The sequence below is a fragment of the Bufo gargarizans genome, unplaced genomic scaffold (genome assembly GCF_014858855.1).
Source record: "Bufo gargarizans isolate SCDJY-AF-19 unplaced genomic scaffold, ASM1485885v1 original_scaffold_872_pilon, whole genome shotgun sequence".
NCBI classification, from domain to species: domain Eukaryota; kingdom Metazoa; phylum Chordata; class Amphibia; order Anura; family Bufonidae; genus Bufo; species Bufo gargarizans.
In genome coordinates this window covers 1-144,179 of record NW_025334737.1, presented here as the reverse complement: position 1 = coordinate 144,179, position 144,179 = coordinate 1, and the positions used below count along the sequence as shown (strand labels likewise).

Below are 144,179 nucleotides of genomic sequence, written 5' to 3'. Positions count from 1 at the left end.
TGACTGAGGAGATCAGGGCTGCGCTGCTGAACTCTGAAAAACCGGACAGCTCCCCACCTCCTTCTACACTATTCTCCGATGCGCTGATCTATAATTATTTGTGCTGCGTATAGAATGGAGCCGCGCATGGCTCTGTTTCAGATGCGGCACAAAGGAATATAGCTCCGTGCGGCGGTCCGGAGGCCACTGGATGCCGGAGTTCTTCTGCGGAAGCGCGGCCCATGGATGCGAGCGGCGGCCGTATCCATGGGCAGTGAAGATAAATAATTTATTTGGAGATTTTGATTTTACAAAGAACAGTGTTTTTTTTTTTTTATATACATTTAGAAAAACGTTCACTTGGGGGTATACAATTTAATCAAATATGATGATTAAGATGGGAATACCCCTTTAAGTTCTCCTGCAAAATGTCTTGATAAACTTGGGAATTCATTTTTCCTTTGATGATAGCAATCCGTCCAGGCCCTGACGCAGCAAAGCAGCCCCAAACCATGATGCCTCCACCACCATACTTCACATTTGGGATGAGGTTTTGAGGTTGGTGTGCTGTGCCTCTTTTTCTCCACACATAGTGTTGTGTGTTTCTTCCAAACAACTCAACTTTGGTTTCCTCTGTCCACAGAATATTTTGCCAGTTTTGCTGTGGAACATCCAGGTGCTCTTGTGCAAACTGTAAGCGTGCAGCAATGTTTTTTTGGACAGCGGTGGTATCCTCCCATGAAATCCATTCTTGTTTACCGTTTTATGTATTGTAGATTCGCTAACAGGGATGTTAGCATATACCAGAGACTTTTGTAAGTCTTTAGCTGACACTCTAGGACTCTTCTTCACCTCATTGAGCAGTCTGCGCTGTGCTCTTGCAGTCATCTTTACAGGACGGCCACTCCTAGGGAGAGTAGCAGCAGAGCTGAACTGTCTCCATTTATAGACCATTTGTCTTACCGTGGACTGATGGACAGCAAGGCTTTTGGAGATACTTTTATAACCCTTTCCAGCTTTATGCAAGTCCATAATTCTTAATCGTAGGTCTTCTGAGAGCGCTTTTGTGCGAGGCATCATTCACATCAGGCAATGCTTCTTGTGAAAAGCAAACCCAGAACTGGTGTGTGTTTTATAGGGCAGCTGTAACCAACACCTCCAATCTCCTCTCATTGATTGGACTCCAGTTGGCTGACACCTCACTCCAATTAGCTCTTGGAGATGTCATTAGTCCAGGGGTTCACACACTTTTACCACCTGCACTGTGAATGTTTACATGGTGTGTTCAATAAAAACATGGTAACATTTAACTCTTTGTGTGTTATTAGGTTAAGCCGACTGTGATTGTCTATTGTTGTGACTTAGATGAAGATCAGATCACATTTTATGACCAATTTGTGCAGAATCCTAATCCATATCATTCCAAAGGGTTCACATACTTTTTCTTGCAACTGTGTGTGTATGTATAATATATATATCTATATCTCTCTCTCTATATCTCTCTATCTCTCTCTCTATCTCTCTCTCTATCTCTCTATCTCGTGCACCTACAAGGAAGGTTACACCCAATCTTCAAGGAATAGTATATAAATAGGAAAGTAGTAGGACACACCTACACTTGGATACACATAGGAGATTTGTTTAAAATTTGATTTATTCAAGCAAACATATAAAATACATTTAGTAATATTAGTAAAATGAATAAAATGGTGGAATGCACACTATAATACAACTCATACGTATAGCCCCGGAGTAGTAGGGATAAAGAAGGATAAAATCTTCCTAGGGCTCTATTTGTCCGTAATGCAGCGTTCACAGAAACAAGTCTAAATATTCAGCTCTTTTTGCATAGTTCGTATTGTTCAGGAGCTGCAGGATAGAGCTTACAAAGTGGCACTGAGGAAGGAGTCGTAGCCAACTCCGAAACGCGTTTGGTGAAAGAGGATCCCATGAAACTGAATACCTAACCGGAATACTGAAGCGCTTCATACTGATAACAAGGAGAGGGATCGGTATCAAATAAAATTGGCAGGAAAAATCTAAGACTGATTGTCGTCGTAAACTAACCTGCAGCTTGATTAGAGCACCTTGCAGGAATCTTTACCAACAAATTCATAACTACGACACTCCTGCAATTGATGACCGAAGATCCCTGGATCCATACCCTGGAAATCACATCACCGTCTGCAAGCGCAACACATGTGGGACGCCACGCTTATCGCAACACAGCCGACACAATCTTACGAAATCGTGAGTAAAAAACTAATGCTGAACTAGTGTATATGCAGACAGTGAGCCTTGGGACATTATTACCGAACAAAAGGTACATTAGTGGTTAGATCACTCACCTTTAACCGATTACACTGAAGCCACCTTGTAAGCTCTATCCTGCAGCTCCTGAACAATACGAACTATGCAAAAAGAGCTGAATATTTAGACTTGTTTCTGTGAACGCTGCATTACGGACAAATGGAGCCTTAGGAAGATTTTATCCTTCTTTATCCCTCCTACTCCAGGACTATACGTATGAGTTGTATTATAGTGTGCAGTCCACCATTTTATTCATTTTACTAATATTACTAAATGTATAGCATGCAAATATTTGTTTAATCCAGTTTTATGCATATTTTATGTTTGCTTGAATATAGATACCAGCGCATTGTACATACCTTCTAATGAAGGTTTCCAGAGAAATTCTTCCCATAGACAACAGTGAGCTTTGTAGCACAACTGGTATGGCCTCTGTCTTTCAAGCAGAAGGTTTGGCGCTTGAGCCTCTCTGGTGACCGTATAAAAGTAGGGACCGGAAACATTTTTAAATATCCAGGCGTATCCTCATATACTGTCAGAATGCTAGCAGTGTATGGGAATACTCCCACGGAGGACTATGTAAGTAGCCTTATATGGGGTCCGGCAGTGGAGTCCTGAGCAGGAGTGGAGACTACGGGAAGCTACACTGCCACTCCGCCCCTGTGTCTATCTTTCTACTGACTGGATAACTGTATATATGTTGATAATTGTTTGTATTTAGCCTAAAGGAAAAGTGGGCACAAAGGGGAAGAAGCAAATTTATGAGGAGAACAAGGAGACACTGAGCTTCTATCTGCGCATCATTCTGGGCGCCATGGTGAGTGCATGACTGCGGGATTGTACTGTACCACATGATTATACTGTACAGCGTGACTTACACATGACCCCGTGATTATACATGACCGCGTGATTAGCCAGGTCCATAAATATCGGACATCGACACAATTCTAACATTTTTGGCTCTATACACAGCCACAATGGATTTGAAATGAAACGGACAAGATGTGCTTTACCTGCAGACTGTGAGTTTTAATTTGAGGGGATTTACATCCAAATCAGGTGAACGGTGCAGGAATTACAACAGTTTGCATCTGTGCCTCCCACTTGTTAAGGGACCAGAAGTAATGGGACAGAATAATAATCATAACTCAAACTTTCACTTTTTAATACTTGGTTACAAATCCTTTGCAGTCAGTTACAGCCTGAAGTCTGGAACGCATAGACATCCCCAGACGCTGGTCTCATCCCTGGTGACGCTCTGTCAGGCCTCTACTGCAACTGTCTTCAGTTCTTGCTTGTTCTTGGGGCATTTCCCTTCAGTTTTGTCTTCAGCAAGTGAAATGCCCAATCAGATTCAGGTCCGGGGATTGACTCGGCCATTGCAGAACATTCCACTTCTTTCCCTTAACAAAAACTCTTTGGTTGATTTTGCAGTATGCTTTGGGTCATTGTTCATCTGCACTGTGAAGCGCCGTCCAATGAGTTCGGAACCATTGGGCTGAACATGAGCAGATAATATTGCCCGAAACACTTCAGAATCCATCCTGCTGCTTTTGTCAGCAGTCACATCATCAATAAGAAGCAGTTCCATTGGCAGCCATACATGCCCACGCCATGACACTACCACCACCATGCTTCACTGATGAGGTGGTATGCTTAGGACCATGAGCAGCTCCTTTCCTTCTCCATACTCTTCTCTTCCCATCACTCTGGTACAAGTTGATCTTAGTCTCATCTGTCCATAGGATGTTCCAGAACTGTGAAGGCTTTTTGATGTCGTTTGGCAAACTCTAAATCTGGCCTTCCTGTTTTTGATTTACATCTTGTGGTGAACCCTCTGTATTCACTCTGAAGTCTTCTCTTGGTTGTTGACTTTGACACACATGCACCTACCTCCTGGAGAGTGTTCTTGATCTGGCCAACTGTTGTGAAGGGCGTTTTCTTCACCAGGGAAAGAATTCTTCGCTCATCCACCACAGTTGTTTTTCCCTTTCATCCTCCATGACGGCATACCATGAGAGATGACCCGCCTCCAACCAGGTAGGGACAGGAAGTATAAATTTGACCCTCCTCCGGCTCCTCCGCAGTGTCTTCCTGTCCCTCCAGGTAGGAGATAGGTTTTCCCTTATGGTCGCCGACCATGAAGAAAGAAGAGGATTACCATGTGAGGAGTCCAGACCCTAGTTGGGGAAAACGGGCTCTGAAAGACCTGTCTCTTACCTGCTGCTAGCGCGGGCAGACAGGTCCACGTGGGGCCGGACACTCAGGGAGTCCCTCCGGTCGGTTGCTAAACTCCACACTGCGATCCGGCATGGCCGGCGCTCACAGTGTCGTCACCGGAAGTGGACGCGCTCCATGCGTTCCACAGGCTTACTTCCGGTATGGGGCCTGAGAGCACTTCCGGGCGGTGGATCGCATGCCGGCGGCGGCGGGAGATTCAAAATCGCGCAGGATTATGACGGAGGTCGTCCTCTGATCTGAGGTCTTAAGGTAAAGCTATTTAAGGGGGAACAGTGAGCTGGCTTCTTACCCTAAAATCATGCTGGATCCAGGTGAAATATGGAGACCACTCAGGGATCCGTACCAGTGAGTAATGTCGCCAGGACAAGGGTAAAGGCAGTATATTCTGTTAAGTTAACCCTTATGTATTTTCTTTCTTTCTGTATGTGTGTCAGAGAAAGAGAGTGCTCAGAAAGCAAAATCTAGTCAGAGGGCAAAAAAGTGCAGTCTCTGTTCTGTTAAACTTTCTGATTCCTCTACTAGGAAAGTGTGTAAAAAAATGCACTGACAACATTTCTAAGGATTTGGTTCCGTCCCTAAAAGAAGAACTTAAAAACACAATTAGGGAAGAAATCAGGGCTGCTATGTCAGATACCTCATTAATCCCTTCCTGCTCCAAACAGGCGCAGGGACCAGCGAGGGGGATTCAGAATCAGGCTGAAGATTCTGGTTCGGATTCAGAAAAATCTGTAGACCAGTCCATGACGAGATGTTCAGTGGATTTGAGCAGAGGTCTAACCGAGGCTTTCCGGTACATAAAAACATGCACGATCTAATTAAAAGGGTATAGAGATCCCCGGATAGGAAACTATTCATTCCTAAGACAATAAGGCGACGGCTCCCCTTTTCTAGTGAAGATGAAGCTCTTTTAACTACCTGTCCTAAGATAGACGTTTCCCTATCTAAATTAGTGAAGGGTCCAAACGCCTTACCATTTGACCCATGGATAAAAAGACGGATCAGACCCTCAAAAAGACATGGGAAGCTTGTGCGGCCCTGTTCAAACCAAACCTAGCTGCAACTTCAGTATCCAGATCACTAAAGAAATGGCTCACGCAGTTAGAATCCTGACTGAAAAGCGGAAATACATATGGTGATCTAAAAGATTCCTTTCCGCTCTTAATTAAAGCTGTGGATTTCCTATCAGATTCCACTGCGGAATCTGTCAGGATAGCTGCAAAGGCATCTGGGTTAGCGGTCGTGGCAAGAAGGTCCCTCTGGTTAAAGTCTTGGTCAGGTGAGGTCAGTTCAAAATTAAAGTTATGTACCTTACCTTTTCATGGTAATTTGTTGTTTGGAGAAGATTTAGAGTCCATCCTAGAAAAGGCTTCCGATTCAAAGTAGACCTTTCCCAGAGATTCCGGGAAAAGGAAATTTCCCTTTCGGAGTGTTAAAAAAAGGGACCCCCTTTCAAGCAAAGTCAACAAACCCTTGGGTCTTAAATACAATATCAGAAGGCTACAAAATAGTTTTCCGTCTTCCTCCTCCCTCAAATATTTTCAGGGTAACTCCCATTCAAAAAAAAAAAAAAAAAAAACAGCTGTTCTCCAAACAAATCTGGAAGAAGGGATTCGGAAGCTACTGGCTCAAAAAGCCATAATTCCGGTTCCCTATTCTCAAAAAGGTCAGGGATATTATTCAACCGTTTTTCTAGTAAAAAAACCAGACGGGAAATTTCGGTTAATAATAAACCTAAAAAACTTAAACAAGTTCATACAGTACAACAAATTCAAAATGGAAACAATAAGATCAACCGTGAATCTGCTGGAAAAGAGAGACTTCTTAGCCTCCCTAGACTTAAGAGACGCATACTACCATATTCCGGTATACAAACAGTCCCAAAAAATTCCTGCAGATAGCGGTTTATTTGGGGAAAGATCTGCTCCACTTTCAGTTCCAGGTATTACCCTTTTGGGATAACCTCGGCCCCCAGGGTCTTCACAAAGGTGATGCTAGAGCTGGTGGCCCACTTGAGAAGGAGGAACATCCTGATTATTCCGTATCTAGACGACCTACTGATAGTAGGCGAATCAAAACAGTCACTGGGGAACAATCTCTTAGTGACCTGCCAGACGCTGTATCTAGCAGGATGGCTAATAAATTGGGAAAAATCAAAGCCAGTCCCGTCCCAGGAAATAATTTTCTCGGGTCTCTCCCTGGACACCACTCGTCAGAGGACGTCTCTTACAGAGCAAAAAGTCTCTGGAGTGGTAAAAAAGGTCTCAAGGTTTCAGAGTCATCCATCTTGTTCGATACGAGAAGCTATGAGACTACAAGGGACCTTGACCTCTTGCATCCCTGCAGTAAAGTGGGCTCAGTTCCACTCTCAAACTCAGCAACAGTGGATATTAGCCTGCTGGGACAGAAACCAAAGTTCATTGGAACAAACAGTTCTGATTCCCTTTACGTTAAACCAGAGTCTTCTGTGGTGGAAACAAGTAAGTCACCTATGCCAGGGAATTCCATGGAATTCGGAGGAACAGGTGTTCATCACTACAGATGCAAGTCCTTGGGGGTGGGGAGTGCATTACTCTCATCACTATTTCCAAGGGGCCTGGCAGACCACCAGAAGACTTGGTCCTCAAACCAAAAGGAATTGATGGCAGTTTGGGAGACTATAAAAGTGGCGAGTCAATACATAGAAGGAAAAGATGTCCAAATAAGATCAGACAACACAACAGTGGTAACGTATTTAAACCATCAAGGTGGAACAAGAAGCCAATGTCTGAGCCAAATAACAGAAAAAAATAAAATAAAATAATTTTCCTGGGCAGAAGGAAATATAAGATCCCTTTCAGCAGTCCATTTAAAAGGAAGCTTAAATGTAAAAGCAGACTTCCTAAGCAGGGTCAAAATATGTCGAACAGAATGGAGTTTGAAGGAAGAAGTTTTTCTCCAAATAACCCAAAAGTGGGGGGTTCCCCAAATAGACCTCTTGGCATCAGCCACAAACGCAAAAGTAGGTCGTTTCCTTTCCCTCAATCCAAGAGACAAAAGCGAAGGCATAGATGCTTTTTCAATAAAATTGAATTTCCATCTAGCTTATGCCTTCCCCCCCTGCAACTAATGTCTCGAGTGATAAAGAAGATAAGGCAAGACAGGGCTCATGTTATTTTGATAGCCCCCTTATGGCCCAAAAAATCATGGTTTCCTCTTTTGAAGATCATGTCCATCCAAAGTCCATGGATCCTTCCTTGGGATCAGGATTTGTTGTCGCAGGGTCCACTTCTCCATCCCGAGGTGGAAAAGCTGCATTTGGCAGCTTGGAACCTGAAAGGTTTATCTTAAAAGCTAAAGGCCTGACAGATCCTGTCATCAATACTATGTCGGCTAGTAGAAAGGAGACAACCTCAAAGATCTATAATAAAGTTTGGAGAGCCTTTAATACCTGGTGTATAAAAGAGAAAGTATCCCCTGAAAAATTTTCAGTCCTTTCAGTTCTAGGTTTCTTACAATCTGGGCTGGAGAAAGGTCTTCGTCCCAATACTCTGAGGGTTCACATATCGGCCCTTAGTGCAGTTTTGATTAAAAAAATTACCAATCATTCTTGGGTTGTCAGATTCCTTAAAGGGGCAGATAGACTGAGACCGTCATTGAAAGCTATGACTCCCCCCTGGGATCTTAATGTAGTTTATCGGGCTTAATAGAAAGCCCCTTTGAACCCTCATCATCGGTCTCTGTAAAATATATAACACTGAAAACCCTGTTCTTAGTAGCAATTACATTAGCCCGCAGGGTTAGTGAAATCCAGGCCCTGAAAATTAATGAACCTTTCTGTGTTATTTCTTCAGATAGAATTACGTTTAAATTGGATAACTCCTTCCTTCCCAAAGTTGTGTCTAATTTCCACAGGCAAGAAGAAATATTGGTTCCCTCGTTTTGTGAAAACCCGAAAACAGAAGGGGAGGAGAGGTTTCATAAATTGGATGTGCGGGGAGCAGTGCTTATATTTTTAGAGGCCACGAAGGCTTTCAGAAAGACTGACTCCTTGTTTGTTCAGTTTCTTGGCACAAATAAAGGGCAGAGAGCGACAAAAAATACTATTCCAGATTGATTACAACAGCGATCTCAGATTCATATAAAGTGCTAGGGAAATCACCTCCTGAAGCCTTTACAGCCCATTCTACGAGATCAGTTTCTGCCTCTTGGGCAGAGAGGGCTAACGCTTCACTAGAGCAAATCTGTAGGGCGGCCACTTGGTCTAGCCCAAATACTTTTATCAAACATTACAGAATCCATGTTAAGGCAGGTCAAGATCTAGCCTTTGGGAGGAAAGTCCTTCAGGCTATAATCCCCCCCTAAGTTGTTAATATGTTATATCTCATGGTATGCCGTCATGGAGGATGAAAGGGAAAAACCAAATTACGTACCGGTAATTCCCTTTTCATGAATCCTCCATGACGGCATAGGGGTTTCCCACCCGAAAAAATAAATAAATAAATAATAATATATATATATATATATATATATATATATATATATATATATATATATATATATAAAATAATAAAATAAATATAAAAAATATATATATAAAGTATATACGTTCATAAGAATATGATAGGCCTACACATAGGTGATGGTGTGTGTGATGGTGTGCAAATAAAAATAAAATAAAAAAGGGTATAAATGGAAAAAGATTCGAAAGAACACTCTCTAGGCTGTCGATCCAGAAAGACACTGAGGAGGAGCCGGAGGAGGGTCAAATTTATACTTCCTGTCCCTACCTGGTTGGAGGCGGGTCATCTCTCATGGTATGCCGTCATGGAGGATTCATGAAAAGGGAATTACCGGTACGTAATTTGGTTTTCCGTGGTCTTCCGGGTCTTTTGGTGTTGCTGAGCTCACCGTTGCATTCCTTCTTTTTAAGAATGTTCCAGGCAGTTGTTTTGGCCGCGCCTAATGTTTTTGCTGTCTCTCTGATGGGTTTGTGGTGTTTTTCAGCCTAATGATGGCTTCACTGATAGTGACCGCTCTTTGGATCTCATCTTGAGAGTTGATAGCAACAGATTCCAAATGCAAATAGCAGACTGGAAATGACCGCTGGACCTTTTTATCTGCTCATTGTAATTGGGATAATGAGGGAATAACACACACCGGCCATGGAACAGCTGAGAAGACAATTGTCCCATTACTTTTGGTCCCTTAACAAGTGGGAGGCACATATGCAAAGTGTTGTAATTCCTGCACCGTTCACCTGATTTGGATGTAAATACCCTCAAATTACAGCTGACAGTCTGCAGGTAAAGCACATCTTGTTTGTTTCATTTCAATCCATAGTGGTGGTTTATAGAGCCAGAAATGTTAGAATTGTGTCTGTCGGAATATTTATGGACCTGACTGTATACTGTACCGTGTGATTATACTGTACCACGTGATTTACACATGACGGTGGGATTGAATTATGTACGTGGCCATGTTGGTAGGCATGCTGCGTATTTTGGCTGCTCTTGCTTGATGCTGCGTGTGTGTTTTATATATACAGTGATGTCTGTTATCTGATGCTTTGCTCTGATTAGCAGCCTCTGGTTGCCAGGACCCCAATATTCCAGGAACAGGTATTCCCTAATCTCATGGCTCCATATAATCAATGACCCAATTAGCGGTGGTCTCTCCACATAAAGCGGCTTGTGTGTTTCCAGAATGTACCATGTGACTTCTCTCTCTTTCACACCAGGTGTTGTATGTAGCCGTCTCTCTGGGGATCTTCTACCACTCGTCTACTTTCTGGAGCTGGGTAAGGTCACACATGAAAACATGTCCTCACTTATAATGGGGGTACATGACAGTAGCTGGAGACAGATGACTGGTGAGAGATTGTATGGTGCCCCACAAATAGCCCGACAGACGGCAGTGAGGAACTCGCTGATTTGCTGAGCTTCAAGCCACAGAGATTAAGGGGGGGCAGTGACTGCAAGTAGGGTTTTCAAGTACAACTAGGTTTGCTGTGTGGAGCGAGGTTTGTGAGTTTTATGTATTCTCCTTCTTTGTTTTATTTTAGCACATTCTTCAATTACAATGTGCAGGGTTTAACCCTTTCCAGACATGTCTTGTATTTAAAAATGGTGACCCCTCGCAAGTGCAGTGTTTGCTGTAGCTGCTAGGGGTCAGCTCTGGGGTCAGCAGCTAGGTAACAGTTAGGGCTGTTTCACACGAGCGGATGCCGTGCGTGACATCCTCTCCGTGAAAGAGTGCCAAGACCCGATGCAGACTGCAGAGGCACGGAGCATTAACATGACTGATAATGCTCTGTGCCTCTCTGTGATCTCTTTACTACAAAATCACAGTGACAACTGTGATTTGGTAGTAGTGAGGTCACAGAGAGGCACGGAGCATTATCAGTCATGTTAATGCTCCGTGCCTCTGCAGTCTGCATCGGGTCTTGGCACTCTTTCACGGAGCGGATGTCACGCACGGCATCCGCTCGTGTGAAGCAGCCCGTAGGAGAAGTGCCAGGGAGGCTAGTCCTGAGCTGCCACACCCTAGTATATATGCCTGTTTGGCTGATATTGGGGAAGCGAGCTCAGGACCAGCATCAGTGCGGCAGAGCGTAGCTCCTAGCACCCAGGAGGATGCCTGCTGTAGGAAGGCCGGGAGTAGTAGTGCAGGGACTGAGAATAGTAGGGGAAAGTAGGGGTGTCCCTAAGTAACTTTACACCCATGAAAGACAGAGCTGCTGGTAACAAAAACCTGTTACAAACCAACAATATAAAACACGATGCCCAAAACTCTAAATTATGCACTGAACCCCTTCCTGACCAGTGCCGTAATAGTACAGCAGCATGTGACTTGCCGCCCAGCGCCATACTATTACGGCAGGCCGATCGGGTGGGCGCAGCCCGATCAGCTGCAGGGGTCCTGCAGTTACTGATAGCCGGTGCATTAACCCTCGATGTGCTGGGGGTCAGTGCTGACTGCGGCACGTCTGATGTCCTGCGGTGATCGGAGCAGCCATCAGGTCCCCGTGCGGCTGTGACGGGGACCCGATGGCAGGGAAACCAGCCCGTTGCATAAGAGTTGCCCAAAATTAAAAAAAATAAACTATGGCTTTCAGAATATGGAGACAATACAAATTGATTTATTTTTCAAAAATGCTAAAAATTAGTCATATTTGGTATTGTCGCATCTGTAACAACCCGCTCTAAAAAAAATAGCACATGATCTAACCTGTCAGATGAACATTGTAAATAACTAAAAATAAAAACTGTGCCAAAATAGCAAGTTTTTTGTTACCTTGCCTCACAAAAAGTGTAATATAGAGCAACCAAAAATCATATGTACCCTAAAATAGTACCAACAAAACTGCCACCTTATCCCGTAGTCTCCAAAATGGGGTGTCTTTTTTGGGGGGCGTTTCTACTCTAGGGGTGCATCAGGGGGTCTTCAAATGTGACATGGCAGCTTAAAATTATCCCAGTGAAATCTACCCTCCAAAAACCATATGGCGTTCCTTTCCTTCTGCACCCTGCTGTGTGCCAGTACAGCAGTCTACGCCCACATATGGGGTGTTTCTGTAAACTACAGAATCGGGTCAATAAATATTGAGTTTTGTTTGGCTGTTAAAGGGAACCTGTCACCGGGATTTTGTGTATAGAGCCGAGGATATGGGTTGCTAGATGGCCGCTAGCACATCCACAATATCCAGTCCCCATAGCTCTGTGTGCTTTTATTGTGTAAAAATTTTTTTTTGATACATATGCAAATTAACCTGAGATGAGTCCTGTACCTGACTCATCTCATTTACAGGACTCGTCTCAGGGTAATTTGCATATGTATCATAAAGTTTTTTTTACACAATAAAAGCACACAGAGCTATAGGGACTGGGTATTGCGGATGTGCTAGCGGCCATCTAGCAACCCATATCCTCGGCTCTATACACAGAATCCTGGTGACAGGTTCCCTTTAACCCTTGCTTTGTTAGTGGGAAAAAATTTGATTAAAATGGAAAATTTGCCCAAAAAGTTCAATTCTGACCTTTTCCATTAATTTTTGTGGAACACCTAAAGGGTTAACAAAGTTTGCAAAATCAATTTTGAATTCCTTGAGGCATTTTAAAGTTATTACCACGTAAAGTCGCACATGTCGGATTTGCAAAAAAATGGCCTGGTCAGGAAGGTGAAAACTGGCCCGGGGTAGAAAGGGTTAAAGGGGTTGTCATTTCAGTAAGTGGCTTTTATCTTGACGAGAAAGTTAATACAAACCACCTCCTAATGTACTGTGATTCTCCATATTTCTTCCTTCGCTGGCTGGATTCGTTTTTCCCTTACGCCCATGACTGCACCCTTGAGAGACTGCCTCCATCCAGGAAACGGGAACTTTCATGGAGAGCTCTTAAGGAGGGGCTCTGCCTCTATACCACCAGTTCCTGTTTCCTGCCCTATGGATAGGACATCTATGTGGAGAGCAAGGATCAGGCTGCAGGAGCCCCTGAGGTGCAACATTTATAGGGGTTACCTGGTGCGGCATAAGACTCCACTAGGAACAGCCTGCTAAGTCCGGGGCCAATCCTTGTGGGTCCTAAATGTTTTGTCGGGCTGGTGTTCCTGGGCAGTCCCAGCATAACTGGGAGGTGATGCTGGCACGCTGGATCCTCCTGGCAGTGTTCAGGAGGTCTGGGGCCTTTTCTCTGCCTTCCTCCCTGGAGGGGCTTACAGTTTTCTTGGCATGCTCTACGCGTGAACCGGAAGTTGCGAGACACAACTTTCGGTATTTGGAACATATGTGGCTACTAGAGTTGTTGTGATACCAAATTTGTTATTTGGTTTCGATACAATGAAAAAGTATTGCGATACTCGATACCATTCGATACCGCGCAAAAAAAAAAAGCCATGTGCATTCCGCATTTTAAAAAATGGCGAATCACGCTGTTTTTATTTATTTTTTCTGTTCCGGCGTTCACCGCATAGATTATTTTTTTTTTATATTTTAATAGTTTGGACTTTTCTGACATGGCGATATGTATTATTTATACATTTTATATATGAAATTAGGAAAAGGGGGTGATTCATACTTAATATTTTGGTGTGTGTGTTTTTTTTTATTTTATTTTTATTTAATAACTATTTTCCCCCCTTAGGGACTAGAACCTGGGATTTTGTTCATCCGTTGTCCTATTCACCCTGATAGAGATCTATCAGGGTGAATAGGACTTCACACTGTCCCTGATGCTCTGTGCTTTGTGCACACAGCATCAGGGATGTTGCCATGGCAGCCAGGGCTTCAGTAGCGTCCTGGCTGCCATGGTAACCGATCGGAGCCCCAGGATTACACTGCTGGGGCTCCGATCAGAAGCTGCCACTGCACCACCAATGAGGGGGAGGGGAGGGGACCCTGTGGCCACTGCCACCAATGACTTTAATACTGGGGGGTTGAGAGGGGCCGGCACACTGTGCCACCAATGATTTTAATGGGGTGGGGGGTTGAGGGGGGCGCTCTGCGCCACCAATGATAATTACCTCTTAATACAGGAGGCGGGTACTGGCAGATCAGCGGCAGTTAATCCCTCAGGTGCAGCACCTGAGGGGTTAACTGCCGCTGGGATCGCAGCTCCCTGTCAGAGGCAGTGTGCCGGCAATGCGATTCTGCTGTCGGCACCCGCCTCCTGTATTGTGTGTTAAAGTCTACTTTTCCCGGGTCCAGACTTTAAGTATCAGGCTACACAGAGCGGCGCCCAGAGATGTCCCAGCACTCACCATTATTCCTGGGCGCCACTCCTTTCGCCCGCTGTGCCCGATTACTGTCTCCTCTCCTGCTCCATATGCTAATTACTATCGGAGCAATGGGGAGGAGACATCAGCTTCTCTAGTGGGCGTTCCTTCTCCCTCGCTGTAGCGCTGTCCAATCGCTCCAATCGGATGTCTCATCTCCATCGCTCCGATAGTAATTAGCATGTGGAGCAGGAGAGGAGACAGTAATGGGGCACAGTGGGCGAACGGAGTGGCGTCCAGGAATAATGGTGAGTGCTGGGACATCGCTGGGCGTCGCTCTGTATAGGAAAAGTTGTATCATTAGTGGCGCAGTGCGCCCGCCCCTCTCTTCTCATTATTGGCAGCAGCACAGGGGGAGGAAGAGACTGCTTCCTTCTCCCCAGTGCTGCTGAGGGAACATGAGCGCGCTGACAGCAGCGCGCTCATGTTCAGAAATACTAGACTGCGCAGAAGCGCAGCCCAGTATCGGAAAAAAATGGAAACGTATCGACACTGGGACAAAAGTATCTAAATTTTGATCCCCGTAACAATCCTAGTTGCTACAGTGAAGGAGCATTCTGGAAGTAAGGGGAGGGAGATCCTCTGCTGCAAGGGCCTCATGGTAATGGCGGCAGGGACCTGACCTAGGGTATTTAAACCTTTCAGCGTGCGGTCAAAAGGATGCCAGCCAGCCTGCAAGCATCTGTGGATCCACTTATTGAAAAAAACTCTATCCCTGTCTGGTACCATGGAGGAAGAGGGTAGTCAGCGCGCTGATGTCCAGGAGGGTCATGATGCCAGACCGGTATTCCTGGTGGGGTAAGGGGGTTAATCCACACCTTTTTATTTCTTCCTTCAGTGTCTATTAGGCGCTTATTCTCTTATTTTATTTTAGAATATCAAAGAGGGCCCTAGGAAAGCTTCCACTAAATCTAAAGGAAGAGAGCGTGCAGTATGCAAGAAAAAAAACTCGCTCCTTCATGGTCTAAGTTATGTCAGCATTGTGTGAACAGGGTGGTAGAGGAGGAATCCCCATCACTACAGAGTATCAGATAGTCAACGAAAATGTTTAAAAAGTGCTTCCCTTCCACAGCTTCAGGCAAGCAGGGTCCCTCTAATATAGTATTCGATTCGGAGTCTTCAGACGAGAATGAGCAAGGAGAAATCCTAGAAGATTTAAACTCTTCCTCAGATGAAGAAACCACGGGTAGGGCTTTATTTTCCCCTGAGGATATGGATTCACTGTGAAGGTGGATGAATCTCTGGAACAAAAATCTATTCACGATATGTTTGGCGACCTGGGGCACAAAAGATCAAGAGTCTTTCCGTTAAACGAAAATCTAAAATATTTAATTCAGAAAGAGTGGAAAAAACCTGACAAGAAGTTTTTTTTATCCCTAGAAATGTTAAAAGAAAATATCCTTTTGAGGAGGGCGAGTCCTCCTTCTGGGATAGGCCTCCTAAATTGGAAGCCCCAATCGCCAAGATTTCTAAATGGTCTGCTTTGCCTTTTGAGGACCTCTGTACCTTGAAAGATCAGTACTTGTTCACTTGATCATTACCGGAATCGCTTATGTTGGTGATTGTGACTATGTAAATTGTTCCTTTTCCCTTTGGGATTGTTGTACTTAATGCAAAAGTGTTAAATAAACACTATAAAAAATAAAAGAAAGATCAGATGAATAGATGGGCAGAAGTATGGGAGGCCCTCTACGCAGGCATTTAAACCAAATATTGCCACTACCTCTACTGCTGGGTCTTTAAAGTTATGGCTACAAGAGTTAGAATCCCATATCCAGAATAAAACCTCCAGAGACCAGTTGCTAGGGGTGTTTCCTACCATCTTCAAAGCGGTGGACTTCATGTTGGATGCTTCTGCAGATGGATTAAGATTAAATGCCAGGTCAGCCGCTCTATCTAATTCTGCTAGGAGGGCCATTTGGCTAAGGGATAGTCTGGTGAAACAGGTTAAAAAAATAAGCTTTGCTTTGCCAGGGAGATTTCCTTTTTGGGACGGTTTTGGACGACCTTTTAGAAAAGGCCTCTTTCAACAAAAAAGGCTTTCCTGTTTCCAGACCCCCTAAAACGCAACAGTTTTTTTCCCAGAAACAGAAAATTTTTCAATAGAACAGACAAAAAGCAGAATAAGGCACCATTCACACATCCGCAATTCCATTCCGCATTTTGCGGAACGGAATTGCGGACTATGTGCGGCCCCGATCCGCAATTCCGATCCTGAAAAAAATGGAACATGTCCTATTCTTGTCCGCAATAGCGGACTAGAATAGGCATATTCTCTTAGTGCCGCTGTCCGTGTTTTGTGGATCCACAAAACACACACGGATGTGTGAATGGACCCTAATTGGAAAGAAAACAGAGGTAGGAAGGATAAGGGATCCCTCTTTAATACCCAGTCCACTAAAGGGCCCAAGGCTGGTCAACAATGACTTACTGTCCCTGGGGGGAACACTCTCTCTTTGGGGAAAAAAATCTTGGCAAGCCATTGGATTATTGGTATTATAAAAGACAGAATTTGTCTAGAGTTTCTCTCTTCACCTACCGGAAAGATTAAAAATTACAAATCTGGTTCTAAATTCTGTAAGCTTCTTAGCACGAAGACAAGATTTTTATATAATTTTTTTTAAATAAAGGTTCTTGTTTCTGTTCCAGACTCTGAGAAGTAGAGGGGTTTTTATTCGTCCATTTTTCTCGTACCCAAGCCAGACTGACCATTCAGAATTATTATAAACCTGAGAAACTTAAATCTGTACCTAAAATACAAAAAATTCTGAATGGAATCTGTACAGTCTGCAATAAAACATCTCTTCAAAGACATGTCATGGCTACCGTAGACATAAAGGATGCCTATAATCACATCCCAGTTCATGCAGATTTTTGAAAATCTGATTGGTGGTGTCTATTGAAGGCCAAGTTCATAATTTACAATACAGAGCACTTCCTTTTGTAATATCTCAGGCCCACAGGCTCTTTACGAAACTGATGGCAGAGGGTTAGGGTCCCACATAAGGGAAAGAGACATTCTGGTTATTCCTTATTTGGACGATCTTCTAGTGGTGGCAGAATCCAAAGACCTTCTAGAAAGAATAGAAATTCTAGCAAAGCTAGGGTGGCAGATAAACTGGGAAAAGTCAAACCTGACCCCCTTCCCCCCCCCCCCCCAAAAAAATGTTTGTGTTTCTAGGACCGATTCTGGATTCTGTGAAGCTACGTTGCATCCTCCCTCAGCACAAGATATCCCAAATAAGAGGAGATGTCCCTGGTACCCTCAAAAAACTCGAACTATCAGGCAAGGGATGGCAGTATTAGGCAGCATGACCTCCACGATACCTGCTGTCAGTTGGACCCTGTTTCACTCCAGGACGCTTCAATGGCAGATTCTAAAAGAGTGGCAGGGATCATTGTCCCCGTTGGATGCCCCACTTCATCTCACCCCTCAGGTGATACAATCCTTAACCTGGTGTCTGAAACCTTCAAATCTCACTCAGCGCCTCTCTTGGGATCTACAGGAGCAAATAACCACGGATGCCAGTCTGACCAGGTGGGAGGGCCTATTGTCAGTGGGGGGTTCGGCATGGTGTGGAGCTCAACAGTCAGGATTCCCAGAATATAAGGGAGTTGAGAGCAGTTCTATTGGCCTCAAGAGAATTCCTACCCAAAATACAAGGAAAGGGAGTAAAAATCTTCTCAGACAGCGGCACGGTGGTATACTACCTAAACGGGCAAGGAAGGGATAAGGTCAGAAAATGTTATGTCCTTAGCCGCAGACATTTTTCAGTCAGATAGTTCTGCAGTGGGGCCAACCTCAAGTAGACCTTTTTGCAACTAGACAGAACAAAAAAATGTAACCTATTCTTTTCTCTAAATCCAAAAGATTTTCAGTCAGGGATAGACTCCTTTTTCCTTCCATGGTTGGATCAGCTTCTGTATGCTTTTCCTCCTTTAAGACTTCTGAGGGTATTACAGAAGCTGAGGCAGGAACAGACGAGACTCATTCTAATCGCCCCTTTCTGGCCAAGAAGAACGTGGCTCACTTAGTTGAGAAAGCTATCTCTCGCAGATCCCTGGATTCTTCTGGACAGGCAAGATCTGTTGTTTCAGGGTCCTGTCTTCCATCCGGAAGTGGGAAACCTTCATCTAACAGCCTGGTATTTGAAGGGGAAATCCTAGAGCGTAGGGGTCTATCTAAGAAAGTTATATCTACACTTGTGTAGGAAAGTAGTAACCTCTACTATTTACCTCAGAATATGGAAGACCTTCTTAAATTTTTCTAAAGTCCCGGTTGAGTTCTCCTCCTATGTCCAAAATTTTGGATTTTTTACAAGATGGTCTTGATAAGAACCTAAGACTTAGCACCCTTAAAGTTCAAGTTTCTGCCTTTTAGTGCTTTCTTTGATTTCCCTATTGCCAAACATCCATGGATTAGGAGGTTCTTTAAAGCAGTTAGTAGGAGGCCTCTTTCACACTTTTGTTTTGCAGGCTGATTTTTGCGTTCCATATACGGAACCATTCATTTCATTGGTTCCGCAAAAAAACGGAATGTAATCCGTATGCATTCCATTTCCGTTTTTTCCGTTCCATTGAAAGATAGAACATGTCCTATTATTGCTCGCAAATCATGTTCCGTGGCTCCATTCAAGTCAATGGGTCTGCAAAAAAAAGGAACACATACGGAAATGCATCCATATGTCTTCCGTATCTGTTCTGTTTTTGCGGAACCATCTATTGAAAATGTTATGCCCAGCCCAATTTTTTCTATGTAATTACTGTATACTGTATATGCCATACAAAAAAACGGAATGGAAAAACGAAACGTGAACAAAAACCGGATCCGTGAAAAACAGACCGCAAAACACTGAAATAGCCATACGGTAGCGTGAAAGAGGCCTTAGCCTGTGATCAGATCTTCCGTTCCCCCGTGGGATCTTAACCCCTTAAGGACCGAGGACGTACCGGTACGCCCTATTTCCCGAGTCCTTAAGGACCGAGGACGTACCGGTACGTCCTGACTTAAAACCGTAACTCCGGCGCCGCGGGGGTTAATCGGAACGGGATTTCGGCTGAAATCATTCAGCCGGCATCCCGTAACAACGCAGGGGGGGGTCATTTGACCCCCCCGTATCGGCGATCGCAGAAAACCGCAGGTCAATTCAGACCTGCGGTTTGCTGCGCTTTTTGCCGTTTCTGATCCCCGCGGTCCCTGACCGCGGGGATCAGAAACTTCAGAGTGCCCGAAATCAATATTGTTAACCCCCCCCTGCACCCCTGTATGATTTGATGGCGGCGGGAGGTGCAGGGGGGGTGTCGCATGCAGTGGGGGCGTTGCGGGAGGCGGGCGGTGCGGCAGGCGGGATCGCGATCCCCCGCCCGCCTCCCATTGCATAATCGTTGGTGTACAGTGGGTATACCAGGGTGCCAGCACATTGCTGGCACCCTGGTATAAACGGCTGACATCGTTGATGCGATGTCAGCCGTTTAACCCTTTCCATACAGCGGTCCGTACGGACCGCTGTATGGAAAAGGTTAACAGTAAGAGGGAGCTCCCTCCCTCTCCGATCGGGGGGCTGCTGTGCCTTTGCAGCCCCCCGATGGGAGAAGGAGAGAGCCCCCAGACAGCCCCCCCAGAACCCTGTCCTTACCCTTCCCCGTCTGCGCAGTTCTGACCATAACTGAGCAGACGGGGAAGGTTCCCATGGCAACAGGACGCCTGCTCAGGCGTCCTGCTGTCCATGGTGCTGAACAGATCTGTGCTGAAAGCATAGATCTGTTCAGTGTAAGTAAAATACAGTGCAGAACCCTATATAGGTTCTGTTCTGTATTTTACAGACATCAGACCCACTGGATCTTCAAGAACCAAGTGGGTCTGGGTCAAAAAAATCAAATAAAAAGTGAAAAAAGTTAAGATAAAAAAAAAAAACATTTATCACTGAATAAAAATTAAAAAAATAAAATACACTACACATATTAGGTATCGCCGCGTCCGTAACGACCTGATCTATAAAATGGTCATGTTACTTTCCCCGCACAGTGAACGCCATAAAAATAAAAAAATAAAAACTATGAGAAAATTGAAATTTTGCCCACCTTACTTCCCAAAAAAGGTAATAAAAGTGATCAAAAAAGTCGCATGTACGCCAAAATAGTACCAATCAAACCGTCATCTCATCCCGCAAAAAATGAGACCCTACTCAAGATAATCGCCCAAAAACTGAAAAAACTATGGCTCTTAGACTATGGAAACACTAAAACATGATTTTTTTTGGTTTCAAAAATAAAATCATTGTGTAAAATGTACATAAATAAAAATAAAGTATACATATTAGGTATCGCCGCGTCCGTATCGACCGGCTCTATATAAATATTACATGACCTAACCCCTCAGATGACCACCGTAAAAAAAAAAAAAAAAAAACTGTGTAAAAAAAGCAATTTTTTGCCATCTTACGTCACAAAAAGTGTAATAGCAAGCGATCAAAAAGTCATATGCACCCCAAAATAGTGCCAATCAAACTGTCATCTCACCCCGCAAAAAATTAGACCCTACTCAAGATAATCACCCAAAAACTGAAAAAACTATGGCTCTTAGACTATGGAGACACTAAACAATTTTTTGGTTTTCAAAATGAAGTTATTGTATAAAACTTACATAAATAAAAAAAATTGTATACATATTAGGTATCGCCGCGTCCGTGACAACCTGCTCTATAAAATTACCACGTGATCTAACCTGTCAGATGAATGTTGTAAATAACAAAAAAAAAAACATGCCAAAAAAGCTATTTCTTGTTACCTTGCCGCACAAAAAGTGTAATATAGAGCAACCAAAAATCATATGTACCCTAAACTAGTACCAACAATACTGCCACCCTATTCCGTACTTTCTAAAATGGGGTCACTTTTTTTGGAGTTTCTACTCTAGGGGTGCATCAGGGGGGCTTCAAATGGGACATGGTGTCAAAAAACCAGTCCAGCAAAATCTGCCTTCCAAAAACCGTATGGCATTCCTTTTCTTCTGCACCCTGCCGTGTGCCCGTACAGTAGTTTAGGACCACATATGGGGTGTTTCTGTAAACTACAGAATCAGGGCCATAAATAATGAGTTTTGTTTGGCTGTTAACCCTTGCTTTGTTACAGGAAAAAAAATATTAAAATGGAAAATCTGCCAAAAAAGTGAAATTTTGAAATTGTATCTCTATTTTCCATTGAATCTTGTGCAACACCTAAAGGGTTAACAAAGTTTGTAAAATCAGTTTTGAATACCTTGAGGGGTGTAGTTTCTTAGATGGGGTCACTTTTATGGAGTTTCTACTCTAGGGGGGCATCAGGGGGGCTCCAAATGGGACATGGTGTCAAAAAACCAGTCCAGCAAAATCTGCCTTCCAAAAACCGTATGGCATTCCTTTCCTTCTGCGCCCTGCCGTGTGCCCGTACAGTAGTTTACGACCACATATGGGGTGTTTCTGTAAACTACAGAATCAGGGCCATAAATAATGAGTTTTGTTTGGCTGTTAACCCTTGCTTTGTTACTGGAAAAAAAATATTAAAATGGAAAATCTGCCAAAAAAGTGAAATTTTGAAATTATATCTCTATTTTCCATTGAATCTTGTGCAACACCTAAAGGGTTAACAAAGTTTGTAAAATCAGTTTTGAATACCTTGAGGGGTGTAGTTTCTTAGATGGGGTCACTTTTATGGAGTTTCTACTCTAGGGGGGCATCAGGGGGGCTTCAAATGGGACATGGTGTCAAAAAAACTGTCCAGCACAATCTGGCTTCCAAAAACCATACGGCGCACCTTTCACTCTACGCCCCGCTGTGTGGCCGTACAGTAGTTTATGGCCACATATGGGGTGTTTCTGTAAACAGTAGAGTCAGGGCAATAAAGATACAGTCTTGTTTGGCTGTTAACCCTTGCTTTGTTAGTGGAAAAAATGGGTTAAAATGGAAAATTAGGCAAAAAAATGAAATTCTCAAATTTCATCCCCATTTGCCAATAACTCTTGTGCAACACCTAAAGGGTTAACGGAGTTTGTAAAATCAGTTTTGAATACCTTGAGGGGTGTAGTTTCTTAGATGGGGTCACTTTTATGGAGTTTCTACTCTAGGGGTGCATCAGGGGGCTTCAAATGGGACATGGTGTCAAAAAAACTGTCCAGCAAAATCTGGCTTCCAAAAACCATACGGCGCACCTTTCACTCTACGCCCCGCTGTGTGGCCGTACAGTAGTTTATGGCCACATATGGGGTGTTTCTGTAAACAGCAGAGTCAGGGCAATAAAGATACAGTCTTGTTTGGCTGTTAACCCTTGCTTTGTTAGTGGAAAAAATGGGTTAAAATGGAAAATTAGGCAAAAAAATGAAATTCTCAAATTTCATCCCCATTTGCCAATAACTCTTGTGCAACACCTAAAGGGTTAACGGAGTTTGTAAAATCAGTTTTGAATACCTTGAGGGGTGTAGTTTATAGAATGGGGTCATTTTTGGGCGGTTTCTATTATGTAAGCCTCGCAAAGTGACTTCAGAGCTGTAGTGGTCCCTAAAAATTGGGTTTTTGTAAATTTCTGAAAAATTTCAAGATTTGCTTCTAAACTTCTAAGCCTTGTAACATCCCCAAAAAATAAAATATCATTCCCAAAATAATTCAAACATGAAGTAGACATATGGGGAATGTTAAGTCATCACAATTTTTTGGGGTATTACTATGTATTACAGAAGTAGAGAAACTGAAACTTTGAAATTTGCTAATTTTTCCAAATTTTTGGTAAATTAGGTATTTTATTATGCAAAAAAATTAATTTTTTTGACTTTTTTTTACTAGTATCATGAAGTACAATATGTGACGAAAAAACAATCTCAGAATGGCCTGGATAAGTCAAAGCGTTTTAAAGTTATCACCACTTAAAGTGACACTGGTCAGATTTGCAAAAAATGGCCTGGTCCTTAAGGTGAAAATGAGCCCGGTCCTTAAGGGGTTAAAGGGTTTCTACCATCAGAATTTCTGTTAAGTAGCTGACTGACATTAGCAATGTTCTAATGTCAGCAGTACATAACAGTGTTCTTTTTACCTCTTGTCCCTGCGGCCGTTCTACTAAAAAACACACTTTTACAATATGCTAATGAGCCTCTAGGTGCCATGTGGGCGTTGATTCAGCACCTAGAGGCTCGGTTAACCATTTATCCCGCCCAGGTCCTCAGTCTAGCCCATCCCGCTCCTTTCGATTGATGACCAAGTTCGCAGCATTGCTAACAAAATCCCGTGCCTGCTGGTGGTATAGGGGCAGAGCCCCCTCCTTTAGAGCTCTCCACAAAAGTTCCTGTCCTGGATGGAGACTCAAGGAAAAAAGATTACCGGTAAGTGGAATTTCCACCACATTATACACTGCTTGTTTCCATTGTTACGACCTCCCTGCAATCCATCAGTGGTGGTCGTGCCTGGACACTATAGGAAAAAGCGTAGGCCTCTCTGGTGGCCGGAACCATGGGAGCTCATATAGGCTGGTGCTTTTTTTCTATAGTGTGCAGGCATGACCACCGCTGATGAATTGCAGGCTGCTCATAACCATGGATACGCGCAGTGTATAATGTGGTGAAAAAATTAATCCAGCCAGCAAAGGAAGCAATATGGAGAATCGCAGTACATTAGGAAGTGCCTTGTATTAATTTCTCTACACAATGTTATTTGCTGAAGTGAGCCAACCCTTTTAGGTAAAAGCCTGGACATGGCGTCGGCTGTGTATGTAGTGAGGTGAGTAGAAGCCTGGACATGGGGTTGGCTGTGGATGTAGTGAGGTGAGTAGAAGCCTGGACAGAGGGGCGGCTATGGATGTAGTGAGGTGAGTAGAAGCCTGGACAGAGGGGCGGCTGTGGATGTAGTGAGGTGAGTAGTAGCCTGGACAGAGGGGCGGCTGTGGATGTAGTGAGGTGAGTAGAAGCCTGGACAGAGGGGCGGCTATGGATGTAGTGAGGTGAGTAGAAGCCTGGACAGAGGGGCGGCTGTGGATGTAGTGAGGTGAGTAGAAGCCTGGACAGAGGGGCGGCTGTGGATGTAGTGAGGTGAGTAGAAGCCTGGACAGAGGGGCGGCTGTGGATGTAGTGAGGTGAGTAGAAGCCTGGACAGAGGGGCGGCTGTGGATGTAGTGAGGTGAGTAGAAGCCTGGACAGAGGGGCGGCTGTGGATGTAGTGAGGTGAGTAGAAGCCTGGACAGAGGGGCGGCTGTGGATGTAGTGAGGTGAGTAGAAGCCTGGACATGGCGTCTGCTGTGTATGTAGTGAGGTGAGTAGAAGCCTGGACATGGGGTTGGCTGTGGATGTAGTGAGGTAAGTAGAAGCCTGGACAGAGGGGCGGCTATGGATGTAGTGAGGTGAGTAGAAGCTTGGACAGAGGGGCGGCTGTGGATGTAGTGAGGTGAGTAGAAGCTTGGACAGGAGCAGCTGTAGATCCTTTTATCTAGCGTGTAGCTCTCTGCACGTTCGTTGCACATGGCTGGAGATGTAAGGGTCCATTCACACGTCTGCAAAATGGGTCCGCATTCCAGCACAAGATTGCGGAACGGGTGCAGACCCATTCATTTTCAATGGTGCTGGAATGTGCTGTCCGCATCCGTGCTTCCTTTTCCGTAAAAAAATAGACCATGTCCTATTTTCCGGACAAGATTAGGCATCTTCTAGTATAGTGCCGGCGATGAAGCGGTCCGCAAATTGCGGAATGCACATTGCCGGGGTCCGTGCAAAACACTTATGGACGTGTCAATGGACCCTTAGTTACATGTTCTCCGGTATTTCTACTGGGGCGCTAATTGACTTCCATGTTCTCTTGTGGGTTACTCGGCTGTACGGTGCATGTGGCGTCTCTGCTCGCTGTTATGGGGGTTTGCTAGTGCCTGAGCGTCTTCGGCTCACACAGGATGGATGGTTAGGGTTACACCTAGATTCCTGGTAATCTGTCTTGTGTGTCTTCAGTCTCAGGGGGCATATCACTGTACACCGGATGACATTTCTGTGATCTTTTTACGCAGGTCTTCCTGATTTTCAGCTGTGTCATCTATGCAGTGGCGTATCGCTCCATGCGAGGAATGGCTCAAGCAACCTTTACTGAAGATGGCAGCCTTGTAGATGGAGGAATAGACCTGAACATGGAGCAAGGAATGGCAGAGTGAGTATGCTGCCCCTGTGCTGGTGGCTTCCTCAGGGCTTTAATGGTCAATAAGTGTGGCAGTAACCTTGACTAGTCGCTCCTGAATCTGTGGAGTGTAGTACGTCACTTGTAGGGTTGTAACCAGTTCTGCATGCATTGCGGAATGCCTCTGGTTCTGTAATGCATTGCAGTGTGCACCAGGTGTATTGCAACACTGGGCTAATCGCACCCTGATTCAGGACAGATGCAGGAATCTTACTCCATTTTGAGAAAATTATGTAATTTTCCCCAACCCTTGGGAACGCTATTGCACAGTCTTCCGTTTATGGAGAGGATAAAAATTGAACGGGTACAGTCATATAACACCCTTGGATGACACAGTTAAGTTTATGGAGCAGTCTTGCATAGTTGGGGGGTGGAGAACATACTGTTTCTCCTTGTGGACAGTTTAGAGTCTTGTAGGCCAGGCACTGCCTAACTGGGAAAAGACACAGATTGCCACTCTTATGAGAGAGAGAGAACACGGGACGGAGCCTGGCTGTGATCTATGATGGCCACGTAAACTGTCAGCTTCTCTGTTAGCATGGGTACCAAAGCTCACTGCATCAAATACTTCATGACGTTACTCCATAAGACACCGATAGAGCTCTGATCATGACTAACAAGAAGTCATCAGGACAAGAACCAGGCTGCCCTACAGAGAGAAACTCAGCAGCATCATCATTAAAACAAGATGGCGGCGGATCTCTCTCATTGTAATACATAACTGTACCCACTGGCAAGTACTGAAGACACAGAAGTTAGACATCTTCTTCATGAACCAGTGCCTCGTCTCACCCCAGGAAGCCTCAAAACAATGATAATATGCCTCCAGAAACTCCCAAATCCAGCAGGTTATACTGAAAAAGACCAAGAGGGAACTATGCGTCTCTCCTCGGACATCTCCCTTCCATAAAGGGGTTGTCCGAGTTATTTTTATTAATAACCTATCCTCAGGATAGGTCATTAATATCAGATTGATGGGGGTCCCACACCCCTGCCGATCAGCTGATTGAACAGAAGGCTCGCACTGTGCCAGTGCAGCATTCCCTTAATTTACCTGCTTTTTGTCACAACTGCAGCGGTGACCAGGTGTAACTACAGATGAATAGGAATGACCCGTCCCATTCAAGTGAATGGGGCTGCTTGTAATTACACCTACTCACCGCTGCGATGTCGACGGCGAGCAGGCAAACAATGAAGAGAAGGCTGTGCTCTCACGGAGCGCGCGTTCTCTTCAACCAGCTGCTTGGTGGGGGTGCTTGTCGTCAGACCCCCCCCGATCTGATATTGAGAACCTATCCTGAGGATAGGTCATCAATAAAAGTAACTTGGACAAGCGCTTAAAAGGCCCCACAACCTCTGGCACAGCAGCCCCTGATATCTCTGCGCTGAATCCGGTGTAAGGCCTCATGCACACGAACGTGCTGTGTTTTTCTATCTGCAAATTGTGGATCCACAAAACACGGATGCTGCCTGTGTGCGTTCCCTAATTTACGGAACGGCCGGCCCATTATAGAGATGACTAATGTCTGCAAAACAGACAAAAGTAGACAAAAATGCGGTGCCATGGAATAGAGCAACGGATGCGGACAGCACATGGAGTGCTGTCCAAATCCTTTGCTGCCCCATTGCAGTGTATGGGTCTGCACTCGAGCCAGAACAAATGTGGCTCAGATGTGCAACCAAACCACGTTCGTGTGAATGTGCCCTAAATTTTCAAATCCCTTCTACCAAAAACAGTGAGAAAGTGATTTTGTGATAGATATATAGAGAGATACATATACAGGGTGGGCCATTTATATGGATACACCTTAATTAGTATATGTGAGGGGGGGGGGAAACTTTTCAAGATGGGTAGTGACCATGGCGGCCATTTTGAAGTCGGCAATTTTGAATCCAACTTTTTTTCAATAGGAAGAGGACACATCAAACTTATTGGGAATTTCACAAGAAAAACAATGGTGTGCTTGGTTTTAACGTAACATTATTCTTTCATGAGTTATTTACAAGTTTCTGATCACTTATAAAATGTGTTCAATGTGCTGGATTGTCAATGCAACGCTCTTCTCCCACTCTTCACACACTGATGATGTGTTTCTCTCTTTATGCACTGAAGCTGGCACATTCACAGAGTTTTTCCAGCAAGATGGTGCACCACCACGTTATGGGTGTCAGGTCCGAGCATTCCTAGATGAACAGTTTGGTCGTCGTGGGCCAGTTGAATGGCCCCGAAGGTCTCCCGATCTGACCCCCTTAGACTTTTATCTTTGGGGTCATCTGAAGGCAATTGTCTATGCTGTGAAGATACGAGATGTGCAGCACCTGAAACTACGGATACTGGAAGCCTGTGCTCGCATTTCTCCTGCGATGTTGCTATCGGTGTGTGAAGAGTGGGAGAAGAGGGTTGCATTGACAATCCAACACAATGGGTAGCACATTGGGTCAGAAACTTGTAAATAACTCATGAAAGAATAAGGTTACGTTAAAACAAAGCACACCATTGTTTTTCTTGTGAAATTCCCAATAAGTTTGATGTGTCATATGACCCTCTTCCTATTGAAAAAACAAAAGTTGGATTCAAAATGGCCACCACCCATCTTGAAAAGTCCCCCCCCCCCCGCCCCTCACATATACTAATGTGCCACAAACAGGAAGTTAATATCACCAACCATTCCCATATTATTAAGGTGTATCCATATAAATGGCCCACCCTGTATGTATGTATGTATGTATGTGTATATATGTATATAGCACCGCATTACTTAAACAGCCCCCCCCCCCGAAGCACATGGGGCTTTCCTACTAAAATTATAAATAAAATTGATGTTCCCTACATTAGCCACAACATGTAAATGACCCTCAATCAGACCTCTGATAACAGCCCAAATATAAATGAGACCCTCATATCAGCCCCCATCACCTAAAATAAAAAATCCACCTACCTCTCCTGCTCTGGACGCCACCACTCCTCACCGCCAGTGTGCTCTCTCTTCTTCAGGCCACGGCTGTGCTGTGACCTGACGCGCACAGCATGAGGTCACAGAGCGCCCTCACAACAAAGCCGAGGGACGTGGATTTCCATACATATTTATATACCTGGAATCAAAGGTTGAACGCTGGCACCCGGTTTGCTGTTCTGTAAGAGTGCTGCCCCATTTCCTGAAATAAAATTGTGTGTGTGTGTGTATATATGTGTGTGTTTGTGTATATATGTGTGTATGTATATATATCACAAACATACACCTGTGTATGATTATTATATTTTTTTTTTTTATTGTACCTGTGTATACTCATAATAATAATAATAATAATAATAATAATAATAATAATAATAATAATAATAATAATAATAATAATAATAATAATAATAATATAATAATAATAATAATAATAATAATAATAATAATAATAATAATAATAATAATAATAATATACACACACATATACATACAGGGGTATGGAAATTTAAAAAAAAACTACTTGTCGAAGGACTAAAGCGGGGTCTCAATCTACTTGTCCCTCATGACAATCTACTTGTCCTGATACAAAAAGTAATTTTAAATCAAAACCATATTTAAGTGAATCCCTTTAATGTACATGCCATACTGGGGCAGTGAATCCCTTTAATGTACATGCCATACTGGGGCAGTGAATCCCTTTAATGTACATGCCATACTGGGGCAGTGAATCCCTTTAATGTACATGCCATACTGGGGCAGTGAATCCCTTTAATGTACATGCCATACTGGGGCAGTGAATCCCTTTAATGTACATGCCATACTGGGGCAGTGAATCCCCTTAATGTACATGCCATACTGGGGCAGTGAATCCCCTTAATGTACATGCCATACTGGGGCAGTGAATCCCCTTAATGTACATGCCATACTGGGGCAGTGAATCCCCTTAATGTACATGCCATACTGGGGCAGTGAATCCCCTTAATGTACATGCCATACTGGGGCAGTGAATCCCCTTAATGTACATGCCATACTGGGGCAGTGAATCCCCTTAATGTACATGCCATACTGGGGCAGTGAATCCCCTTAATGTACATGCCATACTGGGGCAGTGAATCCCCTTAATGTACATGCCATACTGGGGCAGTGAATCCCCTTGATGTACATGCCAGTATGGGGACTATTCATGGAGGGTGAGTGGCTGGAAGTTGGAACCTGGCCGCACTCCTATTGACACTTCAATGGCAGGGAGAAGAAGCAGAGCGGCAGCCTGACAGCAGAGCATAGCTGACCCAGAGCAGTCGCCACACACACTACCTGCTGGGCTATCTATCACGGCACGGGCTGCCACCATGTCAGGAGCTCCTACTACAGCCGCTGACTAATGTGTGCCTCCGCTGGGAGCTGACTTCCGGCCCGTGGCGCCCGACTTCCGGCCTGCACAGGAGCGCTGATAACTAGTGAGATGGGAAGTTCGGATCTTTTAGGTGAATCGGTTCATTTGAATCACCTCATTCAAATGAACCGATTCATGAATTGGATCTTCGGTTCACTTGGTGAGTCAGACTGCTGAGCTGACTAGCAAGTGAACCGAAGACTCTAGGTTGCCGGAGCGCATGCGCAGATGCTATACACATTCGATTCACTTGCTGCTGCTGACTCGGTGCAGTCGGCTCTTCAGCTCTCTGAACTCTGATTAGTATTGAGTGAGTCAGGAAGAGTGATTTATTATAGTAAAGGGAATCTGAGGCTGACGCCAGACAGGAGGACAATAGACTTGTATTATGGCGTAAAGCAAAATGGAAGGCTTTAAAAGGCATTCCATTTGCTTTCCGTCCTAATAGAAGTCTATGCAAATCAAAATGGATCCGTCTGGGTCCCGTTATGCAAGACGGAAAACTAAGTCCTGTCGACACAACAGGACCCAGACTGATCTGTTTATGATTTCCATAGACTTTTACGATGACGGAAAGCAAAACGGAATGCCTCTTAAAGGTTTCCGTTTTGCATTTCATTTTATGGATTACGTTATTTTCTGTTATAACCCTTTTATAACGGAAAGCCATAACGGAATCCATAAAGGTGATATGAACCCACCCTTAGTTATATAGCTACTGAATGAGATACCTTTTAACATATATCTCCCGAGAAGCCAATTTGATTCTAAAGGGTTAATTTAATTCAACCTGTAATCTAAACTCTGTCCCTTCTCTTATCTCTCTGCTCCTGTCCCTTAATCTTATCACTGCTGCAACAAAAGCAGCCTCAGCCTCAGTGTAACCTGCTCTACAGCCTGACTCGCTGCTCTACAGCCTGACTCGCTGCTCTACAGCCTGACTCGCTGCTCTACAGCCTGACTCGCTGCTCTACAGCCTGACTCGCTGCTCTTTTAACTCAATAATTTATCGAATGAGTCACAAACTAAGTCGGGTCTTTAGATTCTTTTAACTTGTGACTCATTCGATTAATTTCTATTCTTAGACTCCCTGCACTTGTGCGACTCAGACAGAGCTGCTAGTGTGCTTGCCCCGCCCCCTCAGCTCTGGTCGGTGATTGGTTGGTGGGTGGGGAGGGGTGGGGCTGGCAGAAGCCAGCTTCCACTCTAAGATCATATTACGCTCCTCCCCGTCCCTCCCTCAGGCTCCTCCCTGCTGCCAGCGTGAGGTGAGCGGCTCTGTGTGCTGTGTGACTGAGCCGTTTCAAACGGATCGGATCAGTCAAGTGATCTTTCATGAACCGGACATCACTACAAAACACTGCGGTAAGCAGCCCGGACTTGCTGCCCCGGGCTGTGTATTAGAGGAAAACACGGCTCAACCCTAGCCCTGCTACTTGCCCGCAGGGCTAAGCTGCCTGCACAAACTACCTGCCCGGCGCCCGGAACTGCATGTCCCGGGCGTCGGGCGATAGGAATTCCACACCCCTGTTATCATACGTGTATACCCTCCTCCTATCTCTAAATAAATGTTATTCATATATGTATTTATTGGTAGGAGGAGGGTATACACGTGTGTGTGTGTGTGTGTATAATATATATCACATGTGTATACCCGCCTCTCTAAAATATATCTGAAAAAAGTGAAGGCGGCACTCAAAATAAGTGAAAAAAGTGGGATATATATATATATATATATATATATATATATATATATATATATATATATATACACACACAGTACAGACCAAAAGTTTGGACGCACCTTCTCATTCAAAGAGTTTTCTTTATTTTCATGACTATGAAATTTGTAGATTCACACTGAAGGCATCAAAACTATGAATTAACACAAGTGGAATTATATACATAACAAAAAAAAGTGTGAAACAACTGAAGATATGTCATATTCTAGGTTCTTCAAAGTAGCCACCTTTTTGCTTTGATTACTGCTTTGCACACTCTTGGCATTCTTTTGATGAGCTTCAGGAGGTAGTCACCTGAAATGGTCTTCACTTCACAGGTGTGCCCTGTCGGGTTTAATAAGTGGGATTTCTTGCCTTATAAATGGGGTTGGGACCATCAGTTGTGTTGTGGATAAGTCAGGTGGATACACAGCTGATAGTCCTACTGAATAGACTGTTAGCTGCTTTTTTCTTGCCATAATACAAATTCTAAGTAAAGAAAAACGAGTGGCCATCATTACTTTAAGAAATGAAGGTCAGTCAGTCAGTCCGAAAAATTGGGAAAACTTTGAAAGTGTCCCCAAGTGCAGTCACAAAAACCATCAAGCGCTACAAAGAAACTGGCTGACATGCGGACCGCCCCAGGAAAGGAAGACCAAGAGTCACCTCTGCTGCGGAGGAGAAGTTCATCCGAGTCACCAGCCTCAGAAATCGCAGGGTAACAGCAGCTCAGATTAGAGACCAGGTCAATGCCACCCAGAGGTCTAGCAGCAGACACATCTCTAGAACAACTGTTAAGAGGAGACTGTGTGAATCAGGCCTTCATGGTAGAATATCTGCTAGGAAACCACTGCTAAGGACAGGCAACAAGCAGAAGAGACTTGTTTGGGCTAAAGAACACAAGGAATGGACATTTTAGACCAGTGGAAATCTGTGCTTTGGTCTGATGAGTCCAAATTTGAGATCTTTGGTTCCAACCACCGTGTCTTTGTGTGACGCAGAAAAGGTGAACGGATGGACTCTACATGCCTGGTTCCCACCGTGAAGCATGGAGGAGGTGTGATGGTGTGGACGTGCTTTGCTGGTGACACTTTTGGGGATTTATTCAAAATTGAAGGCATACTGAACCAGCATGGCTACCACAGCATCTTGCAGCGGCATGCTATTCCATCCGGTTTGCGTTTAGTTGGACCATCATTTATTTTTCAGCAGGACAATGACCCAAAACACACCTCCAGGCTGTGTAAGGGCAATTTGACCATGAAGGAGAGTGATAGGGTGCTGCGCCAGATGACCTGGCCTCCACAGTCACCGGACCTGAACCCAATCGAGATGGTTTGGGGTGAGCTGGACCGCAGAGTGAAGGCAAAAGGGCCAACAAGTGCTAAGCATCTCTGGGAACTCCTTCAAGACTGTTGGAAGACCATTACAGGTGACTACCTCTTGAAGCTCATCAAGAGAATGCCAAGAGTGTGCAAAGCAGTAATCAAAGCAAAAGGTGGCTACTGTGAAGAACCTAGAATATGACATATTGTCAGTTGTTTCACACTTTTTTGTTATGTATATAATTCCACATGTGATAATTCATAGTTTTGATGCCTTCAGTGTGAATCTACAATTGTCAGTCATGAAAATAAAGAAAACTCTTTGAATGAGAAGGTGCGTCCAAACTTTTTGTCTGTACTGTATATGAATTTATCTATTAATTATTACCATAGGGATTAATGAAATTGAAATGGAGGCAAGGAGAGAGGTTAACCAATGGAGGATTAATAAAGGATACTCTAGCAGGACAGTTAGTATTACTAGCTGAAGGTGGCGTCACCACACCACAGATAAATCTGATGCCGGATAGTTAGCCGAGTCCCAGCTGAGGAAAATGTTGGCTGACAGGAGCAGAATGATGCGATGCAGAGAGAGAGAGCTGACATGTCTGAGGTGAAAGTGTGGGAACAACTGAGCACCAGCTGAGGGCAGGAATAAAACCCCAGAGACCCAGGGCAAGCTGTGACTGAGATAGAGGAAAACAGGGCAGTTACTGACACCAAGCAGTAACTAGGAATATGAAGTCATTAAGGGAATGAAAATGAATAGGGAATAAGGGGGAATAGGTTATGAACTAACATACAGTGGATATAAAAAGTCTACACACCCCAAAAAAAATAAATAAATTGACAGATAAATCATTTCAGAACTTTTTCCACCTTTTAATGTGACCTATAAACTGTACAACTCATTTGAAAAATAAACTGAAATCTTTTAGGTAGAGGGAATAAAAATTAAAAGCAAAATAATATGGTTGAATAAGTGTCCACACCCTTAAACTAATACTTTGTTGAAGCACCTTTTGATTTTATTACAGCAATCAGTCTTTTTGGGTATGAGTCTATCAGCATGGCACATTTGCAAAAACACCCCAAATATTTCAGATTGCGATCTCCTGTGCACAGCCCTCGTCAGATCACCCCGGATTCAGGTCTGAGCTCTGGCTGTGCCATTCCAAAACTTTCATCATCTTCTGGTGTAGCCATTCCTGTGTTGATTTGGATGTATGCTTTGGGTCGTTGTTATGCTTAAAGATGAAAGTTTCTCTTCATGTTCAGCTTTCTAGCAGAAGCCTGAAGGTTTTGGGCCAATATTGATTGGTATTTGGAACTGTTCATAATTCCCTCTAGCTTAACTAAGGCCCCAGTTCCAGCTGAAGAAAAACAGCCCATTTGCATGATGCTGCCACCACCATGCTTCACTGTGGGGATGGTGTTCTTTTGGTGAGGTGCAGTGTTGTTTTTGCACCAAACATACATCTTTTGGATTTATGGCCAAAAAGTTCAAGCTTGGTCTCATCAGACCATAACACCTTTTCCCACATGCTTTTGGGAGACTTCAGATGTGTTTTTGCAAAATGTAGCCTGGCTTGGATGTTTTTCTTGGTAAGAAAAGGCTTTCATCTTGCCGCTCTACCCCATAGCCCAGACATATGAAGAATATGGGAGATTGTTGTCACATGTACCACACAGCCAGTACTTGCCAAATATTCCTGCAGCTCCTTTAATGTTGCTGTAGGCCTCTTGGTAGCCTCCCAGATCAGTTTTCTTCTCGTCTTTTCATCAGTTTTGGAGGGACGTCCAGTTCTTGGTAATGTCACTGTTGTGCCATATTTTTCTCCACTTGATGATGACTGTCTTCACTGTGAGATCCCTCTGAGGCTTTGGAAGTTCTCTGTGGACCATGGCTTTTGCTGTGGGATGCGACTAAGAAAATTTCAGGAAAGACCAACTAGAGCAGCTTCACTTTATTTGGGGTTAATCAGAGGCACTTTACATGATGGCCGGTGTCTGCTGACTGTTGAAGGGAATTTTGCTTATTGGAAATTGGAGATTTATGTATATCTCTGTTCTCCGTCCTTTCTATTCTATTCCTAGCATGTTGCCCTTGTTTCCCATATAACCCAATTTACTCTGTGCAACACACAACCCTCGCAGATACTTATATATAAAAAAAAGTTTACTGATGGCATAGAGATGACAAAGCAGTGGATATTATACATAAAGATACAGATAACACAATACATAGAGGACACCACCACACAGCCACCTCCGTTCCTGCCCACCCTGGATGCTAAGCAAATGTGACTAATAGTGTATGTGTATGTGTATATCCAGAGTCCACCAATATACAGTGTACTGGATCTACTCTTCTAACCAACTCCCATCCAGTACCTGACCATTAGTACATGTAGATGTAAACTCATGCATAAACAGCATATATAATCTATTGGTAATACAATTGCAGACTACAAATATCTATATGTACAAATATAAAGTCTACTGGGATATTATACTTGTATACATACTCACATAAGCACACATATAACTTGGCTTCCTCCTGTAGTGCTGTTCAACCATGGGTGTCCAGGAAGAGAAGAGCGAGCCCGACTGCCAAATTTCACCTATATGTTCCTGTGTCTCAGCCCCCCACCATAGACTCCACCCTGTGACCACCCAAATATCTTCCCCTATCTCTTGGACAAGAGAATGTTGTTCAACTGCTTTTACAATGTGCCCGTCCTACCTTAGATATGCTAACAAGGGACACAATGCTATTGGCCGTAATACCACTGGGTCCAATTATTAGGCATATTTGTGAGGTTCTGGCTGACGGCCACATTTCCCTTAACAATGTGATTGGTAAATTCTGAACACAGCTACATCCCAGTTATAAGGGTGTGCACACATATTTATTTATTTTTTTCTTCCCTCCACCTAAAAGATTTCAGTTTGTTTTTCAATTGAGTTGTACAGTTTATAGGTCACACTAAACGTGGAAAAAGTTCTGAAATGATTTATCTTTGTAAATTATTTTTTTTTTTTTACAGCACAGAAACCTGACATTTTTAACAGTGGTGTGCAGTTTCATAACCTTTCCGTTTGCTGCTATCAAATCAGTAAAGAAAGATTAGCATAATGTGAGTCCCTGTCTTGTAATAAAATTCTGATTAAATGACAAAATTAGGCAGAATGGGTCTTCTGGATCTTAAAAATGTTACAAAGCAGCTCTACGAGATCAAATAAAATGGTGGTCACACTCAAATCCCATAAAAGCTTGAAGAAAGTATAATGGGCTCGGAGACATTTACTATACTAAAACATCACATAACTAAAGCTGTATTAAAAGTTTATTCAGTATAGCTGCCACACAACCAATATATATCTTCTCTTCCTAATTTGGAGAAAATAAACCTAAGCCAATTACTAGGCTTGAGCGAATATAGATCCGAAGTGGATTTGTTCAAAAACGTCTTTCTTTTTAATGCTGTTTTTGTACAACATTAAAATGTATTGTCCCCATGAAATATTGCAAGACTTGGATGTCTGCCCATTTTTTAAAACATTTTACAGTAGGAATCCAGTGGGCTTTGGTAGGGGCTGGTACCTCGGTGCCTCAGCCCACTTTGGATTCCTATTGTAAAATATTTTTAAATTGACTATGGTATTCATATCTCCCTTTCACCCAAGTCTTGCGCTACGCAGAGCCAATACAGTTCAATGCTGTAAGAAAACAGCATTAAGAATACGTTTTTTTGAACGAATCGACTTTGGATCTATGATCTGAAGCTAGATTCTCTCAAGCCTGCAAATTACCATTAAAATATATCAAATTACTGTGCCCTTGTATCGACCTCTCTAACTGTGAATTTATTAACCGGGTATGCGGGGGTTACGGGTGTCGGATGCTGAGGATAGGTCATCAATATTTAAAGCCCGGTGAACCCCTTTAAACCGATAAAAAAATTTGTGATACAAATAATTCCAATATACGACATTTACTTATCAGATATCTGTGGATTTACTCAGATCCTTCCAATAACAGAGACAATAGAAGGAATCTGATTTAGGAACTTCATATTCCCCAGAAGATTGACTAGAGAACCTCATTTGGGAACCTTCACGTAAAATATTAAAGAGGACCTCTTACCGCTCCTGACATATAGCTTTTAAATGGCGTTCTAATACGTTCCGTTTTCAAGCGGTACTAGATAAAACTAATAGGATACTCTTATATGAAAGACTTAATGCCACCCGCACCAATACATTTGCCGCCTTTTAAGAGGTTTTGGAAGCCCTGGCTGTCGTCCTCCTATTCCACTGATTACCCCTGGGTGTGAAGTGCTAGATTATTATTTGCCTTTTCTTTGTCAGACTATAAGACTGTCTTTTCTTTTTGTTCACATACATTATATATTTATTGGGATGTTACCCATTTACTTTTCTTTTTATTTATTTTATTATGCTTTATTTTGTGTTATACTATCTCAAAACTCCAATAAATATCTTCTGAAAAATAATATTCATAGATTTTGGACTAAAATATTCAAGATTATAAACTATTTACTCAACATTAGCCCCTTCCCAACTGCCCGCTGTAGATAGCACGTATATACACACGTGCAGGCAACGCTTTAATCCCAGCACTAACCCTAAGGGTATATGCACACGTTCAGGATTCATGTGCGGAGAATCCGCACTGAAATCCGCAGGTGTTCGCAGGCAAATCTGTGCAGTCAATCCGCATTAATTGGTGTGGATTTGGTGCGGATTTCACTAAGTGAATAAAGAAAATCCGGTCAGGAAAAAAAATAAAATATTTATTGACATGTCGCGGATTTTAAAATCCGCAGGTCAAAATCCGCGCGGAAAAAATCTGCATCGTGTGCATTGAGAATTTCAAATTCTCATAGAATACAATGTACATGACCTACGGTGCGGATTTTCCGCGCGCAAAATCCGCACGCAATCCTGATCGTGTGCAGGGGGCCTAAAGCTCCTGTAGTCTAGCAGGAAAAGGTCGGGTCCCGGCTGACAGACACAGGAGAAGACAGGAGCGGTTTATTACCCCTTCTGTGCTTGCAGGAGAACGGTGCACAAGCGCATTGTGGAGGGAGCAGCTTCCTCTGTTAGTCCCGGCGGTTACGTGACCGCTGGGGGGGTGGGGCAGGGGCAATGCTGCAGGGTCTAAGGAGACCCTGATCAGCTCTGCCTGTGTGTCATGCCCCTGTAGGAAACAGTGTAGTTTCCAAAAAAACAGTGGAGTTTAAAAAAAAAAAGGTTGTTGATGGAAACGGTCACCATAGTCGCCCCATTCTCTCAAACTTGTACATGTTACATATGAAAATGATCGTCACAAAATAGGGAACCCATTGCAATAATTAATTTGTCACTTAATATTTAAGAAATAAAAAGCTATAATTATGGTAAAATTACTTTAATAGTAATAAGTTGTTTTCCTCCAACTTAAAGGGAACCTGTCACCTGGATTTGGGGTATAGAGCTGAGGACATGGGCTGCTAGATCGCCCCTAGCACATCTGCAATACCCAGTCCCCATAGCTCTGTGTGCTTTTATTGTGTAAAAAAAACGATTTAATACATATGCAAATTAACCTGAGATGAGTCCTGTCCCTGACTCCTCTCATGTACAGGACTCATCTCAGGTTAATTTGCATATGTATAAAATCGGTTTGTTTACACAATAAAAGCACACAGAGCTATGGGGACTGGGTAGTGCGGATGTGCTAGATGCCATCTAGCAACCCATGTCCTCAGCTCTATACACAAAATCCCGGTGACAGGTTCCCTTTAAACCTAAAAAGAGAAACAAAAAAAACAAACATTCTAATAAGTCCTAAGTGTCAGGTAAAAAAATAAAATCATTATTTTGGTAGTAAAGAAATAAAAGAGCTGCGGTCACTAAACCACCATGTGCACAAAAATCACAAAAAGTTGCCTGGACAAATAGGCCTTTTAGACCTGGTCATGAAAGGGTTAATATTCCAGCCACACTATGACTTTTTCCTTTGTTTCCTTCCTAAACCCTCTGACCCTATACAAAGCCTAGCAGAAACGCAGTCCATTGTCCTGAAACTCCATGGACTTTAGAGGTTTGGACGGCGGTCACACACTCATCAGATGGAAATGAAATATGCCACCTACTCCTTAACCCTACAGTAGACTACGTTATTGGTCTAGTGGGAACTCTGATTTCCTCAAAAATAATCCTCATCTCTTGTCATGACCCTATATACTTCTCCTCGCCCCATCAGTATATAGATCTATTATTTATTACTATTGTTTTATAATGGCAGTATATCACATAGTACTAGAGTTAAGCCTCATTCACATGTCCTTGAGCAGGTGGTCAGTGATGCACCTGTGAAGGGTCCGTGTTGCATCTGTATTTCACCGACACTGAACAGCTGAAAAATAATTTTTAAAGTATCTCTTGTTAATGATCCGTGAAACACTGATGCCATCTGTGGTTTTCACAGACCTATAGACTATAATGGGCGTGATGGATCCGTGAACACTGACAAAATAGAGCATGCATCTGTGTTTAGAAAAAACGGACCGTGCTAACACACTGATGTGTGAATACACACATTAAAATGAATAGGGACGTGTGCTGTCTGTGGAGAACACGTACAGCACACGTCTGTGAAACTCTATCGTGTGAATGAGTCTTTTAGACTTCGGCATGTCCTGTTTTAGCCCAAGAACTCATGGGTAAGCGGTTGACTTCACACCATTCTTATAAACCACATAAGCTTGCTATCTGAGCAGTTTTTCTGACTGTCACACACCTAATTTTATTTATTGGGTTGGGGTTAACCCTAATCTAGACCACACTAGAGTTGATTTAACAAATCTTTTATCAATAAGCATATAGACAACGAAATGTATTGACTCAGATGAGAAAGAATGCTTCCCTTGTAGCGCCATCTAGTGGAGGCAGCTGCCTTGTAGTCGGTGTCCACCAGGCCTAGCAACATGACAGAAAATGGCAGCCAAACCAAGGAATTGGCCACCCATCTGCAGAGGGCTTTTTGTGGGTATTCGCCTTGGTTGACTATAGGGCAGCTCCCTCCACTCCAGAAACCTTCTCTCAGTCTAAGGCCTCATGCACACGACCGTATTTTGTTTCCGTGTCCGCTCCGTTTTTTTGGCGGATAGGATGCGGACCCATTCATTTCAATGGGTCCGCAAAAAACGCTGTCCGCATCAGTATGTCCGTTCCGTTGCTCCGCAAAAAAATAGTGCATGTCCTATTTTTTTCTAGTTTGCGGGCAAGGATAGGCATTATTACAATACAGTGGATCCGCAAAAAAAAAAAGAGCCATACGGAACGTCATCCGTTTTTTTTTTTTTTTTTTTTTTTGCGGGCCCCAAAACGCATACGGTCGCGTGCATGTAGCCTAATGCTGTTATTGAGCATGTTACTAAATCCTGACGAGACAGAGCGTTATTAGACCAAAGTGAATCCTGACAACTACAGGAACATCCCGCTACAACCAGATCCTGAGGTGTCATCCCTGATATCCCATGTTGAGATGACTGAGACCATGCTCTTCACTTAGTAGAGGGGTCAGCACAATGTCAGATAGTGTGGGGGCTCCTTGTGTCCCATGTCTGCATATGTAGTTCTGGTGTTACACATATACCTGGAGGACGAAGGTAAGGAGAAAGATGTAAAGTATTTAGAGGTATAGATTTTATTGTAAAAAGAATACAGCGGCTCACTATCAATTTGTATGGAGAGGTGCTCACCCTCAGGTCCTACCCTCAGGACCAAGGAAAGTGGTATAGTATATATAAAGATGAGGGGGCACACTCATAAGGAAAACACTTAAGGAATGATGTAAACTAGATTTAATAAACACTAAAAACAAACCCCTAAAATACACATAAAACATACATCAAGAATTATAATATATTTTGAATATGCGATATGCAGCAATCAAATGCAATAGATGGCAACAGAATAACGCCAATGTCCCACTGGTAAATATAACAATTACTGTCGTGTTGTTAATACACGATATGATGGTAATGTGACCTATGGTATTCCATTTGGGAATTTGTGGCGTCAAACTTGTTGATAATAAATGTCCCTCACTATAGATATAGCACTCTAGCCCCTTTGGGGTGATGTTATAGAGCCCGCGACACAGCGGCGAAGAACTAGTAAGTAACTCGGAGGGGGATACACGCATCTCTGTATAACTTAAACATAGGACTTTGACATCTGGTCCAGGTCACTATTAACATCTTAAGTGAACGGAGTGCCATACGTATCCAAAGGCACAGGACTTTAATGCTGAGATACCTAATCTCCAGTTGGAACATTGTCCTGAGATTTAGCACGGTGCGGACTCTATAACATCACCCCAAAGGGGCTAGAGTGCTATATCTATAGTGAGGGACATTTATTATCAACAAGTTTGACGCCACAAATTCCCAAATGGAATACCATAGGTCACATTACCATCATATCGTGTATTAACAACACGACAGTAATTGTTATATTTACCAGTGGGACATTGGCGTTATTCTGTTGCCATCTATTGCATTTGATTGCTGCATATCGCATATTCAAAATATATTATAATTCTTGATGTATGTTTTATGTGTATTTTAGGGGTTTGTTTTTAGTGTTTATTAAATCTAGTTTACATCATCCCTTAAGTGTTTTCCTTATGAGTGTGCCCCCTCATCTTTATATATACTATAGATTTTATTGTGGTCATTACGTGTTGGAGAAGTTTCATGCTCCTCAGCCTATATTTGCTCTATACAATGGCAGGTTTTTAGGGGGGGGGGGTTTCTGGATGTAGGGGGTCTCTGATCTGTATAGTTTGTGTCTAATGATGCATCGTCTTCTCTTATTAGGCACCTGAAGGATGTGGTGCTGCTGACTGCCATTGTCCAGGTCCTCAGCTGCTTTTCCCTCTACTTCTGGTACTTCTGGCTGCTGGTGAGTTGTGCAGCGTCACCTTTTATCACCCTGTAGTTACCTATAAAGCTGAACCCCAATGAATGTGTGCTGTCTGGATTTGATTTCAATACCATTCTATACCACGCAGAAAAAAGAAAACTCCAAAAAAACTGCACGCATTCCGCATTTTATGGAACCTCCGGACCATTTATTTAGTTTTTATTTTTTTAACTTTTTGTTTAACTTTTTTTTTATTTTTATTTTTTACTTACTATTAGCCCCCTTAGGGGCTAGAACCTGGGATCTTTTAATCCCTTGTCCTATTCACCCTTATAGAGATCTATTAGGGTGACTAGGACTTTACACTCCTCCTGCTGACCTGGGCTTTGTGCACACAGCAACAGGGAACTTATCATAGACTGCTTCAGCAGCGTCCTGGCTGCCATGGTAACCAATTGGAGCCCCACAATTACACTGCTAGGGCTCCGATCAGAAGCTGCCACTGCACCACCAATGATTTATAATTAAGCCATTAATTTAAGTGTAGGCAGCGGTATCGCATACCTAGCACCCGCCCTCTATGACCTGCCGCTGCGATCCCCGGCAATTAACACCTCAGGTGCCGCACCTGAGGGGTTAATTGCCTGGGATCGTTGTGCCATGTCAGAGGAAATCTACATAAGCTCCGCCCACACAGTGCTGCAGAGCGATCTGTGCCTGCAGGGAAGAGTATATGAGCTCCAGGAATGGGACAAGGTGAGTAGTTAGGGCTAGGGTCCATTCACACGTCCGTAAGTGTTTTGCAGATCCGCAAAACACTGACACCTGCAATGTGCGATCCGCAATTTGCGGACCACACATCACAGACACTATAATAGAAAATGCCTTTTCTGGTCTTCTCACGCTTTAGGGCCCCTAAAATGCCAGGGTAGTATAAATACCCCACATGTGACCCCATTTTGGAAAGAAGACACCCCAAGGTCTTTCATGATGGGCATAGTGAGTTCATGGAAGTTTTTATTTCTCGCCCAATTCCTTGGGGGACACAGGAACTCTTGGGTATAGCTCAGCTCCCTAGGAGGCGTGACACTAAGTGAAAGACTGTTAAGCCCCTCCTCCAGCAGCTATACCCTCAGCCTGGAGAGAGAGACTACCAGTTTTTTGCTTAGTGTCAAGGAGGTAAGACACTCTCTGCTCTGCAGAGCTGTCTTTGCTTGAAGTTGATTTTTATTTTTTCATTTCATTTATTTATTTTCTCTTTTTTCAACAGAGACACCTGGACCTCTCTGTTCTCCTGGGGTCGAGCTGCGCCAGTGCCGGCTATCCGCACTGCTGCCTCCCCCACTGAAGACGAGGAGGACCAGGGCAGCCCAGCTCCCCTGCATCCCGCCAGCGCAAGGGTCGCCCACATGCAAGCCCCTCTCCAGCTTCCTGCCACTTCGGTGCCAGTGGCTGAAGGGGCGTCCCTGCTGGATGGACAGAGGGTGAAGTCTTCATGATGGTGAGAGTGGCTGTTCTAGCGCTGATCCTCCTTTCCTTCTGGCTTCACTCGTTCCGTTTCCTACCTGCAGGGTGCTCTTTTCAGGCGCCTTGACGGCCCCCCCTTTGTGTGGGAGAAGTGCTGGCATCCGCTTCTCCTTGTGTTTGGCAAACTCTGTGGCGGGGGGCGGAGTTTTTTCTTCCCACTCCTTGCTTGTTCCGCCTCCTTAGTCGTCATACGTGCCTGCTTGCTCTCGCTGCAGCTCTGCTGGGACGGATCGTTTACTCTCCGGTGTTTGCTGCCTGCTGCTGCCGTCTGCTCCAGCTCTGTGACCTGGTAGGACTGTTAACCCCTTCTAGTGCAGCAGCCCCCCGGCTTGGAAATCTTCCAGCCAACATGTCTGACCCTTCAGTGCCTGCTGAACCATGGTATCATACCTGTACCGCATGTAATGCGCCCTTTCCACAAGGGCAGCCTGACCCGCATGCCAGGCCCCATTGCAGGGTCCGCCACCTGTTGTGTCACTCCCTGGCCTCTTGGATCCCCCTGACTGGGCTAGATCCCTTTCCCAGGCTGTGGTCAGTCTCACTGATGTTGTGGGCCGCCTTGCGGATGCATTGCCTTTATCGCAGCCGGATGATTCCCCTGCTGTGCCCTCCGGGTCCGCTACCCTGGCCGACCCATCTGAGTCCCTCTCTCCCAGCGACGCCTCCAGAGCCCGTCAACCCCAGAAGCGGTCCAGGGCGGAGCGCGTATCATCTTCGGATGCTTCCCTGTCACCCCCAAGGGTGCGTTCTCAGTCGGGCCCCTCCTCTTTACAGGATATGCCCTCAGAAGGGGAACTGGTTGATTTCGGATTGGGATATGGACTCTGCCTTGCCTTCTAAACTGGCTTCAGCCGTGGGCCATCTTATTGCCAATATTCGTGATACCTTCAAGATTCACGATGATCCTCCTAGTTCTGACAAGACCAGTGTTTCTTTTCTCTGCCAAAAGCAGGCGTCTGCGGTTTTCCCCCTCCATGCCGACTTCTCGTTGGTGGTTTCTAAGGCCTGGTCTCGTCCTGATGCGCGTTTTACCCCGCCTAAGAAGTTGGATATGTTATCCCTTTCCGGCGGATTGCATTACGAATTGGGCGTCACCACCTAAAGTCGACCCCCCCCCCCCGTGGCCCGTTTGTCCAAGAGCACGGCCATTCCTGTGGCGGACGGCTCCTCTTTACAATCCGCTGAGGATCGCCGTATGGAGTCCATTACCAAGGGCATCTTTGCAGCCTCCGGTTCCGCCCTCAGGCCGGTCTTTGCTTCCGCCTGGGCTGGAAAAGCGGTTTCAGAGTGGGCGTCTCGGCTGGATCAAGAGCTTGAGTCAGATATCTCCATTCAGGACCTCCGTGCCTTAGCCCAACTTATCGTTCAAGCCGGTAAATTCATCTGCGAGGCATCCCTTGATGCGGGGGCTCTCATAGCCCGTTCGTCTGCCCTGGCCGTTTCAGCTAGGAGAGAGCTTTGGCTGAAGGTTTGGACGGCGGACATGGGCGCCACTCGAGGCCGTTCCAGCTTCTCGCCCTTTAGGTCTTCCCGTAGGGCTCCCGCTCCACTTCAGGTCCATCTCCTAACCCTGCCCAGGACAGGCGTAAGAAGCCTTTTTTTCGGACCCAGCCCTCCTGGCGTAAGTCACAGCCTGCTCGCCCTCCCGCGGTCAAACAGAACCCCGCCTGAAGGCGCGCCCCCACCCACCCGGGTGGGGGGACGACTACTCCTGTTCAGGGACGTCTGGCAGGCGCACGTCTCCGACGCCTGGGCCCTCGAGGTTGTGTCTTCCGGGTACAAGCATGAGTTTGTGTCCCTCCCCCCAGTTCGGTTCTTTCGCTCCCGGAAATCGGTGGCGGCCTCCCTGGAAAAAGGAGAGTTCCTGTCCTCTATCGATATCCACGACGCTTACCTTCACATCCCGATCGCTCAGTGTTCCTGCGTTTTGCAGTGGGGACCGACCATTACCAGTTTGTCGCCCTCCCCTTCGGACTGGCGACGGCTCCTCGCGTATTCACAAAAGTCCTTGCCCCTGTCCTAGCCTTGCTTCGTTCCAGGGGAGTTTTTCTTCTTCCATATTTGGACGATCTGCTCATCAAGGCGCCCTCTCTTTCGCTGACATCCGCCAGTGTGGACCTCGCGCTGCAAACCTTGCGCCGGTTCGGTTGGATAATCAACTTTCCCAAGTCCTCACTTGTTCCGTCCAGACAGCTGGTCTTTTTGGGGAGGCTTCTGGATACAGAAGCAGTGGAGGTTCGGCTTCCATCGGAAAAGCGCCAGCTCCTTCATCATTCGGTTCGGAGCCCCCTTCTCCACCGCCGTCCTTCCTTCCGGTTGAGCATGCGGGTCTTGGGACAGATGGTGTCCTGTTTCGAAGCGATCCCCTTCGCGCAGTATCACTCCCGCACCTTTCAGACGGCTATTCTGTCTGCCTGGGACAAGTCCCAGGAGAGTCTGGATCGGCATTTTCCTACCCCCGCCCCCAGGTTCGTTCCTCCCTCCTCTGGTGGTTGCAGACCCCCCTCCAAGGGAAGTCCTTTCTGCCAATGGCCTGGTTGGTGGTTACCACTGATGCCAGTCTGCTGGGTTGGGGGGGGGGGGTGTTTCCTCCTCGGTCCGTCCAGGGCACTTGGTCTCCGTCGGAGTCCAAACTGCCGCTCAACATTCTGGAACTGAGGGCGGTTCTCCTCTCGCTCCGGCATTGGACTTCGCTTCTTCGGGGTCATCCTGTTCATGTCCAGTCGGACAACGCCACGGCTGTGGCATATATAAATCATCAGGGGGGTACTCGCAGCGCGGCGGCGATGAGGCAGGTGTCTCAAATCCTTCGCTGGGCGGAGGTTCATGTTCCAGCCCTTTCGGCCATTTACATTCCGGGGGTGGACAATTGGGTGGCGGACGACGATCGACCCGGGCGAGTGGTCTCTGCACCCCGACGTGTTCGCGTCGATTTGCCTCCGTTGGGGTCGTCCGGACGTGGTTCTCATGGCCTCCAGATTCAATCACAAACTTCCCACCTTCATGGCCAGGGCCAAGGACCCGGAGGCATACGGCGCAGACGCGCTCGTTCTTTCCTTGACGGAGTTCTCTCTCCTCTACGTTTTTCCGCCCCTTCCTCTTCTGCCACGAGTTCTTCGAAAGATCGCGGCGGAGGGCACGTCTTCGATTCTGATAACCCCGGATTGGCCTAGTCGCCCTTGGTACGCCGACCTGATGCTGCTCCTGGCAGACGCACCTTTGCCTCTGCCTCTAAGGGAAGATCTCCTCTCTCAAGGGCCGATCTTCCACCAGCATTTAGGGTCGCTACGTTTAGCGGCGTGGCTATTGAAACCGCAGTTTTGATGCGACGGGGGTTTTCTGCTGATGTGGTCCGTACCATGATTCGTGTGCGGAAACCGGCATCGTCCAGGATTTATTACCGACCCTGGCGGGCCTACCTGGGTTTCTGCGAGACCATGGATGTTCATCCTCTTCGGTTTTCCCTCCCCACGGTCTTGTCCTTCTTGCAGTCTGGTGTGGACCTGGGTTTCGGTCTCAGTACCCTAAGGGGTCAGATCTCAGCGCTTTCGATCCTCTTCCAGCGCCCTCTGGCTCTGCTCAGTCCGGTTAAGACCTTTCTCCAGGGGGTTGCTCACTATGTTCCCCCATATCGCTCTCCCGTTCCGTCTTGGGATCTTAATGTTGTGCTTGCGGCCTCCAGTCTTCCCCCTTCTGTGGAAGGTTTCCCTTCGCTTGTTGTCTTGCAAGATTTTTTTCCTCGTTGCCATCACGTCTCTTCGGCGCGTGTCTGAATTGGCGGCACTTTCTTGCGCGGAACCCCTCTTGGTCTTCCACCAGGACAAGGCGGTTCTCCGCCTGGTGCCGGATTTCCTTCCGAAGGTGGTGTCCGCTTTTCACCTTAATGAGGACATTGTCCTTCCTTCTCTTTGCCTGTCCCCTTCTCATCCTCTGGAACGGGAGCTTCACCGCCTGGATGTTGTTAGGGCCCTGAGGATCTACCTGGATGTGACTGGACCCTTTCGGCGCACGGACTCTCTATTTGTGGTCCCGGAAGGTCCGCACAGGGGGCTGACGGCGTCCAAGGTGGTTATTGCCCGCTTCATCAAGATGGCTATTGCTGAGGCTTACCGTGCTGGGGGCAGGGAGCCGCCCTTTGGTGTTACCGCTCATTCTACCAGAGCGGTCGGGGCATCCTGGCCTCAGCGGAATCAAGCTTCGGCTGAACAATTGTGTAAGGCGGCCACCTGGTCTTCTTTGCACACTTTAAAGTTCTACAGGGTGAACACTTATGCATCGGCGGATGCTGCTTTGGGCCGCTTGGTCTTGCAGGCGGTGGTTTCTTGATGCCTGCGGTGGTTTAATTCATCTTGGGTTGTAGTCCCTCCCCCTTTTTGGACTGCTTTTGAACGTCCCAAGGTTTCCTGTGTCCCCCAAGGAATTGGGCGAGAAAACTAGATTTTTGTATAACTTACCAGTAAAATCTCTTTCTCGCTCTTCCTTGGGGGACACAGCACCCACCCATTGTTTTCGGTTACCATTACGGTTTGGTTGCCCTGTTGGGTATTTGACTTGTTTGGTTTTTGTTCGGTTGGTCCTTGCCTTTGTTTTAACTACTTGGGCACGCAACTGGTAGTCTCTCTCTCCAGGCTGAGGGTATAGCTGCTGGAGGAGGGGCTTAACAGTCTTTCACTTAGTGTCACGCCTCCTAGGGAGCTGAGCTATACCCAAGGTTTCCTGTGTCCCCCCCAAGGAAGAGCGAGAAAGAGATTTTACTGGTACGTTATACAAAAATCTTTTTTTTTTTTTTTTGGTCACAAGTTAGTGGAATATGAGACTTTGTAAGAAAAAAACTAAAAAATACATCATTTTCCGCTAACTTGGGACAAAAAATAAAAACTTCAATGAACTCACTATGCCCATCAGCGAATACCTTAGGGCAGTGATGGCGAACCTTTTAGAGACAGAGTGCCTAAACTGCAACCCAAAACCTAATTATTTATCACAAAGTGCCAACACAGCAATTTACCCTGAATACTACAGTCCAGTATAGTGCATCTTCCATGTACTTTATTATTTAGCTATAATAGCCTGCCTACATTCAGTGCGCTGCCTGTGCTGTTCATAGTGCGTCCTGTGCTCAATGAATGGCAGGAAAAGTCTAAGGCATATTGGTACACCATAGACTTTTTCCAGGGTGCGGGTGCCCACAGAGAGGGCTCTGAGTGCTGCCTCTGGCACCCGTGCCATAGGTTCGCCATCAGTGCCTTAGGGTGTCTTCTTTCCAAAATGTGGTCATTTGTGGGGTGTTTGTACTGCCCTGGCATTTGAGGGTCTCCGCAATCATTACATGTATGGCCAGCATTAGGAGTGCTATTCTCCTTAAATTGAGCCTCTGGGCTGAAAGAAAAAATGAACGGCACAGATTTCTTCATTCGCATCGATCAATGTGGATGAAAAAATCTCTGCCAAAAAAAGGAGGGGAAATGCGTCTGCCAGGACATAGGAGCTCCGCCCAACATCCATACCCACTCAGCTCGTATGGCCTGGCAAACCCGACTTCTCCATTCAAATCATTCGATGTGGATGAAAAAAATCATTGCCAGGTTTTTTTTGTGTTTTTTTTTTCATATACAAAGTGTTTGCCAAAGGATATGAACACCACCGCCCCCTCAGTTCATAAGCCTCGGCAAACATATCTTTTTTTACTGCAGAGGCGAAATCTCGTCTTGCAGCGCCGCATACACCGACTTTTGTGTTCATCGGTTGTTCCACCTAGAAGGTAAAAAAAAAAAAAAAAACAGGCCGCAACGCAATAAATTTATTAACGTGAACTTTATAATAACATTTGAACAGAACATTAACTTTATTGAACTTTTGGAACAGAACATTAACTTTTTTGCTTACCGGTGATCTTTTATTTATTTTTTACCTTTTTATATAGGACAAACCTCATGGGACAATGTGCAAAGCGCAAATCGCCCAGAGAGGTGGCGAAGTACATTATGCACTTTGTCCCAGGTGAAAGGAGAGGTTTGCAGCAGCTGTGAGTGAAAGGGCCCTAACAGCCCTGTGTGCCTGTCCTGTGAAATGCAATCCCTATGCTAGGTGTACCTGTGTGTGGTACTTCCGGAAACACTCCCCTAAGCATAGGGCAGGGTGGTCAGGGCAGTCAGGACATACCATCGTCTGGTCCTGCGGGAAAGTAAATAAGGAGCCAACATCTGGTCATTGAAGTCCACCCCTCCCATGAGCGAATTATAGTCGTGGACCGAGAGGGGCTTTTCAATGACACTGGTTGCTCGTTCAATTTGTATTGTCGTGTCTGCGTGAATGGAGGAGAGCATGTAAACGTCACGCTTGTCTCTCCATTTCACCGCAAGCAGTTCTTTGTTACTCTCCCCCCTTGCAAGACAGGTGGTAACGAGCCGTTGGGGGAAGCCCGGGCGACTAGGTCGCGCGGTGCCACAGCAGACAATCTGTTCTAGGAACAAATGCCTGAAGAGGGCACACTTGTGTAGAAATTATCCACATAAAGATGGTACCCCTTGCCAAATAAGTGTGACACCAAGTCCCAGACTGTCTTCCCACTGCTCCCCAGGTAGTCAGGGCCACCGACCAGCTCCAGGGTCTGATCTTTACCCTCATAGAGCCGAAATTTGTGGGTATAGCCTGTGGCCCTTTCACAGAGCTTATGCAAGTTGACCCCATACCGGGCACGCTTGCTTGGGATGTATTGTTTGAAGCCAAGGCGCCTGGTAAAATGTATAAGGGACTCGTCTACGCAGATGTTTTGCTCAGGGGTATACAAATCTGCAAATTTCTGGTTGAAGTGGTCTATGAGGGGCCGAATTTTGTGGAGCCGGTCAAAAGCTGGGTGGCCTCTGGGACGAGAGGTGCTGTTGTCGCTAAAGTGCAGGAAACGCAGGATGGTCTTAAATCGTGTCCTGGAAATGGCAGCGGAGAACATGGGCATGTGATGAATTGGGTTCGTGGACCAATATGACCGCAATTCATGCTTTTTTGTTAGGCCCATGTTGAGGAGAAGGCCCAGAAAATTTTTAAATTCGGAAACTTGGACGGGTTTCCACAGGAAAGACTGGGCATAAAAGCTTCCCGGGTTGGCGGCTATAAATTCAGTGGCATATCGGTTTGTTTCTGCCACGACTAAGTCCAATAGCGCCGCAGTCAAGAACAGCTAAAAAAAAAAAAAAAAAAGTGCCGAACCGATCTGAGCTGTCTCAACCCGAACTCCAGACTGGGTGGTGAAAGGGGGAACTACTGGTGCGGCTGAAGTTGGGGGCTGCCAATCGGGGTTTGCCAGCACCTCAGGGACTCTACGGGCCTGTCTGTGCGGTGGCTGCGACGGGGTAACTACTGCACGTGCCACCTTACCTGCTTCAACTGCCCTTCTGGTGCTCGCCACTTCACCATGTTGTACGGCAGTGCTGGTACTAGGTCCAGGATGGGCTGCGCTGCTGGTGTATGCCTCACCATGTAATCCGACAGCACCAGCCCCACTCTGCTGCCCTTGAAGCGGATCCTGTGCAACCTGTGGTCTAACAACACGGGGCCGGGTACGCCTGGTGGTATCGGGGACCTCAACCTCCTCGTCTGAACTTTGGGTCAGACTGCCACTGCTTTCTACAGGTTCATATTCTGACCCGCTGGATTCGTCAGATGAGGGTTCCCATTCCTCATCCGACTGGGTCAGAAGCCTGTAGGCCTCTTCAGAAGAATACCCCTTATTTGCCATTTGGTCAACTAAATTTAGGGGGTATTCTCTGAGACTACCCAGTAAAAAAAGCAAGCCTGTCTTACAAATGGGAGGCTAGCGAAGTACCGGAAGCCGCTGCGATTGATAAAAATAATCAAAACTGTTTTTTTTTTTTTATCGCCGCAGCTCTTGTAAAGTGATTGTGCAGTAATAAAAAAAAAATATTTTGTCACTGTGGCAGGGTGGGCGTGGGTGAACGCACGTGTGGGCGACCGATCAGGCCTGATCGGGCAAACACTGCGTTTTGGGTGGAGGTCGATCTAAGGTGACACTAATATAGATCTGACTGTGATCAGTTCTGATCACTTACAGATACTATAAAAGTACAAATGCTGATTAGCGATACGGTGGGCTGGGCGCTAACCGACGCTAACTACCTACCAAAGGGGCCTAAACTATCCTAAAACCTAACAGTCAGTCAATACTAGTGGGGAAAAAGTGAGTATACACTGATCACTTTTTTCCGTTTCACTAGTGATTGACAGGGGCGATCAAGGGGTTAATTGGGGTGATGGGGGGGGTGATCTGGGGGCTAAGTGCTGTGTTGGGTGTACTCACTGTGATGTGTGCTCCTCTGCTGGAATCAACCGACGAAAAGGACCAGCAGAGGAGCACAGATGCCATTTAACACATTATATTTATAAATATAATGTGTTAACTGGCTTCTGATTAGTTTTTTTGAAAATCAGCCTGCCAGCGACTATCATTGGCTGGCAGGCTGATGACGAACTTGTCCTTTAACTTTTGCCGGCCCGCGATGCGCATGCGCGGGCCGGCTCTGCCCGAAATCTCGCATCTCGCGAGATGACGCCCCGGCGCGTCCAGGAGATATAACAGGGCCACTGCAAAGACGCAATCCTGCGTACGGGCGGTCCTGTAGTGGTTAAAGAAAGTGACCCAGCATTTTGCTAAGAGAATCAGTCACTTATTTATGTTGCCCTTAGTTAGGACACCATAAAACTGGTGACAGGTTCCCTTTAAATGTTTGGCCTTTTAGTAAATTAGAGAGAAGGGTTATTAGATGACCAGCACAAAGTAAAAGTCCAATTCTGACAGCTAGAAAAACTGTTAACCCTTTGTGATACAACGGCTCTATATATATATAGATAGATGTTCTCATTTTATTAGGAGTAAACAGCACGAGTACGGTTTAGATAAGGCATGATGTTTGCCCACGCAGGGGCCATAAAGAATGTCACAAATACATGGAATGTAACAGATCAATTAAGGTGAGGTTACAATAAGATTGCGGAGGAAAAAGGGACAGTACATCAGGCACACTACTATGATCAGAAAGAGCTGACTAAAGATTAATTGGGTTGTCAGGCCTAATCATCGGCTGCTGAGTACATATGTGTTGCGCGCAGAGTTAATGGGGATGAGCACCACTCACCCCATACCTTTTTGAAACTTCTGTGCGCACCCTCTGTGTTTAAAAACAAAGTTCTCCATAGAGACTGTGATTTACTAGTGAAATCCATTGCCCTAGTGTAGGACGTCTATCCCCCATCCATCATATAGCTGTGGCCTTCCTGGCGAGAAACAAAGCCTCCCCCAGAAAGATTCTATGGTAATGCGACCAGGACTCCTCGGCCAATACACCCAGGATACACAATTTGGGACATAAGGGTACTGTTACGGGGTCCATGGTAGAGAGACCCTCTAACACCGCTGTCCAGAAATGACGAATTGTCTCACATTCCCAGATCATGTGCCAGAAATCAGCACTTTCATTCTCGCACCTGTGACTCAATGGCTCAATATTTTAATAAATGAGTAAAATGCAATTATAAAAATAATTGCTGCCAAAGGTGTCCATAGCCTTTAAACTGTTGAACTCTCACACAAACAGAAACTTTCAGCTCTTTTCAAGCACAATACATTTCCTTCATGAAATGCACATCCAGTTTTAACATTAAACTTTGATTTACTTGTTCCCAATGAAAAGGCCTTGATCTCCAAATGTATTTTCACTTTAACCTGTGTTCAGGGCAATGTCTCTCTAGAAGTGGAGGTTTGGAATAGATCACAGCAAGCAGACTGGGTGCTGGCAGAATTGCATGATTGTGAGTTGTTGGGTTGTGTAACTTGCAGTAAAGGCGGCCAGAGATGCTGGGTGTGATTGATTGGAAGAACTGATGATCTTTTTCCTTTGTCTTCCCCTATTCGTGGTGGTTGTGATATCGTTTGACTGTATTCCCTTGTTTTGCAGGCCCCAGGACGTGCACTTTATCTACTCTGGGTGAATGTTCTTGGCCCATGGTTCTCAACCGATTCATCCTCAACTGCTCCTCCAGAACAGAATGAAAAGCGTCAACGACGCCAGGAAAGGCGGCAGATGAAACGCTTCTGAGCACAGCCCAAGGACTCATGAGTAAATAGACATTGTCAGATCCTGTTCCTCATGTCTGAACTGATGGAGGATTTTCTATGCAAGACTTCCAGTGGTTACTGACAGAGGGTCCTATAAGGAGATGCCATCCAATACTGGCCACAATAAAGTGTTCACAGCACAATCGCCGATCATTCCTTACCAGGATGGTTCCAAAGTAAGGATGACTTACAAATAATGTATATCTGTCATGGTGCAGCGGTTCCTTGTGGTCTTCACTTAGGGAAATTATACAGGGGGAAACTGTATCACTCATGGGCAATGTTTAACCCCTTCCATACTACAATCAGTCTATATACATGCTAATTACACATGCCCCGTGCAGCTAGCACGTGTATAGACGTCAGGCAGCTCTTCAATCCAAACGCTGCAAGCTTCGAACAGCGTACAGTCCAGTAATGCCGGCAAGGGACCAGAGTGGTCCCTTGCCGGCAATCGATCCGATTGGTTAGTCTGTGCAGACTAACCAATCGGATCGCGGCAGTGAAAAAGTGCCTGTTCCAGTCTCTGATCTGCGCTCTGCAGATCAGAGCCTGAAATCAGGTAATGTGTGCTGAGCCCCCTGATCTGTGCGCCTCCAACCCCTGCATGCATCCTGCCCCATCTGTGCCCCCTCCATGCTGGCCGTGCCCCCCCCCCCTTTACCGCACTGCCCCATCTGTGCCCCCTGCCCCCGATGTGGTCCCCCTGCTTTATTTGATGTTGGCGGCTCCATTCCTGAGCCACTGACACTCTGCTTTAACCTGTTAGATGCAGTGGAATCCATGGGGTTAATAGAGGGAGGGGGCTCCCTCTCTCAACCATCGGGGCTGCCTCGCTGTGATGGCAGCACCTGATGATTGCCATGGCAACCGGACACTTTGCAAAGGCGTCCGGTGTTGCCATCTACAGGACATCTGATACTTTGCAATGCAAGAGCATTGCAAAGCATAGTACATCCATCAGCCCCACTGGATCTTCAAGATCCAAGTGGGACTTGATAAAAAAAAGAATAAGTGAAAATAATAAAAGTAAAAAAAGTAAAAATAAATTGCCTTTTCCTATTAAAAATGAAAAAGAAAAAAATACACATATTAGTTATCACCACGTCCGTAACGACCGTCTTTATAAATATCACATGATCGACCACTTCTGATTAAACACCATAAAAAATAAAAACTGTGGCATTTTTGTCACCTTACACCACATAAAGTGCAACACCGAGCGATCAAAAAGGCGTATGGCCCACAAAATAGTACTAATCAGTCATCTCATACCGCAAAAAATGATACCCTATTTAAGACAATCGCCCCAAAAATATAAAAGCTATGGCTCTGACTATGGAGACACTAAAACATTTTTTTTGTTTAAAAAATGCTATTATTGTGTAAAACTTAAATAAGAAAAAGTAGACATATTGGGTATCGACACGTCCGTAAGGATCTGCTCTATAAAACTGTCACATGACCTAACCCCTCAGATGAACGCTGTAAAAATAAAAAAATAAAAACAGTTCCAAAACATAAAAAGTGTAATAATGAATGAGCAAAAATCCTATGTACCCAAAAATGGTACCAATAAAAACCTCAACTCTTTCTGCAAAAAACGAGCCCCTGCACAAGATGATCGGCAGAAAAATAAAAAAAAAATGGCGTTCAGAAAATGGACACACAAAAACATTATTTTTCAAAAATGCTTTATTATGTAAAACTCAGAGTAGACATATTTTGATATCACTGCGTCTGTAACAACCAGCTCTATAAAAAATAGCACATGATCTACCCTGTCAGATGAATCTTGTAAAATATAAAAAATAACAAAACTGTGCCAAAATAGCAATTTTTTGGATTACCTTGCCTCACAAAAAACTTAATATAGAGCAATTAAAAATCATATGTACCCCAAAATAGTACCAATAAATCTGGCATCTTATTCCCTAGTTTCCAAAATAGGGTCACTTTTGGGGAGTTTCTACTCAAAATCTGCCTTCCAAAAACCATGCAGCGCTCCTTTTTCTTCTGCGCCCTGCCGAGCGCCCTTACATCAGTTTATGACCACATGTGGGGTGTTTCTGTAATTCGCAGAATCAGGGTAATAAATATTGAGTTTTGTTTGGCTGTTAACCCTCAATGTGTTAAAGGAAAAAATCTTATAATATGGAAAATCTGCCCAAAAAGTGAAATTTAGAAATATATAATCTCCTTTTTCCTTTTAATTCTTTTGGTACACCTAAAGGGTTAACAAAGTTTGTAAAATCAGTTTTGAGTAACTTGAGGGGTGTAGTTTCTACAATGGGGGTATCCACTATGTAAGCCCCCACAAAGCGGGGCTTCAGACCTAAACTGGTCCTTAAAAAGTGGGTTTTGGAAATTTTCTTCTAAACTTCTAAGCTTTGTAACATCCTAAAAAAAACAAAATTACATTTCTAAAATGATGCCAACATAAAGTATACATATGGGGAATGTTAAGTAATAAATGTTTTATGAGGAATCCCTTTCTGTTTTAAAGGCAGAGAAATTTAAATTTTGAAAATTGTGAATTTTTCCAAATTTTTGGTAATTTGGGGATTTTTTCATAAATAAAGGTGAAATATATTGACTCATATTTATGACTGTTATGAAGTACAATGTGTCACGAGAAAACAATCTCAGAATGGCTTGGATAAATAAGTGTTCCAAAGCTATTACCACATAAAGTGACGCATGTCAGATTTGTACAATTTGACCTGGACACTGGGGCATCAATGACCCTTGGTCATGAAAGGGTTAATTAGAATGAGGACTATAAGAACCTCTCTTCAGAGTGAAGACGCTAGTCTTTGTCCAGGATTGTGATTTTGACCCATGTGTCTGAGAAGTCAATGAATTGCTCCATTTAGTACCTTTCTTCACTCAGAACCAATTTCCTCCACTGCGACTTTTGTAAGTACGGTGAGTCCAGGGTTAGTAGTTTTTAGTAGACTTTTTTTACGTTGCACTTCATGACTGCCGATAGACTATAAGCTTCCAGGCAGTCGGGATTAATCTCTGAATGGACATTTTTGAACGTCCATTCAGAGATTGCAGCTGCACGCTAATTGTGCAGCTGCTGAGCGGGGGGGGGGGGGGGGGCCCCATAGTCAGTGACAGCAGGGCTCCCCAAAGAAAATGCTATGCCCTCCAGTATCTCGCTCACTAAGTTATAGTAGGCGGAGTCTGCCCTTGTACTTCTGTAACGCTGGCCAATCTCATTGCAGAGCTCACAGCCTGGGAGAAAATAACCTCCCAGGCTGTGAGCTCTGCGCTGCGATTGGCCAGCGCTAGAGCAGAACAAGGGTAGACTCCGCCTACCATAACTTAGTGACTGAAATCTCCGCCTACTATAACTTAGTGAGCGGAGATACCGGAGGGCATAGCAGGAGAACGGAGCGCACCTGGGGATAATAGTAAGTGCAGTGAGATCCCCGGGCGCCGCTCTACATGTCTGTATACTTAGTTCACATTGTAATAATCGGTGAAAGGTCCTCTTTAACTGTCCCTCAGAGGTCTTGTAGGAGCTTATGGTGGACATAGTGTAAAACAACAAAAAAGCCTTTCGTAAACATAAAAGAAAAAAAAAGCAATTTTTTGTCATCACCTTGCCTCACAAAAAACATAATATGAACTGATCAAAAAGTCTTATGTACTCCAGAATAGTACCAATGGAAACACCACCTCGTCCCACAAAAAACAAGTCCACATACAAAACCATGGCTATAAGAAAATGGGAAAAAATAAAAAATAAAGACATATTGGGTATCGCTGCGTCCGACTGGCTCTATAAAAATATCACATGATCTACCCCATCAAGTCAAAACAGCTTTTTTTTTTTTTTTGGCACCTCGTCTCCCAAAAAAACATAATATCAAGTCATCAAAAAGTCTTATGTATCCTAAAATGGTACGGATAAAAAAATAAAATAAAAAACGAGTATTGTCTGTCCCACAAAAGGAAAAATAAAAATGTCATGGATATTAGCATATGGTGATGCAAAATTTGCAGATTTTTCATAAAAAGGGATTTTATTAGAGATGACCGAATTTCATATTTTGAAGTTCTTTCACTCTTCGTATAGTTTTTATTGGCACCATTTCAGGGTGCATTTGGCTTTTTATCTCATTTTTTGAGATGTGAGGTGGGCAAAAATTGAAATAGTCATTTCTTTATTTTTTTTATTTTTTTTGGAGGTTCACCATGTGGTATATACCACAACTATTCTGTAGATTAATACAATTATAGTGATACCAAATGTTATAAATATGTTTTACTACTTTAGCATAATATCTAGAGATGAGCGAATATTTGCTTATGAAATTCGTTCACACTTTGTTTGTTGGTAAAAGGTGAATTGCGTTATGGATTCCATAAAGCAATTCTATGATGGAATGCATAACTGAATGCCTTTAGAGGACTCCCCTGCATAATGGAAACGGGACGGATACGTTTTGCAGGCCATAAACTTCTATGATGACGGAATGCCACTAAAGGCCATTTATGCATTCCGTCATAGAATTGTGTTATGGTCCGTGGTAATGGAATCCATAACACTATTCACCTTTTACCAACAAACGAAGTATGAACGAATTTCATGAGTAAATTTTTGCTTATCTCTAGATATTCTGCTAAAGTAGTAAAATAAATATATATATATATATATTTTTGTATCACTATAATTGTATTAATCTACAGAATAGTTGTGGTATATACCACATGGTGAACCTCAAAAAAATAAATAAATAAGAAATGACTATTTCAATTTTTGCCCACCTCACATCTCAAAAAATGAGATGAAAAAGCCAAATGTACCCTGAAATGGTGCCAATAAAAACTATAGACTGTCAGGCAAAAAATAAGCCCTCCCATAGTAAAGTCAACAAAAAGATTTTTTTTATCTATGTCTCCTGAAAACTATTTCAGCAAATCACATGTTACAAAATCCAGATGCCTTCCTAGTATGTAATTTTTCCTTTTCACAGCCTAGTGTGATACATTCTATGAAACTCCTTTTCGCTATACCCCATTGGGTGGTGTAGTTTCCAAAATGTGTTCACTTTTTGGGGCTTTTCACTGTAGGAGTACCTCAGTGTCTCTTCAAATGCAACATGGTGCCTACAGACCATTCCAGCAAAATCTGTCCTTCTGAGCCCTGCCAGACGGCCTGTACTTTCTGCAGCAGTTTTGGCATCTCAGGGTAATTCTTCAGGAACCTCTGCACCACCACCAAATTCAGCACATGCGCCAGGCAAGGGATGTGCTTCAAACTGGCTAGTCCTAGAGCTGCTACGAGATTGCTCCAATTGTCACACACCACCGGGCCGGACTTGGGGTTCAGTGGCACTAACCACTTGTGGGTCTGTTCTTCGATGCCTGTCCACATCTGCATGGGGTGTTTTCCCCTCCCTCCTCCCCAAACAGAGAAGTTTCAAAACAGCCTGCTGTCACATCCCCCTAGCTATGCTGAAGTTGGTGGTGCAGGTGTTCCGCTGACCGGAACAGGAGGAGGCACCGAGAAATGTCCAGCAATTCTCGGTGGTGGTAGGACATGCGCCAAACTGCTGTCTGCCCTAGGTCCAGCCACAGCTCGTGGTTTGCGGTTAGATGCTGGACAATGCAGGTGGCACTCGGGTTTAGAATTATATGCCTCGCTTCAGGCTCTGACTGCACAGCGTGCAAACTACCTGTGTCTTGTTATCAGCACATTGCCTGAAGAACTGCCACACCAGGGAACTCCTTTGAGCTGGCTTTGGTGTGCTAGGTCTCTTGGCAGTAGCAGGCGTACTGTCTGCTGTTGTTTTGCACCCTTCTCCCTCTTTTGCTATGCAGCTGGCTCTGCATGACCACCAGCTCTTCCTCCAAACTGTACACATCATTGGCATGACCTGTATGACATGTCAGGTCTAGGACCTCATCGTTCTCCACATCATCTTCCACACACTCCTCATCCTTGCCCTCTTTCCATGGCTGCACAGTGCAGAAAGCCCCAGCAGTTGACACCTGTGTTTCATCAGAGATGTGCTGCGGTGGTTCTCCCACGTACTCATCCTCAAACATAAGTGGTTGGGCATCAGTGCACTCAATCCTGTCACTTCTGGGGCAGGGCTAGGTGGATGGGCCACAAAAATTATGATTACACTTACCGGTAATCGGATTTTCCAGACCCCACAACAGCACCACAGAGAGAGAGGGATCCACCCCCCAGGGACAGGAAACCTACAGAATAAAAAGGTGGAGCCTTTCTACCCCTTCAGTGGATTTCAGAGCAAGAGAGGGACTCCTACACAATTAATCATTCTGCACAAGCATATAGACAATATAACCAATATTTTTTTATTTTAGTTTTTGCTACTCCATGTGAAAACACACAACCCATCACCAAGGGAGGGAATTAGGAAGGGTGCTGTCATGGGGTCTGGAAAATCCGATTACTGGTAAGTGTAATCATCATTTTCCCCCTCCCCCACGACAGCACCACATAGAGAATTACAGAGGAATAGAACCCTTCCTAGGGAGGGGCCACTGCTTGTAAAACTTTTCCTCTGATCTATCCTTCGGTAGAAGAGTGCAGATCCAAAAGGTATTGACGGAAAAAGGTACAAGGTGAAGACCACGTGGCCGCTTTAGGCTACTTTCACACAATGGGTTCAAAGGGTGCCTTGGTTAAGGAATTAAGCACAAGATTAAGATCCCACGGGGTGACGAGACTGGCGTCATCCTATCAACTGCTTTAAAAAAAATTAATGATCCATGGATTTGAGGCAAAGTTTTGTTCAAATAGTACCGACAGGGCAGAGATCTGTACTTTAAGAGTACTTTTTGCCAGTCCTAATGAAAGACCGTTCTGTAAAAATTCCAGGACCTGGGAAATAGGAACAGATAAAGGTAAATTTTTGGGGTTAAGATTCCCAAAATCTATAAAACTTCCAGGTTCTAGCATAGATTGAAATAGTCACAGGCTTTCTGCTTTTAAGCAAAGTCGCAATGAGTTCCTGAGAGTACCCCTTCCTGATCAATAAGTTCCTTCCTCTCAAATTCCAAGCAGTCAGATGGAGACCACTGACTGCTGGATGAAAAACCGGACCCTGGGACAGCAGATCCGGGATGTCTGGTAGAATCCAGGGGTCTTATGCCGACATGGTCCGGAGGAGAGTAAACCATGCCTTCTTGGGCCAGAAGGGGCAATGAGGATAACCCTTGCTTTGTCCTTCCTGATATTTTTCAGGACTACTTGGAGCAACTGGAAGGGGGGAAAGGCATAGGCTAGGGGAAAGTTCCACTTCAGAACTTTCCCTGGGATTTAGCGAGCAAAATAGGTCTACTTTCTGTTTGGTTCAAGCCAGAACAAGATCTATCATCGGCATGCCCCAAGACTTTGTGATCATGGGTAAATATTGAACTGTTCAGGGACACTCCCCCTTGCTTCAAGGGGTACCTGCTTAGGAAGTCTGTGTAACTATTCTCGTTCCCTTTTATATGGAGAGCTGATACATGACTAACTTGTTTTTCTAATATTCCTAGCAATCTTCTCGCTTCCCACCCCAGGGTTATCGATCTCGTTCCCCCCTGGTGATTCAAATATGGTCACCTGATTGTCTGAGAGAATTTTCACGGGACCCGAGCCTAGAAGGCACTGATAAGCTTTCACAGCCAGTCTTACCGCCACTAATTCTTTCCGATTGGAAGAGAACAATCTCTGACTTGGGGACCATACTGTAACCAGATATGTGGATGGATATTTCATACATTGCTACAAAATATACAGTAGAATACAGCAGCACATACCTCCTACAGCCAGTGACATCTCCTGTGATGTAGATTCTTTCCTCAGCCTTCATTCGGAGATAAGACCGCCATGACACCTTCTTTCAGCCGTGTCTCATCTCTGCTGAGTTTCACAGAAAAAAAATATTAGATTCCTTATTTTACTATCGTCCTCCTCCTCCTGATGCCTCAACACTGTCATCCTGCTGCCCCCCAATACTGTGGTAGAGCCAGACAGATAGTTCCCCATAATATCATGCTCCCAAACTGTCCTCGATGGTAATAGTGTTCCCTACACCAGTGTTTCTCAACTCCAATCCTTAGGGACTACCTGCCGGTCATGTGTTCAGAATTTCCTTAGTATTGAACAGGTGATATAATTAGTATCAATGCATCAGTACTTACCACAGGTATTCATTCTGTGGGATATTCTTACATCATGACCGGTAGGTCGCTCTCACTCGCACAGTTTTGAAGCTACAGTCCCCAAACTCGGATCACATATTGTTGGTGTCACCCCGAACAAAATGTGGGGGGGGGGGGGGGGGAGAGAGACACCCAAAGTGGGCAGAGCTAGCAACGGCCAATGAAAATTTAGCAATTTTCTATACGCTACTCCTCCCACAGTTTTAGGAGTACAATTACCAAACTTTGCACACTTGTTCGGCACATACCCGAATAAGTTGTTTGTGCTTTGTTAAGCGATCCCACCCTCCGGGCCCCTGGGGCGGCCTCTCGAAGACCCCATTTTTTTTCCCATAGACTTTCATTGGAAAAATTTAAACTTTTGCCACTCGTACAGCTTTTAAGTTAAATTCGCCAAACTTGCATCACTTAGTCATGGGGTCAACCTGAAAATTTCTGTCACATTTTGGGGACTCTAAAAAGTGGGCAGAGCCACAAACAACCAATAAGAATTTTCCTATTGACTTCAATGAGAAAATTGAAATTGCTGCTATTCTCACAGTATTTAAGCCAGAATACCCAAACTCTGCACTATTGTTCAATGGGTGACTGAAGTTAAACTGTATAAAAAGTGGGTGGAGTCTACAACAGCCAATCAAATTTCAGCCATTAGTTTAAATGGGAAATGGCAGGGTCCTGAAACTTGGCACAGTTGGTCCCTGGAGGACTGTGAGAATGTCGTTTTAGGGTACTTTCACACTTACGTTTTTCTTTTCCGTCATAGAGTTCCGTCACAGGGGCTCTATACCAGAAAAGAACTGTCTTCTGAATGGTATCCGTTCAGTTTGCATCAGGATGTCTTCAGTTCAGTCGTTTTTGACTGATCAGGCAAAAAAGAAAACCGCAGCATGCTACGGTTTTCTCTCTGGCGAAAAAAACTGAAGACTTGCCTGAACGCTGGATCCGGCATTTTTTTCCCATAGGAATGTATTAGCGCCGGATCCGGCATTCAGAATACCGGAATGCTGGATCCGTCGTTCCGGCATGCGCAGATTGGTAAAGATGTACAAGACGGATCCGTCGGTCCGCATGACAAGCGGAGAGACGGATCCGTCCTTGCAATGCATTTGTGAGACGAATCCGGATCCGTCTCACAAATGCTTTCAGTCAGCGGCAGATCGGTGGATCCGGCGGGCAGTTCTGACGACGGAACTGCCCGCCAGATCACACTGCCGCAAGTGTGAAAGTACCCTTATATGGGAAAATTTAAATTACTGCCGCTCTTTGACTGTCAATGGCCTCAAATTTGGCAGTCAGTCAGTTATTGGGTGACTTGGGTTCAAATTTTAAAAAGTTGGTTGGAGCCACAAACAGCCAATCAGATTTCAAGCCAACATCCTGTGGATTCTTCAGAAACGACACCATCTAGTATTATTATTATTATTATTATTATTAATAGAGAGGGGGCCTTTATATATCACAATACTAATACAGAGGGGGCCATTATAATAATAATATAGAGGGAACCATTATAATAATACAGAGGGGGTCATTATAATAATAATACAGAGGAGGCAATAATAATATTACAGAGGGGGCCATTATATATCATAATACTAATAAAGAGGGGGTCATTATAATAATAATAATACAGAGGGGGAAATAATAATATTATGACCAACCCCCTCTGTATTACTATTATTATGCCCCCCTCTGTGTTATTATGGCCCCCTCTTTATTAGCATTGTCATATACAATGGCCCACATTTTTTCTACATAATTGCCGCCTTGGTATGCTTCCTCTTTTGTGGTATTGATAATGCCCCCCTCCTCCATAGTGCCCCGATTGCTGCCTGCCTTAGGGTACTTACATAAAAATAAATACTCGCCTCTCTTCCTCACTGCTTCTGGACTGAGTTTGCGCATCCCGGCGCAGGCGCTCAAGAACACATCACTGTGGCCTCCTGCACCGAGTCATCACATCATCCCGCGAGACCCGGCGCAGGGGGTCACAGTGAGGTAATCGCGATCTCCTGCGCCGCTATACTGCCTCATAGGCTTCAGGCAGAACGGAGGGGACGGGAGCCATAGGCTCCTAAGGCCCTTATTGAAATGCCTGCTGCCCGGTGTCCCCTGCAATTTGGCAGCCTACCCTTAATCATTTTCTGTCTGGCACCTTCCATTCCTGTTTTATTAATATGTGCACATTTTTATGAACAGGAAAAACTCTCTTTTTTTTCTCTGTTCCAGACGACTGAACATTTAATCTTCTACTGACCTTTCAACTTTGTCATCAAATAGATTCATAGTTGCTCTAACTGCTTTAGGCTACTTTCACACTTGCTGTGATGTAAGATGCTGTGTGTCATCCACAGATGCCCCCCATAACAGTGCCATCCACAGATGCCCCCATAAGTGTCATCCTCAGACCCCATAACAGTGCGTCAACCACAGATCCCCCATAATAGTGTCATCCACAGACCACCATTATTTCAAAACCCACCAAAAGCACACCTTTTAGTTCAGAATATTTTTTTTTCTTCTTACTTTCCTCCTCAAAAACCTAGGTGTGTCTTATAAGGCGAAAAATACGGGTAATTGTCTTTGGTTATTGCCAAGAACCCGTTTCCTTTATGAGATGTACAGGTCTCAGTTTCCCAGTCTATATCTGCGGAGTTCCCCCATAATAACCACCTCATTATGATTTGCCGCCTCGTCTGTCTCGTTTAGTAGCAGATTTTCTGTGGACTCCGGTATATTAGGTGGTTTATAGTAAACTCTTATTAGTAATTTATTATTGTTTTTAGCGCCATGTATCTCTCCCCACAGCGACTCCACATGTCCATGTCCCTCACTTATATCTTCCCGGAGTGTGGGCTTTAGACAGGACTTTACATAAAGGCAGACCCCCCCTCCCCCCTCCGGTTTTGACGATCCTTTCTAAACAGACTGTAATCCTGTACATTAACTGCCCAGTCATAGCTATCATCCAGCCGTGTCTCAGTTATTCCCACTGTCATAGCTATCATCCAGCCGTGTCTCAGTTATTCCCACTGTCATAGCTATCATCCAGCTGTGTCTCAGTTATTCCCACTGTCATAGCTATCATCCAGCCGTGTCTCAGTTATTCCCACTGTCATAGCTATCATCCAGCCGTGTCTCAGTTATTCCCACTGTCATAGCTATCATCCAGCCGTGTCTCAGTTATTCCCACTGTCATAGCTATCATCCAGCCGTGTCTCAGTTATTCCCACTGTCATAGCTATCATTCAGCCGTGTCTCAGTTATTCCCACTGTCATAGCTATCATCCAGCCGTGTCTCAGTTATTCCCACTGTCATAGCTATCATTCAGCCGTGTCTCAGTTATACCCCCTGTTATAGCTATCATCCAGCCGTGTCTCAGTTATACCCCCTGTTATAGCTATCATCCAGCCGTGTCTCAGTTATTCCCACTGTCATAGCTATCATCCAGCCGTGTCTGTTATTCCCACTGTCATAGCTATCATTCAGCCGTGTCTCAGTTATACCCCCTGTTATAGCTATCATCCAGCCGTGTCTCAGTTATACCCACTGTCATAGCTATCATCCAGCCGTGTCTCCAGTTATTCCCACTGTCATAGCTATCATCCAGCCGTGTCTCCAGTTATTCCCACTGTCATAGCTATCATCCAGCCGTGTCTCAGTTATTCCCACTGTCATAGCTATCATCCAGCCGTGTCTCAGTTATTCCCACTGTCATAGCTATCATCCAGCCGTGTCTCAGTTATTCCCACTGTCATAGCTATCATCCAGCCGTGTCTCAGTTATTCCCACTGTCATAGCTATCATCCAGCCGTGTCTCAGTTATTCCCACTGTCATAGCTATCATCCAGCCATGTCTCAGTTATTCCCACTGTCATAGCTATCATCTAGCCGTGTCTGTTATTCCCACTGTCATAGCTATCATCCAGCCGTGTCTCAGTTATTCCCACTGTCATAGCTATCATCCAGCCGTGTCTCAGTTATTACCACTGTCATAGCTATCATCCAGCCGTGTCTCAGTTATTACCACTGTCATAGCTATCATCCAGCCGTGTCTCAGTTATTACCACTGTCATAGCTATCATCCAGCCGTGTCTCAGTTATTACCACTGTCATAGCTATCATCCAGCCATGTCTGTTATTCCCACTGTCATAGCTATCATCTAGCCGTGTCTCAGTTATTCCCACTGTCATAGCTATCATCTAGCCGTGTCTCAGTTATTCCCACTGTCATAGCTATCATCCAGCCGTGTCTCAGTTATTCCCACTGTCATAGCTATCATCCAGCCGTGTCTCAGTTATTACCACTGTCATAGCTATCATCCAGCCGTGTCTCAGTTATTACCACTGTCATAGCTATCATCCAGCCGTGTCTCAGTTATTACCACTGTCATAGCTATCATCCAGCCATGTCTCAGTTATTCCCACTGTCATAGCTATCATCTAGCCGTGTCTGTTATTCCCACTGTCATAGCTATCATCCAGCCGTGTCTCAGTTATTCCCACTGTTATAGCTATCATCCAGCCGTGTCTCAGTTATTACCACTGTCATAGCTATCATCCAGCCGTGTCTCAGTTATTACCACTGTCATAGCTATCATCCAGCCGTGTCTCAGTTATTACCACTGTCATAGCTATCATCCAGCCGTGTCTCAGTTATTACCACTGTCATAGCTATCATCCAGCCATGTCTGTTATTCCCACTGTCATAGCTATCATCTAGCCGTGTCTCAGTTATTCCCACTGTCATAGCTATCATCTAGCCGTGTCTCAGTTATTCCCACTGTCATAGCTATCATCCAGCCGTGTCTCAGTTATTCCCACTGTCATAGCTATCATCCAGCCGTGTCTCAGTTATTACCACTGTCATAGCTATCATCCAGCCGTGTCTCAGTTATTACCACTGTCATAGCTATCATCCAGCCGTGTCTCAGTTATTACCACTGTCATAGCTATCATCCAGCCGTGTCTCAGTTATTACCACTGTCATAGCTATCATCCAGCCGTGTCTCAGTTATTCCCACTGTCATAGCTATCATCCAGCCGTGTCTCAGTTATTACCACTGTCATAGCTATCATCCAGCCGTGTCTCAGTTATTACCACTGTCATAGCTATCATCCAGCCGTGTCTCAGTTATTACCACTGTCATAGCTATCATCCAGCCGTGTCTCAGTTATTACCACTGTCATAGCTATCATCCAGCCGTGTCTCAGTTATTACCACTGTCATAGCTATCATCCAGCCGTGTCTCAGTTATTCCCACTGTCATAGCTATCATCCAGCCATGTCTCAGTTATTACCACTGTCATATCTATCATCCAGCCGTGTCTCAGTTATTCCCACTGTCATATCTATCATCCAGCCGTGTCTGTTATTCCCACTGTCATAGTCCTTCTCACACATCACTAATTCCAGTTCCCCGGTTTATTAGTCAGGCATCTGGCATTAGTATACATACATTTGAGAGGTTTATGTATATTTTTTACCCTACACCTTTCCTTCTGAACTGTTCTAGTCCCTCCTTCCATTCCTCCCCCCCCCCCCCAGTCTCTATCTGCCCTATCTTCCCCTCCTATAATGTAATTTCCCCCCCTAGTTTAAACACTCCTCCAACCTTCTAGCCATCACCCCCCCCCCCCCCCAGCACAGCTGCCCCTTCCCCATTGAGGTGCAGCCCGTCCCTACGATAGAGCCTGTACAGAGAAGTCGGCCCAGTTCTCCAGGAACCCAAACCCCTCCTTCCTACACCAGTTCTGGAGCCACTTGTTCACCTCCCTAATCTCCCGCTGCCTTTCTTGTGTGGCTCGTGGTACCGGCAGTATTTCGGAAAACACTACCTTTGAGGTCCTTGCCCTAAGCTTTTGACCTAAATGCCTAAAATCATTTTTAAGGACGCTCCACCTACCCCTAACTTTGTCATTGGTTCCGATATGGACCATGACCGCTGGGTCTTCTTCCAGCCCCTCCCAGTAATCTGTCAACCCGACCCGCGCTGTGTCGAACTCTAGCGCCAGGAAGACAACACACTGTTCGGCGATCCAGATCGCCCTATCTGTACCCCTAATAATGGAGTCCCCCACTACCAGCACCCGTCTGCTCTGCTCTCCTGGTCCCCTGCTTACTGGAGCTGACATTCCCCTGACTAGCAGAGGAAGTGTCCGGCTGCGGCAGTGCTGTCTCTGAACTGACATCTCCCTCATCTGATAACCGTGCAAACTTGTTGGGGTGTGTCAGATCAGGGCTAGCCTCCCTGGCACACTTCCCTCTACCCCGCTTTCTAACTGTTACCCAGCTAGCTACCCTCTTTCCTCTACTTTCCTCAGCCTCCTTGCTTTCAACCCCCCCCAACTACCCCAAAGAGTGCTTGCTTAGTGAGCAGAAAACTCTTTTCCAAATTGTCAAGGCTTCTCAGTGTTGAAACTCGGCGGATTAGATACTCAATTTGTGATTCCAAATAGGTAATTTGCTTACATTTTGAACAATGATATACACCCTTGAAAGGCTGTTCCAGAACTGCATACATCAGACAAGATGTGCACTGGACGGCGTTGTCAATAATGGGATTACACAATGAAAGCAAAAAAATACAATATAATGCAGTAATAAACTGATTTACTGAAGTATCTGAATCTGAAGTCACTTAATCTAAAGTCGCACACTTATACAAACACACACTGTAATCAAACACACAGAGAGAAAGACATAACATAGGAGTTAGCTATGCAACACAAAGAGGCTAGCATCTCCCCTAGTGCACAGGCCAAGAGAGGTCTCCATGGAGTCGTGCCCCAGGTCAGACATATGGACTGCCCGTTGTGTAATCACAAATGTGCTTTGTATAGCTCTTAACTTTAGACCTCAGATCAGAGCTTCACCCACTCCGTGAACACTCGCGTAGCACTATGCCGAAAAACAGCCGCACAGCACTGAGGCTTCCTATGATGTCACCTGCCAGTGCCGAAAATATCGGATAGTAGTTAAGGACTCACTCGTGACCGGAGGGACTCTGAGTGTCTGGTCTCCCGGCGCACACAGAGTGGAGGAGAAAGGAGCAGCTGCACTACACACCGAGGCTCATCTTGTAGCGTTCCCGTCCTCGCATTTGAAAAATAGGCATATTAAAGAAAAAAGCCGCCTCTGTCTGCCTCCACAGCATTGCCATGAGAATAACCTCTCCACACCTGGAAGGGACAGGAAGACACTGAGGGGTAGCCAGAGAAGGGGCAGATTCATTCTTCCTGTCCCTACCTGGTTGGAGGAGGGTCATCTCTCATGGTAAAGTTGTGGTGGAGGATAAAAGAGAAAATATCATGTACCTACATATATCTGTATCCTTATACATCATATGAGCATCCCTGATACCGTATGTATAACACTGTGTACCCACATTATATACACACACTCACCTAAAGAATTATTAGGAACACCTGTTCTATTTCTATTAATGCGATTATCTAGTCAACCAATCACATGGCAGTGGCTTCGATGCATGTCGGGTTGTGGTCCTGGTCAAGACAATCTCCTGAACTCCAAACTGAATGTCAGAATGGGAAAGAAAGGCGATTTAAGCAGTTTTGAGCGTGGCATGGTTGTTGGTGCCAGACGGCCGGTCTGAGTATTTCACAATCTGCTCAGTTACTGGGATTTTCACGCACAACCATTTCTAGGGTTTACAAAGAATGGTGTGAAAAGGGAAAAACATCCAGTATGCGGCCGTCCTGTGGGCGAAAATGCCTTGTTGATGCTAGAGGTCAGAGGAGAATGGGCCGACTGATTCAAGCTGATGGAAGAGCAACGTTGACTGAAATAACCACTCGTTACACCCGAGGTCTGCAGCAAAGCATTTGTGAAGCGGATGGGCTACAACAGCAGACGACCCCACCGGGTACCACTCATCTCCACTACAAATAGGAAAAAGAGCCTACAATTTGCACAAGCTCACCAAAATTGGACTGTTGAAGACTGGAAAAATGTTGCCTGTCTCGATTTCTGTTGAGACATTCAAATGTTAGAGTCCGAATTTGGCGTAAACAGAATGAGAACATGTATCCATCATGCCTTGTTACCACTGTGCAGGCTGGTGGTGGTGGTGTAATGGTGTGGGGGATGTTTTCTTGGCACACTTTAGGCCCCTTAGTGCCAATTGGCCATCGTTTAAATGCCACGGGCTACCTGAGCATTGTTTCTGACCATGTCCATCCCTTCATGACCACCATGTACTCATCCTCTGATGGCTACTTCCAGCAGGATAATGCACCATGTCACAAAGCTTGAATCATTTCAAATTGGTTTCTTGAACATGACAATGAGTTCACTGCACTAAAATGGCCCCACAGTCACCAGATCTCAACCCAATAGAGCATCTTTGGGATGTGGTGGAACGGGAGCTTCGTGCCCTGGATGTGCATCCCTTAAATCTCCATCAACTGCAAGATGCTCTCCTATCAATATGGGCCAACATTTCTAAAGAATGCTATCAGCACCTTGTGGAATCAATGCCACGTAGCATTAAGGCAGTTCTGAAGGCAAAAGGGGGTCCAACACCGTATTAGTATGGTGTTCCTAATAATTCTTCAGGTGAGTGTATGTATATATATATATATATATATATATATATATACAGTCATGTGAAAAAATTAGGACACCCTTTGAAAGCATGTGGTTTTTTGTAACATTTTTAATAAAAGGTTATTTCATCTCCGTTTCAACAATACAGAGAGATTAAAGTAATCCAACTAAACAAAGAAAACTGAAGAAAAGTCTTTTCAAGATCTTCTGTAAATGTCATTCTACAAAAATGCCTATTCTAACTGAGGAAAAAGATAGGACACCCTCACATGTATTCCCTCTTAAATTGGCTCAGATCTCACACAGGTATATCACACCAGGTGCACATAATTAGTAGATCGTTACTCTGCATGTTGAATGAGGCTTGCCCTATTTAAACCTCAGACATTTCGTTTGGTGTGCTCCTGACTGTTGAAGTGAGAGTGAGCACCATGGTGAGAGCAAAAGAGCTGTCAGAGGACTTCAGAAAAAAGATTGTAGCAGCCTATGAGTCTGGGAAGGGATTTAAAAAGATCTCAAAAGATTTTGAAATCAGCCATTCCACTGTCCGGAAGATAGTCTACAAGTGGAGGGCTTTCAAAACAACTGCCAACATGCCCAGGACTGGTCGCCCCAGCAAGTTCACCCCAAGAGCAGACCGCAAGATGCTAAAAGAGGTCTCCAAAAACCCTAAAGTGTCATCTCGAGAACTACAGCAGGCTCTGGCTACTGTTGATGTAGAAGTACATGCCTCTACAATCAGAAAGAGACTGTACAAGTTTAACTTGCATGGGAGGTGTGCAAGGAGGAAACCTTTGCTTTCCAAGAGAAACATCGAGGCCAGACTGACATTTGCCAGAGATAAAGTTGACAAAGACCAGGACTTCTGGAATAATGTTCTTTGGACAGATGAGTCCAAAATTGAATTATTTGGACACAACAGCAGAGGACATGTTTGGCGTAAACCAAACACAGCATTCCAAGAAAAGAACCTCATACCAACTGTGAAGCATGGAGGTGGAAGTGTCATGGTTTGGGGCTGCTTTGCTGCAGCAGGACCTGGTCAGCTCACCATCATAGAATCCACGATGAATTCTACTGTGTATCAGAAGGTGCTTGAAGAACATGTGAGACCATCAGTTAGAAAATTAAAGCTGAAGCGGAACTGGACCATGCAACATGACAATGACCCAAAACATACTAGTAAATCAACCAAAGATTGGCTGAAAAAGAAGAAATGGAGAGTCCTGGAATGGCCAAGTCAAAGTCCAGATTTGAATCCCATTGAGATGCTGTGGGGTGACTTGAAAAGGGCTGTACGTGCAAGAAACCCCTCAAACATCTCACAGCTGAAAAAGTTCTGCATTGAGGAGTGGGGTAAAATTTCCTCAGACCGATGTCGAAGACTGGTAGATGGCTACAAGAACCGTCTCACTGCAGTTATTTCAGCCAAAGGAGGTAACACTCGCTATTAGGGGCAAGGGTGTCCTATCTTTTTCCTCAGTTAGAATAGGCATTTTTGTAGAATGACATTTACAGAAGATCTTGAAAAGACTTTTCTTCAGTTTTCTTTGTTTAGTCGGATTACTTTAATCTCTCTGTACTGTTGAAACGGAGATGAAATAACCTTTTATTAAAAATGTTACAAAAAACCACATGCTTTCAAAGGGTGTCCTAATTTTTTCACATGACTGTATATACACACACACACACACACACACAACTTTGTCTAGTTTTGGGGTCCATGTCTCCTATTGTACAGAGGAGCACACAGAAGATCTGCTGCTCTTAACATATTTATTATCAGATGTGGACACAGACAGAAGCCAAAGTGTCCCTCTGCCAGGTGCTGGCATGTTCTGTGCTCGGTCACGGGGCCCCAGAGGGACATTCAGGCCTCTGTGGAGGTGAATTGGTAGCAGTAGTCATAATTCTTTGGACGTGGGGGGATGGCTGGAGGCTGCTCTGGGATTGGGATGTTTTCCAGGTCCAATAACCGCAACTTGAGTTCAGTATTCAGCAGGAGATCAAGGTCAGTGCGCGTCCGCTCACTGGGCATTTCTCGACCCAACAATGAATTCAGCCCATCAAGCCACAGGCAAAACTGCAGATAAATGAAATGAAAGAAGATCAGCAAAGTACAGGAGCCATATCCAAGACCCGCCACCATAATCTGCAGGCCGCCATAGGCACTGGGACTGTGAAAGGTCTGCACAGTGAATCCTTGTTGAAAAGATGCTTTTTACAGATTGTGCCATTATGTGTGTGTGTGTGAGGCTTCTTGGCTGTGGGAGCTTTTGTTCTCCGTGAACCACTAGTCCAGGCCACAGGACCCACTAGACACAACCACAGTAGGGCCAGATCTGGGGTGTGTAGCCCTCCACTTGTATACTTGCCTAGTTTAGTAAAAGAATGTCAGAAAGGTATGAGAGGTAAACAGTGCACATTTTGTAAATACCCCCCCCCCCCCCATTCTGCACCTAGTACTCCTATATACATCTCATGTTAACAGTTGCTGCATCTCTCTTTGATATAAGGGAATATCCATCACTCCGCCTAATGGCGGAAAATGGATGGTCTCTGTGCAATGGGAAGAAGTTGTCTTGGTTCAGAAGCAGACATTCTCTCACAAATGATTACAAGTATCCCGCCATTGCTGCATTCAGTACTATCACTCCTGATCCAACATTCATGAAAACAATAATCCTTACGTCAGTAGAAGAAGGTGCAATGAAGTTCAGGCAGCTGTCTACATCATAGCATATAGAAAATGCCTGTTCCATGAGGTCCTGCAAGAAGAGGCACAACATTCAGTATAAGCTTTGGTGCCCCTCACACCCTAATCGTGACTCACAACTCACCCTATTCTGCTTCCCAGAATTCTTCTCCTTCATGTGTGGACAATCCTTTCCCGTTAACACAGATTTTATATCTGCAACTGAAACTGAAATACAGATGTAAACATCTTCAGAGCATTATAAACCGATATATACAGGCCAGATCCCACCTCCCCACATGACATAACCAGACATCTGATCCAACTCCCCACATGTGACATCACCAGACATCTGATCCAACTCCCCACATGATACATCACCTGACATCTGATCCCACCTCCACACATGTGACCGTCACCTAACCAGACATCTGATGTCACCTCCCAACATGTGACATCACCAGACATCCGATGCCACCTCCCCACGTGACATAACCAGACATCTGATCCCACCCCCCCCCCTACATGTGACATAACCAGTCACCTGATCCCCCCTCCCCACATGACATTACCAGACATCTGACCCCACCTCCCCACATGTGACATAACCAGACATCTGATCCAACTCCCCACATGTGACATAACCAGACATCTGATCCAACTCCCCACATGTGACATCACCAGACATCTGATCCAACTCCCCACATGATACATCACCTGACATCTGATCCCACCTCCCCACATGTGACCGTCACCTAACCAGACATCTGATGTCACCTCCCAACATGTGACATCACCAGACATCCGATGCCACCTCCCCACGTGACATAACCAGACATCTGATCCCACCCCCCCCCACATGTGACATAACCAGTCACCTGATCCCCCTCCCCACATGACATTACCAGACATCTGACCCCACCTCCCCACATGTGACATAACAAGACATCTAATCCCACCTCCCCATATGTTTTTTAGCATAAGGTGGTAGAAATTAGATCAACAGATTTTATTAATATCAAGGACAAAAGGTATAAACATCAGGTCGTTATACCTAACATAGTAACATAGTTTATAAGGCCAAAAAAAGACATCTGTCCATCCAGTTCAGCCTATTATCCTGCAAGTTGATCCAGAGGAAGGCAAAAAAAAACATGAGGTAGAAGCCAATTTTCCCCACTTACGGGGGGAAAAAAATCCTCCCCGACTCCAATCAGGCATCAGAATAACTCCTTGGATCTACAGCACATCTCTGGTAGCTATAGCCTGTAATATTAATAACACTCCAGAAATACATCCAGGCCCCTCCTGAACTCTTTTAATGAACTCCTCAGGCAGAGAGCTCCATAGTCTCACTGCTCTTACAGTAAAGAGTCCATAGTCTCACTGCTCTTACCGTAAAGAGTCCATAGTCTCACTGCTCTTACAGTAAAGAGTCCATAGTCTCACTGCTCTTACCGTAAAGAGTCCTCTTTTATGTTTGTGTACAAACCTTTCCTCCAGACGCAGAGGATGTCCCGTTGTCACAGTCACGGGGATAAATAGATGATGGGAGAGATCTTTGTACTGACCCCTGATATATTTATACATAGTTATTAGATCTCCCCTCAGTCTTTTTTTTTTTTTCTAAAGTAAATAACCCTAATTTTGATAATCTTTCATGATACTGTAGTCCACCCATTCCAGTTATTACTTTAGTGTGAATGCGCTCCTATTTTATCTTGGGATTAGCATTCTTTTGCACTTTTGCCCTTCCTATCAAACAGACCACCTTGATTAGGTGGAACATATACACTCACCTAAAGAAATGTTTAAGAACACCTGTTCTATTTCTCATTTAATACGATTCTCTAGTCAACCAATCACATGGCAGTGGCTTCGATGCATGTAGGATTGAGGTCCTGGTCAAGACAATCTCCTGAACTCCAAACTGAATGTCAGAATGGGAAAGAAAGGCGATTTAAGCAATTTTGAGCGTGGCATGGTTGTTGGTGCCAGACGGCCGGTCTGAGTATTTCACAATCTGCTCAGTTACTGGGATTTTCACGCACAACCATTTCTAGGGTTTTCAAAGAATGGTGTGAAAAGGGACAAACCTCCAGTATGCGGCCGTCCTGTGGGCGAAAATGCCTTGTGGATGCTGGAGGTCAGAGGAGAATGGGCCGACTGATTCAAGCTGATGGAAGAGCAACGTTGACTGAAATAACCACTCGTTACAACCGAGGTCTGCAGCAAAGCATTTGTGAAGCCACAACACGCACAACCTTGAGGCGGATGGGCTACAACAGCAGAAGACCCCACCGGGTACCACTCATCTCCACTACAAATAGGAAAAAGAGGCTACAATTTGCACGAGCTCACCAAAATTGGACTGTTGAAGACTGGAAAAATGGTAGACATTCAAATGGTAGAGTCCGAATTTGGCGTAAACAGAATGAGAACATGTATCCATCATGCCTTGTTACCACTGTGCAGGCTGGTGGTGGTGGTGTAATGGTGTGGGGGATGTTTTCTAGGCACACTTTAGGCTCCTAGTGCCAATTGGCCATCGTTTAAATGCCACGGCTACCTGAGCATTGTTTCTGACCATGTCCATCCCTTCATGACCACCATGTACCCATCCTCTGATGGCTACTTCCAGCAGGATAATGCACCATGTCACAAAGCTCGAATCATTTCAAATTGGTTTCTTGAACATGACAATGAGTTCACTGTACTAAAATGGCCCCACAGTCACCAGATCTCAACCCAATAGAGCATCTCTGGGATGTGGTGGAACGGGAGCTTCATGCCCTGGATGTGCATCCCTCAAATCTCCATCAACTGCAAGATGCTATCCTATCAATATGGGCCAACATTTCTAAAGATGCTATCAGCACCTTGTGGAATCAATGCCACGCAGCATTAAGGCAATTCTGAAGGCAAAAGGGGGTCCAACACCGTATTAGTATGGTGTTCCTAATAATTCTTCAGGTGAGTGTAGGTGTGTTTGCTCCTCCTCTCATCGGCTGCTGTATGCACATAGAGGTCACTTGTAGCAACACACCATATGTGCGGGGTCTGCGCTCCTGAACATAGATGCCTAATAGCATAGGTAGGTTAGCGTAGGACACGCCTGAGTTGAAACCACCTTGGTGGGGGTAGGTGGGCACAGATGTGTTTTGATCAAAATATATTGGCTAAGAGTCTCAGATTTTATCATATCAGAGAGAGGGCTTAGTCCATATATAATGTTTACATCTTATCGGTTAGTGCATTATTATCTTTTTTCTTTCTGTGATTTTCCTTATTACTTTAGTTGCCCTCCTCTGAACCCTCTCCAGCACTGCTATGTCTGTCTTGTTCACAAGAGCCAAGAACTGTAAACAGTACTCCATGTGTGGTCTGACTAGTGATTTGTTCTCATCACGGGCATCTATGCCCTTTTTGATGCAATCCATTATCTTATTGGCCTTGGCAGCAGCTGTTTGCTGTTCACTAGGGTTACCCTAACCCTAATTCCTAGGTCCTTTTCCATGTCAGTGTTACCCAGTGTTTTACCATTTAGAATGTATGGGTGACTTGCATTATTCCTTCCCATGTAAATAATCTTACATTTGTCAGTGTTAAACCTCATCTGCCACTTATCTGCCCAAGCCTCCAATCTATCCAGATCCCTCTGTAGCAGTATACTGTCCTCTGTAGTGTATATATACACAGTATACTGGCCCCTGTAGTGTATATATACCGTATGCTGTCCTTTGTAGTATATATACTGTCCTCTAGTATATATACAGTATACTGTCCTCTTCCGTGTTAATTGCTTTACACGGTTTAGTGTCATCTGCAAAAATTGATATTTTACTATGCAAGTCTTCTACAAGATCATTAATAAATATATTGAAGAGAATAGGGCCCAATACTGACCCCTGTGGTACCCCACTAGTGACAGTGACCCCTCCAGTACTGACCCCTGTGGTACCCCACTAGTGACAGTGACCCCTCCAATACTGACCCCTGTGGTACCCCACTAGTGACAGTGACCCAATCTGAGTGTGTACCACTAATAACCCCCCTCTGTTTTCTATCCCTCAGCCAGTTACTTACCCACATACAGACGTTTTCTCCCAGCCCGAGCATTCTCATTTTATATACTAACCTTGTATGTGGTACAGTGTCAAATGCTTTGGAGAAGTCCAGATACACGACATCCATTGATTCGCCGCTGTCACGTCTAGAATTTACCTCCTCATAGAAACTGATTAAATTAGTCTGACATGACTGATCCCTCATGAAGCCATGCTGATACGGCGTTATTTGCTTATTTTCATTGAGGTACTCCAATATACCATCTCTTAGAAACCTTCAAACAGTTTACCCATAACAGATGTTACACTTACCGGCTTATAGTTTCCGGGCTCTGTTTTTGGACCCTTTTTTAATATTGGCACCACATTTGCTATGCGCCAATCCTGTGGAACATTCCCTGTCAGTATAGAGTCCGCAAATATCAGAAATAAGGGTCTGGCTATGACATTACTTAATTCCCTTAGGATACGGGGGTGTATGCCATCTGGTCCTTGTGATTTGTCTATTTTTATCTTTTTAAGACACCGCTGTACTTCTTCCTGGGTCAGGCAGGGCACTTTTAATGGGGAAATTTACTTTTACATTCTGCATTTCATCTCACAGTTTATTTTCTTCAGTGAATAGAGTGGAGAAAATTTTTAATAGCTTTGCTTTCTCCTCGTCGCTCTCTGCAACTTCCCCCTCATTGCTCTGTAGAGGGCCGACACCTTCAGATTTATACTTTTTACCATTTATATAATTGAAGAACATTTTATCGTTAGTTTTGCTCTCTTCAGCAATTGATCTCTTGGTCTATAGTTTGGCTGCTTTTATTTGTATTTTACATATTCTATTTTTTTTTCCTTATAGTTTTTCAATGCTTCCTCGCTAGCCTCCTGTTTTATAGATTTTAATGCTTTCTTTTTATTTCTATTTAGCCACTGTGGTTTTTTTTCTTGTTCCTTAACCTTTTATTCCCATAAGGTATGTACCTCTCACAATTAGATTGTAGGATGCTTTTAAAAGTATCCCATTTTGTGGCTGTATTTTTTGTTTTGATGACTTTGTCCCAGTTAGTTAGACCTATGGCCTTTCTTAGTTGGCTAAATTTTGCTTTTTTGAAGTTTAGTATTTTTGTTTCTCCCTGAAGAAACACTGTTTTGAATGGCAATTGGAATGTTATTCCTTTCTGGTCACTATTTCCCAGGTGTCCCCGAACCTGCACATCTGTTGTTCTGTCAGGTCTATTGGTTAATACTAAGTCCAGTATGGCCGTCCCTCTAGTTGGGTCCGGAACCAGTTGGGAAAGGTAATTGTCTTTGGTTATTGACAAGAACCTGTTTCCTTTATGAAATGTACAGCTTTCAGTTTCCCAGTCTATATCTGCGGAGTTCCCCCATAATAACGACCTCATTATGATCTGCCGCCTCGTTTAGTAGCAGATTTTCTGTGGACTCTGGTATATTAGGTGGTTTATAATAAACTCATATTAGTATTTTATAATAGTTTTTGCCTCCATGTATTTCTACCCACAGTGACTCCACATGTTCATGTCCCTCATACCTGTATTCCCATTTTCTTTTACGCTTTATGCCTTTTATCTATTTTTATTTAAAAAATTGACATTAGCGCCACCAGCCTGTTTTTCGATGTTAAGATACAAGATTATCACGGTACACATAAGGATCTCCCGTCTGAGAAGGGTACAGAATCAATTACATGCGACAAGCTGATACCAGTGTTGTGCCTGATGCACAGCCATATCTGGTAAGCATCCTTATGTAATATCACCAGACACCTGGTCATTATGAACGGCAGGAAAGGTTGAAAAGGTGCGTTGAAACTACTAAAAATAAAAATGGACTTTATTAGGATCAACATGTGCTACGTGTTCTGGGATAGGACTTTCCCCTTCAGGTATCTCCTCACTTGGGACATCACCAGCCACCTGATCTCACTTCCTCACATGTAGCATGAGCAGACAGACACCTAATGTATGTTTAACACTATTGAAAGTGTATTTCCTTCTCAATGCAGCTCTCATTACAATAATAGCAGTTCCTTATACAGACAGGCAGCTCTCATTATAATAATGCTGACTAGAAACTAGGTAAATGTATATATAGTCACCCTTCAATATGATGTCACCCAACCTCCTGTCCTTCATACAGATTATACAGCTAATTCTATTTAACCCTTCAACTATCAAACCCTAACCTACAACACATTTCATGGACCAATGAACTTAGGTATTAAACCCTTTCCTGACGAGGCAATTTTTCAGTTTTGTTTTTTACTCCGTGCCTTCCCACAACCATAACTTTTTGATTTTTTTGTTCACATAGACGTATGAAAGCTTGATTTTTGCAAGAAAGTTGTACTTTTTAATTGCATTATTCAATATTGCATACAATGTAATGGGAAGCTCGAAAAAAATCCAAATGTGGTGGAATTAGAAAACAAAAATGCAAATATGCCACAATTTTAGGGGTTTTGATTTTAAGGTGTTCCCTATGTGCTAAAACTGACCTGTTCCCTACATTCTCCGGGTCAGTGCGATTACAACGTTACCACATTTATATTGTTTTATGGGTTTTGCTTTTAGTGTTCACTATGAGATAAAACTGACCTGTTCCCTTCATTCTCCGGGTTAGTACAATTACAGTGTGAGGCCTCATGCACACAAACATATTTTCTATCAGTGTCCGTTCCTTTTTTTTGCGGACCGTATACGGAACTATTCATTTCTATGGATCCGCAAAAAACACGGAAGTTATGTCAGTGTTTCCATTCCGCAAATAGAACATGTCCTATTATTGTCCACATTGCGGACATGGATAGGGCTGTTCTATTAGGGACCAGCTGTTCCGTTCCGCAAAATACTGAATGCACATGATGTCATCCGCATTTTTTGAGGATCCGTTTTTTGCAGACCGCAAAATACATACGGTCGTGTGCATGAGGCCTTACCACATTTATATAGTTTTATGGGTTTTGTTTTTACAGTGTTCCCTATGAGATAAAACTGACCTGTTCTCTTCATTCTCCGGGTCAGTACGATTACAGTGATACCACATTTATACTACACTGGATACAAGATGAGATACATCTAGCCTGGATACAAGATGAGATACAGTCTGTAGCTAGGATAGAAGATGAGCTATGGCCGCTAGCCTAGATACAAGATGAGATACGGCCTCTAGCCGTTTGATTGGCAATAAATGTAGCAACCCAAGGAACTGCTGTAATTTGGCGGAGACATTGCTGGGAAACCCTTGCTGTGTGGAGGTCTCATCAGTTGAAGACCACTGCAGACTCTCATGCTGTTAGTTAAGAATGGGACATTCAGGTTGCAGAGAGCGCAGATCAGCAAACCTGGAAGACCAGACTCATCAGTCCATCCTGTTTGCCCTGATGTTGCAGTGTGTATCTTCTTACAGAAAGTTGCAAATGTCAGAATACATAAAGCGACAACTCGGTATGTTCTACTTACTTTTCTGTGGAAGCATTTCAATGGGTGGGTTGTTGATGTTGTCTTCCAGATCTCCATAGTGCAGGACTTTGTGGTTTGGAGAGAGACGACAAAACCACAATTTATCTGAAAGAAGGATATTAATAACCCTAAGCAGCTATGGTTTATGTCAATATGAAATCACAGACACATAGGGGTTCAGCATAGCTTCAAATGGAGGCCTGGTACACCTATGTTCATGAGGCCTCATCTAACATAGGAGGTCATTTATTAAGAAATATACTCCACTTTTTTGCATATTTAAAGGGGTTATCCAATTTCTCAACCCCCCCTCCCCCATGTGCCGGGCCCCTCACCGGTAATATACTTAACCTGCTCCCGGCACCGCTCCTGGTCGCCGTACCGCTGGTGCTGCTTTTCCCTGCACATGGATGAGAACATCCAGTGTCAGGGGGGGGACGAGCCGTATGCTAGGGAGGCTCGTCCCCGTCTGCCATTACATAACTTTGGCCTGTGCCTCTACATAACTTTGGTACATTAACTGCCAGGGCATGGGGATTAAGACCAGCGTATAAATTGCCGGTCTTAATAAATGACCTCAATTGTTTATAAGGCTAAAAAAAAGGACTTTGTCCCTCCAGTTCAGCCTGTTATTCTGCAAATTGACAAAAAAAAAATAAAAATACGAGGTAGAAGCCAATGTTTCTCATTTTAGGGGGAAAAATTCCCCCTGACCCCAATCGTGGAAATCAGAATAATTCCCTGGATCAACAACCTCTACAGAAATCTATGACCTGTAATATTATTACACTCTAAAAATACATCCAGACACCTCTATTAGTGAGTTCCATAGTGTCACTGCTCTTACAGTAAAGAGTCCCTAGTCTCACTGCTCTTACAGTATAGAGTCCATAGTCTCACTGCTCTTACAGTATAGAGTCCATAGTCTCACTGCTCTTACAGTAAAGAGTCCATAGTCTCACTGCTCTTACAGTATAGAGTCCATAGTCTCACTGCTCTTACAGTACAGAGTCCATAGTCTCACTGCTCTTACAGTAAAGAGTCCATAGTCTCACTGCTCTTACAGTATAGAGTCCATAGTCTCACTGCTCTTACAGTAAAGAGTCCACAGTCTCACTGCTCTTACAGTAAAGAGTCCATAGTCTCACCGCTCTTACAGTACAGAGTCCATAGTCTCACCGCTCTTACAGTATAGAGTCCATAGTCTCACTGCTCTTACAGTACAGAGTCCATAGTCTCACCGCTCTTACAGTATAGAGTCCATAGTCTCACTGCTCTTACAGTATAGAGTCCATAGTCTCACTGCTCTTACAGTAAAGAGTCCATAGTCTCACTGCTCTTACAGTACAGAGTCCATAGTCTCACTGCTCTTACAGTAAAGAGTCCCTAGTCTCACTGCTCTTACAGTATAGTCCATAGTCTCACTGCTCTTACAGTATAGAGTCCATAGTCTCACTGCTCTTACAGTAAAGAGTCCCTAGTCTCACTGCTCTTACAGTATAGAGTCCATAGTCTCACTGCTCTTACAGTAAAGAGTCCCTAGTCTCACTGCTCTTACAGTATAGTCCATAGTCTCACTGCTCTTACAGTATAGAGTCCATAGTCTCACTGCTCTTACAGTATAGAGTCCATAGTCTCACTGCTCTTACAGTAAAGAGTCCCTAGTCTCACTGCTCTTACAGTATAGTCCATAGTCTCACTGCTCTTACAGTATAGAGTCCATAGTCTCACTGCTCTTACAGTAAAGAGTCCCTAGTCTCGCTGCTCTTACAGTATAGTCCATAGTCTCGCTGCTCTTACAGTATAGAGTCCATAGTCTCACTGCTCTTACAGTACAGAGTTCCATAGTCTCACTGCTCTTACAGTATAGAGTCCATAGTCTCACTGCTCTTCCAGTAAAGAGTCCATAGTCTCACTGCTCTTACAGTATAGAGTCCATAGTCTCACTGCTCTTACCGTAAAGAGTCCATAGTCTCACTGCTCTTACCGTAAAGAGTCCATAGTCTCACTGCTCTTACAGTAGAGTCCATAGTCTCACTGCTCTTACAGTATAGAGTCCATAGTCTCACTGCTCTTCCAGTAAAGAGTCCATAGTCTCACTGCTCTTCCAGTAAAGAGTCCATAGTCTCACTGCTCTTCCAGTAAAGAGTCCATAGTCTCACTGCTCTTCCAGTAAAGAGTCCATAGTCTCACTGCTCTTACAGTACAGAGTCCATAGTCTCACTGCTCTTACCGTAGAGAGTCCATAGTCTCACTGCTCTTACAGTATAGAGTCCATAGTCTCACTGCTCTTACAGTAAAGAGTCCATAGTCTCACTGCTCTTACAGTAAAGAGTCCATAGTCCCACTGCTCTTACAGTAGAGTCCATAGTCTCACTGCTCTTACAGTAAAGAGTCCATAGTCTCACTGCTTACAGTAAAGAGCCCATCGTCTCGCTGCTCTTACTGTAAAGAGCCCATCGTCTCGCTGCTCTTACAGTAAAGAGCCCATAGTCTCACTGCTCTTACAGTAAAGAGTCCATAGTCTCACTGCTCTTACAGTAAAGAGCCCATAGTCTCACTTGTATGCAAAGATGGAGAAGTGTGTATTTGCGGTTCAGGAAGTGCAATTCCAGGGTTACCTACTCTCATCTTCAGGTTTTCGTATGGATCCAGAATAGGTCCGTGCTGTGTCGGACTGGGATCGACCCAAAAATCTGAAAGCGCTCTTGCAGATTTTGGGGTTCACCAATTACTACCGTAAATTAATTTAATTAATTAAAACTTTAACGGACATGACTAGGAAAGGTTCGGATGTCTCAGTCTGGTCTGATGCGGCATTACAAGTGTTTTCGGTGGTGAAGGAATGTTTTGCTTCTGCTCCTATACTTGTGCAACCGGATGTGTCACAGCCATTCATTGTGGAGGTTGACGTGTCCGCTGTAGGGGTAGGATCAGTCTTATCGCAGGGTCCTTCACCTAGTAAATGGTGCCCATGTGCATTCTTCTCTAAGAAACTCTCGACTGCAGAAAGGAATTATGACGTGGGTAATAGAGAGTTGCTGACCATTTAGTTGGCTTTTGAGGAGTGGCTTCATTGGTTGGAAGGAGCAATCCATCCCATTACTGTGCTTACTGACCTCAAAAACCTGGCTTACCTGGAGTCGGCTGAACGACTGAACCTTAGGCAGGACAGATGGTCATTGTTTTTTACAAGATTTAATTTCATCGTCACCTATCGGCCTGGGATTAAGAACGTCAAGGCTGATGCTTTGTCACGTAGCTTTCCTGGAGGGGGTGATTCGGAAGATCCTGGTCCGATATTGTCTGAAGGGGTAGTTATATCCGCCCTATATCCAGACCTTGAGGCAGAGGTCTTGGAGGCCCAGGGAGATGCACCGGATTCTTGTCCTCCGGGAAAGTTGTTTGTCGCTTCTGAATTACGTCACAAGGTGTTTGAGGAACATCACTGTACGGTTCTCACAGGACACCCTGGGAGCAGATCCACTGTCAATCTCATCTCTCGCAGATTCTGATGACCGGGGTTGCGTAAGTGTGTTGAGGACTATGTGTCTGGTTGTAGTACTTGTGCATAAGCTAAAGTGACACATACCCGGCCTTCCGGATCTTTGCTTCCTCTGTCCATCCCGTCCTAACCGTGGATGGTTGTTGATCGCTTTAGTAAGATGACGCACCTCATAGCCAAGTCTACCTAATGCTAAAACTCTTGCACATGTGTTTGTCAATAACATTGTGAAATTACATGGTATTCCTTCTGATGTGGTCTCGGATCGTGGCACTCTGTCTGTTTCCAAATTCTGGAGGGTGTTCTGTACTCGTCTGGGGGTACAATTGTCTTTCTCTTCGGGCTTTCATCCTCAGTCGAACCGACAGACTGAATGCACTAATCAGAATTTGGAGACTTATTTGAGATATTTTGTCCCTGAGAACCAGGAGGAATGGTCTACAAAAATAACTGTAGACAGGAGTCCACAGATAAGTCGCCGTTTTTGGGGGCATATGGGTTCTGGTATACCTGAAGAGGAACTATTTTCCTCTTTTTGTCATCTTTTTGGTGGAGAATTCAAAATAATCTAAAAAAAAAAAAAAAGGGCAACAAGTATAAATGTATGGCTGACAAGAGACGTATGAATGGTCCGGACCTGAGAGTGGGTGATTCAGTGTGGCTGTCCACAAGGAACATTAATTTGAAAGTACCTTCTTGGAAGTTGGGTCCAAGGTTTATTGGTCCATATAAGATCACTGCCATTATTAACCCGGTAGCCTTTCGTCTTGAACTTCCTCAGGCTTTAAAGATTCATAATGTGTTCCATAAGTAGTTGTTGAAGAGATATGTTGAACGGTCCTCCTTGCCTCCCGCTCCTGTCATGGTTGACGGTAATCTGGAATTTCAGATCGCCGGGATAGTTGACTTCTGAATTCTTCGTAGATCCCTCCAGTATCTCGTTCACTGGAGAGGTTACGGACCCAGAGGATGTGGGTTCTAGCGGCCAACGCTAATGCTAATCGTCTGGTGAAAGCCTTTCACAGGTCTCATCCGGATAAAGTCAGTCCTGGGTGTCCGGAGGCCACCTGTAGAAGGGGAAGGGGGGGGGGGGTACTGTCATGGTCTCTCCTATGAGAGGGGTCAGAAGATCTAAGAGACTGGCTGCACGTGATGTGATCCGACAGCCTCTTTGGCTTCACTTGTTTCTATGGTGTTGCTGGGGATGACCACACCTCTTGTCTCAGGTGTAGCTTAAGTGGTCATTCCCACTCCTCTATTTAGTCTGGTCTCACCCATCATGCTATGCGGTTGATAGCTCTTTCTGGTTGTGAATGTGCTGGTGTTTGGTTCTCCTCTGAGTTCCTGCTCATCTGCTTTCTTCGGAGTTAAGTGTCCTTTTCCCTTGTTTTTTGTATTCCCCTGTCTTTTGTTATTGGGCCTGAGGGAGCCTCCTGTTCCTTCAACTGGGAAGGAACAGGTCGTCTTTTGTCCCGACACTATTTACAGGGCCATTTAGGGTAAGATTAGGCTCTAGGTTCCTGCGTATGAGCTTTCCAACCCTTGAGGTCTGTTCATACTGATAGTAGTCAGGATTCAGGGTAGGGATTCACTAGGTGGTGACCTTTCCCTAGTTTCCAGGCCTGGTACCTCTTCCCTTCCCTCCTGTGTTCGGTGTGGAGATTACTACCCACACGGCGCTGTGACAACTGTCCTCTGTAGTATATATACAGTATACTGTCCTCTGTAGTATACATACAGTATACTGTCCTCTGTAGTATATATACAGTATACTGTCCTCTGTAGTATATATACAGTATACTGTTCTCTGTATATATAGAGTATACTGTTCTCTGTAGTATATACAGTATACTGTTCTCTGTAGTATATATACAGTATTGAATATATTTATTGAAAAGCATGGGGCCCAATACTGACCTCTGTGGTACCCCACTGGTGATAGTGATCCCTCTAATACTGACCCCTGAGGTACTCCACTAGTGACAGTGACCCAATCTGAGTGTGTACCATTAATAACCCCCCTCTGTTTTCTATCACTGAGCCAGTTACTTGCTCACATACAGAAATTTGCTCCCAGTCCAAGCATTCTCATTTTATATACTAACCTTTTATGCTGATCAGTATCAAATGCTTTGAAGAAGTCCAGATATACGACATCCATGGACTCACCCCGGTCAAGTCTAGAACTTACTTCCTCATAGAAACTGATTAGATTAGTATGACATGACTGATCCCTCATGTAGCCATGCTGATATGGCATTATTTGCTTATTTTCATTGAGCTTCTCCAAGATAGCATCTCTTAGAAAATATTCACAGTTTACTCACGACAGATGTTAAACTATTAGAATATTGTATTTACTAAGCACCAATCCTGTGGAACACTCCCTGTTAGTATAGAATCCTTAAATATCAGAAATAAGGGTCTGGTCATGACATTACTTAATTCTCTTAGGATATGGGGGTGTATCCCATCTGGTCCCGGCGATTTGTCTATTTTAATCTTTTTAAGACGTCAATGTACTTCTTCCTGGTCAGACAGGGCACATTTAATGGGGAATTTGCATTCTGCATTTAATCTGACAGTTTATTATCCTCAGTGAATACAGTGGAGAAAAAAAAAATGTAATAGCTTTGCTTTCTCCTCATCGCTCTCTGCAACTCCTCCCTCATCACGCTCTAAGGGCTGTTTCACACGAGCGGATGCCGTGCGGGGCATCCGCTCCGTCAAAGAGTGCCAAGACCCGATGCAGACTGCAGAGGCACAGAGCATTAACATGATTCATAATGCTCCGTGCCTCTCTGTGACCTCACTACTACCAAATCACAGTTGTCACCATGATTTCGTAGTAAAGAGATCACAGAGAGGCACGGAGCATTATCAATCATGTTAATGCTCCGTGCCTCTGCAGTCTGCATCGGGTCTTGCCACTCTTTCACGGAGCGGATACCACGCACGTCATCCGCTCGTGTGAAACAGCCCTAAGGGACCCGAACTTTCCGATTTAAACTTTATACCATTTATATAATTGAAGAACATTTTGGGGTGAGTTTTACTCTCTCTCTGTCTCCAGCTTGGCTGCTTTTATCTGTCTTTTACAGATTCTATTTTTTTTCTTATAGCTTTTCAATGCTTCCTCGCTACCTTCCTGTTTTAGCGATTTAAATTCTTTCTTTTTGTCCCCTTTATATTTCTATTTATGTTATAATCTGGAGGTGGCTGCAGAGGTTGATTCAGGCCTGAGTCTATTAGACTTTGTGCAGCTTATGATTCATGAAAGATATTTATCACACTAGTGTTAAGTCATAAAGATGGTGCTCTGGGAAGAGAAGAGAAATACCGTACCCTGTCTTCGGCGGCTGCTAATCTTTCGGAACTTAGTTCCCTCACAAAGATAGTGAAGCCGATGCTGTCTGATCAGGTTCAGGAGCTCTGGCTGTAACTGCTGTCTTAGTTCCCTAGACAAACACAAGAAGGTGAGAAAGAAGCATCCAAGACGCACATCTGTGTGCTGTGCGAGTAGCGTAGAATCACATCTGTCCCTATGGATGTCACATGCACCAATCAATGCCCTTATAGAATGTTACCTGCACCAACCTCTTCCTGATGTTTATTACCTGAACCAATTTCAGCCTTTATGTTACATGCACCATTCTCTGCCCTTACAGATGTTACCTGCACAACCCTTACCCCTATAGATGATACCTGCACCAATATCTGCCCCAAGAGATGGCCGATGTTTAGTGCCTGCGGCAGCCTCTGCTGTATGGGTCTTACCTGCAGCAGCCTCTGCCCTATGGATTTTACCTGCAGCAGCATCTACCCTATGGATATTACCTGCAGCAGCCCTTGTCCTATGGATGTTACCTTCTGCATCCTCTACCATATGAACGTTATCGGCAGCACCCTCTGCCCTATGTAGGTTACGCAGTTACCTGCCGCAGCCTTTGCCCTATGGATGTTACCTGCCGCAGCCTTTGCCCTATGGATGTTACCTGCAGCAGCCTCTGCCCTATGGATGTTACCTGCCTCAGCCCTATGGATTTTACCTGCCGCAGCCTCTGTCCTATGGATTTTACCTGCCGCAGCCTCTGCCCTATGGATTTTACCTGCCGCAGCCTCTGCCCTATGGATGTTACCTGCCGCAGCCTCTGCCCTATGGATGTTACCTGCCGCAGCCTCTGCCCTATGGATGTTACCTGCCGCAGCCTCTGCCATATGGATGTTACCTGCCGCAGCCTCTGCCCTATGGATGTTACCTGCCGCAGCCTCTGTCCTATGGATTTTACCTGCCGCAGCCTCTGCCCTATGGATGTTACCTGCCGCAGCCTCTGCCCTATGGATGTTACCTGCCGCAGCCTCTGTCCTATGGATTTTACCTGCCGCAGCCTCTGCCCTATGGATGTTACCTGCCGCAGCCTCTGCCCTATGGATGTTACCTGCCGCAGCCTCTGCCCTATGGATGTTACCTGCCGCAGCCCCTGACCTATGGATGTTACCTGCCGCAGCCTCTGCCCTATGGATGTTACCTGCTGCAGCCTCTGCCCTATGGATGTTACCTGCCGCAGCCTCTGCCCTATGGATGTTACCTGCCGCAGCCTCTGCCCTATGGATGTTACCTGCCGCAGCCTCTGCCCTATGGATGTTACCTGCCGCAGCCTCTGCCCTATGGATGTTACCTGCCGCAGCCTCTGCCCTATGGATGTTACCTGCCGCAGCCTCTGCCCTATGGATGTTACCTGCCGCAGCCTCTGCCCTATGGATGTTACCTGCCGCAGCCTCTGCCCTATGGATGTTACCTGCCGAAGCCTCTGCCCTATGGATGTTACCTGCCGAAGCCTCTGCCCTATGGATGTTACCTGCTGCAGCCTCTGCCCTATGGATGTTACCTGCCGCAGCCTCTGACCTATGGATGTTACCTGCTGCAGCCCCTGCCCTATGGATGTTACCTGCCGCAGCCCCTGACCTATGGATGTTACCTGCCGCAGCCCCTGCCCTATGGATGTTACCTGCTGCAGCCTCTGCCCTATGGATGTTACCTGTCGAAGCCTCTGCCCTATGGATGTTCCCTGCCGCAGCCCCTGCCCTATGGATGTTACCTGCCGCAGCCTCTGCCCTATGGATATTACCTGCCGCAGCCTCTGCCCTATGGCCTGATGGAACAGAGTGAAAACTCTGATCCTGCTACTAGATAAACTCATGGCTATTTTTAATAAAGACCAATTGAAAAAAATATTTTTACCTGCAGCAGCCTCTGCCCTATGGATGTTACCTGCAGCAGCCTCTGCCCTATGGATGTTACCTGCCGCAGCCCCTGACCTATGGATGTTACCTGCCGCAGCCTCTGCCCTATGGATGTTACCTGCCGCAGCCTCTGCCCTATGGATGTTACCTGCCGCAGCCTCTGCCCTATGGATGTTACCTGCCGCAGCCTCTGCCCTATGGATGTTACCTGCCGCAGCCTCTGCCCTATGGATGTTACCTGCCGCAGCCTCTGCCCTATGGATGTTACCTGCCGCAGCCTCTGCCCTATGGATGTTACCTGCCGCAGCCTCTGCCCTATGGATGTTACCTGCCGCAGCCTCTGCCCTATGGATGTTACCTGCCGCAGCCTCTGCCCTATGGATGTTACCTGCTGCAGCCTCTGCCCTATGGATGTTACCTGCCGCAGCCTCTGACCTATGGATGTTACCTGCCGCAGCCCCTGCCCTATGGATGTTACCTGCCGCAGCCCCTGACCTATGGATGTTACCTGCCGCAGCCCCTGCCCTATGGATGTTACCTGCCGCAGCCTCTGCCCTATGGATGTTACCTGCTGCAGCCCCTGCCCTATGGATGTTACCTGCCGCAGCCCCTGCCCTATGGATGTTACCTGCCGCAGCCCCTGACCTATGGATGTTACCTGCCGCAGCCCCTGCCCTATGGATGTTACCTGCCGCAGCCTCTGCCCTATGGATGTTACCTGCTGCAGCCCCTGCCCTATGGATGTTACCTGCAGCAGCCTCTGCCCTATGGATGTTACCTGCCGCAGCCTCTGACCTATGGATGTTACCTGCCGCAGCCTCTGCCCTATGGATGTTACCTGCCGCAGCCCCTGACCTATGGATGTTACCTGCCGCAGCCCCTGACCTATGGATGTTACCTGCCGCAGCCCCTGCCCTATGGATGTTACCTGCCGCAGCCTCTGCCCTATGGATGTTACCTGTCGAAGCCTCTGCCCTATGGATGTTCCCTGCCGCAGCCCCTGCCCTATGGATGTTACCTGCCGCAGCCTCTGCCCTATGGATATTACCTGCCGCAGCCTCTGCCCTATGGCCTGATGGAACAGAGTGAAAACTCTGATCCTGCTACTAGATAAACTCATGGCTATTTTTAATAAAGACCAATTGAAAAAAATATTTTTACCTGCAGCAGCCTCTGCCCTATGGATGTTACCTGCAGCAGCCTCTGCCCTATGGATGTTACCTGCCGCAGCCCCTGACCTATGGATGTTACCTGCCGCAGCCTCTGCCCTATGGATGTTACCTGCCGCAGCCTCTGCCCTATGGATGTTACCTGCCGCAGCCTCTGCCCTATGGATGTTACCTGCCGCAGCCTCTGCCCTATGGATGTTACCTGCCGCAGCCTCTGCCCTATGGATGTTACCTGCCGCAGCCTCTGCCCTATGGATGTTACCTGCCGCAGCCTCTGCCCTATGGATGTTACCTGCCGCAGCCTCTGCCCTATGGATGTTACCTGCCGCAGCCTCTGCCCTATGGATGTTACCTGCCGCAGCCTCTGCCCTATGGATGTTACCTGCCGCAGCCTCTGCCCTATGGATGTTACCTGCCGCAGCCCCTGCCCTATGGATGTTACCTGCCGCAGCCCCTGACCTATGGATGTTACCTGCCGCAGCCCCTGCCCTATGGATGTTACCTGCCGCAGCCTCTGCCTTATGGATGTTACCTGTCGAAGCCTCTGCCCTATGGATGTTCCCTGCCGCAGCCCCTGCCCTATGGATGTTACCTGCCGCAGCCTCTGCCCTATGGATATTACCTGCCGCAGCCTCTGCCCTATGGATGTTACCTGCCGCAGCCTCTGCCCTATGGATGTTACCTGCCGCAGCCTCTGCCCTATGGATGTTACCTGCCGCAGCCTCTGCCCTATGGATGTTACCTGCCGCAGCCCCTGCCCTATGGATGTTACCTGCCGCAGCCCCTGACCTATGGATGTTACCTGCCGCAGCCCCTGCCTTATGGATGTTACCTGCCGCAGCCTCTGCCTTATGGATGTTACCTGTCGAAGCCTCTGCCCTATGGATGTTCCCTGCCGCAGCCCCTGCCCTATGGATGTTACCTGCCGCAGCCTCTGCCCTATGGATATTACCTGCCGCAGCCTCTGCCCTATGGCCTGATGGAACAGAGTGAAAACTCTGATCCTGCTACTAGATAAACTCATGGCTATTTTTAATAAAGACCAATTGAAAAAAATATTTTTACCTGCAGCAGCCTCTGCCCTATGGATGTTACCTGCCGCAGCCTCTGCCCTATGGATGTTACCTGCCGCAGCCCCTGCCCTATGGATGTTACCTGCCGCAGCCTCTGCCCTATAGATATTACCTGCCGCAGCCTCTACCCTATAGATATTACCTGCAGCAGCCTCTGGCCTATGGATGTTACCTGCCGCAGCCTCTGTGCTATGGATGTTACCTGCAGCAGCCTCTGCCCTATGGATGTTACCTGCAGCAGCCTCTATCCTATGAATGTTATCCGCAGTACCCTCTGTCCCATGTAGGTTACGCAGTTACCCGCAGCAGCCTCTGCCCTATGGATGTTACTTACCACAGCCTCTGCCCTATGTAGGTTACGCAGTTACCCGCAGCAGCCTCTGCCCTATGTAGGTTACGCAGTTACCCGCAGCAGCCTCTGTCCTATGATTGTTACCTAGAGCAGCCTCTGCCCTATGGATGTTTCCTGCAGCAGCCCCTGCCCTATGGATGTTACCTGCAGAAGCTTCTGCCCTATGGATGTTTCCTGCAGCAGCCCCTGCCCTATGGATGTTACCTGCCGCAGCCCCTGCCCTATGGATGTTACCTGCAGCAGCCCCTGCCCTATGGATGTTACCTGCAGCAGCCCCTGCCCTATGGATGTTACCTGCAGCGGCCTCTGCCCTATGGATGTTACCTGCAGCGGCCTCTGCCATATAGATGTTACTTGCAGCAGCCTCTGCCCTATAGATGTTACCTGCCGCAGCCTCTGCCCTATAGATGTTACCTGCAGCAGCCTCTGCCCTATAGATGTTACCTGCACCAATATTTGCCCCTAGAGATGTTACCTGCAACAGCCTCTGCCCTATAGATGTTACCTGCACCAATATCTGCCCCTAGAGATGTTACCCAAACAAACCTCTGGCTGATGTTTAGTGCCTGCAGCAGCCTCTGCTCTATGAATGTTACCTGCAGCGGCCTCTGCCCCATAGATGTTAACTTCAGCAGCCTCTGTTATATGGATGTTACCTGCAAAAGCCTCTGCCTTATAGATGTTACCGGCAAAAGCCTCTGCCCTATAGATTTTACCTGCAGCAGCATCTGCCCTATGGATATTACCTGCAGCGGTTTCTGCCCTATGGATGTTACCTGCAGAAGCCTCTGCCCTAATAATGTTACCTGCAGCAGCCTCTGCCCTAATAATGTTACCTGCAGTAGCCTCTGTCCTATAGATGTTACCTGCAGCAGCCTCTGTCCTACAGATGTTACCTGCAGCAACCTCTGCCCTAGAGAGGTTACCTGCAGCAGCCTCTGCCCTATAGGTGTTACCTGCAGCAGCCTCTGCCCTAATAATGTTACCTGCAGCAGCCTCTGCACTATAGATGTTACCTACAGCAGCCTTTGCCCTAATAATGTTACCTGCAGTGGCCTCTGTCCTATAGAGGTTACCTGCAGCAGCCTCTGCCCTATAGGTGTTACCTGCAGCAGCCTCTGGCCTATGGGTGTCAACTGCAACAGCCTCTGCCCTACAGATGTTACTTGCAGCAGCCTCTACCCTATGGATGTTACCTGCAGCAGCCTCTGCCCTATGGATGTTACCTGCAGCAGCCTCTGCCCTATGGATGTTACCTGCAGCAGCCTCTGCCCTATAGATGTTACCCGCAGCAGCCTCTGCCCTATAGGTGTTACCTGCAGCAGCCTCTGGCCTATGGGTGTCAACTGCAGCAGCCTCTGCCCTACAGATGTTAATTGCAGCAGCCTCTGCCCTATGGATGTTACCTGCAGCAGCCTCTGCCCTATGGATGTTACCTGCAGCAGCCTCTGCCCTATGGATGTTACCTGCAGTAGCCTCTGCCCTATAGGTGTTACCTGCAGCAGCCTCTGCCCTATGGATATTACCTGCAGCAGCCTCTGCCCTATGGATGTTACCTGCAGTAGCCTCTGCCCTATAGGTGTTACCTGCAGCAGCCTCTGCCCTATGGATGTTACCTGCAGCAGCCTCTGCCCTATAGATGTTACCCGCAGCAGCCTTTGGCCTATAGGTGTTACCTGCAGCAGCCTCTGGCCTATGGGTGTCAACTGCAGCAGCCTCTGCCCTACAGATGTTACTTGCAGCAGCCTCTGCCCTATGGATGTTACCTGCAGCAGCCTCTGCCCTATGGATGTTACCTGCAGCAGCCTCTGCCCTATGGATGTTACCTGCAGCAGCCTCTGCCCTATGGATGTTACCTGCAGCAGCCTCTGCCCTATAGATGTTACCCGCAGCAGCCTCTGCCCTATAGGTGTTACCTGCAGCAGCCTCTGGCCTATGGGTGTCAACTGCAGCAGCCTCTGCCCTATAGATGTTACCCGCAGCAGCCTCTGCCCTATGGATGTTACCTGCCGCAGCCTCTGCCGTATAGATGTTACTTGCAGCAGCCTCTGCCCTACAGATGTTACTTGCAGCAGCCTCTGCCCTATGGATGTTACCTGCAGCAGCCTCTGCCCTATGGATGTTACCTGCAGCAGCCTCTGCCCTATGGATGTTACCTGCAGTAGCCCCTGTCCTATGGATGTTACCGCCCTATGGATGTTACCTGCAGCAGCCTCTGCCCTATAGATGTTACCTGCAGCAGCCTCTGCCCTATAGATGTTACTTGTCGAAGCCTCTGCCCTATGGATGTTACCTGCAGCAGCTTCTGCCCTATGGATGTTACCTGCCGCAGCCTCTGCCGTATAGATGTTACCTGCAGTGGCCTCTGCCCTATGGATGTTACTTGTCGAAGCCTCTGCCCTATGGATGTTACTTGTCGAAGCCTCTGCCTTATCTCTGACCTTATAAATACTCATTATAGCTCAGTTCTTATCTTACTGATTAGAATGTGGATTATATAAGTCTTTCTGAGCAATTAGTAGTTTAGAGATGAGAGTTATTAGATGACGGCACAAAGTGAAATAAAAAGTACATTCACAACGCTAAACAGTCACCCGTTTGTGACAGAACGCCTCAATATCTTTAACAATTGAAAAAAACTATTCTTAACCCAAAAGGTGTCAAATGCAATCAGAAATAAATTGCTCCTGACGGTGAACATTTAAGCCTTTAAGCCATAGTTCGCATTAAAGTAATACACTGAAAATACAGCTACGGCTTGGAGTTGGGGAGTCCACTAATAGGATGTCCACAGCCTACATGTTCAGGACCAGGGTGGTGGTTGTCATCACCCCCATGAACCTGTATAGGTGGATGACATTGTGCACATTGAACACTGAGTTACCACTTATACAGGTTCTCTAGACTTTATTGGGAATGTACAGCCAGAAAATGGCACATTATCCAGTTCAATCGGTTTTATTCTTATTATATTTGATATTTTGTGTGAGACATTAGTGCCGAGCTTTGAAGCAGCAATGCTTCGGGCTTCCTTGTCCACTTTGATGCATCATCTTGGACAGTATGATTGGAGTCATCTCATTAGGAGTTAAGCAAAGGGCTTATTCCACTAAATACATTTATCTCCAAAGGAATAGGACAGATCATAAATGTATCACTGCTGAGATGCCTATCGATCACTAGAATGGGGGTCCTGGGTTCTCCAGGTGAGGAGGCAGTGGTGGTCGACATACTGTACACGCTGCTGTTCCTACTCCTCTATAGTCTATGTGAGTGACAGCCAAATGCTGTGCAATCTGCCCCCTACTGCCGGGGCACATAAGGTGCGGATAGTACCACTAAACCTGGGAGGAAGCGAGAGACTATAATAATCTATCTCTCTATCAACTCCCATTCATTGCAGCTGCTAGATACTGTCCACACAGACATGAAAGGGAAGAAGTGTGTGCTTTAAATATGGCGCAACACCAAAAAGGTAACAAAGCAACTTAAAAAAACAACAACAAAAAACATAACAGGATTAGTAAATCCCTTGTTTCTATATAGACAGCTGAATCCGAAAGACAAGAACACATATGCAAAAATTGTATATACAATTTTTGCATATGTGTTCTTGTCTTTCGGATTCATGAGTTTATTCTCACATATGGTTTTCTCACTGGTTGAGAATTTATTGTCGGTTCTACTTCTATATAGACAGCGTAAACACTGTGCATGTGGGCCGAATATGGTGCATCTTTCATTAACTTAGAAACCTTTGTCCATCTTTGCACAAAATAGTGGTTAGCTTACTCTGAGGGAAAAATTTAGGCACAAATTGTCAAATTTAAAGCCACGCCCTTCCCTCTAAACCACACCCCCTTTATATAAAGGCACAGACAAGCCGCGAAGCACAACATGAGGCTTAGCAATACCTAGATTTCTCTTCTACAGAATGAAATTTGAACTTAGTTCCATTAAAGGGATTGTCCCTACCCTTATTTTCACCCAGGCAGCCCCCCTGAGGCTATGATCGGAGCATCTCATGCTCATGCTAAATCACGCAGGGCAAGGTCTCTTGTTTTCAATAACACACTGCCGGGCGGAAACTTCCGCCCGGCAGTGTGTTTGGTGACGTCACCGGCTCTGATGGGCGGGCTTTAGCGCTGTCCTAGCCGTTTTACTGGCTAGGGCAGTGCTAAATCTTGCCCATCAGTGCCGGTGATGTCACCGGGCTTCCTGGCAGCCCCATGGAGAGTCCCGGTACCTCACCAGATCTCCAAAAAATGCCTTTGCCCTGCGCAATGTAGCATGAACTGCTCCGATGCTCAAGTCAGGGGGGCTGTCAGGGTGAAAATGGAGGTATATCCAGGGTTAGGGTTCAGCTCTGAATCCAGACAACCCCTTTAATTCATAGACAAGCATTTGTAAGATGTTCTCCCTCCTCTGAGCCAGTGCCATTCTACTCAACACCTATGGCTCTTGGCTCTTCTCCTGACTGATGTTTTTATGTTTCTTACATAACAGGTGGGGAGAGGGCATCATCCTGGCTCAGTCTTTCTTCCTGACGTCTGCGGAGAATCTCACTATAATTAAGAGATGATATCTTTGTTCGAAAGAAGTCCAGAGATGTTGGAGCATGACCGAGGGTACGAGAAATCTGCTCCTTTACCACATGCATCACCTGTATCCAAAAAGAGAACCATAAGGGAAGAAGATGAAGAGATCATAATCAGAAAAAGATTATTAGAGGGATCCTCAAAAGGAAAAAAATGTGTGGAGATGTCAGATCAAGGGGAAATGTGTTAAAAATGGACATTAGAACAAGGGAAGGTCAGCCCAAAGCGGAAACCAGTACGAGAAGAGATTGGTGCACAGAGGAAATGAGTACAAGAGGAAGTGAGTGCACAGAGGAAACCAGGACAACGGGAAGTCAGCACACAGAGGAAATCAGGAAAAGAGGAGATTAGCACAAAACTGAAACGAGCAGAAAAGGAAGTCAAAACACAGAGGAAATGGGGACAAAGGGAGGTCAGCACAAAAAGGAGATGAGTGGAAGTCACTGTATGGAGGAAACCAGGACAAGAAGAGGTCAGTGCACACAAAACACAGGAAAATAGGAGGTCAGCACACAGAAGAAATGTGGACAAGAGGCGTTTTAGACACCGGTCTTAATATCCCCTATAGCTGGCGGTGGATTAGCCGGAGTTATGTAGAAGCGCGCCGGTACAGGAGGAGGTCAGTGACCAGAGGAAAACATGACAAGAGCAGGTCAGTATATAGAGGAAACTAGGACATGAGGAGATCAGCACACAGAGGAAACAAAGACAATAGAAAGTCAGTGCACAGAGGAAACCAGGACAAGAAGAGGTCAGCACACAGAGGAAACAAGGACAATAGAAAGTCAGCGCACAGAGGAAACCAAGACAAGGGGAGGTCAGCACACAGAGAAAACCAGGGCAAGAGGAGGTCAATACACAGAGGAAACCAGGGCAAGAGGAGGTCAGCACACAGAGGAAACCAGGGCAAGAGGAGGTCAGCACACAGAGGAAACCAGGGCAAGAGGAGGTCAGCACACAGAGGAAACCAGGGCAAGAGGAGGTCAGCACACAGAAGAAACCAGGGCAAGGGGAGGTCAGCACACAGAGGAAACCAGGGCAAGAGGAGGTCAATACACAGAGGAAACCAGGGCAAGGGGAGGTCAGCACACAGAGGAAACCAGGGCAAGGGGAGGTCAGCACACAGAGGAAACCAGGGCAAGAGGAGGTCAGCACACAGAGGAAACCAGGGCAAGAGGAGGTCAGCACACAGAGGAAACCAGGGCAAGAGGAGGTCAGCACACAGAGGAAACCAGGAGAAGGGGAGGTCAGCACACAGAGGAAACCAGGAGAAGGGGAGGTAAAAACACAGAGGAAACAAAGACAATAGGAAGTTAGTGCACAGAGGAAACCAGGGCAAGAAAAGGTCAGCACACAGAGGAAACAAGGACAATAGAAAGACAGTGCACAGAGGAAACCAGGGCAAGAGAAGGTCAGCACACAGAGGAAACCAGGGCAAGAGGAGGTCAGAACACAGAGGAAACAAAGATGTGAGTCAGCATCAAACAGTAGTAGGCTGAGACAGCATCAACATGAGAGTGGAAGTTAGTGCACAGAGGAAACCAGGGAAAGAAGAGGTCAGCACACAGAAGAAACCGGGACAATAGGAAGTTAGTGCACAGAGGAAACCAGGGCAAGAAGAGGTCAGCACACAGAGGAAACAAGGACAATAGAAAGTCAGTGCACAGAGGAAACAAGGACAATAGAAAGTCAGTGCACAGAGGAAACCAGGACAAGGGGAGGTCAGCACACAGAGGAAACCAGGGCAAGAGAAGGTCAGCACACAGAGGAAACAAAGATGTGAGTCAGCATCAAACAGTAGTAGGCTGAGACAGCATCAACATGAGAGTGGAAGTTAGTGCACAGAGGAAACCAGGGAAAGAAGAGGTCAGCACACAGAGGAAACCGGGAGAAGGGGAGGTCAGCACACAGAAGAAACCGGGACAATAGGAAGTTAGTGCACAGAGGAAACCAGGGCAAGAGGAGGTCAGCACACAGAAGAAACCAGGGCAAGAGGAGGTCAGCACACAGAGGAAACCAGGGCAAGAGGAGGTCAGCACACAGAGGAAACCAGGGCAAGAGGTCAGCGCACAGAGGAAACCAGGGCAAGAGGAGGTCAGCACACAGAGGAAACCAGGGCATGAGGAGGTCAGCACACAGAAGAAACCAGGGCAAGAGGAGGTCAGCACACAGAGGAAACCGGGACAAGGGGAGGTCAGCACACAGAGGAAACCGGGACAAGGGGAGGTCAGCACACAGAGGAAACCGGGACAAGGGGAGGTCAGCACACAGAGGAAACCGGGACAAGAGGAGGTCAGCACACAGAGGAAACAAAGACAATAGGAAGTTAGTATGATAAAATGGTGATGGTGATAATAGTACAGTTGAAAGGTAAAAATCTAACCGGAACTAAAGATGGCAGCAATCCTATGTGGTAACCTCCAATGGTCAGGAAGAAGGGTCTCTGAAGACCATACAGTGTATAACTAACAGCGGAATTCAAAAAAATCTAATATCCTAAGTTAAATGCATAAAATCGATTGTCCCATAAAATCAGTTTGAAATATGTGCAATACAAAGAAATCGTAGCAGTCCAGTAGTAGTCAGGAACGTTGGTCCCTCCAAACCATATGGTGTATGACTAGGTACATAAAATCATATGAGTTATATTCGGATCCTTCCAAAAGTACATGAAGCTGTCTTCAAAATTCGAAAGTGAACCAATGTTCATATATGGCCATAAATTCGTATAGTTATTGGTGTAGTAACGATTATTTGTGTGGGTTAGCGGCGTCCCGCTACTCTGAACACACAAGCGGCGTCCCGCTTCACAGGAATCTTGGTAAAAGAGACTCTAATTGCTGGTTAAATATAATGTCATGCGATCTCTATTATTCATGAAAAGTATTACACTTAGTGTAATTGTTAAACTCCTGATTTGGCGTCCTCACCGCTTCTCTCTCTCACGCTGGCTAGCACCGTACTCTGACCTCTGTCTGTGTTCCGGTGCCGGTTGAGGTATGACCGATGCTTTCTTATGCGCAGGTAAATCTGTGTTGAGAGGTGAGGATGGTTTTTGATATTCACCTCTCAACACAGATTTACCTGTGTGTAAGGAAACATCGGTTCATACACCATATGGTTTGTATTGCACATATTTCAAATTGATTTTATGGGACAATCGATTTTATGCATTTAACTTAGGATATTCGATTTTATGAATTTCGCTGTTAGTTATACACTGCATCGTCTTCAGAGACCCTTCTTCCTGACCATTGGAGGTTACCACATAGGATTGCTGCCATCTTTAGTTCCGGTTATATTTTTACCTTTCAACTGTACTATTATCACCATCACCATTTTATCATACTTGTATTAATAAATTGCTTTTAATTTGACCCCATTGTCAGTGAGTGCCCAGTCATTATTTTTATTTTATTGCATTTTATGTAGAATGGGTGATACTATTTAACTGTGAACACCACAATTTGGTTATCCGACACATTGGTGCAGCTTCACACACTATATAATAGCAAGTTAGTGCACAGAGGAAACCAGGGCAAGAGGAGGTCAGCACGCAGATGAAACTGGGACAAGGGGAGGTCAGCACACAGAGGAAACTGGGACAAGGGGAGGTCAGCACACAGAGGAAACTGGGACAAGGGGAGGTCAGCACACAGAGGAAACTGGGACAAGGGGAGGTCAGCACACAGAGGAAACCAGGGCAAGAGGAGGTCAGCACACAGAGGAAACTGGGACAAGGGGAGGTCAGCACACAGAGGAAACTGGGACAAGGGGAGGTCAGCACACAGAGGAAACTGGGACAAGGGGAGGGTCAGTACACAGAGGAAACTAAGACAATAGAAAGTCAGTGCACAGAGGAAACCGGGACAAGAGGAGGTCAGCACACAGAGGAAACCAGGGCAAGAGGAGGTCAGCATACAGAGGAAACCAGGGCAAGAGGAGGTCAGCACACAGAGGAAACTGGGACAAGGGGAGGTCAGCACACAGAGGAAACCAGGGCAAGAGGAGGGTCAGCACACAGAAGAAACCAGGGCAAGAGGAGGTCAGCACACAGAGGAAACTGGGACAAGGGGAGGTCAGCACACAGAGGAAACTGGGACAAGAGGAGGTCAGCACACAGAGGAAACCAGGGCAAGAGGAGGTCAGCATACAGAGGAAACCAGGGCAAGAGGAGGTCAGCACACAGAGGAAACTGGGACAAGGGGAGGTCAGCACACAGAGGAAACCAGGGCAAGAGGAGGTCAGCACACAGAAGAAACCAGGGCAAGAGGAGGTCAGCACACAGAGGAAACTGGGACAAGGGGAGGTCAGCACACAGAGGAAACTGGGACAAGAGGAGGTCAGCACACAGAGGAAACTGGGACAAGGGGAGGTCAGCACACAGAGGAAACTGGGACAAGAGGAGGTCAGCACACAGAGGAAACCAGGGCAAGAGGAGGTCAGCACACAGAGGAAACTGGGACAAGGGGAGGTCAGCACACAGAGGAAACTGGGACAAGGGAAGGTCAGCACACAGAGGAAACTGGGACAAGGGGATGGTCAGTACACAGAGGAAACTAAGACAATAGAAAGTCAGTGCACAGAGGAAACCGGGACAAGAGGAGGTCAGCACACAGAGGAAACCAGGGCAAGAGGAGGTCAGCACACAGAGGAAACCAGGGCAAGAGGAGGTCAGCACACAGAGGAAACCGGGACAAGAGGAGGTCAGCACACAGAGGAAACGAGGGCAAGTGGAGGTCAGCACACAGAGGAAACCAGGGCAAGAGGAGGTCAGCACACAGAGGAAACTGGGACAAGGGGAGGTCAGCACACAGAGGAAACCAGGGCAAGTGGAGGTCAGCACACAGAGGAAACCAGGGCAAGAGGAGGTCAGCACACAGAGGAAACTGGTACAAGGGGAGGTCAGCACACAGAGGAAACCAGGGCAAGAGGAGGTCAGCACACAGAGGAAACCAGGGCAAGAGGAGGTCAGCACACAGAGGAAACCAGGGCAAGAGGAGGTCAGCACACAGAGGAAACTGGTACAAGGGGAGGTCAGCACACAGAGGAAACTGGGACAAGGGGAGGTCAGCACACAGAGGAAACCAGGGCAAGAGGAGGTCAGCACACAGAGGAAACTGGGACAAGGGGAGGTCAGCACACAGAGGAAACCAGGGCAAGAGGAGGTCAGCACACAGAGGAAACCAGGGCAAGAGGAGGTCAGCACACAGAGGAAACTGGTACAAGGGGAGGTCAGCACACAGAGGAAACCGGGACAAGAGGAGGTCAGCACACAGAGGAAACCAGGGCAAGTGGAGGTCAGCACACAGAGGAAACCAGGGCAAGAGGAGGTCAGCACACAGAGGAAACTGGGACAAGGGGAGGTCAGCACACAGAAGAAACCGGGACAAGAGGAGGTCAGCACACAGAGGAAACCAGGGCAAGTGGAGGTCAGCACACAGAGGAAACCAGGGCAAGAGGAGGTCAGCACACAGAGGAAACTGGGACAAGGGGAGGTCAGCACACAGAGGAAACAAAGACAATAGAAAGTCAGTGCACAGAGGAAACCGGGACAAAGGAGGTCAGCACACAGAGGAAACAAAGACAATAGAAAGTCAGTGCACAGAGGGAACCGCGACATGGGGAAGTGAACGCACAGAGGAAATATGGGGGGTCAGTGCGTAGAGGTCAGCACACAGAAGAAAGCAGGAAAAAAAGGAGATCATTGCACAGAATAAGGACAAGAGGAGGTCAGTTCACAGATGTCTGCAGACAGAGTAAACCACGGCAAGAGGATGTTTGTGCACAAAGGAAAGTGGCACGAAAGAGGTCAGTGCACAGAGGAATCCAGGACAAGAGGAGGACACGTAGGACATCATAACTTTAGTAAAGGTGGCAGGACACAGACTTTTTTAATTTTAAATTTTGTCTCAGTGGTATATCCAGAGGCAGCAGTAAATAAACAGGATAGCACCTCCACCACAAATCACCTGTCCAGGTACTCCACCTTGTCAAAGTCTTCCTGGGTGGCTCTCATCTCCTTCCAGGTCTTATTAAGCACCTGAATGCACACACAGAACAGCTCCTGGAAAAAGTGGTCTTGTGCGTAGAAAAGAGTCAGGAAACCCTGCCCTGTCTCTGAGGCTGAAATACCAGGAAAGTGAGGTGTCAGAGTGCACTTGACCCACGTGGAAGCTGCAGAATTGCATGGCAATCATTTGCTAACCTCTTACAATATTATAAAATACCTTACCAATCCCCGCGGGCAGTGGACATGGAGCAGAGCAGCAAAGAGGCAACAGAAGTCAGTAACAACATGCAGACTTGTCAGAGGAGTAGTGCTTTGGACAGGGAAAGTGTGACAGGAGAAGGAATAAGAAATAACGGACACTAATTGGGTTGGCAGTCTAAGGATTCTGCTGTTCTTCACTCTTAGCCAGTCCCTCCAAGAAGGTATGGACTTTACAGGTAACATTCCCAGATCCCAGTCCCAAGGAAAGCACCTAATGGTGAGGAGCACAGTGCCAGTGAGACACCTGATGGATGCCTGCACAATCAGCATCAAACAGTAGTAGGCTGAGGCAGCATCAACATTAGAGTGACTGCTGCCCCCTAGTGTTCAAAATGACATTTCATCAGAAGATGCTGTAATCTCTGCCATACCACTATATAGCAGAAATCCAGCACAGTGCTGGTATGCGGAGCCTCAGCCAGTGAGCACTGCCCGGTCCACGAGTGGAAAGGGGAAGCAGTCCCTAACCTGCTTGGCACCGGGTTGCTGAGCTCTACCCAGTCAGTGCTACGATTGCTTTCTTGACTATTGCCCAGTCCATGAGTGAAGAGGAGAAGCAGTCCCTGTCCTGCCTGGCACCGGGCGGCTGAGCTTCACCCAGTTAGTGCAAGGCTTGCAGTGCCTGCCACGCATCTAACTTCGCCCAAAACATAACTATGCACCTGGAATGCTGCCTGGCCCATGAGTGGAGAGTAGCAGCAGTCCCTCTCCTGCGTGGCACCAAGCGGTTGAGCTTCACCTGGTCATTGGTAGACATGTTTTCTGGAACACTGCCCTGCCCATGTGTGGAGAGCAGAAGCAGTCCCTGTTCTGCCTGGCACCGGCCGGCTGAGCTTCACCCAGTCAGTGGTTGGCTTACTTTCTGGACTACTGCCCGGCCCATGAATGGAGTGGAGAAGCAGTCTCTGTGTAGCCTCTAACTCCGCCCAAAACATAACTATGCACCTAATCCCAACCAGTCCTCTTAATGCCCCCACATAGTAATTATTCCCCCTTCATGCCACCGAACAGTATTTATGCCCATGTTGTGCCCCCTCACAGAATTATGTCCTGCTGTGTCCCCAGTAATATGCCTAGTTATGTGCCCCCTCATGGAATTATGCCCAGCTGTTCCCACAGTAATATGCCCAGATGTGCCCCCCGGTAATATGCCCAGCTGTGCCCCCAGTAAGGGCTCTTTCACACTTGCGTATCCTGATCAGGATTATCCCCATGCATTCTGAATGGAGAGAAATCCGTTCAGGATGCATCAGGACTTCTTCAGTTCAGGACCGGACGTTTTTTGGCCGGAGAAAATACTGCAGCATGCTGCGCTTTTTGCTCCGGCCAAAAATCCTGAACACTTGCCGCAAGGCCGGATGCGGAATTAATGCCCATTGAAAGGCATTAATCCGGATCCGGCCTTAAGCTAAACGTCGTTTCGCCGCATTATCGGATCCGACGTTTAGCTTTTTCTGAATGGTTACCATGGCTGCCGGGACGCTAAAGTCCTGTTTGCCATGGTAAAGTATAGTGGGGAGCGGGGAAGCAGTATACTTACCGTCCGTGCGGCTCCTGGGGAGCTTCAGAGTGACATCAGAGCGCCCCAAGCGCATGGATGACGTGATCGCATGAATCACGTCATCCATGCGCATGGGGCGCTCTGACGTATCCTCTCCTGAGGATGGCAATACAGATGATTATGCCTGGGATTCGTAAATGAGAAGTGTGCAAGTCACTGGTGCGGCCCACACCCCTTGAGGAGGTGTCTGGGATTCAAACCCACGACCTTCTGTATTAGAGGCAAAGCACTTACCCACACAGCCATAAGAGCTGCATTGCCACTGACTGAAAAAACATGAGACTTGTACTGTTATAGCTGGCTAAGTGTACATCATATATAGAGATATAGCAGAGCTGAGTGTGCTGGGACAGCTGTCATGTGTATAGATGTACACTTAGCCAGCTATAACAGTAGAAGTCTCATATTTTTTCAGTCAGTGGCAAGGCAGCTCTTATGGCTGTGTGGGTAAGTGCTTTGCCTCTGATACAGAAGGTCTTGGGTTTGAATCCCAGCAGAAACTTTTCTGAAATACAGGCTAAATTAGAATACACAAGTAGAGATGAGCGAACTTCTGTTTTAAGTTCGGCGTCTAAAGTTCGGCTTCCGGTTAGCGGAGAATCCCGATCTGGATCCGGATATGGATTCCGACTTCCGTTGTGGTCCGTGGTAGCGGAATCAATAATGGCCGATTATTGATTCCGCTACCACGGACCACAACGGAAGTCGGAATCCATATACGGATCCAGATCGGGATTCTCCGCTAACCGGAAGCCGAACTTTAGACGCCGAACTTAAAACAGAAGTTCGCTCATCTCTATACACAAGCACTGACTCCAAATATGGACATACAGGGCGGGACACAGGAAGAGGCTGCATCGCATCGCTGACATGGAGGTAAGTATATGTGTTAGTTTTTTTTTGAATACCCGACTGTTACTGCCATGGGGGGAGCGGGAGGCACTTGATACTGGCACATGGGGGGAGGAGGGTTGGCACCTGATACTGGCACATGGGGGGGTTGGCACTATGATACTGGCACATGGGGGGGAGGGGGGTTGGCACCTGTTACTGGCACATGGGGGAGTGGGGTTGGCTTTATGATACTGGCACATGGGGGGGGGGAGAGAGGCACTTGATACTGGCACATGGGGGGAGAGGCACTATGATACTGGGACATGGTGGGGAGGAGAGAGGCACCTGATACTGGCACATGGGGGGGGGGGGTTGGCACTTGATACTGGCACATGGGGGGGTTTGGCACTATGATACTGGCACATGGGGGGTGGGAAGAAGAGAGGCACTTGATACTGGCACTTTTTTGAGGGGGGGTGGCACTATGATACTGGCACATGGGGGGGGGGGAGGAGAGAGGCACCTAATACTGGCACATTGGGAGGAGAAAGAGATGGCACTATGATACTGGCACATGGGGGGGTTTGGCACTATGATACTGGCACATGGGGGGTGGGAAGGAGAGAGGCACTTAATACTGGCACTTTTGGGGGGGGAGATGGCACTATGATACTGGGACATGGGGGGGTTTGGCACTATGATACTGGCACATGGGGTTAGGGTTAGGGGAAGGAGAGAGGCACTTGAGACTGGCACTTTTTTGGGGGGAGATGGCACTATGATACTGGGACATGGGGAAGTTTGGCACTATGATACTGGCACATGGGGGGTGCGAAGGAGAGAGGCACTTGATACTGGCACTTTTTTGGGGGGGAGATTGCACTATGATACTGGCACATGGGGGGGAGAGGCACTTAATACTGGCATATTGGGGGGAGATGGCACTATGATACTGGCACATGGGGGGGAGAGGCACTTCAGACTGGCACTTTTTTTGGGGGGGTGGCACTATGATACTCGGACATGGGGGGGAGGAGAGAGGCACTTGATACTGGCACATGGGAGGTTTGGCACTATGATACTGGCACATGGGGGGTGGGAAGGAGAGAGGCACTTGATACTGGCACATTGGGGGGTGGCACTATGATACTGGGACATGTGGTGGGAAGGAAAGAGGCACTTTATACTGGCACATTGGGGGGGATGACACTATGATACTGGGACATGTGGGGGGGAGGCACTTGATACTGGCACATGATAGGGGGCATCTATGGGGACACTTACTGGCACATTATTGGGGGGCATTATAGGGAACACTAGGCCAGCAGCCTATCAGAGGCTGGACACTGAGGGCATCTACTGGGGCACTATATATGGGGCATTTTATACTGGTACATTATGGCGGGCACTAGCAGGAAGGGGGGAGAGGAGCACTATGGGGGAATTTACTGGGGGCACTACATAGGGGTATTTTATACTGGGACATTATGAGGGCACTATGGGAACATTAGCTTAACTGGGGGCATTACAAAGGGGTATGTTTTGCACATTATAAGGAGAATTATTATTACTGGGGGGGGGCATTATGGTGGGCTTTATTACTCCCCCATGGTATGACCCCCTAGTAGCAGAACCAGCCTCTCCCTGCTCTGCTATTCCTCTGCCCCTTCTCCAAATCCTTATTATGAAATCTTTCTCATTAGGATAAAACAACATCAGCTCTGCCGAGCCCCCGGCCAAAGTGTTGAAGTGGCGTCCGAGATCCCCAAGGGCCAAGCCAAGTAACTGTAAGTTTTCATGTGGAATATGTTTGTTATACACATATAGCCTACATAGGTAGTATGTCCAGTTATGTGCCCCCAGTAATATGCCCAGATGTTCCCCCAGTAGTATGTCCAGCTGTGCCCCCAGTAGTATGTCCAGTTATATGCTCCTCACAGAAAGGACAAAAATAAATAAACACCACATACTTAGGCTACTTTCACACTTGCGTTCAGAGCGGATCCGTCTGGTATCTGCACAGACGGATCCGCTCCTATAATGCAGACGATGGGATCCGTTCAGAACGGATCCGTCTGCATTATAGTTTACAAAAAATTCTAAGTGTGAAAGTTGCTCCGACGGATCCGTCCAGACTTTACATTGAAAGTCAATGGGGGGCGGATCAGTTTGAAAATTTAGCCATATTGTGTCACCTTCAAACTGATCCGTCCCCATTGACTTATATTGTAAGTCTGGACTGATCCGTTTGCCTCCGCACAGCCAGGCGGACATCCGAACGCTGCAAGCAGAGTTTGGGTGTCCGCCTGCTGAGCGGAGGACAAACGGTGCCAGACTGATGCATTCTGAGCGGATCCGCATCCACTCAGAATGCATTAGGGCAGCCGCTTGTGAGAGCCTTCAAACGGAACTCACAAGCGGAGCCCCGAACGCTAGTGTGAAAGTAGCCTTACCTTGTTCCTAGCAGCAGGACATCGGCTGCTCTGGTCTATGGAGGAGGCGGAGCCGATGCTGACCCAATGGAAGCAGAGACAGCTGCCAGAAAGCAGGACATAGCTCCCCCGTACCGGGACAGCCACTGCAATCAGTGTGGTTCGTTGCATGTTTGCCCAGTGTGTCAGTAGGATGTGGCACATAACACAGTAGACTTGCTACACTACATACATACAGTGGGATGCGAAAGTTTGGGCAACCTTGTTAATTGTCATAATTTTCCTGTATAAATCGTTGGTTGTTACGATAAAAATTGTCAGTTAAATATATCATATAGGAGACTGTAACGGACCGTTTCAGCAGACAAGGGGTTAAAATCAGTTTAGGCAATATGCCCCTTTCTGAGAGACAGGCACAGCTACTGCAGAACACCAAACTCCCGAACTGGATACAAAATAGCACTCCAAACTGGAACCCCGCGAATAGCTGCTAGCAGACGAACAGGAAAAGCATACAATCAGCTTACACTCCTGGCAATCAGTCTCTAACAGCATACAGGGAATCCCCCCAATAACTAGACAAGGCTCCGTGTTGAGGGTCAAGCAGTGGTCTGTGAGTTAAAATGGCCGCTATCTATTGTTCTCACCATGTGCTTCATCCATTGTTCTCACCATGGGAATAGTAAAATCCAAGCAAGTAAGGCAAATGATGCAATCCAGGGACAGAGGGCTCAGTCCCAAGTGCCTTAAGACCCAATAACTTAAGGGACCATAATCCCAGGGCAGGAGGCTGGCAAACAGCCCCCTCCAAAACACAGTGGCGAGGTTGGTTTCGCCACAGAGACACACACAGTGATATTTGAGAAGTGAAATTAAGTTTATTGGATCTACAGAAAATGTGCTATAATTTTTTTAACAAAATTAGGCAGGTGCATAAATTTGGGCACTGTTGTCATTTTATTGATTCCAAAACCTTTAGAACTAGTTATTGGAACTCAAATTGGCTTGGTAAGCTCAGTGACCCCTGACCTACATACACAGGTGAATCCAATTATGAGAAAGAGTATTTAAGGGGGTCAATTGTAAGTTTCCCTCCTCTTAATTTTCTCTGAAGAGTAGCAACATGGGGGTCTCAATACAACTCTCAAATGACCTGAAGACACAGATTGTCCACCATCATGGTTTAGGGGAAGGATACAGAAAGCTGTCTCAGAGATTTCAGCTGTCTGTTTCCACAGTTAGGAACATATTGAGGAAATGGAAGACCACAGGCTCAGCTCAAGTTAAGGCTCGAAGTGGCCGACCAAGAAGAATCTCGGATAGACAGAAGAGACGAATGCTGAGAACAGTCAGAGTCAACCCACAGACCAGCACCAAAGACCTACAACATCATCTTGCTGCAGATGGAGTCACTGTGCATCATTCAACCATTCGACGCACTTTACACAAGGAGATGCTGTATGCGAGAGTGATGCAGAGGAAGCCTTTTCTCCGCCCACAGCACAAAAAGCACCGCTTGCGGTGGGCTAAAGCACATTGGGACAAGACAGCTTCATTTTGAAATAAGGTGCTGTGGACTGATGAAACTAAAATTGAGTTATTTGGCCATAAAAAGGGGCGTTATGCATGGAGGAAAAAGAACACAGCATTCCAAGAAAAACACCTACTACCTACAGTAAAATATGGTGGTGGTTCCATCATGCTGTGGGGCTGTGTGGCCAGTGCAGGGACTGGGAATCTTGTCAAAGTTGAGGGATGCATGGATTCCACTCAGTATCAGCAGATTCTGGAGACCAATGTCCAGGAATCAGTGACAAAGCTGAAGCTGCGCCGGGGCTGGATCTACAACAAGACAACGACCCTAAACACTGCTCAAAATCCTCTAAGGCATTTATGCAGAGGAACAAGCACAACGTTCTGGAATGGCCATCTCAGTCCCCAGACCTGAATATAATGGGAAATCTGTGGTGTGACTTAAAGAGAGCTGTCCATGCTCGGAAGCCATCAAACCTGAATGAACTAAAGATGTTTTGTAAAGAGGAATGTTCCAAAATACCTTCAACCAGAATCCAGACTCTCATTGGAACCTACAGGAAGCGTTTAGAGGCTGTAATTTCTGCAAAAGGAGGATCTACTAAATATTGATTTTATTACATGACACGGAGGCTCCTATTGCTATCTCTTTCTTTACTAAAATCGTATAGCAGCAAAAAACGAACAAATCAATCAAAGTGGAAACCATGGCAACTGACTCCTCCCCACTGTGCCAGTATAACAGTCCTAGTCACTGTCGACTCCTCCTCTTTCTTTGCTGCTCTCCTCACAGATAAGTACAGTGGTCTTATTGTCTGTGGGCTGAGCGTTATTAGTAGAATTATTATTAGTATTAAGTATATATCATATATTATATGTTTTATATATATATTTATGCCTGCTTGTAGTCCTCATTCTGGTGAGGTGTGTTTTTCCTCCCCACCCTTTCCCTTATTGCTTTTTCCCATAGGCAAGTTTTTCTTCCCTTTTAGGTTTCTTTTCCCACCTGTAGCGCTGCTGGGTTCGTCCCCACTCCCTGTGCGGCCATTTCGCCGCTCCATAACTCTCCCGTTACCCACCGCTACCTCTGCACCGCTCCGCTTCTGCTTCCTTCTGGGCGGCCGAGATCTCGCGAGATTTCGGCCGCCATTTTACCTCAGACCTTTTTCGCGCGCATTCCGCTCTCTGCTCTGAATCGAGCGTGATCTCGCGGGATTTCGCGAGATTTGCGCCGATTCTCCTCAGAGGAGCTGCCGGAGCATCACAGTTCACCTCAGCATATCTGCTGCCTCTTAGAGAAATAGAATTTGGAGTTTGTTTGCTTGAATATTGAGCTATATTACTGATTATAACCCTATTAATATCAGCCCATTAATATTAGCCTTCTGTTAAAAAGCCACATTAGGCCCTATTAATATTAGCCTCTTAATACATTAAGCCCTATTAATATTAGACCGTTTTTTGTTAAGCCACATTAGGCTCTATTGATAATACACGGTCTGGGATACAATGTCCAAAGTGAATATGGGTGGGTGTGAATCTAACCCTGAAATGGTAGAGGTGCCCTCTGATACACAAGAACAAGCTGCCATGTCTGTAGAGGCACAAACTTCAGCTATTCAGCGTTCAGTGACTGCAGCTATCCAGGCTGCCATGGGGTCTATGTCCACGGCCATTTCCACTTCAATTTCTGAAGCCCTTATGGCCGGCCCCTCCTCCTCCAAAACTTCTAGGTCCCATCCATCCGAGACCTTACTACCTGCCTCCAGAACCATTAAGACTGGTGGAACTGAAGCCACCCAAGACGGCGTGCCCCGTTCACGCAAAAGAGCCTATGCCCGCCAGGCAGAAAAGGCGAGGCAGTGGAAAAGCGCTAGAGCGCTACAAGATTATGTTTCGGGCTCTGAACCCGACTCAGATGAGGAGGCTCAGTATAATTCTATTGAATTTGAGGACTTAGAGGAGGACGATCTTTTGGATTCGGACCTTCCAGGTCCATCCTCCAGATCTATCACGCCACGGTCTGCTTCCATGGAGGTTCCTATAGAATCTTCAGCCATTTTAGATCCCGAGGGTGAACCCCTATTTGATCCCGATACATTGCACCACCCAAGGTCTGCAGAGTGGCTTCCGTCCTCACATGTGGCAAAATACCTTGAAGCCCGAGTGCGCCAGCCTCTTTCTAAGGAGGCGCGCAATAAAATGAAAGCGGAGTGCCCCAGACCCATAATTCCAAATAAAGTATGCGAGACACCTATCGTTGACCCGAAAATGTGTCAATTCCTCGCTAAATCGGGCTGGAACCCAAAGAAGGGTTTAGAGTCAGCATTAAAGTCATGCCAAGACAAACTATTGGACCTTTTGGGCCCACTAACAAAAATTTTCGAGATGGCTGAGTCAGCCAAATCCCAGAATTCACTGGTGGATCCGGAGGAACTCCGGGGATGGGTTCAGCGGGCTGTGTGCATAACAGGCAACGTTAATACGTCACTGTCCATAGAGAGAAGGAAGGCGATTCTTTTCAAAATAGAACCCAAACTCTCCAATTTAGCTCTCACAGAAGCTGGTAAAGAGGCCCAGGGATTACTGTTTGGGGACTCCTTTATAAAGGACCTGTCCCGGTTCGTAGGAGCCTTCACTGCCCTTGACAAGGCCCAGACCTCGATGAAACGAGTATTCCAGGGTAGGGTCTCTCACAGGGCCGGCAGCTCCAGGGGCCGCCTGTCCGGCCGTCCTTCCTTCCAGACCCGTGGTTCGGGTCGAGGCTCCTTCCCCTATCGTCACTACACTCAAGAGTTCCGACAGCCACCCGCCTTCTTCCCCACCCGAGGATCAACTTGGCGTTCCCGTGGACCAAGGGGTTCATCTAACCGACGCCCTTTCGGTAAGTCGACTTCCAACATCTTCTTTGACCCCTTGGGTAGGGGGCAGACTCCGTATTTTTTCCCATGTCTGGTCAACCATCACGACCGACCCATGGGTTCTTTCTACTGTACGGGGGTTCCACATAGAACTGATTTGCTCGCAGATCCTAATTCCCCCCCCGCATCCTGTAGTCCTCCCGTCCTCAGCGCGCAGGCTGTTACATCAGGAACTGACAGCGCTACGTCAGAAGGGTGCCATAGAGCGAGCTCCTGTATCCACGGAGGGAATCCTAAGCAGTATGTTCCTGGTGGCCAAAAAAGGAGGTCAAATGCGCCCCGTAATCAACCTTCGGGCCCTAAACGCTTTCGTGCGATATCGGCACTTCAAGATGGAGGGCATTCACCTTCTCAGGGACTTGCTACTCCATGGCGACTGGATGGTCAAACTAGACCTGAAAGATGCCTACCTGACAGTGCCGGTAGCCGAGTCGTCCAGAGATCTTCTTCGTTTTCTCTGGGGCTCGGAGATATGGAGATTCACATGTCTACCTTTCGGACTGTCTTCGGCCCCCTGGTGTTTCACCAAACTTCTACGGCCGGTCATCTCCTGTCTCCGCAGTCAAGGGATTCGTCTGATTATTTATCTAGACGATATCCTCATCATGGCCCAGTGCCCTTCCGTACTGCTTACACATCTGCAATGTTCCATGGACCTATTATCTCGACTGGGTTTTCTTCTCAACCTGGAGAAATCGACTTTAACTCCGGCTCAGTCCATAGAGTTTCTAGGCTTCACCATCAATTCGTCCACGGAGACCCTCAGTCTCCCTCCTTCCAAAGTGCGAGCCATCCGCAAGGAGCTCCTTCATGCCCTCTCTCTTCCACAAGTCTCTCTACGCCACCTGGCCCGTATAATAGGCCTTCTCTCTTCGTCCATCCAAGCAGTGTTCCCAGCTCCTCTACATTACCGGGCCTTGCAGAGGCTCAAGATTGCCCACCTTCAATCGGGAGCATCCTACGCGGATTTGATCACCTTGGACAAAGACACCAGAGACGAGTTGTCTTGGTGGATCCACAACCTGGAAGTGTGGAATGGGAAGGCGATTTTTCGTCCCCGTCCGGACATCACGATAGAGTCAGACGCCAGCCTTCTAGGCTGGGGAGCTTACAGCAACGGTGTGTCTACTGGAGGTCGTTGGTCGGTAGAGGAGTCGACCCTTCACATAAACGCCTTAGAACTACTGGCGGGCTCTTTTGCAGTTCGCAGTTTCGCGAGCAACCTGACCAAGACTTGCATCAGATTACGGATGGACAACATCTCTGCAGTCAGGTATGTCAATGCCATGGGAGGCACACATTCTACAACCCTATCCCACCTAGCGCGGGATTTCTGGACTTTCTGCCTCGCCAGGGAGATCACGGTGTCGGCAGAATATATACCGGGCCTACACAATACCCATGCGGACTGGAGCTCTCGTTTTCTGTCGGACTCCAGCGATTGGAGATTAGACACCACAGTCTTCTCATCCATTTCATCCCATTGGGGTCCTTTCTATCTAGACCTTTTTGCGTCTCGCCTGAACTCCCAACTTCCACGATTTTACAGCTGGCGTCCGGATCCAGACGCAGAGGCGGTAGATGCTTTCCTTCAAGATTGGACAGGTCACATTTCCTACGCCTTCCCTCCGTTCGCTCTGATCCCACGGGTCTTAACCCTAACCCGCCTTCAGGGAGCGGATCTTGTTCTTATAGTCCCTTTTTGGACCACCCAGTCGTGGTTTCCCCAACTTCTGGAGTACTTAATTCAGTGTCCCCTACTTCTTCCGACCTTCCCGGACCTCTTGTTAGATCCTTCGGGTCTCGGACATCCTCTTATCCTCGAAGGCTCCCTCCAACTTCTGGCGTGCAGAATTTCAGGGAACCCTGGAACATCACTGGAATTTCGGACTCAGCTAGACGCCTATTGGACGAGGCATGGGCTCCGGGGACCAGACGGTCTTATCGGTCAGCCTGGAGATCTTGGTCTGATTGGTGCCTGGCTAGGCACCTGGATCCCGTTTCAGCCCCTGTAACAGACGTACTTCAATTTCTTACTTCGCTTTTTGAGGACGGTAAAGCTTACCGTACCATCAACTTGTACCGCTCTGCTATTTCCGCTTTTCACCACGGGTTTGGGGGGTGCCCGGCGGGTCAGCATCCCCTTGTTTGCCGTCTTCTTAGAGGTTCCCGTCTTTCCCGTCCGCCCAGACCTCGTTTTTCCTCTACGTGGGATGTCTCTTCTGTTCTGTCCCTTTTTTCCTCCTGGCCTTCTAATACGGACCTTACCCTTCGCCAGCTTTCGGCTAAGCTGGTTTCCTTGTTTTGTTTGATCTCCTGCAAGAGGGTATCCGACGTCCGCGCTTTAGATTACGACGCCAGATCCTTCACTCCCAACGGGGTTGTATTCAACATCACACGACGCACCAAGACTAGTATCAGGTCCGTTTCTTACCCATGTTTTCCAGACTCCCCTGCCCTCTGCCCAGTGACCTGCCTTCGGGAATATGAGGTACGTACTCTCCCTTTTCGCTCACCTAATTGTCCTCAGCTTTTTCTATCATACCGTCGACCTTTTGGACCGGTATCAACAATCACTCTAGCCCGCTGGGTGAAGTGGGTTATGTCCTTGGCAGGTGTGAATACGGAAATTTTCACCGCACATTCCACTAGAGGGGCTTCAGCAACCTCAATGACTATGGCAGGCGCCCGTTTGGAGGACATTATGAAATTAGCGGATTGGTCACGAGTTTCTACCTTTCGTGAATTCTATTTCCGGCCTCCGGTTCATGTTTTTTCTTCTGTGGTAAGTCAGCTTTGAACTCGCAATAGGAGCCTCCGTGTCATGTAATAAAATTGCATGATTTTCCTATCTTATGACGTAAAGTCATGATTTTATTAAAGACACGGAGGCGAGTATTGCCCCACCCTATTTCCCCCCCTGAGGTTTTGGGATTTGAATAACTGGGGTTTTTTATATTATATTTACATCTGACAGTTACAGTACTATATGTATACTGCAATGCGTAACTGATGATTGTTACCTTCATTTAGAAGTTTTTCTACCTTTTGTCTCTTTTTCCTTTCATAGGATGAATTTACTACTTCCAGCTGCTGCTATCGTTTCAGTTTCCAGTTTTATTCTTCGGTTAAAGAGTTGATTGATCTCCAGTTTCTATGGACTTTTAATCATCAAGATCAGTTTTTCCAGTGGACTATCACCATCAAAGAAAGAGGAGGAGTCGACAGTGACTAGGACTGTTATACTGGCACAGTGGGGAGGAGTCAGTTGCCATGGTTTCCACTTTGATTGATTTGTTCGTTTTTTGCTGCTATACGATTTTAGTAAAGAAAGAGATAGCAATACTCGCCTCCGTGTCTTTAATAAAATCATGACTTTACGTCATAAGATAGGAAAATCATGCAATTATATTTCTTTTTTGTGGTGCCCAAATTTATGCACCTGCCGAATTTTGTTTAAACAATTATAGCACACTTTCTGTAAATCCAATAAACGTCATTTCACTTCTCAGATATCACTGTGTGTGTCTCCTATATGATAGATTTATCTGACATTTTTTATCGTAACAACCAACGATTTATACAAGAAAATCATGACGATTAACAAGGTTGCCCAAACTTTTGCATCCCACTGTATATTCCATGTCCAGCTCCTCCACCAGCCGATGTTCATATAAAACACCCGACAGATTATTACAGAAACTGCCCAGTGTATTATTCTAGACACAACCACAGTGGAGATGACTTCTAGTTATAGAGGAAAGCCACCAGTGTCCTCTTCTCCCCAGGACCTACCTTCTACCAATGATCTGGTAGCGTCTTGCTGCTGTGTGAGCAGGTAATATTTGAATGTATCCGTACAGTGGGCCCCCGAAATAAATTTTACTGGTGGGCCCTAGGAACCCCAGTCCAACACTGGCCCAGTGTGTCAGTGGGCTGTGTTGTATGTGTCCAGTGTGTCAGTGGGGTGTGTTTAATGTGTCCAGTGTGTCAGTGGGGTGTGTTGTATGTGTCCAGTGTGTCAGTGGGCTGTGTTGTATGTGTCCAGTGTGTCAGTGTAGTGTGTTGTATGTGTCCAGTGTGTCAGTGGGGTGTGTTTAATGTGTCCAGTGTGCCATTAGCAGCACTGCATGTAATCCAACTAGGACTACACGCCCTCTGTTGGCTATTTGCAGCACTGCATGTAATCCAACTAGGACTACACGCCCTCTGTTGGCTATTTGCAGCACTGCATGTAATCCAACTAGGACTACACGCCCTCTGTTGGCTATTTGCAGCACTGCATCTGATTGAACTGGGACTACATGCCCTCTGCTGGTTATTAGCAGCACTGCGTGTGATTGAACTAGGACTACACACCCTCTGCTGGTTATTAGCAGCACTGCGTGTGATTGAACTAGGACTACACACCCTCTGCTGGTTATTAGCAGCACTGCGTGTGATTCAACTAGGACTATGATATAAAGCCACGGCACTCCAATAGATCTTGTTCTTTTCTTTATGTTATTGCACCTAACACAGCAACAATTTGATCTTGCGGTCTTTATCAAGCTCACAGATGAGCTTGATAAAGACCGCAAGGTCGAAACGTTGCTGTGTTAGGTGCAATAAAATAAGGAAAATAACAAGATATATTGGAGTGCCGTGGCTTTATATCATTATCTGACGTTTACGGGGACCAAGAGGCCGGGATCCAACGCTACAGACACCGCCACAGACTGAAATAGCTGGAAACCCAGTGAGTAGTGCTGTCTTATTGCTACATTTCAACTAGGACTACACGCCACCTGCTGACTATTTGCAGCACTGCATCTGATTCAACTAGCACTACACACCCTCTGCTGGCCATTATCAGCACTGCATCTGATTCAACTAGGACTACACACCCTCTGCTGATTATTAGCAGCACTGCATCTGATGCAACTAGGACTACACACCCTCTGCTGATTATTAGCAGCACTGCATCTGATGCAACTAGGACTACATGCCCTCTGCTGATTATTAGCAGCACTGCATCTGATGCAACTAGGACTACACACCCTCTGCTGATTATTAGCAGCACTGCATCTGATGCAACTAGGACTACATGCCCTCTGCTGACCATTAGCAGCACTGGGTGTGATTCAACTAGGACTACACACCCTCTGCTGGCCATTAGTAGCACTGCATCCAATTCAACTAGGACTACGTGTCTTTTGCTGGCTATTAGCACATTGCGTCCTAGACTATAATTGCATGCCCTCTGGCGGTCATTAAGAACATTGCAGCTGAGACAATGCAGGCCTGTAACATGAGCATTGCTATTTTACACCACTATTTTTATAAGCTACTTGTAAATGAGGATTCATTATATAAAGGCTTCATTATATCATGGGAAACCATTTACAATTGTGACATCACAGCTCTGGAATCTTGCACAGAACCAGAGATACATTGAGACAGCGTGATGGATTATGACATTTCTGCACAATTTATTTCGATTATGGGAAGTGGAGGATGGCTGAGAACACCTGAATCATATGCCCCGTTAAGACATTAGAGTCATACCAGTTTCTCCAACTTGAAGGATCTCACAGAGAATCAGGGTCACGTGAATACTGCTTCTGGCAAATGGACAGACGTGTTTGTCTTCCCGACTGCTATTCTCAAGCACAAACTATAGAAAATTAGACAATATGATAATTAGCAGCCCATGTCAGAGTATTAACCTGGAAAGTTCTTGGATCAGTCTTTATGTTTAAAGAGTATATAAAGGACCTCTGCGCAATCTGATCATATGTACTCACCCGACTGTAGGCACTAGGCCAACGTATAGAGAAATACACCATATTGTCGAGAGTCAGGAGTCCAGGAGGAGTGAGACACAGGTCCTGCCATGGGCTGCCATTATTCTGCGTAAGAGTTAAGAGATTTTGTGTATTTAGTTTCACTCATACTGATATCACACAGGTCTATAGTGACTGGTCCCACCTATGCTGATATAATACAGGTCTATAGTGACTGGCTCCTCCTATGCTGCTATCACACAGGTCTATAGTGACTGGTCCCACCCATGCTGATATAATACAGGTCTATAGTGACTGGTCCCACCCATGCTGATATAATACAGGTCTATAGTGACTGGTCCCACCTATGCTGCTATCACACAGGTCTAGAGTGACTGGTCCCACCCATGCTGATATCACACAGGTCTATAGTGACTGGTCCCACCCATGCTGCTATCACACAGGTCTATAGTGACTGGTCCCACCCATGCTGATATAATACAGGTCTATAGTGACTGGTCCCACCTATGCTGCTATCACACAGGTCTAGAGTGACTGGTCCCACCCATGCTGATATCACACAGGTCTATAGTGACTGGTCCCACCCATGCTGCTATCACACAGGTCTATAGTGACTGGTCCCACCCATGCTGATATAATACAGGTCTATAGTGACTGGCCCCTCCTATGCTGCTATCACACAGGTCTATAGTGACTGGTCCCACCCATGCTGATATAATACAGGTCTATAGTGACTGGTCCCACCTATGCTGCTATCACACAGGTCTAGAGTGACTGGTCCCACCCATGCTGATATAATACAGGTCTATAGTGACTGGCCCCTCCTATGCTGCTATCACACAGGTCTATAGTGACTGGTCCCATACATGCTGATATAATACAGGTCTATAGTGACTGGTCCCACCTATGCTGCTATCACATAGGTCTATAGTGACTGGCCCCTCCTATGCTGCTATCACACAGGTCTATAGTGACTGGTCCCACCCATGCTGATATAATACAGGTCTATAGTGACTGGCCCCTCCTATGCTGATATCACACAGGTCTATAGTGACTGGTCCCACCCATGCTGATATAATACAGGTCTATAGTGACTGGTCCCACCTATGCTGCTATCACACAGGTCTAGAGTGACTGGTCCCACCCATGCTGATATAATACAGGTCTATAGTGACTGGTCCCACCCATGCTGATATAATACAGGTCTATAGTGACTGGCCCCTCCTATGCTGCTATCACACAGGTCTATAGTGACTGGTCCCATACATGCTGATATAATACAGGTCTATAGTGACTGGTCCCACCTATGCTGCTATCACATAGGTCTATAGTGACTGGCCCCTCCTATGCTGCTATCACACAGGTCTATAGTGACTGGTCCCACCCATGCTGATATAATACAGGTCTATAGTGACTGGCCCCTCCTATGCTGCTATCACACAGGTCTATAGTGACTGGTCCCACCTATGCTGCTATCACACAGGTCTAGAGTGACTGGTCCCACCCATGCTGATATAATACAGGTCTATAGTGACTGGCCCCTCCTATGCTGCTATCACACAGGTCTATAGTGACTGGTCCCATACATGCTGATATAATACAGGTCTATAGTGACTGGCCCCTCCTATGCTGCTATCACACAGGTCTATAGTGACTGGTCCCACCCATGCTGATATAATACAGGTCTATAGTGACTGGCCCCTCCTATGCTGCTATCACACAGGTCTATAGTGACTGGTCCCATACATGCTGATATAATACAGGTCTATAGTGACTGGCCCCTCCTATGCTGCTATCACACAGGTCTATAGTGACTGGTCCCATACATGCTGATATAATACAGGTCTATAGTGACTGGCCCCTCCTATGCTGCTATCACACAGGTCTATAGTGACTGGTCCCACCCAAGCTGATATAATACAGGTCTATAGTGACTGGCCCCTCCTATGCTGATATAATACAGGTCTACAGTGACTGGCCCCTCCTATGTTGATATCACACAGGTCTATAGTGACTGGCTCCTCCTATGCTGATATCACACAGGTCTATAGTGACTGGTCCCACCCATGCTGATATAATACAGGTCTATAGTGACTGGCCCCTCCTATGCTGCTATCACACAGGTCTATAGTGACTGGTCCCACCCATGCTGATATAATACAGGTCTATAGTGACTGGTCCCACCTATGCTGCTATCACACAGGTCTATAGTGACTGGTCCCACCCATGCTGATATCACACAGGTCTATAGTGACTGGCTCCTCCTATGCTGCTATCACACAGGTCTATAGTGACTGGTCCCACCCATGCTGATATAATACAGGTCTATAGTGACTGGTCCCACCTATGCTGCTATCACACAGGTCTAGAGTGACTGGTCCCACCCATGCTGATATAATACAGGTCTATAGTGACTGGCCCCTCCTATGCTGCTATCACACAGGTCTATAGTGACTGGTCCCACCCATGCTGATATAATACAGGTCTATAGTGACTGGCCCCTCCTATGCTGATATAATACAGGTCTACAGTGACTGGCCCCTCCTATGTTGATATCACACAGGTCTATAGTGACTGGCTCCTCCTATGCTGATATAATACAGGTCTACAGTGACTGGCCCCTCCTATGTTGATATCACACAGGTCTATAGTGACTGGCTCCTCCTATGCTGCTATCACACAGGTCTATAGTGACTGGTCCCACCCATGCTGATATAATACAGGTCTATAGTGACTGGCCCCTCCTATGCTGCTATCACACAGGTCTATAGTGACTGGTCCCACCCATGCTGATATAATACAGGTCTATAGTGACTGGCCCCTCCTATGCTGCTATCACACAGGTCTATAGTGACTGGTCCCACCCATGCTGATATAATACAGGTCTATAGTGACTGGCTCCTCCTATGCTGCTATCACACAGGTCTATAGTGACTGGTCCCACCCATGCTGATATAATACAGGTCTATAGTGACTGGTCCCACCTATGCTGCTATCACACAGGTCTATAGTGACTGGCCCCTCCTATGTTGATATCATGCAGGTCTATAGTGACTGATCCCTCCTATGTTGATATCACACAGGTCTATAGTGACTGGCCCCTCCTATGTTGATATCATGCAGGTCTATAGTGACTGATCCCACCTATGCTGATATATATGATTATACAGACACCAGTGATCTATGTTATCTTATAAGTATAGGAAAGACATGCTGAGGGCAAAGCTGTGTCCAACATGTACATGTCGTATACTCTATGTACTATAGCTTCACCACACTGAGATCTGCTCAGAAAGCTAATCTACTGTACATATCACTGCTTTATTCACAGACACAATATATGATTATAAAGACACCAGTGATGTGTGATAGCTTATAAGTATAGGAAAGACATGCTGAGGGCAGAGCTGTGTCCAACATGTACATGTCGTATACTCTATGTACTATAGCTTCACCACACTGAGATCTGCTCAGAAAGCTCATCTACATATCGCTGCTTTATTCACAGACACAACATATGATTATACAGACACCATTAATATGTGTTATCGTATAAGTATAGGAAAGACATGCTGAGGGCAGAGCTGTGTCCTAGCATCTACATATCATATACACTATGTACTATAGCTTCACCACACTGAGATCTGCTCAGAAAGCTCATCTACATATCACTGCTTTATTCACAGACACAACATATGATTATACAGACACCATTAATATGTGTTATCGTATAGGTAAGACATGCTGGGGGCAGAGCTGTGTCCTAGCATCTACATATCATATACACTATGTACTATAGCTTCACCACACTGAGATCTGCTCAGAAAGCTCATCTACATATCACTGCTTTATTCACAGACACAACATATGATTATACAGACACCATTAATATGTGTTATCGTATAGGTAAGACATGCTGGGGGCAGAGCTGTGTCCTAGCATCTACATATCATATACACTATGTACTATAGCTTCACCACACTGAGATCTGCTCAGAAAGCTCATCTACATATCACTGCTTTATTCACAGGCACAATATATGATTATAACTAGAGATGAGTGAATTGACTTTGGATGAAACATCCGAAGTCAATTTGCATAAAACTTCGTTCTAATACTGTACGGAGCAGGAGCTCGGTACAGTATTAGAAAAGAATGTATTGGCTCCAATGAGCCGAAGTTATTGCTTTGCAAATTCTCGCGAGACTTCACACAATAACTTCATAAATTAATTTGTACTGTAAAAAAAACATCTCCCGAACTCGGATTTCAGGAAATGTTTTCTTACAGTACAAATTAATTTATGAGGTTATTGCGCAAAGTCTCTTGAGACTTTGCAAAGCAATAACTTCAGCTCATCAGAGCCAATACATACTAATAGTGTACGAAGCGCCTGCTCCGTACAGTATTAGAACAAAGTTTTATGAGAATCGACTTCGGATGTTTCATCGGAAGTCTATTCGCTCATCCCTAATTATAACCAGTAATGAGTATTAGCTTATAAACATAGAAAAAAAATGTATATATCTATGTGGTAATGCTATAGCTTTGTGGTACAGTACATACATGGTTTTACATGTACAGATCAGGTTTTTTTTTTTTCTCCCTCATTTAACCCCTAATAAAAGTCTATATCCCCATCATATTGAGAATAATGTTTTTAGACTTAAGGCTCCATTCAGACGTCCGTAATGTGTTTTGCGGATCCACGGATCCGCAAAACATGGACAGCGGCAATATGCGTTCCGCATTTTGCGGACCGCACATTGTCGGCACTAATAGAATATGCCTATTCTTGTCCACAAGCGCAGGTCCGCAATTCCAAATCCGGGCAGCACATCGTGCTGCCCCATAGAAATGAATGGGTCCGCAATTCGCGGAACAAAATTGCGGACATGTGAATGGGGCCTAAAGGATATGGACACCTTTGTATAAAAAATAATAATAATAATAATTTACACAAATTATTTTATTTTGTGGAAAAAATCATTTCTCCAATTGCTTGTCTTTATTTTTCCTTTTTCCGTTTTCTCCACAATTTTGTGTAACGGGTGCGGACCAATACACTTCAATGGGGCTGCAAAAGATGCAGACACCGTGTCCTGTCTGCATCCGTAGGTCTGTTCTGCGTCCTCACAACTAATATAGAGCATGTCCTATTCTTGTCTGAAATCGTGGACATAGGCATTTCTATATAGTAGTGGCCCTGTGTTTCCTGCAAAATGTAGCACACAAATGGCCGAATCCATGTTTTGCAGGACGGTAAAACACTTAATGCCATCTGAATGAGCAGTAAAGCAGCAATATGTAGATTAGCTTACTGAGCAGATCTCAGTGTGGTGAAGCTATAGTACATAGTGTATATGATATGTAGATGCTAGGACACAGCTCTGCTCTCAGCATGTCTTTCCTATACTTATAGGATAACACATATTACTGGTGTGTGTATAATTATATATTGTGCCTGTGAATAAAGCAGTGATATGTAGATGAGCTTTCTGAGTAGATCTCAGTGTGGTGAAGCTATAGTACATAGAGTATACGATATGTACATTCTAGGACACAGCTTTGCCCTCAGTATGTCTTTCCTATACTTATCAGATAACACATATCACTGGTGTCTGTATAATCCTGTATTGTGTCTGTGAATAAAGCAATGATATGTAGATGAGCTTTCTGAGCAGATCTCAGTGTGGTGAAGCTATAGTACATAGAGTATACGATATGTACATTCTAGGACACAGCTTTGCCCTCAGTATGTCTAGCCCTGTCAATCAAGCGGACGGTGCAGAGCACGAACCTACCATACTTTACTCTCTGGTAGCTTAGCTTGGCTGTTTAGAACCTCTCCAAGGCTGTAGCATGTGCCGTGGAGCTGTTCTGTAGAGTAGTGAGGTGGCCGGGTGCCGCAGCTAAAACAAGCAGACATATGAGTGGCTGGGAGCTAATGTGCATGCATGCATGCATGCTCGCTCCTACGATTCCCCTCTACCATAAAGGCCGGCTGCATCACTCGTAGTACACAAGTGGTGGCCATAACCCCTAGAGACAAGCATGGTTTAACAAGACAGAATTAAAAGGTAATGAATAACATTAGTAAATGACTTAAAATCCAATTATAAACATAATAAATATGACCTGATTATGTGAGACAACCCCTTTAATGGCATCTCTAAATCTAAAGGACTTATTAGGCTAAGCTTATATTAGACCTGGAGTCATTCGGGAGAAGTAGTAAGATATTCGGGATGCGCTAAGCAAGATGGTGGAGAGGAGAGGACTTTATCACACCTGCATAACTACTCCATGAGGGCTACAATGGGGGGGGGGGTAGTTGGAGTCAGGGTAATACACAGAAATAACTCACTGTAAAGCCAAGTTTGCGGAATTCTTTGGCGCAGATTGAGCGCCGCTGCTCTGATGTCATGTGACCTCCTTCATCAGCTTCATTTGGAAAAGCCATGAGACGTAGATTCTGGAGCTGCTGTCGCTGCTCCTAAAAATAAGAAGATGAAATTCTGCTGATTATTTATCTGTGTAGGGCCGCTCGTGGCTGCAGGCTGTATACAGATGTAGCTAGCCTTAGAAGAACATTGGGTGCACTATTAGGGCAATGTATTGCGTTCTGCAGGCATTGGCGTTCCCTATGCGCTGAACAGATATTATTTTGTGTGTAATTCCAGGTTTGTGCACAAAATAAAATTACAGCATGTTTGGGGATAGGGTGATTTTCTCCTTTCACATGGTGAACGGGGTTAGGTAAGTATTACTGTTTTATTATTTTGTTAGCACTACAGGGGCAGCACTACTGTGAGAGGGTAACCATCTAGAGCAGTGATGGCTAACCTTGGCACTCCAGCTGTGGTAAAACTACAACTCCCAAGATGCCCCGCTTGCTTGGCTGCTCTCAGAACTCTATAGAAATAAATGGAGCATGCTGGGAGTCGTAGTTTCACCACAGCTGGAGTGTGACGAAACCAACCTCGCCACAGTGTTTTGGAGGGGGCTGGTTGCTAGCCTCTTGCCTCAGGATTATGGCCCATAGTAACTTTAAAGAAAACAGACCGGCCGCACAGCTTAAATCTGTCTTTGGAATTGTGTTTTATGTTATTATGCGTTCGGTTAAATTGTATGTTATGTGAGGGCACCCAGATAGCTAATATTATTGTATTCGTGTATTCTGAGTGCCATTCACCTAATGATTTGCACTCAGACTTGAGCTATCTGGGGATATGTTAAATGTCTGTGTTTGCTGTGGGGGTGTGACATTGTGTGTTTGGGTGGTGATTCCTGTCCTGTTGTCTCCACGTGTGTATTCGTGTTTTCCCTTTGTCCTGAGACATAATTGGATTGCTCCTCGGGTGTCGCCAGGCAGAGAGGAGGAAACCATGATGCATTGTGGGGATGTGTTGTGTCTGTGTATCCTGAATTTCTGCATATCTGTCCTGTGTCGCAGTCTCCATTCTGGTCCCCTGGGGGCGTGGCCACCAGATGGGGACCTGCAAAAATACGGGCGGGTAGCCCTCAATAAAGTGTTCCTGTTTTATCCTTCATCATGTTGAGACTGGTGTTTGGATAACTGATCAAACTGGGGGATTGCTATACGCTGAAGATTTGCTATACTCCCCTGGCATAACTACTAGCTCTTGTAAGAGCTGTTCCTGCTCTCTGGCTGTAGGAGAGGTTCACCCACTGGAGCCTGGAGCCTTGTCGTAGGTCCAGCGTGGGTGGAGGATGGTGAGACCCCAACCAAGCTGCGGCGGTTCGTGGGGTCTGCAGTGCGTACGGTGTCAAGTGGAGTGCTTGGAGTCCTCGGAAAGCACTAGGAGCATCTATCGACGGAGGTACCCGGTCGGGGTGCTAGGCGTTCCGTTACATGGAGTGCCAAGGTTAGCCGTCAATGGTATAGGACATACAGTGGGTCAGTATACATATAGTATAGGACATACAGTGGGTCAGTATACATATAGTATAGGACATACAGTGGGTCGGTATACATATAGTATAGAACATACAGTGGGTCGGTATACATATAGTATAGGACATACAGTGGGTCAGTATACATATAGTATAGGACATACAGTGGGTCAGTATACATATAGTATAGGACATACAGTGGGTCGGTATACATATAGTATAGAACATACAGTGGGTCGGTATACATATAGAACATACAGTGGGTCGGTATACATATAGTATAGAACATACAGTGGGTCGGTATACATATAGTATAGAACATACAGTGGGTCGGTATACATATAGTATAGAACATACAGTGGGTCAGTATACATATAGTATAGAACATACAGTGGGTCAGTATATATATAGTATAGGACATACAGTGGGTCGGTATACATATAGTATAGAACATACAGTGGGTCGGTATACGTATAGTATAGGACATACAGTGGGTCGGTATACGTATATAGGACATACAGTGGGTCGGTATACATATAGTATAGGACATACAGTGGGTCGGTATACATATAGTATAGGACATACAGTGGGTCAGTATACATATAGTATAGGACATACAGTGGGTCAGTATACATATAGTATAGGACATACAGTGGGTCGGTATACATATAGTATAGGACATACAGTGGGTCGGTATACATATAGTATAGAACATACAGTGGGTCAGTATACATATAGTATAGAACATACAGTGGGTCGGTATACGTATAGTATAGGACATACAGTGGGTCGGTATACGTATAGTATAGGACATACAGTGGGTCAGTATACATATAGTATAGAACATACAGTGGGTCGGTATACGTATAGTATAGGACATACAGTGGGTCGGTATACGTATAGTATAGGACATACAGTGGGTCAGTATACATATAGTATAGGACATACAGTGGTCGGTATACGTATAGTATAGGACATACAGTGGGTCGGTATACATATAGTATAGGACATACAGCGGGTCAGTATACATATAGTATAGGACATACAGCGGGTCAGTATACATAAAGTATAGGACATACAGTGGGTCGGTATACATATAGTATAGGACATACAGTGGGTCGGTATACATATAGTATAGAACATACAGTGGGTCGGTATACATATAGTATAGGACATACAGTGGGTCAGTATACATATAGTATAGGACATACAGTGGGTCAGTATATATATATGTGGCAAACATCGCCACTTATCGAATGTCTTTCTTGTCTGTACCTCTTCCCCTCCCCCCTCAACCTCCCATCAGCCCTTGCTATTGTCTGACCCCACCTCTCCTTGTACCATAGTAATCTATGTATTGTATGTAAATGAGGCTGTTGGAGGTTTGAAAGCAGGTGCACATGCCTAGTAAAGTCAGTTGACTCCCAAACTGTGTGTCGTCCAGTCACTGGGGAAATTGTCTCTTGAATATTGACCTGTTTCTTCAGCTACAAGGGGATTTAAGTGAAGATATTGAGGGTATATCTTCAAGCTCCGCAACAATTGGTGGCAGCGGCGGGATTCAAACCGCACAGCAAAGCAGCAGTTCGTTGAAACAGCCATTCGGATATACCGGAGTTCAAGAATATGTGCAGTCATTCGAACGAACGGTGAATGGAGACGAATTATGCCACATTGAAACGAACTGCGTTAAAGGAATTATTGGAAGCAAGGGGAAGAAAAACCAAAGCTACTCTTGTGGCCGAACTCATGGAGGGGGACAGAGCGACCACTGCGGCAACTCCACAGGAGACAGAGCCAACGGAATTTGCAAGAGAGCTCAATAGCAGGTTAGCTTTTTACCCAAACACCCCCTCCGTGGAGACACTAGAAAGACTGATAGCAGATGTACACGAGTACATTGTAGCTAAGCAAAACGCTATTCAGCGAGTTGGGGAAGGAGCCCCAGCGCCCACCTATGTGATCGGCCCGTGCGCTGGAGCAGGGGGCAGACGCATGCTCCATGTGAACATGCTGAAGCCCTACTACGAGCGCATAGAAGAGGTGACTGCTATTTGCGCCTCTGCCGCAGAGGACTTTGACAATTTACCTCTTCCAGACCTCCTAGAGAAAGAGGGCCAGAAAGAGGACCTGGAAGAGGTTCAGTTAGGTGAACGGCTGAGTCCCCAGGAAAGGGCGCAGGTTCATAGTCTAATAAGGGAAAAAGGAACCACTTTTTCTAATATCCCCGGGTACACCCCGTTAGCCACCCACAGAGTAGAAACACCAGGGCAGACCCCTCTCCGCCAACCTCCTTACCGCATACCTGAATCTGTAAAGGATAATATGCGCAAGGAAATTGAAGAAATGCTAAAACTAGGAGTTATAGAGCACTCTGAAAGCCCTTGGGCCTCCCCAGTAGTTCTGGTGCCGAAGCGGGATGGGACTACCCGCTTCTGCGTAGACTACCGGAGGCTTAATGATAAGACCATATCCGATGCCTACCCTATGCCCCGGATAGACGAGCTCCTGGACAAAATGGCCAGGGGCCAATACCTCACCACAATAGATCTTTGTAAGGGGTATTGGCAGATTCCCCTAGCCGAAGACGCCATCCCTAAGTCGGCGTTTGTCACCCCGTTTGGCCTGTACCAGTTTAAGGTCATGCCATTCGGGATGAAAAACGCTCCGGCTACTTTTCAGAGGATGGTGGATCGGCTATTGGATGGGTTCCAGGAGTACGCTTGCGCCTATCTAGATGATATAGCGATCTTCAGCCAGTCCTGGACTGAACACCTGACCCACATAGGAGCCGTACTAGACCGTATTAGGGAGGCAGGATTAACTCTGAAACCCAGTAAGTGCCATATAGGGATGGCAGAAGTCCAATACCTAGGACACCGGGTAGGGAGTGGCCAACAAAAACCTGAACCGGTTAAGGTAGAGGCTGTAGCCAAATGGCCAACCCCTCGGACCAAAACTCAAGTACTGGCATTCCTAGGTACCGCAGGATACTACCGTAAATTTGTACCCAACTACAGTACCCTGGCCAAACCCCTCACCGATTTGACCCGCAAGAATCTTCCTAAGATAGTAGTCTGGACCCCAGAGTGTGAGCAGGCATTCCAGCAACTAAAAACGGCTCTTGTGAATGCACCTGTACTTGCCGCCCCTGATCCAACTAAACGCTTTCTTGTCCACACAGACGCTTCTATGTTTGGATTGGGGGCAGTACTGAGCCAAGTCGGAGAAGATGGCGGCGAGCATCCAGTGGCTTACTTAAGCAGAAAACTTTTACCCCGGGAAGTAAGCTACGCCGCCATAGAAAAAGAATGCCTGGCCGTGGTGTGGGCCCTTAAAAAGCTGCAGCCCTATCTGTATGGACAACCCTTTTCCTTATTCACAGATCACAACCCGCTGGTGTGGCTGAACAGGGTCTCAGGAGACAATGCCCGGCTGCTGCGCTGGAGTTTGGCGCTGCAGCCTTTTGACTTTACCATCCACTACCGCCCTGGGAAGCAAAATGGCAACGCCGACGGGTTATCCAGACAAACTGAACTTGAAAAGTGATCTGTGAGCGCTCCTCCGGACATCCCCAAGCCGATCCGTTGGGATCAGACTGTGTATGTCGGCTTGGTTCTGGGGGAGCATTGTGGCAAACATCGCCACTTATCGAATGTCTTTCTTGTCTGTACCTCTTCCCCTCCCCCCTCAACCTCCCATCAGCCCTTGCTATTGTCTGACCCCACCTCTCCTTGTACCATAGTAATCTATGTATTGTATGTAAATGAGGCTGTTGGAGGTTTGAAAGCAGGTGCGCCATGCCCAGTAAAGTCAGTGACTCCCAAACTGTGTGTCGTCCAGTCACTGGGGAAATTGTCTCTTGAATATTGACCTGTTTCTTCAGCTACAAGGGGATTTAAGTGAAGATATTGAGGGTATATCTTCAAGCTCCGCAACAATATAGTATAGGACATACAGTGGGTCAGTATACATAAAGTATAGGACATACAGTGGGTCGGTATACATATAGTATAGGACATACAGTGGGTCGGTATACATATAGTATAGAACATACAGTGGGTCGGTATACATATAGTATAGGACATACAGTGGGTCAGTATACATATAGTATAGAACATACAGTGGGTTAGTATACATATAGTATAGGACATACAGTGGTCGGTATACATATAGTATAGGACATACAGCGGGTCAGTATACATATAGTATAGGACATACAGTGGGTCGGTATACATATAGAACATACAGTGGGTCAGTATACATATATTATAAAACATACAGTGGGTCGGTATACATATAGTATAGGAGATACAGTGGGTCGGTATACATATAGGACATACATTGGGTCGGTATACATATAGTATAGGACATACAGTGGGTAAGTATACATATAGTATAGGACATACAGTGGGTCAGTATACATATAGTATAGAACATACAGTGGGTCAGTATACATATATTATAAAACACAGTGGGTCGGTATACATATAGAACATACAATGGGTCGGTATACATATAGTATAGGACATACATTGGGTCAGTATACATATAGTATAGGACATACAGTGGGTCAGTATACATATAGTATAGGACATACAGTGGGTCGGTATACATATAGTATAGAACATACAGTGGGTCGGTATACGTATAGTATAGGACATACAGTGGGTCAGTATACATATAGTATATGACATACAGTGGGTCGGTATACATATAGTATAGGACATACAGCGGGTCAGTATACATATAGTATAGGACATACAGTGGGTCGGTATACATATAGTATAGGACATACAGTGGGTCGGTATACATATAGTATAAAACATACAGTGGGTCGGTATACATATAGGACATACATTGGGTCAGTATACATATAGTATAGGACATACAGTGGGTCGGTATACATATAGTATAGGATATACAGTAGGTCGGTATACATATAGTATAGGACATACAGTGGGTCGCTATACATATAGGACATACAGTGGGTCGGTATACATATATTATAAAACACAGTGGGTCGGTATACATATAGTATAGAACATACAGCGGGTCAGTATACATATAGTATATGACATACAGTGGGTCGGTATACATATAGTATAGGACATACAGCGGGTCAGTATACATATAGTATAGGACATACAGTGGGTCGGTATACATATAGTATAAAACATACAGTGGGTCGGTATACATATAGGACATACATTGGGTCAGTATACATATAGTATAGGAGATACAGTGGGTCGGTATACATATAGTATAGAACATACAGTGGGTCAGTATACATATAGTATAGAACATACAGTGGGTCAGTATACATATAGTATAGGACATACAGTGGGTCGGTATACATATAGTATAGGACATACAGTGGTCAGTATACATATAGTATAGGACATACAGTGGGTCAGTATACATATAGTATAGGACATACAGTGGGTCAGTATACATATAGGACATACAGTGGGTCGGTATACATATAGTATAGGACATACAGTGGGTCAGTATACATATAGTATAGGACATACAGTGGGTCGGTATACATATAGGACATACATTGGGTCAGTATACATATAGTATAGAACATACAGTGGGTCGGTATACATATAGTATAGGACATACAGTGGGTCAGTATACATATAGTATAGAACATACAGTGGGTCAGTATACATATAGTATAGAACATACAGTGGGTCAGTATACATATAGTATAGGACATACAGTGGTCGGTATACATATAGTATAGGACATACAGCGGGTCAGTATACATATAGTATAGAACATACAGTGGGTCAGTATACATATAGTATAGGACATACAGTGGTCAGTATACATATAGTATAGGACATACAGTGGGTCGGTATACATATAGTATAGAACATACAGTGGGTCGGTATACATATAGTATAGAACATACAGTGGGTCGGTATACATATAGTATAGAACATACAGTGGGTCAGTATACATATAGTATAGAACATACAGTGGGTCGGTATACATATAGTATAGAACATACAGTGGGTCAGTATACATATAGTATAGGACATACAGTGGTCGGTATACATATAGTATAGGACATACAGTGGGTCGGTATACATATAGTATAGGATATACAGTAGGTCGGTATACATATAGTATAGGACATACAGTGGGTCAGTATACATATAGTATAGGACATACAGTGGGTCAGTATACATATAGGACATACAGTGGGTCAGTATACATATAGTATAGAACATACAATGGGTCGTTATACATATAGTATAGGACATACAGCGGGTCAGTATACATATAGTATAGGATATACAGTGGGTCAGTATACATATAGTATAGGACATACAGTGGGTCGGTATACATATAGTATAGGACATACATTGGGTCGGTATACATATAGTATAGAACATACAGTGGGTCGGTATACATATAGTATAGGACATACAGTGGGTCGGTATACATATAGTATAGGACATACAGTGGGTCAGTATACATATAGTATAGAACATACAGTGGGTCGGTATACATATAGGACATACAGTGGGTCAGTATACATATAGTATAGGACATACAGTGGGTCGGTATACATATAGTATAGGATATACAGTGGGTCGGTATACATATAGTATAGGACATACAGTGGGTCAGTATACATATAGTATAGGACATACAGTGGGTCAGTATACATATAGTATAGAACATACAGTGGGTCGGTATACATATAGTATAGAACATACAGTGGGTCGGTATACATATAGTATAGAACATACAGTGGGTCAGTATACATATAGTATAGAACATACAGTGGGTCGGTATACATATAGTATAGGACATACAGTGGGTCAGTATACATATAGGACATACAGTGGGTCAGTATACATATAGTATAGGACATACAGTGGGTCGGTATACATATAGTATAGGACATACAGTGGGTCAGTATACATATAGTATAGGACATACAGTGGGTCGGTATACATATAGAACATACAGTGGGTCGGTATACATATAGTATAGGACATACAGTGGGTCGGTATACATATAGTATAGGACATACAGTGGGTCAGTATACATATAGTATAGGACATACAGTGGGTCGGTATACATATAGAACATACAGTGGGTCGGTATACATATAGTATAGGACATACAGTGGGTCGGTATACATATAGTATAGGACATACAGTGGGTCAGTATACATATAGTATAGGACATACAGTGGGTCAGTATACATATAGGACATACAGTGGGTCAGTATACATATAGTATAGGACATACAGTGGGTCAGTATACATATAGTATATGACATACAGTGGGTCAGTATACATATAGGACATACAGTGGGTCGGTATACATATAGAACATACAGCGGGTCAGTATACATATAGGACATACAGTGGGTCAGTATACATATAGGACATACAGTGGGTCAGTATACATATAGTATAGGACATACAGTGGGTCAGTATACATATAGTATATGACATACAGTGGGTCAGTATACATATAGGACATACAGTGGGTCGGTATACATATAGAACATACAGCGGGTCAGTATACATATAGTATAGGACATACAGTGGGTCAGTATACATATAGTATAGGACATACAGTGGGTCAGTATACATATAGTATAGGACATACAGTGGGTCAGTGTACATATAGTATATGACATACAGTGGGTCAGTATACATATAGTATAGGACATACAGTGGTCGGTATACATATAGAACATACAGTGGGTCAGTATACATATAGGACATACAGTGGGTCAGTATACATATAGTATAGGACATACAGTGGGTCAGTATACATATAGAACATACAGTGGGTCAGTATACATATAGTATAGAACATACAGTGGGTCAGTATACATATAGTATAGGACATACAGTGGGTCAGTATACATATACGACATACAGTGGGTCAGTATACATATAGTATATGACATACAGTGGGTCAGTATACATATAGGACATACAGTGGGTCAGTATACATATAGAACATACAGTGGGTCAGTATACATATAGTATAGAACATACAGTGGGTCAGTATACATATAGTATAGGACATACAGCGGGTCAGTATACATATAGTATAGGACATACAGCCGGTCAGTATACATATAGTATAGGACATACAGTGGGTCAGTATACATATAGTATAGGACATACAGTGGGTCAGTATACATATAGTATAGGACATACAGTGGGTCAGTATACATATAGTATAGAACATACAGTGGGTCGGTATACATATAGTATAGGACATACAGTGGGTCGGTATACATATAGTATAGGACATACAGTGGGTCGGTATACATATAGTATAGGACATACAGTGGGTCAGTATACATATAGTATATGACATACAGTGGGTCAGTATACATATAGGACATACAGTGGGTCGGTATACATATAGTATAGGACATACAGCGGGTCGGTATACATATAGTATAGGACATACAGCGGGTTAGTATACATATAGAACATACAGTGGGTCAGTATACATATAGTATAGGACATACAGTGGGTCAGTATACATATAGTATAGGACATACAGTGGGTCAGTATACATATAGTATAGGACATACAGTGGGTCAGTATACATATAGTATATGACATACAGTGGGTCAGTATACATATAGGACATACAGTGGGTCGGTATACATATAGTATAGGACATACAGCGGGTCGGTATACATATAGTATAGGACATACAGCGGGTTAGTATACATATAGAACATACAGTGGGTCAGTATACATATAGTATAGGACATACAGTGGGTCAGTATACATATAGTATAGGACATACAGTGGGTCGGTATACATATAGTATAGAACATACAGTGGGTCAGTATACATATAGTATAGGACATACAGTGGGTCGGTATACATATAGTATAGAACATACAGTGGGTCGGTATACATATAGTATAGGACATACAGTGGGTCAGTATACATATAGTATAGAACATACAGTGGGTCGGTATACATATAGTATAGGACATACAGTGGGTCAGTATACATATAGTATAGGACATACAGTGGGTCAGTATACATATAGTATAGAACATACAGTGGGTCAGTATACATATAGTATAGAACATACAGTGGGTCAGTATACATATAGTATAGAACATACAGTGGGTCGGTATACATATAGTATAGGACATACAGTGGGTCGGTATACATATAGTATAGGACATACAGTGGGTCAGTATACATATAGTATAGGACATACAGTGGGTCAGTATACATATAGTATAGGACATACAGTGGGTCAGTATACATATAGTATATGACACAGTGGGTCAGTATACATATAGAACATACAGCGGGTCAGTATACATATAGTATAGGACATACAGTGGGTCAGTATACATATAGTATAGGACATACAGTGGGTCAGTATACATATAGTATAGGACATACAGTGGGTCAGTATACATATAGTATATGACATACAGTGGGTCAGTATACATATAGTATAGGACATACAGTGGGTCAGTATACATATAGTATAGGACATACAGTGGGTCGGTATACATATAGTATAGAACATACAGTGGGTCAGTATACATATAGTATAGAACATACAGTGGGTCGGTATACATATAGTATAGGACATACAGTGGGTCAGTATACATATAGTATAGAACATACAGTGGGTCGGTATACATATAGTATAGGACATACAGTGGGTCAGTATACATATAGTATAGGACATACAGTGGGTCGGTATACATATAGAACATACAGTGGGTCGGTATACATATAGTATAGAACATACAGTGGGTCAGTATACATATAGTATAGGACATACAGTGGGTCGGTATACATATAGTATAGGACATACAGTGGTCAGTATACATATAGGACATACAGTGGGTCGGTATACATATAGTATAGGACATACAGTGGGTCGGTATACATATAGTATAGGACATACAGTGGGTCGGTATACATATAGAACATACAGTGGGTCAGTATACATATGACATACAGTGGGTCAGTATACATATAGTATAGAACATACAGTGGGTCAGTATACATATAGTATAGGACATACAGTGGGTCAGTATACATATAGTATAGGACATACAGTGGGTCAGTATACATATAGTATATGACATACAGTGGGTCAGTATACATATAGGACATACAGTGGGTCGGTATACATATAGAACATACAGCGGGTCGGTATACATATAGGACATACAGTGGGTCAGTATACATATAGTATAGGACATACAGTGGGTCAGTATACATATAGTATAGGACATACAGTGGGTCAGTATACATATAGTATAGGACATACAGTGGGTCAGTGTACATATAGTATATGACATACAGTGGGTCAGTATACATATAGGACATACAGTGGGTCGGTATACATATAGAACATACAGTGGGTCAGTATACATATAGGACATACAGTGGGTCAGTATACATATAGGACATACAGTGGGTCAGTATACATATAGTATAGGACATACAGTGGGTCGGTATACATATAGTATAGGACATACATTGGGTCGGTATACATATAGTATAGGACATACAGTGGGTCAGTATACATATAGTATAGAACATACAGTGGGTCAGTATACATATAGTATAGGACATACAGTGGGTCAGTATACATATAGTATAGGACATACAGTGGGTCAGTATACATATAGTATAGGACATACAGTGGGTCAGTATACATATAGTATAGGACATACAGTGGGTCGGTATACATATAGTATAGAACATACAGTGGGTCGGTATACATATAGTATAGGACATACAGTGGTCAGTATACATATAGTATAGGACATACAGTGGGTCAGTATACATATAGTATAGGACATACAGTGGGTCAGTATACATATAGTATAGGACATACAGTGGGTCAGTATACATATAGTATAGGACATACAGTGGGTCAGTATACATATAGAACATACAGTGGGTCAGTATACATATAGTATAGGACATACAGCGGGTCAGTATACATATAGTATAGGACATACAGTGGGTAAGTATACATATAGTATAGGACATACAGTGGGTCAGTATACATATAGTATAGGACATACAGTGGGTCAGTATACATATAGTATAGGACATACAGTGGGTCAGTATACATATAGTATAGGACATACAGCGGGTCAGTATAGATATAGTATAGGACATACAGCGGGTCAGTATACATATAGTATAGGACATACAGTGGGTCAGTATAGATATAGTATAGGACATACAGTGGGTCAGTATACATATAGTATAGGACATACAGCGGGTCAGTATACATATAGTATAGGACATACAGTGGGTCAGTATACATATAGTATAGAACATACAGTGGGTCGGTATACATATAGTATAGGACATACAGTGGGTCGGTATACATATAGTATAGGACATACAGTGGGTCGGTATACATATAGTATAGGACATACAGTGGGTCAGTATACATATAGTATAGGACATACAGTGGGTCAGTATACATATAGTATAGAACATACAGTGGGTCAGTATACATATAGTATAGGACATACAGTGGGTCAGTATACATATAGTATAGGACATACAGTGGGTCGGTATACATATAGTATAGGACATACAGTGGGTCAGTATACATATAGTATAGGACATACAGTGGGTCAGTATACATATAGGACATACAGTGGGTCAGTATACATATAGTATAGGACATACAGTGGGTCAGTATACATATAGTATAGGACATACAGTGGGTCGGTATACATATAGTATAGGACATACAGTGGGTCGGTATACATATAGTATAGGACATACAGTGGGTCAGTATACATATAGTATAGGACATACAGTGGGTCAGTATACATATAGTATAGAACATACAGTGGGTCAGTATACATATAGTATAGGACATACAGCGGGTCAGTATACATATAGTATAGGACATACAGTGGGTCAGTATACATATAGTAGATGACATACAGTGGGTCAGTATACATATAGGACATACAGTGGGTCGGTATACATATAGTATAGGACATACAGTGGGTCAGTATACATATAGAACATACAGCGGGTCAGTATACATATAGTATAGGACATACAGTGGGTCAGTATACATATAGAACATACAGTGGGTCAGTATACATATAGTATAGGACATACAGTGGGTCAGTATACATATAGTATAGAACATACAGCGGGTCAGTATACATATAGTATAGGACATACAGTGGGTCAGTATACATATGGTATAGGACATACAGTGGGTCAGTATACATATAGTATAGAACATACAGCGGGTCAGTATACATATAGTATAGGACATACAGTGGGTCAGTATACATATAGTATAGGACATACAGTGGGTCAGTATACATATAGTATAGGACATACAGCGGGTCAGTATACATATAGTATAGGACATACAGTGGGTCAGTATACATATAGTATAGGACATACAGTGGGTCAGTATAGATATAGTATAGGACATACAGCGGGTCAGTATACATATAGTATAGGACATACAGCGGGTCAGTATACATATAGTATAGGACATACAGTGGGTCAGTATACATATAGTATAGAACATACAGTGGGTCGGTATACATATAGTATAGGACATACAGTGGGTCGGTATACATATAGTATAGGACATACAGTGGGTCGGTATACATATAGTATAGGACATACAGTGGGTCAGTATACATATAGTATAGGACATACAGTGGGTCAGTATACATATAGTATAGAACATACAGTGGGTCAGTATACATATAGTATAGGACATACAGTGGGTCAGTATACATATAGTATAGGACATACAGTGGGTCGGTATACATATAGTATAGGACATACAGTGGGTCAGTATACATATAGTATAGGACATACAGTGGGTCAGTATACATATAGGACATACAGTGGGTCAGTATACATATAGTATAGGACATACAGTGGGTCAGTATACATATAGTATAGGACATACAGTGGGTCGGTATACATATAGTATAGGACATACAGTGGGTCGGTATACATATAGTATAGGACATACAGTGGGTCAGTATACATATAGTATAGGACATACAGTGGGTCAGTATACATATAGTATAGAACATACAGTGGGTCAGTATACATATAGTATAGGACATACAGCGGGTCAGTATACATATAGTATAGGACATACAGTGGGTCAGTATACATATAGTATATGACATACAGTGGGTCAGTATACATATAGGACATACAGTGGGTCGGTATACATATAGTATAGGACATACAGTGGGTCAGTATACATATAGAACATACAGCGGGTCAGTATACATATAGTATAGGACATACAGTGGGTCAGTATACATATAGTATAGGACATACAGTGGGTCAGTATACATATAGTATAGAACATACAGTGGGTCAGTATACATATAGTATAGGACATACAGTGGGTCAGTATACATATAGTATAGGACATACAGTGGGTCGGTATACATATAGTATAGGACATACAGTGGGTCAGTATACATATAGAACATACAGTGGGTCAGAATACATATAGTATAGGACATACAGTGGGTCAGTATACATATAGTATAGGACATACAGTGGGTCAGTATACATATAGTATAGGACATACAGCGGGTCAGTATACATATAGTATAGGACATACAGTGGGTCAGTATACATATAGTATAGGACATACAGTGGGTCAGTATAGATATAGTATAGGACATACAGCGGGTCAGTATACATATAGTATAGGACATACAGTGGGTCAGTATAGATATAGTATAGGACATACAGCGGGTCAGTATACATATAGTATAGGACATACAGCGGGTCAGTATACATATAGTATAGAACATACAGTGGGTCGGTATACATATAGTATAGGACATACAGTGGGTCGGTATACATATAGTATAGGACATACAGTGGGTCAGTATACATATAGTATAGGACATACAGTGGGTCAGTATACATATAGAACATACAGCGGGTCAGTATACATATAGTATAGGACATACAGCGGGTCAGTATACATATAGTATAGAACATACAGCGGGTCAGTATACATATAGTATAGAACATACAGTGGGTCGGTATACATATAGTATAGAACATACAGCGGGTCAGTATACATATAGGACATACAGTGGGTCAGTATACATATAGAACATACAGCGGGTCAGTATAGTTAACATGGCCTTACAGTGTCGTTCGGGTCCATGGCCATCCTCATCCGACTCTCCAATAGGCCCAGACTGAGACACTGCAGCACGTACAGGTAGTGACGCATTTCATCCCCCAGTTGTGGCCAGCTGTGGATTATGTTCTGAAAGACATAACACGTGTGTCCTGGCGTGTGCCAAGCATACCACACCCCGGCCTCCCACGCCTCCATCTCTCACCTTGTGGATAAACTGCCGCATGTTCTTTTTCCATAGATAATCCAGCATTTCCTGAAGAAGGAGACAATCAGCAAGAGAAGAGAAGCATGTGGACCCTACACCGGACTAATGTCTTACCACTCGCTCTCGTCCGCCGACTTTCTGTAGTAAGGCCACAATGAGCGCCATCACTTTAATCTGAGTCTCTTGAGCTGGCCTGCAAGAAAACATGAAACCCTGAGCACATGGACGTATGTACGTAACAGTCTCCTCTGCCCGCCATCCGTCTCAGGGGTCACTGCGGTGATCTGGATTAGACTGGGAGACCCGGATACTGGCGATGAGTGAGGGCCGATCCTTTAAGGTGGGCCGTGTCATTCAGCTGCTGGAAGGGGCTGCAGCCTCTGACATCATGTCCATTAGTCACATGGCTTATGTGCATCTCAATCCCATTCAATACCAAGAACAACCACTATACAAAGTATGGCGCTGTGCGTGGCATACTGTGAAAAAGCTGCAGCACCCTTCTGAGCACCACGGCCCATTTAGGCCCCTTTCACACGAACAATACGGATTAGGTCCGGATGCGTTCAGTGAAACTCGCACCATTTTGCAAGCAAGTTCAGTCAGTTTTGCCTGCGATTACGTTCAGTTTTTTCCGCGTTGGTGCAATGTGTTTTGATGTGTTTTTCACGCGCGTGATAAAAAAAAACTGAAGGTTTACAAACAACATCTCTTAGCAACCATCAGTGAAAGACGTATTGCACCCGCACTTGCTTGCGGATTCTATGCGTTTTTCACTGAAGCCCCATTCACTTCTATAGGGCCAGGGCTGCGTGCGTGAAAAACGTGCGTGAAAAACGCAGACTATAGAACCCTAATGCTGTGATTTTCATGCAACGAAGAACTGATGTGTGAAAAAAATAAAAAAAATGCTCATGTACACAGACCCATTGACCCATAGTGCGGGTGCTATGCGTTCACGTCTCGCATTGCACCTGCGTGGAAAACTCGCTCATGTGAAAGGGGCCTTAAAGGGAATGTGTAACTTAAAAAGTTTTCTGCCAGATAGCAGCACATATCCTTTTTTTGTTCTGTTTATTCTGTTCTATGAACATGATTATGAGGGCGGCCATCTTGTTTATAACAACATTTAGAAAGCAGTAAGAAAATTGCTTTACTGCAGCTACATGGGCCATAGACCCAAGTTGGTCTAGAGCTGACCCTATTGACTTCTATGGGAGAGTTTTCTAGGAATGCTCTGTGACCTGTGTAGAGGTCCTTGTGCAGGGAGGGGAAGTAGATAAGCTATGATATCACCTATTGTGCATTATTGATCCCGTCTTATCTATACACCATGGTGATATTATTACAGGCAGGATTGAATGACAGATAAGCAGGTAACCACAGTAAAGTGATCTGTACAGACTAAGAAGCGGCGCTGATTATTAGGCTTAAAGGGAACCTGTCATCAACTTGATGCTGACTTCACTGAGGGCAGCATAAAATAGTGACAGAAATGCTGATGTCAGCGCTGTGTCAGTCATGAGCCAAAGGTAAGTGGTTTCTGAGAACCAGCATCACAATCATTGCAGCCCAGGCCTGGAAAAGAGTCCTGGATATTATAATCTCCTGCTCTCCTCGACCATCTGCTGATGACTGGCAGTTCTCTCCTAGAGAGAAAGGGAGACAACTAGGTAGAGGCCGGACAGACATCAGCAGGGGGAGCAGGAGATGAAGAATGACCAGGACTCTTCTCAGGTGGCCAGGACTCTTCTCCAGGCCCAGTCTGCAATGATTGTGATGTTGGTTCTCGGCAACCACTTAATGACAGACTGCCGAAATCAACTCACCTGTCAGTACTTTATTCTGCCCTTAGTATGTGCGAGGATAGCTCTTTGCTTCTGGCACCCAGGAGCCCGTCCCATTTTTATATCCATAAAATAAAGAACTTACAGCTGTAGAAGGGTGAGCAGTCTGTCCAGAGGAACCTCTACTCGCACCATGTCCGCCAGCTTAGTGTTACTCTGAACCACACTCTCCAGGATGATGAGAGCGAGCTGAGTGATCTCCAGCAGCATCAGATTCGTGTTCACGAAGGTCACAACCTGGAAAATACAAAGGCCTGTAGATGACACGTGTACACATCACTGGGATAAGGAAACACGTGTACACATCACTGGGATAAGATAAGACGTGTGCACATCACTGGGATAAGATAACACGTGTACACATCACTGGGATAAGATAAGACGTGTACACATCACTGGGATAAGGAAACACGTGTACACATCACTGGGATAAGGTAACACGTGTACACATCACTGGGATAAGGAAACACGTGTACACATCACTGGGATAAGATAACACGTGTACACATCACTGGGATAAGGAAACACGTGTACACATCACTGGGATAAGGTAAGACGTGTACACATCACTGGGATAAGGTAACACGTGTACACATCACTGGGATAAGGTAACACGTGTACACATCACTGGGATAAGATAAGACGTGTACACATCACTGGGATAAGGTAACACGAGTGCACATCACTGGGATAAGATAAGACGTGTACACATCACTGGGATAAGATAAGACGTGTACACATCACTGGGATAAGGTAACACGTGTGCACATCACTGGGATAAGATAACACGTGTGCACATCACTGGGATAAGGAAACACGTGTACACATCACTGGGATAAGTGAAGACGTGTGCACATCACTGGGATAAGATAAGACGTGTACACATCACTGGGATAAGATAAGACGTGTACACATCACTGGGATAAGATAAGACGTGTACACATCACTGTGATAGGATAAGACGTGTACACATCACTGGGATAAGGTAACACGTGTGCACATCACTGGGATAAGATAACACGTGTGCACATCACTGGGATAAGGAAACATGTGTACACATCACTGGGATAAGATAAGACGTGTACACATCACTGGGATAAGATAAGACGTGTACACATCACTGGGATAAGATAAGATAAGACGTGTACACATCACTGTGATAGGATAAGACGTGTACACATCACTGTGATAAGATAAGACGTGTGCACATCACTGTGATAAGATAAGACGTGTACACATCACTGGGATAGGATAAGACGTGTACACATCACTGGGATGAGATAAGACTTGTACACATCACTGGGATGAGATAAGACTTGTACACCGCATTGGGATAAGATAAGACGTGTACACATCACTGGGATGAGATGAGACTTGTACACAGCACTGTCAGGTGTACATGTCATGGTGGTTCACACTGTGTCATGTAATTCACATGTACCTTTTGTATAAACGTGGTACTGAACGTCTCCCATGACACAAAGCCATGTTCCATTAGCTCAGAGATGGCCCTCAGGGTGTGGCACATCACCTCTCCACGCCTGCCAAGACAATACAAGAAAAGAATCAGCCCTGGGCCACAATGCAGGACAGAAGAGATTTCTCTGTATTCCTGACTGCCTCCAATTTGATGTGTCCTAACTGAGGGGTTTCAAACAGCAATGCTGGCAGCACTCATACAACCTCTGGATATGACGCTGAGCACTGACAGGCTGACCCCCCACCCCTGTAACCTCTGCAGCAATGCTGGCAGCACTCATACAACCTCTGGATATGACGCTGAGCACTGACAGGCTGACCCCCCACCCATGTAACCTCTGCAGCAATGCTGGCAGCACTCATACACCTCTGGATATGACGCTGAGCACTGACAGGCTGACCCCCCACCCAGGTAACCTCTGCAGTAATGCTGGCAGCACTCATACAACCTCTGGATATGACGCTGAGCACTGACAGGCTGACCCCCCACCCATGTAACCTCTGCAGCAATGCTGGCAGCACTCATACAACCTCTGGATATGATGCTGAGCACTGACAGGCTGACCCCCCCACCCCTGTAACCTCTGCAGCAATGCTGGCAGCACTCATACAACCTCTGGATATGACGCTGAGCACTGACAGGCTGACCTCCCACCCCTGTAACCTCTGCAGCAATGCTGGCAGCACTCATACAACCTCTGGATATGACGCTAAGCACTGACAGGCTGACCTCCACCCCTGTAACCTCTGCAGCAATGCTGGCAGCACTCATACAACCTCTGGATATGACGCTGAGCACTGACAGG

At 45.3% G+C, this 144,179-nt stretch overlaps 2 protein-coding genes across 4 annotated transcripts in view; one reads left to right on the top strand and one right to left on the bottom strand.

Moving 5' to 3' along the window:
* TMEM208 (transmembrane protein 208) overlaps positions 1 to 53,589 on the top strand; it is a 57,976-nt gene extending 4,387 nt beyond the window's left edge. Inside the window, exons 2-6 of the mRNA XM_044275096.1 lie at positions 3,011 to 3,106; positions 10,247 to 10,306; positions 25,288 to 25,424; positions 41,745 to 41,829; positions 53,286 to 53,589. Of these exons, the coding sequence (XP_044131031.1) occupies positions 3,011 to 3,106; positions 10,247 to 10,306; positions 25,288 to 25,424; positions 41,745 to 41,829; positions 53,286 to 53,426 (519 nt within the window). The 3' untranslated portion in view covers positions 53,427 to 53,589. The remainder of the gene's footprint in view (positions 1 to 3,010; positions 3,107 to 10,246; positions 10,307 to 25,287; positions 25,425 to 41,744; positions 41,830 to 53,285) is intronic.
* An 18,388-nt stretch (positions 53,590 to 71,977) lies between these two features.
* LOC122924157 (engulfment and cell motility protein 3-like) lies at positions 71,978 to 143,432 on the bottom strand. 3 transcript variants are annotated; one of them, XM_044275093.1, is made up of 14 exons: positions 143,336 to 143,432; positions 141,980 to 142,131; positions 140,162 to 140,240; positions 140,045 to 140,095; positions 139,846 to 139,968; positions 124,100 to 124,228; positions 117,733 to 117,837; positions 117,494 to 117,602; positions 102,381 to 102,517; positions 96,293 to 96,456; positions 87,301 to 87,413; positions 80,451 to 80,555; positions 73,056 to 73,138; positions 72,163 to 72,983 (listed from the first exon to the last, which is right to left on the bottom strand). In XM_044275093.1, the coding sequence occupies exons 1-14, from the start codon at positions 143,420 to 143,422 to the stop codon at positions 72,831 to 72,833; spliced, it is 1,590 nt and encodes a 529-aa protein (XP_044131028.1). In that variant the 5' UTR covers positions 143,423 to 143,432; the 3' UTR covers positions 72,163 to 72,830. The 3 variants fall into 3 exon arrangements, with proteins under 3 accessions (XP_044131030.1, XP_044131029.1, XP_044131028.1); XM_044275095.1 differs by lacking the exons at positions 102,381 to 102,517; positions 117,733 to 117,837; positions 124,100 to 124,228; ... (3 more) ...; positions 141,980 to 142,131; positions 143,336 to 143,432 and having other exon boundaries at positions 71,978 to 72,298; positions 72,906 to 72,983; XM_044275094.1 differs by lacking the exons at positions 117,494 to 117,602; positions 117,733 to 117,837; positions 124,100 to 124,228; ... (3 more) ...; positions 141,980 to 142,131; positions 143,336 to 143,432 and having other exon boundaries at positions 71,978 to 72,298; positions 72,906 to 72,983; positions 102,364 to 102,496.
* Between the last annotated feature and the right edge of the window lie 747 nt (positions 143,433 to 144,179).

Excerpts from the sequence above, each read along its gene's own strand:
- LOC122924157 (XM_044275093.1), bottom strand. The coding sequence starts at position 143,422 with ATGTGCCACACCCTGAGGGCCATCTCTGAGCTAATGGAACATGGCTTT. Across the intron at positions 87,414-96,292 it reads GCCCTCTCCCCACCTGTTAT|GGAACTAAGACAGCAGTTAC; the intron begins GTAAGAAACATA and ends GTGTTTGTCTAG. Across the intron at positions 80,556-87,300 it reads TAGCAGCCGCCGAAGACAGG|ATAAATTGTGGTTTTGTCGT; the intron begins GTACGGTATTTC and ends TCCTTCTTTCAG.